We start from the raw sequence: 143,569 nt of genomic DNA, 5'->3' as shown, positions 1-143,569 counted from the left end.
TATGGCACAACTATTAGGGTGTTTGGCCATCCCATCACCAGAGTAGGTCAGTCCCAGCTGTCTCTCAGCCATTGCCAGCAGTCTTTTGTGGGGGTATCTTTGTGTATTTCTGTGGGCTTCTTTAGCTCTTTGTTTTTTTTTTTTTCTCATGTGGTCTTCATTTACCATGGTCTCCTATTCCTTGTTCTCCCTCTCTTTTCTTGATCCAGCTAGGATCTCCTGCTCTATTTCCCTCGACCCTTGCCCTTCATTGCTCCCACTCATGTTCAAGCTGTTCATGTAGATCTCAGCCATTTCTCCGTGTCTTTCTTGGGGTCCTGTTTTCCAGGTAGCCTCACTTCTGATGTGAGTAGCAGTCCAGTCATCCTTGTTCCACATCTAGCATCCTCCTATGAATGATTACATACCATATTTGTCTTTCTGAGTCTGGGTTACCTCACTCAGGATGATATTTTTTCTAGAACCATCCATTTGCCTGCAAACCTCATGATGTCCTTGTTTTTCTCTGCTGAGTAGTTTTCCATTGTGTATATGTGCCACAATTTATTTATCCATTCTTCAGTTGAAGGGCATCTAGGTTGTTTCCAGGTTTTGGCTATTACAAACAATGCTGATATGAACATAGCTGAGCAAAGGTTCTTGTGGTATGATTGAGCATTTCTTGGGTATATGCCCAAAAGTGGTATAGCTGGATCTTGGAGGAGATTGATTCCCAATTTTCTAAGAAAGCACCATATTGATTTCCAAAGTGGTTGTACAAGATTGCATTCCCAACAGCAGTGGAGGAGTTCACCTAGTTCCACATCCTCTCAAGCATAAAGTGTCTTCAGTGTTTTTGATCTTAGCCATTCTGACAGGCATAAAGTGGTATCTCAGAGTTGTTTTGATTTGCATTTCCCTGATGATTAGGGATGTTGAGCAATTCCTTAAATGTCTTTCAGCCATTTGAGTTTCCTCTGTTGAGAATTCTCTGTTTTGTTCTAAAGCCCATTTCTCAATTAGACTGTTGGTCGTTTTGATGTCTAATTTCTTGAGTTACTTACGTATTCTGGATATCAGTCCTCTGTCAGATGTGGGGTTGGTGAAGATCTTTTCCCATTCTGTAGGCTGTCGCTTTGCCTTGTTGACCGTATCCTTTGCTCTACAAAAGCTTCTCAGTTTCAAGAGGTCCCATTGATTGATTGTTTGTCTCAGTGTCTGTGCTACTGGTGTTATATTTAGGAAGTGATCTCCTATGCCAATGCATTCAAGACTACTTCCTACTTTCTCTTCTAGCAGGTTCAGAGTAGCTGGATTTATGTTGAGGTCCTTGATCCACTTGGACTTACATTTTGTGCATGGTGACAGATATGGATCTATTTGCAGCCTTCTACATGTTGATATCCAGTTATGCCAGCACCATTTGTTGAAGATGCTTTCTTTTTTCCATTGTACACATTTGGCTTCTTTGTCAAAAATTATATGTTCATAGGTGTGTGGGTTAATCTCAGGGTCTTCAATTTGATTCCATTGGTCCACATGTCGGTTTTTATGCCAATACCAAGCTGTTTTTATTACTGTAGCTCTATAGTGGAGCTTGAAGTCAGGGATTGTGATGCCTCCAGAGGTTGTTTTATTTTACAGGATTCTTTTGGCTATCCTGGGTTTTTTGTTTTTCCATATGAAGTTGAGTATTATTCTTTCCAGGCCTGTGAAGAATTGTGTTGGTATTTTGATGGGGATTGCATTAAATCTGTAGATTGCTTTTGGTAAGATTGCCATTTTTACTATGTTGGTCCTGCCTATCCATGAGCATGGGAGATCTTTCCATTTTCTGAAATCTTCTTGAATTTCTTTTTTCAGGGACTTAAAATTCTTGTCATATAGATCCTTCACTTGCTTGGTTAATGTTACCCCAAGGTATTTTATGTCATTTGTGGCTAATGTAAATGGTGATGTATCTTTAATTGCCTTCTCAGCTTCTTTGTCCATTATTTATAGGAGGGCTACTGATTTTGTTGAGTTGATCTTGTATCCTGCTAAGTTGCTGAAGGTGTTTATAAGCTTTATCAGTTCCTGGGTGGAATCTTTGAGGTCACTCAAGTATACTATCATGTCATCTGCAAATAGGGAAAGCTTCACTTCTTCCTTTCCAATTTGTATCCCCTTCATCTCCTTATGTTGTCTTATTGCTCTGGCTAGAACTTCAAGTACTATATTAAATAAGTATGGGGAGAGTGGACAGCCTTGCCTGGTTCCTGATTTTAGTGGAATTGCTTTGAGTTTCCCTCCATTTAATTGGATGTTGGCTGTTGGCTTGCTGTAGATTGCCTTTATTATGTTTAGGAATGTTCCCTGTATTCCTGATCCCTCCAAGACTTTTATCATGAAGGGGTGTTGGATTTTGTCAAATGCCTTTTCTGCACCTAGTGAGATGATCATGTGGTTTTTTTCTTTGAGTTTGTTTATATGGTGTATTACATTGACGGACTTTCGTATGTTGAACCACCCTTGTATCCCTGGGATGAAGCCTACTTGATCATGGTGGATAATTGTTCTGATGTGTTCTTGGAGTCTGTTTGCCAATATTTTATTGAGTATTTTTGCATCAATGTTCATGAGGGAGATCGGTCTGTAGTTCTCTTTCTTTGTTGTATCCTTGTTCGGTTTAGGAATCAGGGTAATTATAGCCTCATAGAAGGAGTTTGGTAATGTTCCTTCTGTTTCTATTATGTGGAACAATTTAGAGAGTGTTGGTATTAACTCTTCTTTGAAGATCTGATAGAATTCTGCGCTGAAACCATCTGGTCCTGGGCTTTTTTGGTTGGGAGAATTTTAATGAATGTTTTTACTTCCTTGGGGGTTATTGGACTATTTAAATAGTTTATCTGGTCTTGATTTAACTTAGGTATGTGGTACCTATCCAGAAAAATGTCCATTTCTTTTAGGTTTCCCAGTTTTGTGGAGTAGAGGTTTTTGAAATATGACCTGATAATTCTCTGGATTTCCTTAATGTCTGTTGTTATGTCCCCCTTTTCATTTCTGATTTTGTTGATTTGGATTCTCTCTCTCTGTCTTTTGGTTACTTTGGATAAGGGCTTGTCTATCTTGTTGATTTTCTCAAAGAACCAACTCTTTGTTTCATTAATTTTATGTATTATTCTTAGTTTCTAATTTATTAATTTCACCTCTCACTTTGATAATTTCCTGGCATCTATTCTTTCTGGGAGACTTTGCTTCTTCTTGTTCTAGAGATTTCAGGTGTGCTGTTAAGTCACTAGTGTGAGATTTTTTCCAACTTCTTTATTTAGTGCTATGAATTTCCCTCTTAGCACTGCTTTCACAGTGTCCCATACATTTGGGTATGTGGTGTCCTCATTTTTATTGATCTCTAGGAAGTCTTTAATGTCTTTCTTTATTTCTTCCTTAACCCATTGGTGATTCAGTTGAGCATTATTCAGTTTCCATGAGATTGTAGGTTTTCTGTAGTTTTTGTTGTTGTTGAAATCTAACTTTAAACCATGGTGGTCTGATAGAACACAGGAGGTTATTCCAATTGTTTTGTATCTGTTGAGATTTGCTTTGTGGCCAAGTATGTGGTTGATTTTAGAGAAAGTTCCATGGGGTGCTGAGAAGAAGGTATATTCTTTTTTGTTAGGATGAAATGTTCTGTAGATATCTATTAGGTCCAATAGGGTCATGACATCAGTTAAGTACTTTATTTCTCTGTTAAGTTTCGATTTGGGAGATCTGTCCAGTGGTGAAAGTCGGGTATTGAGATATCCCACTATTAATGTGTAGGATTTTATATGTGGTTTAAGCTTTCGTAATGTTTCTTTTACATATGTGGATGCCCTTGTGTTTGGGGCATAAATGTTCAGAATTGAAACTTCATCTTGGTGGATCTTTCCTGTGATGAGTATGTAATGCCCTTCTTGATCTCTTTTGATTGATTTTAGTTTGAAGTCTATTTTGTTGGATATCAGGATGGCTACCCCTGCTTGTTTCTTAAGACCATTTGATTGGAAAGTCTTTTCGCAACCTTTTATTCTTAGGTAGTGTCTGTCTTTGAATTTGAGATGTGTTTCTTGTATGCAGCAGAAAGACGGGTCCTGCTTTCGTATCCATTCTGTAAGCCTCTTTCTTTTTATAGGTGAAATAAGTCCATTGATATTAAGGGATATTAATGACCAGTTATTGTTCATCCCTGTTATTTTTGGTGGTAGTTTGTGTGTACTTCTCTTCTTTGGGGTTTACTGCTGTGGTGTTATCTATTGCCTGTGTTTTCGAGTGTGTACCTGACTTCCTTCGGTTGGAATTTTCCTTCTATTGCTTTCTCTAAGGCTGGGTTTGTGGATAGGTATTGTTTAAATCTGGCTGTGTCTTGGAATGTCTTGTTCCTTCCGTCTATGATGATTGAATGTTTTGCTGGGTGTATTAGTCTGGGCTGACATCCATGGTCTCTTATTGTCTGCATTACATCTGTCCAGGTCCTTCTGGCTTTCAAAGTCTCCATTGAGAAACCGGGTGTTATTCTGATGGGTTTGCCTCTATAGGCCTTTTTCCTTTGCTGCTCTTAATATTCTTTCTTTTCTGTACATTTAGTTGTTTAATTATTATGTGTCGAGGGGACTTTTTGGGGGTTCTAGTCTGTTTGGTGTTCTATAGGCTTCTTGTATCTTCATAGGCATTTCCTTCTTTAAGTTGTGAAAGTTTTATTCTATGATTTTGTTTAATATATTTTCTGTGTCTTTGAGTTGGTATTCTTCACCTTCTTCTATCCCTATAATTCGTAGGTTTGGTCTTTTCATGGTTTCCTAAATTTTGGACATTTTGGCTCATGACTTTGTTGGCTTTAGTGTTTCCTTCTACTGATGAAACTATTTCTTCTACTGTATCTTCAGTGCCAGAGATCCTCTTTTCCATCTCTTGCATTCTATTGGTTATACTTGCATCTGAAGTGTGTCATCGTTAAAAACCTGGAGTTCTTAGAACTACAGTATTGACTGGGACCACATATCCATTATAACCCTCTAGCTCTGGCTTTTTCTGTAAGATTTTGTCACATTTTCATGGACAAGAAATGGCTTGGTCATAAGGTATTTCATGTGTGTAGTGGCTAATGGCCAATAATTTAGAAACAGTTTGTTAATCTTTCCTTAATACATGATTTTAAGGTTTTTGTCACTTTCAGGAAGATCATTGGTTTCTTTAAATGACATTGTGTCAGGAATATATCCTAGGGAAATTCCAGATCTAGTGACATCCCTTTGTAAATAACACTTTGATGTAACATGTTGGACAATGTTTGTCTGTATTAGAATTTATAAGAAAGACAGATGTGTATCACCTGGAACCTCTCCAAGTAGAAGGTATAATGATAAGAATTTGAATGGGAATTAAATTCTCAAAAACTTTTACATGGCCTGAGTTTTCTTCTGTGACAAAACTTTCCTTGAAAGATACTGCAAACATGCCTACTCATCCCACATAGGGAACTCACAACATACCAAAGTACCACTAAATCCAATTTGGTATACTAATAATGTTATTGGTTTGCTTAGAGGAATATGAGTGAGTGAAAGGTTAGTATAAGAGCAGGAATGACTCATCAAATCTCATATCTTCATGGGAAACAGCTCACAAAACTGGGAACCCACAGCATAATCAACAGAGAGCTCCAAAGGTTGGAGAATAAGGGTCATTTTAAGATGACTCTAGTATAAACCTCTTTCAGGCAGTTCCTCTGGTTTATGCTTTATCCATGGATCTGGTCTGGTCTCAGAGTCTTCTTTGTGGCACTGAACCTCTGAGAGAATTTTTTGCAGCTTGGCTTAATTTTATCTGAGAAAGACTCTCATCTTTCATTGCTCACAGTGTCAGGGAGGGATCCAATGAACCTTGTACGTATCAAGGATTCCATGAAGCCATTTTGAGTTGTTTGTCCTCCCTCTTAGGAGCTCTGAGTATGTTGGAAGTTTTAATTACAGAAGAAACTGTTACACAGCACTCCACTCCCCACTACATCTCTTATACTCTGTCTGCACCCTCTTCTGCAGTGATTTATGAGCTTTAGCATCAGTGACTACAGATATCCACAAATAATTAATAGTCATGTTCTCAGGAGATTCATTAGTAATTATGAGTTGAGGATGACAATAAAAGTGATCTATGGGTAAAAGCACACCTGTTCAGAAGGCAATTTGACAGGCCCATAATGTCTATCAAATAAAACTATAAAAATTGCTTCTTCAGCCACAGATTTTTGCTCTGACTTACATTACCAGGCTTGAACTTTTTCTTGTCTAGTTGGCATTAAATCTAATTGGAAGACTGTTGTACTCACCCTGATAACTGATGATAACTGCAACAATGCAGAAGAAATAATATTTTTCCTCGAATGTTGTTGTTGCAGGATGCAGAATCCGTACACAAACAGAAATGTTGGTGACAATTCTCCACTGGAAGTTTCACATCGCCCCTCTGACATCCATAAGGTAGCTAATATGGTGATAGGTTCCATTCTAGTCCCAGGTTAATTTCTTGGTGTCCTACAGTCAAAGTATGTATATTCAGTGTCTTTAGCCATAGATAATACCATCCATTCCTGGCATAAAATCAAGAGCATAATCAATGACTTCTATAATTTGTGGGCCTCAGAGTCTTTCCTAGACTAAAACACATAGGAACATACCCACTATTAACACCAAAGTTTTCATTTAATAACTTTATGGGCTCATTTGGTATCCTTTTACAACCACGAAGCATGTCTTTGGCTTTTGTTTTATTTTGTTTTTATTACCCCAACCCCAGTAGGGTTGCAAAAGAGTTCAAAATATCATTGTAACAGGTTGTCTCACCAATGACTTTCCATATCTACAAAGTACTTATTGCTTGGAATTTTATCATCAATATAATAAATCATTATCCAGGGGACATATAGTACAGAGAAACACTCCAAAACGCAGTGTGTTTTAGCCATGTACAGTGCCTTTACAGGTGAACTAGATGGAGTCGTAGAGCTGAAGGAAGACACATACAACCATGCCTAATCCAAAAGCAATTTCTAAATGATAACGATTTGGAAATGAAAATTTAGTTCCCTCCAAGGGTGTTTCATTAGTGAAACAAACTGTTCTTAAAGGTGGAATGCTTGTCCAGCAGGAGATAGCCAACAGAAACAAACTCAAGGACATCTTTGGAGATTCCTTTTCTCACAATGGCATGTCAGGAATTTCCAACCTTAGTTTAAATATTATTTTATTAGGTATTATTTCTATTTTATTCATTTATTTTTTTTTTGAGACGGTTTCTCTTTGTAGCTTTGTGGCTTTCCTGGAACTCACTTGGTAGCCTAGGCTGGCCTTGAACTCACAGAGAGCTGTCTGGCTCTGCTTCCCAAGGACTGTGATTAAAGGTGTGTGCCACCACCGCCCAGCCTATTTTATTTTTATTAAGAAATGTTTTATTCATTTTACATACCAAACACAGATCCCCCTCTGCCCTCCTCACCACTCCTCCAGCCTTCCCCCACAACCCACGCCCCCATTCCCTCCTACAAGAAGGTAAGGCCTCCCATGGGGAGTCAGCAGAGCATGGCACATTCAGTGGAGACAGGTACAAGCCCCTCCCCTGCCCCAAGGTTGTATGAGGTGTTCTACCAAAGGTAGCAGGCTCCAAAAAGCCTGCTCATGTACCAGGGATGTATCCTGATCCTACTGCCAGGGGGCCCCTTAAGCAGATCAAGCTATACAACTGTCTTACTTATGAAGAGGGCCTTGACCAGTCCCATGGAGGCTCCACCAGTATTGGTCTAAATTTCATGGGTTCCAACTAGTTTGGTTTTGTTGATTCTGTATGTTTCCCAGTCATGATCTTGTTACCCCTTGCTCATATAATCCCTCTTCTCTATCTTCAACTGGACTCCTGTAGCTTGGCCTGGTGTTTGGCTGCAGATTTCTGAATCTGCTTCCATCAGTTACTGGAGAAAAGTACAGATGTGGGGATGTGGGATTGCTTGGGAGATAGGGCTGGGGATGGGAGGAGGGAGGATCTGTGGGTGTTATGTAGAATGAGTAAAAATATTCTTAATAAAGAAAAATGAAAAAATTGGAGTCAATTTCAGGTAATATACTACTTAAACACAAGAATAAATACTGGGGCAAACCAATATATATCTGATCACAAGATATATATCCATGGAAAGTGAAGACCAGGTCATGAATAGAACTCCAATATGAAACTCAGTGTCTACCTTGATATTGAGATACTGATGGGTATTTCTGGATTCAGATTGATGAATGGTTCTCTATCTAATCTCTGCTAATTTGGGAAATTTTGTGTGGTAACTGGTAATGCAGGTGTGTCTGAGAGTGAAATGGGGCAGAGACAGAGAAAGAGAAGCAAAGAGTATGAATGTTCTCTGGATGTCTAGACACCAAATATGTTGCATATTATAGGTATTCATGAACATAATACCTGTATGTCTACACTAAGCTCTGTCTAGGATGTCTTGTTTATTATACTTCCACCTCAAGCTTGCTTTGGAATGTCTGATAGAATCTGATTCAACTAGTTCACATGGCAATCAAAGAAGTGGTTTGATGAACTGGCTTATTAGCCAATATTTTCAAGAGGATTCTGGTCTGGGTCCTTCATGTTCACTAACATGATATATTCATCTGGAATGTGGAGAGAAGGATGATCCTGAAACTAAGTTACCAGTTGTTACTTGTACCTAGACATGAGAACAGATAATCAGAGACTGAGGAATGTAAATACTTAAGAATTCTCCACAAAAAGCAAGCTGAGAAGAAACATATTGGGAAAACTCAATGCACTTCTGAGTTACTACAATAATAAAAAGAGACATATGTATGTGTATAGGCGTATTTGACAAATGGTTTCCTATGAAGCTTTACTGTTGCAGGTTTAATAAATGCTCCCACTTGTTGATATGATAAAGATGTTCTCTTTGATATTTTTGTTCTTTGTCCTAATGTTTTCCTTTGTTTTCTTCAGTTTGATGAATCCCAGGTGCTTTTTGGGATTAAGACAAAAAAAAACATGTTGTGGAGATAAAGAAATAGTTTTTTTTTCTATTTACACAGTGCATGGGCATGTTAAAATAGAACATTTCATTAATAATCTATATAAAAAGTACATCCTTCTCATTTATTTTTATTGATCCTTAGTGTAAAGATATATAGTATGGCTATACATTGTCAGACCACCATTATTCTGTTCAATTTATCTTTCCTTATTACCTAGGAAATAACCAAATTTTATATTATTTTACTGTTGATTACTTCCCTGTTTATATTGGTTTAGATGGTACCTTGTATGTTGTTTTAGAGTCATTTTTTTCAGTTGGATGCTGATTGATGCATACTGTCTACCTTTCTTCTATAGGATACTGAGTGAGACTGTAAGACTATTCATTAGATTACAACTGTTATTTATAAGGTCAATCCACCAGAAATGTATATTCTGATGGAGGACAAACTCACATACAGGGAGGTGAGGATTACTGCTTATTGAATAAGATGTCTGTCTCTTACAGTAAATTTCTTGTGGGATGCCATAACCTTTCCCCCCATATGAGCTATGGGACTAGTCTTAGCAGTGTATTCATCATTAGTCAGTCACAATTTTTCCTATATACTGGTAGTTGGGCAACTTCACTGCTGTATATAATTCTGGTGAGAAATACAAGGCACACAGTCAAAACTTTTGTTCACACAGTCAAATCTTTATTCCATTTCCCAGTAAAAACTTAGAAGAATGTTCCTTGCAATTATCTTTATGGCAGAACAATTTTGTCAGGTATCTATGCAAAAAGGTCACAAATGGGGCTTTCTCAGACATGCATAAGGACAGAATTACAGCATGGCTGGATTTTTTGATTAAGAGCCCCTCAAAGACAAAAAAGAACCAGGTGCCCTTAACTTACTGCATTTGTTGATAATGGGAAGCACAGCTCAGCTCTCCCTGCTTTCACTTCAGAAGATTATTAACACTTTCATGTCTGTTTATTGATGCAAAATTATAGTTTGGGAGCTAAACTGTTTATTTTTAATTCTGAGATCTGTGAGTCAAGAGAAAAAGGTGATTAAGCATTTGACCATCTCAGGAGAGAAGCAATCTTTTCTCACAGGCACTGTGGGAATGAATGTCACAGATGGCCAGAGTGGCTGGGGGTGCCAGGTCTCAGATTTTATATAATATAGCTACAGGTCCCCTCTTTGTTCTAACAACTTAGGATAAAAGATGTACATTTTAGATATGAAAGGTTCTTTTTATCTAGCTAACATTTGGCAAATGTGCTGATGAGAACCAAATGCTGCATCTCTCCCCTGCATTTTACTCAGGTTGCCATTGGTTTCTTGCTGAGACAGATACACCCACTGCATGCTGGGAGAGAAATGGTGCACTGAGAGAGATGTGTAATCTGCTGTGACTTGCCCTTCTCTCATTCTATTGATTATAAACTTTTAGTTTATATATCTAGTCACACCTAGGAATGTAGAATACCACGTGCATTCCCTTTTCCTTTTCCTTAGATTTCTCTATTGGTTTAGTTTCCCCCCATTTACGACCCTTTCCCTTTAAGACTTGCCTAGACCCCTTTCACTAGCCACACCTGCCCCCAGCCATGGCAGTGACTGCTTTGTGTAACTCTTATCTGTTTCATAACCCTGAAAAAGTACAGCCTAGTGGCCTTGCTATTGCCAGAGAATTGCTGTTGTATGTGTATATAAACTGGAAACTTCAGATACATGGAATAAAGAGCATTGGCTTATGTGTGTGAAGTTATTACAGAAATCTTCCTTCCCTCACTCCTGCTAATATTTTCCCTGAGGAACTCTGGGTAGGAGCTGGGAACTGGTCTATTGGTCTCTACAGGATATACTTGATGGTAGAAGTTCCCATTGCATTGTGTCAAGTGATGTCCCTAAAAAGCATAATCCAAAACACTGCCATGCATTCATGTCTTACAGACTGAGTAAAGTTTTCTTTCAATTGTCTGCTAGTATTTCTATCATGGTGATGGAATTTTTAATTCCTGTGAAGAGAGATGCTGTGGGATATCGTTCTGAATGCTGTGAATGTGTGTTATTCTGATTAATTGATAAATAAAATGCTGATTGGCCAGTAGCCAGGCAGGAAGTATAGGCCGGGTCAGCAGACTAAAGGAATGCTGGGAAAAGGAAAAGCAGAGTCAGGAGTTTCTAGCCAGAAACAGAGGAAGCAAGATGACAAGGCAGAACTGAAAAAAGGTACCAAGCCACATGGATGAACATAAATAAGAATTATGGATTAGTTTAAGTGTAAGAGCTAATCAGTAATAAACCTGAGCAAATGGCCAGTTATAATTAATATAAGCCTCTGTGTGCTTACTTGGGGGATGAGAGTGGGAGAGATTTGTCCTGACTCCTGGCTGGGACACAGGAAAACTTCCACTACAGAGAGGTGTTTCATAGTTTTGCCCTGTTTCATAGGTACATTTCTTAAGATAATACTGTATTTTTATAAAAAAGGATATTTACCGATTGGGTGTCATTTGTATTTAAGCACTAGAAATTTGTTCATGTGATTATTGTTTGTCATAATAATAGTTGAATGTGGCATGTTTATGGTAGCAATGTTATATTTTAGAGAAAATAAAATATCATCAAATTTTTCCTGATTCTTTTCCCAAACATCCTATGCCATCACAGTTCACCTGGTTTAGTAGATATGTGATAATCTTAGGCATTTCTTGTTCTTCACAGGCCTTGTAGAAAATCAGGAATTTTTTGACAAATCATTTAAAGGCAACATACAATATGAATTTATTTTAATCTTGAGTTTATCCAATGCACCATACCAATATTCTGCAAATGCAGGTTTTCACAAATGCAATTCTTCAAAAGGATTTTTGTTTTATCTACTTTCTGGCCAGGTCACTATACTTCTAGCACTTCTTGGTTTATGGCTTTACCAAATTAGATTTCCACATATGATAACTCCTCTGATGACTTATGTAATCAGAATTTCTGTGTATGATCAAACATTTTTTCTTCTAGATTCAGTTATTAACTATAACGTGTAATTTGAATAATAGAAGAAAGAAAGTAAAGCTTGTTTTATATATTCCATTTATTTACATTTCAGGAATTACTATAGATTGTATTTGAGGGTCACTAAAGTGCTGGAATCAATGAATGGCTGATTGGAACTGTCATTGTGAGGTACACTTTATAGTGAGTTAAGTTGTTCACGATGTACTTATTTTGACATTGGGATTATGGAATCCCATTATTTTCTGGCATGGTTTCTTCTTTATTAAATACATAATGTAACTGTTTTTGGCTCCTGCTATTTACCACCTAGATGCAAAGTGCTGTCAGGGAAACCAAGCAATCAATGAAACCCCATGCAGATTAAATAAAACTTCCAAGCTTATGAGACTACCGAAATCTGTCCTGCATTAGAGCTGATTGCCTTGGGTACATTTTTATTACTAATTTAGTAGTTTTATACAATGTATTTTGATGTCATTTGCTCTCCTGCAACTTTTTTTTAGACCACCAAGTTAAATTTGTGCTGCTGATATGCTCTTGGATATAAAGTCTTTCATTGGTTCATGTTTGACCCTCTAGATTCCACCACCTTAAGGAAAACTTAGTCTCCCTCTTCCAATATTTGATAAATAATGTATTTTACTCATTTTTTTAATGGAGAGGAATATTTGGGTCTAGTTTCTTTGTCTATTTATAGATAGCAGGTTTTCACAGCACAGCAAATTCTTAAGTTTGAATAAAGCAAGAAAAAATACAAATGAATTCAAGTAAATAAGAAATCTGAACAATAAATGCTTTTGACCATTGCTTTCTCCCACCAAGATGCAAAGTGCTATCAGGAAAACCAAGCAATTAATCAAACCCCACTCACATTAAGTCAAATTTCCAAAATTATGAGACTACTAAAACATGTCCTGCTTTAGAGCTGATTGCCTTGGGTACATTTTTCTTACTTAATAGTTTTGTGCAATGTATTTTCATGACATTGGCTCTCCTGCAACTTTTTTTTATCCCATTAAGTTTAATTTGTGCTGCAGATATGCTCTTGGTTACGTGGCCTCTCACTGGTCCATGTTTGACTCTCTAGAATCCACAGCCTTCAAGAAAACTGAATCTCCTTCTTCCAGCATTTATCAAATGCCAATATCTGATAAATATTGTATTTAATAATTGTCTTGTATGAAGAGGGAGATTTGGGTCTGTTTCTTTTTTCTATTTATAGACAGTGAGTTTACACAGCAAATTCATAAGTTTAAGTAAAACAAGAAAAATACAAATGGATTCAAGAAAAAAGAAATTGGAATGATCCAGTTGGTGGTGACTAATAGAAATCATGACATTATTGAATTTTTGTTTAGGTTATAAACAAGCAGTGACAAGAAAATTTTGGCTTAAAAAATATCAGGGCCTTTTAATTTGAGAATGTCATGTCCCTTCCATGCTTGGGAGAAGAAGACAATATGGTACCTTAAAGAGAACATAATCTTCAGCTAAATATCTGCTTTTCCATAGATTAAAATAAAAAACCCAAAACTGATGAGTGAAGGTTTATTGAAAAGATGAGGAAATATGGAAATAGTGATGATATTACAAGAAAATAAAGATTTTTTTTTAAAATATAAACACTAAACAATCAAAGCTTTGACTTAGAATCCCTTAAATACAAAATGGGGAAATACTAAGAGTTTATGGAAATTGAAAGTATGACTCCATAAGAACAAACACAAGTTCTTAAACTTTATTTGGGAGGCAAATATCTATGTAATTTGAGATATTAACTTCACAGAACAGTAGCGTCACTATTTTAAGTAAAGATTTCAAATTTAAAACTGGAGAAAACATGCGTCAATGAAATGCATCACAAAATAACAAGGCACTAGAAACCAATGCGAATTTGGATATTGCTGAATAAGAAAGAAACAATTAGGAAATAGACGAATAACAAAACATTGAACAAAGAAGTTATTCAAGCATAAGTAGGACAATTATAGGACATATAAATTGTTCTGTCTACTGGATACTAGCTGCACAGCAACAGTCTGGGCTAGTGCACTGGACTATGTTAACATGGCCATAAAGCAATAGCATACACAAGAGAGGAAGCAAAAACTAAAAGACTCAATAAAAAACAGTAAAAATGATACAGATTATTCTTAAATCTGATTGCCAAATTGAGAAAAATATATCAAATGATCTATATGGAGATTAAAAGTGCTTCGGAGCAGAAGACATTGGGTTATATTACGGAGAACATAATCTTCAACTAAACTCTAGCTTTCCATAGATTAAAATGAAAACCCAGGGACTGATAAGTAAAGGTTCACCAAGTAGATCTAAATAGATGAACCTTTAGAGAAGAAACAATTATAGAAGAAATCTATAATTCTAGACTAACCAGAAGAAAATCAGAGGAACTGAAGGCCATGATTATGATATTCACTTCAGTGAATATAAATAAACTGCATTATTAGCAATCTAAGAGCACATGTGAACAGGCCTCACTCCTCATAAGAAACAGTCATAGTCATAATCAATTGTAGTGGGTAGCCATTCCAGCTTCGATCTACAAGTTCCAACCCCCATTGATGCTTCAGTAACTGTCACGCCAACAAGGTGGGGCTGAGAGAAGACCCTGAAGACCCGAGATCTGAATGTGTTGGCTCTCTTGGTTCTTGGACCCTGGACGCTGGAGGTAAAGCAAGCAGAGTTCTCCAGAGAATACTGCCAGACTGTGCTACCTTTCCCATACCCTGTTACCTATCCCTTCATTTGTGAGTTACCCCACAAAATAAATCTCCCTTTTAACTACATGGAGTTGATTTAATAATTTCACCAATAATCAATAGCATATCACCAAAGATTAAACAATATCAAATGGAAAAGGAAAATTGTGCATGAAGTGGAGAGAAAGATTGAGGATATTCTTCTTATTTGCATTACCTATAAATCCAAAATATTTCTCAGAGCTGGTGACACAAAGTGAGAGAATTGGCTATCTATTCCTTGTACTTACAACTAAGTAATGTATTTGCCAAGTGATGCTTCTGTGTAAAAAAAATCACATTCTAAGTACCAGATAATACCCATTTATTTTCCATGTATATTAAATATGAGAATTCAAAGATTAAAAAGAAAGAATGAGCAGGTTCAGTTCCTTCTATGAACTGCTTCTGAACATTTTCACAAACTGGATAAAACCGTATAAAAATTCAAACTCACAGTACGACATTTGAGTGAAATTCACCCCAAAAGCCTTTCAAAATCTTTACATACTTCCCCAGATCTCACATTCTCATACACTACAGTTACAGAACTTATGTCAACATAGCAAAGGGTCAAGAAAATAATCACTCATTACATTAACAATATGAACGTGATTTAATATTATCATGTTTGTGGCTTAATCTCTATTGATATCTGTGCTTTCTCTTCAGATTAACAACTAAGAATATCTATCCACTTGATGTTGTCTATTTTTCTTTTGAAGTAATTAACAAGAAACCACATATTTTACACAAAATTTCCCCAAGTAAAAGTCAAATATATCCTACTGGATATTTGGAGAATAAACAGATTTTTTTTTTTTGCAGAAAGAGGTCAGTTTCTTCCTAAATACTGCTGGATAAATTAGAGAAGTTACTTAATCGTACTTCCAAAGCCAATTTCTTTATCATCCTCCATACTTAGACCACTCCTTTACATTTCTGAGAGATCAGATGTCAGTTTGGGTGAGTTGCTTTTAATGAAACATTGGCTGCCTTAATTCTGATTTTCTGATAGCAAGGCAAATTGAAAGAAAAGAAATGGCTTAATGTCTATGTTGATGCATATAATTCAAAATATGCAAGCAATCTATCAATGGTTCACAACCTGTGGGTTATGACCCTTTTATGGGTGAGCAACTCTTTCACAAGGAGTACCTAATACTGTTGGAAAACACAGATTTTACAGCACAATTAATAACAGTAGCAAAATTAGAGTTTGAAGTAGCAACAAAAATAATCTTATGATTAGGGGTCAGCACAACGTGAGGAACTGGATTAAAGGGTCGCAGCATTCAGAAATTTGAGAATCACTTCTTTAGAGGCCTATACCACTACTTCAACACAAATAGACCTGAAGAACAGCAAGAATCTTAAGTGTATTCCTAGAAGAAATAATTTATTTGTATTTATTAAGATGTTCACAAGTTATTAGATATGATTTTAATAATGAGTTGAAAAGTTCATACTTTCTAACACAGGTTTTGTTTAGAACACTTAAGTTTAGACTGAACATTATATATTCCATCTTTTTCAAATAAGTGCTTATATATTATGGCCTTCAGCTTTACTCTGGGACATTTCATCCTCTTCTGATCAGTTGTGAACAATATCCACATCTGTAACACATGGTTCCTAATGGCATGTCTCTGGGCCTGGCTGTGGTGTCCATGGTAGTCTATATCTGGTGGCACTCAGTGGGATCAATCACTTTGAATGATGACCAAGGTATTCATTTCTCTTGGAATTGAGAAGAGATGAAAAGAAACTGTCTATTTAGCTGTTGTGAATATCAAGTGAATTATCATGGAGTACAAATATTATTTTTTAAAAATTTTAAGAAAATTGGTTTTATGATGACAATTAGGGTAGTCACCAATCTGAGTACAGGGGATGGCTACTTCAGGCACCCTCTCCACTATTGCAGTGAGTCCTAGCGGGGGACATCCTTGTAGGTTTCTTGGGGATTTCCCTAGCATCGGATTTCTCCCTAACCCCATAATGGCTTACTCTGTCAAGATGTCTCTTTCATTGCTCTCCCTCTCTGTCCCTCCCCCAAGCCCAACTTGGCCATCTCAAATCATCTTGTTCCCACCCCAGACCTCCTTCCCCTCTAGTCCCCCCTCCTAGTTTACCCAAGAGTTCTTAACCCTTTACCTCACAGTGACTGATGGAAGCAGATACAAATACCCATAGGCAAGCACTTGACCAAGCTCCTGGAAATCAGTTGAAAAGAGAGAAGAGGGATTATAGGAGTAAGATGAGGGCAAGATTGTGATGGGAAAAACCACAGAGACAGCTGACCCAAGCTAGTGGGAGCTCAGGGACTCTGGACTGACAGCTGGGGATCCTGCAGGGAACCACTAGGCCCTCTGAAAGAAAGTCACAGATTTATGGCTTTATCTGTTTGTGGGTCCCCTGGAAACAGAACCAAGACTCATCCTGGGTACATGAACTGGCTTTTGAGATACCATTCCCTATGAAAGGATGCCTTACTCAGCCTTGATGTAGTGGGGAGGGGTTTGGACCTGCCCCAACTTGGTGTGTCAGCCTGTGTTGAATACCCAAGGGAGGCCTTACCCCTATGAGGAGTGAATGAGGGTGGGATAGGGTAGGTAGGAGGGAGCAGGAGAAGGGGAAGGAGGAGGAACAGTGATTGGTATGTAAAATGAAAAGATTTAAATAAATAAAAATGATAAAATAAAAAATTTAAGAAAATAAAATTAATTTCTTAAAATCCATTATAACCAGATCATGATGTCATCAGCAAATTAGTATTATATATGGAGACAAAGACTGTCATGCACTGTAGCATGAGTTTGAATTGATCTTAATAATAAAAACCCAGAGTCAGATATTGGGGTAATTGCTGAAAGATTAGAGAAGCAGAGCAGCCAGCCAGAGAGTTCTTACCTCTAGAACTCCTTAGACTGTAAAGGGCTGAGCTCCTGTCTCCTCCCACTTTATAGTTCTTTCTCTGCCCAGCCATATCACTTCCTGTCTCCAACTCCCTATTGATAAGATGAAAGGCATGAAATCCCAAGCTCTAGGATCAAAGGTGTTTGCCACCACTGCTTGGCCTCTATGATTAACAAGGTGCTAGCTCCACACTCTGATCTCCAGGTAAACTTTGTTTGTTAGAGCACAAACAAAATATCAGCACAATGTACAACTGAACATTAGACAATATCTTAGTAGACTTTCAAATAATATGAGTTCACTACATCACAATGGAATATGATTATTCATAATGATGTTTTTCTTGGTTTCTTTTATTGGACTTTCCCTTTTTCTTATCTCCACTATGAATTATCTTGTTTTAAAACATTTATCTAGACAGCACACAATTCAAATTGCAGTAACTATAGTTCCCTCACAAGGTTAATGTAGATGTACTTTAATTTTTCTCTATCATAATCTAACACTAAGAATCAGAAGACTTATTCAATCATAACACCACTGACCTAGTTAGCTAGGCACCATTTTGAAATGTCTGTGAGTCATACGAGTTATGACCTATACAATGCTGTGTATTCTGTGACCCATGCATTCTATGAGGTGCTTCTGCAACAAGTAGATACATGGTTGAAGAATGGAAGGAAAAACTAGAATTAGACTCTTAGCAGGTAATGTGCATACCAGTGACTGTCATGCAGTGTCATAGACATAATCTTCCTAATAGATACCATGGATTCTATCAAAGCATTCTTATATCATTTCTCTCAAGTACTTCAACTACTATCTTTGAGGGTGTATCATGTGAACATTATTGTTGATATCGATCTAACCCAGCCAACACTGACACAGTCAGATTTTCATAATCTATGCCAATAATGTTTACCATAATATTTCCACTACATATGCATCTCATGTTCTTTATATTTGAAACAAAAATGTAATGTTTTCTTGTGAAATCCTTAATTGTAACAAGAAGTTGACTGGCCTTTTAAGTGATCAAAATGAGTGATCAATGTAATGAATAGATTTCAAATAACAACATGTAATTCTGCTTCATTTTTTAATGCTTTGAGGCCCTTAATTGCCAAGCTGCTTATTATGTAACACTACACAGGAAATAAGGTTGGGAATGTCTTAATACTCTCCAGGTATACTATTTAGGTGTACACTTCTTACAGAATTAAATGCAGTAAGAAACAGATATTTCCAAAATATAATTTTATTTTAACCTCTATATGATTTTTGTCTTTCTGATATATAAATACATGTAACCTTGTCACATTTTCAGGACAGATTAATGAAAATTAGAGGCAATCTTAAATTTGTATATTCTCTTTTAATCTGTAGACATAGTTGAAGCTAAAATAATAAATGTTTCAGATGATCCCTATCCTGGAGAACATCCAATTTATAAATCCTACTAGAGAACAAGTGAACCTGAATCAGAAAGAAAGGCTGGAAACAGAGTATGACATTCACTACACTGTGAATTTTGTTCAAAACACTGGGCTTAAGGAAAAATAGGAAAGCATTTCCAATATTTGACACATGGGCAAAATTACACATGTCTAAAGATATGATAAATTGGAACACAGACCATAAACAGGTGTGTTGGACTTATTTGTAAAATTCTATAAGCAAAAGTGTACCCCAAACCTCAAGATTGACTACTTGAGCATTGTCATGGGATAGAGAATTTTCAAATTTAGTCACTAACCTATTTCCCACATTCCTAGTCTTGCATTGAACATGTTTTTTTAAGTAGGTTATATATACAAACACACACACACACTCACACAAATTCACACACATATATAAAACTATTGACAATTAAAAAAGTTTTTTTCTTTATAATCCATTTGTGAATTTCCTCAGACTACAACCTGAAAATCCAGTATTTCATCTCTGCAGGGAAAGGCTGTCTGCTGTATTGAATGTACCTCTTGCCCAGAGAATAAAATTTCCAATGTGATAGGTAAGTACATGACTTACCAAAAGTTTTATTAGATTAATTAATTTATACCATTTTTACATAATTCTCAATAAGATCTTATGGGAAATGAAAAAAATAACTCTCATCATAACAATAAAACAATCAGTAATTCTCCCCTTGAAATATCTCACTCCTGGGTCCTCAACTTCTGGGAGTCATGTGACTTCTTTGGGGGACAAGGCCTGAGAATAGCATGAATGAACAAATTCTCCTTGTGGCAAGGCCCTGAAGATCCTGACCCATTTTGACAAGGTTGATGGGAAGTTTGATGCATAATTCTGGGCATGACCCAGGAGTACCCACCTACTCTCCTTGCTGTCTTTATGCAAATCATATTGCTGGTTGCCTCTATCTAGTTTTACTTTCTTAGAGCTACAGATAAAATAGCTATTACAAAAGGAAAACTTCCTCCTGATGACTTTCCTTTCAGTGAGCCACAGGGGATATTTTTGATAAAAATATACAGTGTATCTAATTCAGCTTCTAAAGCCTTTGATGTTTCAAGTGTGACAACGAATTCAGGATTCTCAAAAACAGGATGTCACCTTTTCAGTGTTGTACCATGAATCCTAATTGGTCTTAGTAATAAAAATTCAGTCAGATGTCAGAGTGAAAGCTGAAAGATCAGAGAAGAAGAATAGCCAGCCACTAGTTCTTACCTCTATCAAATCCTGAGCCTGAAAGATGCCTGAGACCCTGTCTCTTCCCACCTTATATTCTTCTCTCCATCCAGCCATACACCTTCCTGTCTCCACCTTCCTAGTGCTGAGATTAAAGACATGAGATCCCAAAAGCTGGGATCAAAGGTGTATGCCACCACTGCCTGGCTCTGTTTCTCTTTTACATTGGATTAATCTTGTGTAGCCCAGGGCAACCTTGAACTCACAGAGATCCTTGTGCATCTGCCTTCTGAGTGCTGGGATTAAAGATGTATGCCACCACCGACTGGCCTTTATGGCTAACTAGTTAGTGGCTTAGCACCACACTCTGATCTTTAGTCAAGCTTTATTTGTTAGATCACAAACAAAATATCACCGTATAAGTACCTTGTGATTGGCCTGAAAGAGTCACAGTAGTTCATGACATTACAAATTTGCATAATTGTTCTGGGGAGATTCTAACTACAAGAGTCTAGGAGAAATTAAAATAGGTGATATCAAGAGTTAATGGGAAGAGTCTAAAAACAGGGAATCAAGCAGAATCATAGAAACACACAATACCCTCATTTCTAAAAGCTGTGTCAATATTATAGGAAGTTGAGAGGAAGGAGGCATGAGAACAAGGGTGCTGTGGGATGTCGATCTGTATGCTGTGAATATATGTTGCTCTGATTGGTTGATAAATAAAACACTGATTGGCCAGTAACCAGGCAGGAAATATAGGTGGGACAAGCAGACAAGGAGAATTCTGGGAGGAGGAAGGCTGAATCAGGAGTCGCCTGCCAGACACAGAGGAAGTAAGATGACAAGGCAGAACTGAGAAAAGGTACCAAGCCACATGGCTAAATATAGATAAGAACTATGGGTTAATTTAAGTGTAAGAGCTACTCAGTAATTAGCCTGAGCTAATGGCCAAACAGTTATAATTAATATAAGCTTCTAAGCGATTGTTTTATAAGCAGCTGTGAGACCATGGGCCAACAGGACCAGAGAGAAAATTCCAACTACATTTGGTGCCCAACATTGGGTGCCAGGTATCAGAAATTTGAGGTCCAACCTCTTAATTGTCTTCCCAGGGGCCCAGTAGAGATGCTACCAACAGCATGGAAGTGAATCTAGATCCACGGAGCTTTTTCACGCAACTCATTTATTTGTCTGCCACCATAATTCTTAATGTTCTCAGGATCCCCATAAGACTACCAGTACCCCCTATCAACAGGAAATAGCCTACAAAAACTATGCCCTTATTCCCAAAAACTGGATTATGGAAATTTGTCTTGATTTAGGTTGTTGGTTACAAATTGTTATTGGTCATAATCAATTTCTTTCTAAAAGAAGAAAGAAGGATATGAAACAGAAATATAGAATATAGATATGATAGGATGAAAGGGTAGATTATTGAACCTACTTTTAAAGAGCAACAACTTGTTTAAAAATGTTTTACATTGCTATAGATTTTAGTTTATTTATATAAATTTAAAGTTAATTTTGTTATGCTGTATGTATATTTCTACTCTTGTTTAAAGTATTTTGTGCAACTCATTTGAAATTGTAGTATATGGTTGAGAAATATAGATTAATAATTAGTCATCTATGATAATCAAGCTTATAGTCATGTTAACTATGTTTTCTAGGTATAGATAGATATATTTAAATTTGGTAGGTAATCTTCAAACACTTCAAAGACCTACAAATATAGCATTTAAAATGTTTTAAAAACTTAGACTTTACTGGAAAATGAGACATGTCTGCTCCCGGCAGCACCAATTTACTTCAAAGAGAAAGATGGGCATTGAAGATACTCTCTATGGAGTTTATCTTCTTCTTGGCACAAAATGGCCATTTGGGTAAGAAATTGCTCTTGCCTGGACTGACTGACAGGATGTTATATAAACTGGACATGCAGGACTTATAGGAATGTGACCAGTGAACTTTACAAGGCAAAATGGTTCTTCAGGTTCCTGCTTTACAGAAGAAACTTCCAGACATTCTACAGGACACAGAAAGAAGCAACTAAGAGACTCTAGGCCTATAGACTAAAAATAGATGCCCCAAAGTTGCAGAGGAACAAGCAGACAGCTGTCTCTGTCATTTCAAGAATTGTAAAAGTAGCTTACAATGCATTTCCTGTTTACTTAGGTAATATTATTTCCTTCTGAGGTCTTTGATTTAGTTGAACACTAGGTAGTTATAATTATAATTTTCCTTGGTTATGATAAAAGATAAGTTAGATATGAAACTTTAGACTCACAAATATAGGATAGATGATAGAATATTTTCTTAATTTTGCAAAATATAGACTAGGTATTGTAACTGTAATTCTTGCTTGATAACTATTTTGTTATATGTAATTTTACTATGTTAAAGTTAAAACCTTCCTTTTTGATTAGACAGAAAAGGAGAAGTGCTGTGGGATGGTATTCTGTATGCTGTGAATCCGTGTTGCTCTAATTGATTAATAAACAAAACACTTATTAGTCAGTAGCCAGGCAGAAAGTATAGGCAGGGAAAACAGACAAAGGGAATTCTGGGAAGAAGAAGGCTGAGTCAAGAGACACCAGCCAGACACAGAGGAAGCAAGATGACAAGGCAGAACTGAGAAAAGGTACCAAGCCACACGGCTAAATATAGATAAGAATTATGGGTTAATTTAAGGGCAAGAACTAGACAGTAATAAGCCTGAGCTAATGGCCAACTAATTATAATTAATATAAGCTTCTAAGTGATTATTTTATAAGTGGTTATGGGACCATGGGTGGGTGGAACCAGAGAGAAACTTTTAACTACACAAGGGATAAGCAATGCCAACTATTAAGAGTAAGATTTTAAGTTATATAGTTTACAGGATGACAGGAAAAAACCTGTTATATGCCCCATGGGAGATAGAATAGTATAGAATGAAGAATGAATTGATTCAGCCTTAGTTGATGAGTTAATTGTGAGACATAGATTTGACTGGAGGTAAATATTAACCACTAAAGACAAAACTCTCTTTCACTTTGCATGGCACTGTAACCACAAACGCTGCAACTCGGCACACTGTTCTACCTGTATGTGTGTCTAGTTAGAAAAACTTCCATTGTCACTTGAAATACTGCTTATGCTTCGCTTCTAACATTGGAGCTATGAGTCAAGTAGGTAGTGGTTACTGATGGGAAAGTTGGGAGGAGGAAGGGAAATGAGGTACAAAGGAACAAACTGGTAATTATAACCATTATTAGAAACCTAAGGAATCAAATTTGATTACAAAACTGTTCATGGAAACCATTTGAATTGTATAAATACAAATGTCTGAGGCTATCCAGGGTCATAGTTTCTTCACTGGGCTTCATACATCTGTCGCAGGTCATTGAACCCATCTGGAATTAGGATTCCATCACTAAACTACATTTTTTGACTTATTATTCTAGAACCATTGTGCATAACAGTTTCATTTGGAAACTGCTTTGGAGTACTAAACAGTGATGCAACATTTATCTTCTGCCTGGAATTCAGCACTACATAAGCCATACATCTAATTTTCCTCTTTGCTAAGGTATGGGAGCTGTACATATTTATCATTGCCCACTGAGTTTTGTGAGAAGGTGTAGATGTTTAGAGATGCTGCAGCCTGCTTGAGAGGCATGTATTTTGTGGCTTCCTTTGGTAGATCATGCTGTCACTAGGTAGGTTGTATTTTCCATTGTACTCTAGTCCACAGATGAGTTTGGAAGTCAGTACATAGAATCCCAAATCAAAACTTTTACTGTAATATTTAAAACAAGTATACCTGTAAACTTCTCAGATTGAATATGTGGTGATACCTTATTTCTGACATGGTTCACATGGAATATTTCATGATATTATTGGTAATGTATTTGGTTATTGAAAATAGAATTAATTTCATTCAGAGTTATAGCACATGCATAATAAAACTATTATTTAGTATTCAGATTGTTATGCAAGATGTCCCATACATTTTAAGTATGAGCAATGTGGAGATATATGTAGAGTTCAGAGGTGAAAATCCATTGAAATATTAAACATATTTTGTAGAGTATCAAGTGAATAATGGGAAAAATGTTACATGGAATATGATATAGAAGATAAATTAATGGAAATTACGTGTTAAATATATTGACTTTAGAGTAATTGAACACAAGTGCTCAATTATGTGATTTTTTGGGGACCTCAATTTTTTGTTGAGACCTCTGCCACTTACTAAGAATGATGATGTTTCCATAATTAAGATAGAATGTGCTTGATTCCTTGTGATTAGGACAGGATTAACAGGCAAGAATAAAGTTTGTTTCAATAACAATTAAAGGTAAACTGTTTCATCTTTTTTTTTGGGGGGGGGACTGCACTGTTGATTGATAGCATACTTTTCAAAGGAAAAATATATGATTTCACAGGTAAAAATTTGTACATGTACATTTGCCTGTGTGCATATATATACTTCCTGTAGAAGCAAAAAGTCAATGTTGAATGTGTTCCTCAGTTGTTATTCACATTATCTTTTATAACATGATCTCTCTCTGAACTTGAAGCTTTGTGATTAGGATAGGATGTGTGGAAAAAGACCTCCAAGGTTTTTCCAGTCTCTGCCCCACTACAGCTGAGTTTACAGAGCACTTTAGTGTATCTGTCACTTTAAAAAATATTTTAATTGATTCTATGAAATTTTGGTGCATTGTATTTTGATCATATTAACCCTCTTATAATTCTTCCAAGAACTTCCCACTTCTATTACGCACCTCACTTTCTGTCATCATTTTTTAACACATGAAGTCCATTGTGTGTTTCATATGTACTCTTGTGTTCTGACTACCCAGCTGAACATGATGGACCAACCAAGTGATATCCTTAAAGAAAGCTTATTCTTTATCTCCCTGCAGTTATCAGTTAGCAATGAGACTCACCTAGGGATGGTTTTGTGCCCACTTCACCCTCCATGCTTAGATTTTTCATTCCTTAAGCTTTTAGGTCTTGTGCATTCTGTCAGAACTACTGTGAGTCCATATGTATCAATGCCATGTTATGACCCAATAATATATTCATTGTAGTCATTCTACCACTGGTTCTTTCAATCTTTCTCCAACATCTACTCCGATAATCCCTGAGCTTTGTTAAGAGGAGAAATGATGTAAGTGGCCTATTTAGGATGAGAACTCTAAAGTCTCATTCTTTGAACTCTGACTGATTTGGCATCTCTGAATTAATTGTCACCTGAAGCATGAATATCCTTCATTTTGTACCTGGCATTTGCATGTATTCTAAAGAGGAAACCTCATGGTGCCATGCTGGTGTTGTGATCATTTTAATGGATGAGCCATGATCTCAGCCCTGATGGGTAATTTTATCTGAAGTTCTGCTCATGTTTCTATTTACTAACTGTAAGGTAGCATGGACAAGAAAGATTCAAAGTTTACTTGGCCCTATCCAATTTATTAATGCATAAAACTCTCTACAATGGTGACTTTGATGCCTCAAAAGATTAATGCCATTTTTAGACTTTTTTCTTTTAATTTATTTATATTTTATTTACCTGTAAATTTTTGAGACAGGGTTTCTCTGTGTATAACCCTGGGCGAACTTGCTCTGTAGTCCAGGCTCACTTTGATCTCATGGCGATCTGCCTGCCTCTTCCTCTTGAGTGCTGGTGTGTGCCACCACCACTGGAAATGCATTTTTTTTTTACAATTTCACCCTACTAGGTTAATGTTTAGACAACAGTCACCTTTAATGGAAGCCAACCTGCTTACAAGACTTGTTCTAACTTTCCAATATCACAATGTATCAATTCATGAAAGAACTGCCCCACGTGAAATATTGATGTAACCACAGTTCTTAGCAGTTAAAGGCTTAAAAACTAATGGAAACTGTTGGGAACTAATGAGATGGCTCAGTTTCTGAATTGCTTACCTTACAAGCTTAAGAACTTAGCTTCAACAACATCTAGCCAAGTATGTTGGCATATATCATTCACCCAATACTGGGGAGATATAGAAAGAAGGTTTCCCTAAGCTCAGTGTCTACTTACTTCAGCCAAATCATTAAGATACAAATTTAGTGAGAGACTATGTCTATACATATTACCTATAGTATCACTGAGAGACACAAGATACTGAAATATAATCTCAGTATGAATCTACACATACAATCAGTACAAACTGGTGCATAAAATGAATATGGTTAAAAGAGGTATTATTACATAATAAAGATCAAATTAATAAGTATATAGTATTTTGTTCTGCCTTCTCATTGGTTGTAAACCCAAACATGTGACTGCCTCGTCACTGTCTGTATGTACAGCCCCCCAGGTCTTAGAGGCATATGTCTCCAATGCTGGCTGTATCCCTGAACACACAGAGATCTATAGGTTTAAAGGCGTGTGCCACTACTGCCACACTCTTGTTATGGCTCTAATAGCTCTGACCCCCTGGGCAACTTTATTTATTAACATACAATCAAAATCACATTTCAGTACAATTAGAATACCACCACATTTCCCCTTTTCTATTTTAATAAAAAGAAAAAAAGCAAAAGGTTATAACTAACAAAAGAAAAACAATATACAAAAGTACAATAACTATATATAATACATACAAGTAATAAATACCTAAACAGGTATTTGACAAATCAGAGAAAATAATTCCATTATCTATCCTATTTTGGTAAATAAAAGATGTATCTAATGCACTTTCTATCCTAATTAATTTTCAACTATAACTAACTAATCTTCAACCATAATAACCATAAATAACTTCAACTCCCTCAGAGACCCAAGAAGGGAATAATATTAGCTAACAAAAATAAAAACAGGAAGTGCATGCAAGCAAATTCCAAAAAATTTGTGAGTTGACAGAAACAGCCAGCTGCCTGGACAGTCACGTGAGGTTTCTCCGCAGTGTTGGGGCATCATCTTCAGCCTATAGGCTTAGTGTATCTGACAGACTCATTTGTGAAGTAGGATGTATATAAGGTCAACAGTTCAACCTCACATTGGGTGAGAACAGTCCATGTAACAGAAACACCTGAATTCCACTAGTGTCCTGTCATGATTCAGGATTTTTTTTTTTTTTTTTTTTTTTTGGTTTTTCGAGACAGGGTTTCTCTGTGTAGCTTTGCGCCTTTCCTGGAGCTCACTTGGTAGCCCAGGCTGGCCTCGAACTCACGGAGATCCGCCTGGCTCTGCCTCCCGAGTGCTGGGATTAAAGGCGTGCGCCACCACCGCCCGGCCTATGATTCAGGATTTTAAATTCTGGAAATTGTTGACAGTTTTTTAATTCAGCTGTCCATTCTTCTTGGCTGTGTATATATGGCTTCATCTCAACATCCCCTTCTTCTCCACATCCCTCTATTAAATGTCAGTCTAATATCGAGAGGTGTGAGCATTCAGCTGCTGTTCCATTGCACAACAGAAGCCATCGGCACTCTGCCTGTTAAGCTGCCTTCAAAGAAAAGGGAACTGTACCTTTTCCGGATTGCAAAGGCCACTTCAGGGATGGGGCCATATTGTCCTGGCCTCAGAAGATGCCTTTTGATAAAGCCATAACCACACTTGTTTTGGCAAGAATCAGTAGTCCTTTGTTTCGTGTTCTGTCTGTCCATTTTGTCCTGTTGATTCGAGGATACTTTGTTGTCCAGTGGCTAACTTTTGCCACAATGAAAGTTGATTCCATATGCAGTTTCCTCAATGCCCATATTTTCTCTGAAGTAGATTGGTACTGCCAGGAGCCAACATATCTCAAAAAGAAAAATTTTCTAAGTTATTAAAACATTTTAAATGACATATTCTGTAGATCTCTGAAGGGTTTGAAGATGACCTGTCTAAAACATCTCTGCTCAATTTTTAAAACCTATCTAATATGACTACAAGTTCTATTGTAATGTCTAACTACTAACTTTCATTTCTTTATATCCTAATACTTGGTAATAATAACATTCAAGGATCAGAAAATTGCATTACATTGTAAATTAATGGTATGAATACAATTAGAAATATACATATAGCATTTTCTAACAATATCAGTTCCAAATATGTATACAATATAAAACAATCCAATCCAATGCAAAGTATATAAAACTAGTAATTGTCTTTTTCTTTTCTTTTCTTTCTCCCTTTCCTTTTTTTTAAATAAGAACCTTAAATCTAAGCTCCTTTGCTTAGCCCCCCCTAAAAATTGAAAATTATCCCAGACCCAAAACCCATTAAAAAGACCAAAAAACAACCTGCTCCACAGCACCTCTTTGGGAATGTAGGCATTGTATTCTTAAAATTGCTTCCTGCTGGGTATGGGCGAAGTTTTCTTTATCCTGAAAGAAAAATTTTAGGTTAATTGTCAAATTCTAGGAAAGGTAACTATATCCTTCATTATCCAGTCTGTGTATAATGCCAAAGTTCAGGGTATATCTCAAGTTCTTATTCAAGTAGTCTTTGAGACTGGATCATCTCAGCTAGTCATCTCAAAATTACTCTGAGCACCTTGTAGTTCAAAGCTGATCTGTGGATGATGTTTGTCAGCTTAATGATATTACTATTATTGTCCACGTGGAATTATTGTTGTTGTGGGGCCCCATCTTCTTTCTGGAGACTTCAGTTGATGTTAGGCCTGGCCGTGATTTCCTGCAGAAAACTGATAAGAGACTCGAACACAAAGACATATATATATGCAGCTAATTGAAGCCTTTTTTTTCTAGAATTAGTTAGTACTGTATATGACCATTCATAACTTAACAAAGTTTAAAATGTATATATATATATATATATATATATATATATATATATATATATTTCTTGTAAATTTTGATATAAATTTCATACTTTAAGAAAAGTTTAAAGAATCAGAATAGAATCAAAGAGTTGAGATTAGTAATAGAATAGTCCCTTAATTAATTTGGCTTTTGTCCTGTCCCATAGCCGAAGATGGCTCTTTTATTCTGGCATGATACAGGGAGTTTGCATTTTCCTTTTAACAACATGCTTCAGTTTAAAGAAGGAGAGAGCCATTCTCCAACTCCAAAGTCAGCTTTAAATTTTAATTGAATTGGGACTATTAGAAGACCAAGCTCTAAATATTTAGAGAAAAGCAGAAACAAACATTTAGGGAGACATAAAATTTTTGTGATAATATATACCCATACACCGTTTCACTCTGTTTCTTGGGATAGATGATTTATCCCTTTTCTTCAGCTGTCTCATTTGTCCAGTGTTATTCAGATTCCTTAACTTTCATTCTCCTAAAAGACAAAAAAAACCTTTCCCCAAGACTAATTTTGGGGATGTTCCTTTTTGGCAAGTTATTATCTGATTAAATGAAAAGGCATGTGTTATTGATACAAGTTAGTATAAATTGGATGTTCATGCTGGTTGATGAACTATCACCTCCTCTGATTAAGAAGTCTCTCTTGTTCACATCGAACCTTTATCAATTTTGATGGTACCCACAGCTTACCTTCGCCTGTAGGAACAAAAGCAAAACCTCATCCCCAATGTAATACATACCCTGGTTTCCATTCTGAGGTCAGCACATCCTTAAAGTATATAGGCTGATTTAATTCTGTAGTTTTTTCTATTATCCAATGTCTCTCTGCAGCTGTTGTTCCTTTCTCATTGGCATTCAGAAAATTCAAAGTTAGAAGAGTATTATGCAGTCTATTTCTGGGGGGTTTTGTTACCCATTTCTGTTTATTTAGCATATCCTTTAGAGTTCGGTTTGATCTTTCTATAACTGCTTGACCTATAGGATTATGTGGTATGCCTGTAATATGCTTTATATTGTAATAAGCAAAAAACTGTTTCATTTTAACAGAGACATATAATGGAGCATTGTCAGTTTTGATTTGTGCAGGTATACCCATGATGGCCATAACTTCTAGCAAATGACTGATTACAGAATCAGCTTTTTCAGAACTCAAAGCAGTTGCCCATTGAAATCCTGAATAAGTATCGATGGTGTGGTGTACATATTTCAATTTTCCAAATTCTGCAAAGTGAAACACGTCCATATGCCAGATTTTATTCCTCTGAGTACCCTTTGGGTTACATCCTGCTGGTAATGGCATTTGATTTTAGAAGGAACAAGTAGGACATTTCTTTACTATTTCTTTGGCTTGTTGCCAGGTTATGGAAAAATCCTTTTTAAGCCTTTACTATTGACATGATGTTTTTTATGAAATTCTGAGGCCTCTAGCACATTTCCTATCAATAATTTATCAACCTCATCATTGCCTTGTCCTAGAGGGCCTGGCAGACCAGTATGGGATCGAATGTGAATTATATAGAAAGGGTGATTCCTTTTCCTGATTGTATCTTGTAATTGAATAAATAGTGAAGTTAATTCTGAAGCATCAGGGATAAATTCTGCAGTCTCAATATGTAACACCACTCTTTCAGCATACTGAGAGTCAGTTACTATGTTGAGAGATTCTGAAAAATCCATTAATACCAACAGAATAGCATACAATTCTGATTTTTGAACTGAATTATACAGACTTTGAACCACTTTACTTAAATTTTCTGATTTGTAACCTGCCTTTCCTTGTTTGTTGGCATCTGTATAAAATGTACGAACTCCAGATATGGGTTTTTGCAGTACAATTCAAGGCAAGATCCAATCAGCTCTCTTTATAAGATCAGTTCTATCACTTTTGGGATATTTGCTGCTAATGTCTCCCAAAAAATTACTGCAAGCTCTTTGCCAAGGTTCACTTTCTGTCCATAATTTTTCAATATCCTCCTTAGTTAATGGTACGACAATTTCTGCTGGGTCTATTCCTTCTAATTGATGAAGTCTCAATTTTCCTTTGCAAATCAAGTCAGAGATTTTTCCCATGTAAGTTTTTAATTTTTTATTTGGTTTATTTGGTAAAAATATCCATTCCAATATAATATCTTCCCTCTGCATTAATATTCCAGTAGGAGAATGCCTAGAAGGTAAAATAACCAAAATGCATCCAGCTTTGGATCAATACGATCCATGTGTCCTTCATGAATTTTCTTTTCTACCAGGGCCAATTCTTTCTCAGCTTCAGGTGATAATTCTCTTGGACTATTTAAGTCCTTGTCACCTTCTAAGGTTCTGAACAAATTACTCAGTTCATCATTTTTTACCCCAACAATAGTTCGTAGATAAGAAATGTCTCCAAATAATCTTTGAAAGTCATTAAGAGTCTGTAGTCAATCTCTCCTAATTTGCACCTTTTGGGGTATCTGCATTTGATAGTAAAATATCATCCATATAATGATAAATTATAGATTCACGAAATTTTTTACGTATCACTTCCAATGGCTGTTGTACAAAATATTGGCACAGAGTTGGGCTATTCAACATTCTCTGTGGGAGGACACTCCATTGAAATCTTTTAACTGATTGATAATTATTATAAGTAGGCACTGTGAAAGCAAATCTTTCTCTGTCTTTTTCTTTTAAGGGTACTGAAAAGAAACAGTCTTTTAAATCGATAATTATGAGAGGCCATCCTTTTGGTAACAGAGTAGGCAAAGGAATTCCAGATTGTAGAGAACCCATTGGCTGAATTACTTTGTTAATTGCTCTAAGGTGTATTACCATTCTCCATTTACCAGTTTTCTTTTTAATAACAAATACAGGAGAATTCCAAGGGCTGGTTGATTCCTTTAATATGCTGAGCATTTAACTGTTCTTCTACCAGCTCTTCTAAAGCCTGGAGTTTCTCTGTTGTTAAAGGCCATTGCTGGACCCATACAGGCTTGTCTGTTAACCATTTTAAAGGTAGAGCTGTTGGTGTTTTGGAAGATCATCAGTTGAACGTTTACCTGCTGAAGAGGTCAAGTTGGATGCCAAAATTCTGGTGCAATTATAGTAATATCTGCACCTGTGTCTACCAGACCTGACAGCAAAACACCATTTATTTTTATTGTTAATATTGGTCTTTATTGGAGCTGAGGCAGAGTGGATGAGTAATAAAAGAGATATCTTGATAAACAGGGCCATTAAGCGGTTAGGGAGAAACCTGATGTCACTGAAACTCCCAGGAAACCACAAGGATGACTCCTAACAATAGCAGAGTGGGTTCTTGAACTGACCTTCCCCTGAAATCAGATTGGTCACTACCCTAATTATCATCATAGAACCTTTATTTAGTAACTGATGGTAGCATTAGGTTGAACTCTTTGAGTCTAGTTGAAAAGGGTGTGGAGGGCAAGGGAACATCAAGATCATGCCATGAAAACACACAGAGACAGCTGACCTGAGCTCATTGACTCTAGACAGATAGCTAGGGAGCTAGCATGGGACTGTCTTAAGCCCTCTGCATCTGGGTGACACTTGTGTAGCTTGGTCCCTAGCAGTGGGACCAAGACCTGTCCCTGAGGCATGAGCTGGCTCTTTGCAACCTATTCTTTTTTTTTTTTTTTTTAACTTCTTTTTATTATTATTATTATTATTATTATTATTATTATTATTATTATTATTATTTTATAACACCATTCAGTTCAACATAATAGCCACAGAATCCCCTGTTCTCCCCCTCTCGCCCACCCCTCCCCCCAGCCCACCCCCCATTCCCACCTCCTCCAGATCAAGGTCTCCCCCGAGGACCGGGGTTGACCTGGTAGACTCAGTCCAGGCAGGTCCATTCCCCCCTCCCAGACCGAGCCAAGTGTCCCTGCATAAGTCCCAGGATTCAAACAGCCAACTCATGCAACGCGCCCAGGACCTGGCACCAATGCACAGCTGCCTCCCAAACAGATCAAGCCAAATGACTGTCTCACCCGTTCAGGTGGCCTGATCCAGTTGGGGGCCCCTCAGCCTTTGGTTCATAGATCCTGTGCTTCCATTCATTTGGTTATTTGTCCCGGTGCTTTATCCAACCTTGGCTTCAACAATTCTCGCTCATATAAATCCTCTTCTTACTCACTAATTAGACTCCCAGTGCTCCACCAGGGGCCCAGCCGTGGATGTCTGCCTTCAGATTCCTCAGTCCTTGGATGGGGTTTATGGCACCACTATTTGGGTGTCTGGCCATCCCATCACCAGAGTAGGTCAGTTCCTGCCGTCTCGCGACCATTGCCAGCAGTCTTTTGAGGGGGTATCTTTGTGAATCTCCGTGGGCCTCCCTAGCTCTCTGCTTCCTCCCCTTCTCACCTTCTCATGTGGTCTTCATTTACCATGGTCTCCTATTCCTTGTTCTCCCTCTCTTTTCTTGATCCAGCTAGGATCTCCCACTCTAAGGATGCCTGGTTCAGCCTTGATGCAAGGGAGAGGAGCTTGATCCTACCTGAACTTGATATGCCATGCTTTTTGGATTCTCAAGGGAGATATTACCCCATCTGAATTGAGAAGGAGGAGTGGATGAGTGGGTAGAATGGAGGTGCGGGGAACTATGGGAGGAGAAGAGGGAGGCAAAAGTGTGGTTGGCACATAAAATAAAATTAAAAATTATTTTAGTGCCAAAAAAGAAAGGAATCACAATCATCAAGAAAAAAATGAAGGATGCTTTGTAATTAGTTGTTAATTACCATACATTATCTCATTTATGTGGACATTTTCTTATTGATGTTGCAGAAATTAATTTAAATAGTAAATTAAATTTAATATTTAAAAATATTAAAAAATATTTTTATTTTAAAAAAGATTTTGCTAGAGTTAACATTTTCTTTGACTGATGAATTTATTTTTTTCTATCATATCTTCAATGCCTGATAGTCTTTCTCCTCTCTCTTGTATTCTGTTGGTTATGCTTGCATCTGTAGTTCCTGTTCATTTACCCAGATTTTCCTTTTCCAGAATTCCCTCAGTTTGTGTTTTCTTTATTGCCTCTATTTCAATTTTCAAGTCTTGAACTGTTTCCTTCACCTGATTGATTGTTTTTTTTTCTTGGCTTTTATAGCTTTCTTTAAGGGATTTATTGATTTCTTCCAAGTTGATTTTTTGTTATTTTTCTTTGTTTTTTTGAGACAGGGTTTCTCTGTGGAGTTTTGGAGCCTGTCCTGGATCTTGCTCTGTAGACCAGGATAGCCTCAAACTCACACAGATCTCCTTGTCTCTGCCTCCTGATTAAAGGCTGGGATTAAAGGTGCATGCCCTCCCCATTGGACTAAGAGGTGAGTCTTTGTCTAGGTGGGGCCCAGGGGCACAACCCTGAACCCCTACACCACCACCCATTGCAGTCCCAGTTTAAGGCCAGTTGGCAGGCAGACCTCCTGCAGACAGGTCAGAGTATCACCATCCCCCATCAGACCCTGTGACCCAAGCCCTACCTCCCCTAAATACCAACCACCCTCTGAGACTGAAACTGTTCCCTCAGACAGAGCCCAACAGCACTGATTGGACTAAGAGGTGAGTCTTTATTCTCATACCAGAACATCCCAGCCCCTAGGCTTTGGACCCATGGGCACAACCCTACACCCCTATACCACCACTCATTGCAGTCCCAGTTTCAGGCCAGTTGTAGGCAGACCTACTGCAGACAGGTCAGATTATCACCATCCCCCACCAGACCCTGTACCCACAAGCCCCACCCCTTCCAACCCACCCATGTGCCAAGATTGTAGCTACTCCCTGAGACAGAGCCCAGGAGCACCAATTGGACAAAGAGCTGCTCCCTGAGACAGAGTCCATCAGCATCCACTAGACTAAGAGCTCCCACTGGACCAAGAGTATAGATCAGACCAAGATAGCCTCCCTCAGACACAAACACTGCTTGCACCCAGTGGAGAAAGAGATGGGTAGACACCAGTGCAAAAATACAGTCAACAACATAAAAATCAATATGGCGTCATCAGAACCTACATCAGCAAGACCTGAACATCCCAACACAGAAGAAATCAACCTTAAGAAACGACCTTAAGAAGATGATAGAGTTCTTTAAAGAGGAAATGAAAAATTCCCTTAAAGAATTTGAGGAAAAGTCAAACAAAAAATGGGAAGAAATAAGTAAACCCCTTGAAAGCCAAGAGAAAACAATTAAAAAAGTGAAGGAAAGAGTTCAAGATTTGAAAACTGAAATTGAGACAATAAAGAAGACAAATTGAGGTAATGCTGAAAGTGGAAAATCTGAGTAAATGAACAGTAACTACAGATGCAAGCATAACCAACAGAATGCAAGAGATGGAAGAGTGGATCTCTGACATTGAAGATACAGTAGAGGAAATAGAATCATCAGTCAACGAAAACACTAAATTCAACAAAGTCATGACCCAAAATGTCCAGGAAATTTGAGACACCATGAAAAGACCAAACCTAAGAACAATAGGGACAGAAGAAGGAGATTACCAACTCAAAGGCACAGAAAATATATTCAACAAAATCACAGAAGAAAACTTTCACAACTTAAAGAAGGAAATGCCTATAAAGATACAAGAAGGTTACTGAATACCAAATAGACTGGATCCCAAAAAATGTCCCCTCAGCACATAATAATCAAACCACTAAACATACAAAATAAAGAACAAATATTAAGACCTGCAAAGGAAAAAGGCCAAATAACATATAAAGGCAGACTGATAAGTGTAACACCTTATTTCTCTGCGGGCAGGAGTAGGTAGAAGGGGCATGGTTGATACCCTTCTCCAATTCCTTGTAAGAGGTCAAGTATCACAACAGGAAGCACCACCTCCTTTGGGCCACATAGCCCAAGGTCATGGGAAGAGCAAATACCATTACAGAAGAGTTGGTAAAGTGAGAAGTAGTTGTAGCTTGGGAAAAACCAATATCTAGAGTTCACACATTTTATAAAGATGTCAACAAACAAGGAAAGGCAGGTTACAAATCAGAAAATTTAAGTAAAGTGGTTCAAAGTCCTTATAATTCAGTTCAAAAATCAGAATTGTATGCTATTCTGTTGGTATTAATGGATTTTTCAGAACCTCTCAACATAGTAACTGACTCTCAATATGCTGAAAGAGTGGTATTACATATTGAGACTGCAGAATTTATCCATAATGCTTCAAAATTAACTTCACTATTTATTCAGTTACAAGATACATTCAGGAAAAGAAGTCATCCTTTATATATAACTCACATTCGATCCCATACTGATCTGCCAGGCCCTCTAGCACAAAGCAATGATGAGATTGATAAATTATTGATATGAAATGTGCTGGAGGCCTCAGAATTTCATAAAAAACATCATGTCAACAAAAAGGTTTAAAAAGGATTTTCCATAATGTTGCAACAAGCCAAAGAAATAGTAAAAAAATGCCCTACTTGTTCCTTCTACAATCAATACCATTACCAGCAGGATGTAACCCAAAGGGTACTCAAAGGAATGAAATCTGGAATGTGGACGTGTTTCACTTTGCAGAATTTGGAAAATTGAAATATGTACACCACACCATCGATACTTATTCAGGATTTCAATGGGTAACTGCTTTGAGTTCTGAAAAAGCTGATTCTGTAATTACTCATTTGCTAGAAGTTATGGTCATCATGGGTATACCTGCACAAATCAAAACTGACAATGCTCCATTATATGTCTCTGTTAAAATGAAACAGTTTTTTGCTTATTACAATATAAAGCATATTACAGGCATACCACATAATCCTACAGGTCAAGCAGTTATAGAAAGATCAAACAGAACTCTAAAGGACATGCTAAATAAACAGAAAGGTAACAAAAACCCCCAGAAATAGACTGCACAATGCTCTATTAACTTTAAATTTTTTCAATGCCAATGAGAAAGGAACAACAGCTGCAGAGAGACATTGGATAATAGAAAAAACTACAGAATTAAATCAGCCTATATACTTTAAGGATGTGCTGACTTCAGAATGGAAACCAGGGTATGTGTTACCTTGGGGACGAGCTTTTGCTTTTGTTTCTTCAAGAGAAGATAAGCTGTGGGTACCATCAAAATTGATAAAGGTTCGATGTGAACAAGAGAGACCTCTTAATTAGAGGAGGTGATAGTTCATCAACCAGCATGAACATCCAATTTAAACTAACTTATACCAGTAACACATGCTTTTTCATTTAATCAGGTAATAACTTGCCAAAAAGGAACATCCCCAAAATTAGTCTTGGGGAAAGGTTTTTGTTTTTGTCTTTTAGGAAAATGAAAGTTAAGGAATCTGAAGAACACTGGACAAATGAGACAACTGAAGAAAAGGGACAAATCATCTATCCCAAGAAACAGAATGAAACGGTGTATGGGTATATATTATCTAAAAAGTTTTATATGTCTTCCTAAATGTTTGTTTCTGCTCTTCTCTAAAGAAATTTAACACTATTGGTCTTCTAATAGTCCCAGTTCAATTAAAATTTAAAGCTGACTTTGGAGTTGGAGAATGGCTCTCTCCTTCCTTAAACTGAAGCATGTTGTTAAAAGGAAAATGCAAACTCCCTGTATCATGCCAAAAGAAAAGAGCCATCTTCAGCTTTGGGAAAGGAGAAAAGCCAAATTAATTAAGGAACTATTCTATTACTAATCTCAACTCTTTGATTCTATTCTGATACTTTAAACTTTTCTTAAAGTATGAATTTTTATCAAAATTTACAAGATTAACATAGATAGATAGATTGATAGATGATAGATAGATAGATAGATAGATAGATAGATAGATAGATAGATAGATAGATAGATAGAGATAGAGAGATAGAGAGAGAGATAGAGAGATAGAGAGATAGAGAGATAGAGAGATAGATGATAGATAGATAGATAGATAGATAGATAGATAGATAGATAGATAGATAGATAGATAGATGATAGACATTTTAAGCTTCATTAAGATATGAATGGTCATGTAGAGTACTAACTAATTCTAGAAAGAAAAAAAGGCTTCAATTAGCTGCATATATATGTGTTTATGTTTGAGTCTCTTATCAGTTTTCTGCAGGAAATCACGGACAGGCCTAACATCAACTGAAGTCTCCAGGAAGAAGATGGGGCCCTGCAACAACAACAATTTCACATGGACAATAATAATATCACCATGCTGACAAACATCATCTACAGATCAGCTTTGAACTACAAAATGCTCAGAGCAATTTTGAGATGACTAGCTGAAATGATGATCCAGTCTCACAGACTACTTGAATAAGGACTTGAGATAAACCCTGAACTTTGGCATCATACACAGACTGGATAATGAAGTTATCTTTCCTACAATTTGACAATTAACCTAAAATTTTTCTTTCATGATAAAGATAATTTCACCCATACCCAGCAGGAAGCAATTTTAAGAATATGACGCCCACATTCCCAAAGAGGTGGTGTGGGGTGGGTGGTTTTTTGGTCTTTTTAATGGGTTTTGGTTCTGGGATAATTTTCATTCTAAGGGGGGTTGGTTATAAGTTGTTGTCAAGGGTTAGGAAAAAGGCTAAGCAAAGGAGATTAGATTTAAGGTTCTTGTTTGTTTTTTTTTTTTTAAAAAAAGACAATTACTAGTTTTATATACTTTACATTGGATTGGCATGGGGGCAGGGCATGGAGATTGCAGGGTCTGCTGGGGGTCTCTGGTCCAGAAGGGATTGGATTGTTTTATATTTTATACAAATATATATATATTGAAATTGATATTTGTGGGGAGACATTCGGAACTTTATAGCAAACTGTGTTTGAGACCTTTCACACAGCACATACAAGTCCCATATTCAATCATGTTCTGGGCTGAGCAGGGACACTGCTTGTCACAAATCCAGTTTGATAGCAGGGGTCATGTTTCCAAGGACAGTGCTGAATTTTCATCCAAGGTGTCAGAAAGGCTTGTCGGACTTAATGGCCTTGGTGTTACAGGTGGTCATAGCCATGTTGGGCCAGTTTGACACAGCCTGTGGCTTGCAGGTAGCACAGCAAACAGGGTAGCACCAGAGAGAGGGCACCCGTGAAGGACCAGTGGGTACAGGAGTTGGAGCGGGAGTAGGAACAGAATGATTGATCAGCACAGGAGCCCTCATCATCCTCATTGTTGCATTGGTAGAAGATGCCTTGTACTAGGCACATGCATGTGCCATAGACCCAAATCTTCCTTGCTCAGTTGATTCTAACCTTCTGCTTATAATGATACTCTTTTAAAAAACCCTGTAACACTGATGGTAGAGGAAACCCACTGATCCCATCATATGTAGTGCACCTGCAGATCACTGGGTCAGGTAGCTGTGTTGCCACTCAGGGCACTTAGGTTCCTTCTACCTAGACTAACCTATTATTCCTCAGATCAATTCCTAGATCTTTAGGAAGAGAAGCTGTGCTGAGACGACGTCCTGGATGGGAGCCTGTTACTGCTATCACCTTAGCAGTCCTTGTGGGGGTTGGAGCAGCAGGAACAGGCATAGGAATTGCCTCTCTGGTCCTGTCCAACCAACATTACTCTGAGCTTCAACTGTCCATAGATGAGGATATTGCCCAATTTGAACAGGAAATTTCTGCACTCGAGTCATCCCTTTCCTCCCTAGCTGAGATAGTTTTCCAGAGCAGGAGAGGCCTGGATCTCCTCTTTTTACAACATGGTGGCCTTTGTACTGCACTCAAAGAGGAATGTTGCTTCTTTACAGACCACACTGGGGTAGTCAGGGACAGTATGTCTAAGGTTAGAAAAGTACTAGAAAAAGAGAAAAAGAAAAGGAGAACAAGAGCTTGGTTGGTTCTAGAATTGGTTTTCTGCCTCCCCTTGGCTAACGACCCTTCTTCATCCTCCTACGACCTATTGTAGGCCTGTTCCTGGTCCTTGCCTTTGGGCCATGGGTATTTTCCCTGCTCACTCGGTTCACTGAAGCCAAATAACAGACCTGAGGGCCAGGCAGATCCAGGTTCATTACCACTGCTTTGATATGCAGGACTCCAGGGTTGAAATTTCCCCTGATGAGAGATGCCCCACAAGATCCCTTAACTCATGGAAGGCTGCACCTGTGTGTGGGAAAAAGGCTCACTCAAGGCATGATTGGAGTGCAGCTGGGACTGCACAAGCTGGGTACCCCAAAATCCCGAGAGCCTGGATTATATGCCCTGTTGCATAGCAGTTGTGCAGTAACAGCCTTGTGCTTACCCATTTCCACTTTCTCAAAAAACTGCATGGTCCATTGATTCCCACAGTATGGGGATGCCCATGGTGCTTGAGTCTGGAGAGACATTCCATCTTGGACCTTTTTTCACAACCCTTAGTGGTATAGTGCCTCTGTAATCCTCCATGCAAAGCCTCTTTCAGAGCCCTCCTTTTAGACCATTCGAACCTGGTTTATGTTGGCCCTTAGATATATTACTAAGAAGTGAGAGATGTCAGGGACAAGGATAGACTCTCTAGTTAGTGGAAAAATACAGACCCCCATAAGACAGGTAACTAGATCATCTTACAGTCAGGTTGCCTAGCAACAGGACGTTGAGTCAGAGCCATTGACCCTTTTACCCTGTAAACATCCTATACAAACATTCTGTTAGCTTGTCCCACATTATGAAGATAACAGCTTCTTGCTCCCCCCCCACACCCTGCAGGAACTATATAAATGCTCCTGGAGAAAAATAATGTTACACCTTGATCAGAATCTTGACTTGGTGTATTTCTTTTGTATCTCCTGTCCCTACATTCCATCCTTAGGGTGGTCGAGTACCCTTTGAAGCCCTACTGGATGGAGCAACTGGCACCCAAGGGTTTGCCAGAGGGACAGCAGGTATTGTTAGAAAATGCTATATGTATATGTCTAGTTGTACATATACTGTTCATTTAACAATGTAATGCAATTTTCTGATCCTTGAATGTTATTATTACCAACTATTAGGATATAAAGAAATGAAAGTTAGTAGTTAGACATTATAATAGAACATATAGTCATATTAGGTGTGTTTTAAAAATTGAGCAGCTATATTTTAGAAAGACAGGTCATCTTCAAACCCTTCAGAGATCTACAGAATATGGCATTTAAAATGTTTTAATAACTAAGAAAATTTTTCTTTTTTGTTATGACTATGAGACATGTCAGCTCCTGGCAGAACCAATCTATGGTGGTATTTTATTTGTACTGAAATGTGATTTTATTTGTATGTTAATAAATAAAGTTGCTTGGGGGTCAGAGCTAATAGCAAGCCATAGCAGAGCTAGTCATTTGTGGCACATGCCTTTAATCCCAGCACTTGGTAGAAGAGCTAGGTAGCTGTGTGGTCAAGGATACAGCCAGCATTGGAAACACATGCCTTTAATCTCAATACCATAGAAGACCTGGAGGGCTGTACATACAGACAGTGATGAGGCAGTCATGTGTTTGGGTTTACAACCAATGAAAAGGCAGAAGAGAAAGACTATATAAAGACAAACACACAGGAAGTAGGTCCCTTTCGGAGAGGCTAGCTGCAGCAGGCGGTAAGGTTCTTAGCTCTGATCTCTTGGCTTTCTTCTTCGCATTGGTTCTGTGTTTCTTATTTAATAAGACAGTTGGTTATCTATACCAATCTACTTAAGAGAAAATATGGGCATTGAAGAAACTGCATATGGAGTTAACTTTCATTGTGGCAAAAGTTAGCCACTAGACAACAAAGTATCCTCGAATCAACAGGACAAAATGGACAGATAGGACATGAAACAAAGGACTACCCATTCTTGCCAAAACAAGTGTGGTTATGGCTTTATCAAAAGGCATCTTCTGAGCCCAGGACAATATGGCACCATCCCTGATGTGGCCTTTGCAATCCGGAAAATGTACAGTGCCCTTTTCTTCGAAGGCGGCTGAACAGGCAGTGGGCCGATGCCTTCCGATGTGCAATGCAACAGCAGCTGAAACAGTTATTCTTGAAGAGTAACTAAGCTCACACCTCTCAATAGTAGACTGGCATTTAATAGAGGGATATGAAAAAGAATGCTGAGATGAAGCCACATATACACAGCCAAGAAGAATGGACAGCTGAATTAAAAAACCATCAACAATTTCCAGAATTTAAAATCCTGAATCATGGCAGGACACTAGTGAAATTCAGGTGTTTCTGTTACATGGACTGCTCTCACCCAATGTGAGGTTGAACTGTTGACCTTGTGTACATCCTACTTCACAAATGAGTCTGTCAGATACGCTAAGCCTATAGGTGAAAGATGATGCCCCAACACTGCAGAGAATCCTCAAGTGACTGTCCAGGCAGCTGGCTGTTTCTGTCAACTCACAAATTTTTTGGAAGTTCCTTGCATGCACTTTCTGTTTTTATTTTTGTTAGCTAATATTATTTTCTTCTTGGGTCTCTGAGGGAGTTGAAGATTAGTTAGTTTTAGTTGAAGATTAGTTAGTTATGGTTGAAGACTAGTTAGGATAGAAAGCGAATTAAGTACATTTTGGATTTACCAAAATAGGATAGATAATGGAATTATTTTCTCTGAATTTGTCAAATACAAATGGACTAGATATTGTTTAGGTATTTATTACTTGTATATATTGTATATAGTTATTGTACTTTTGTATATAGTTTTTCTTATGTTAGTTATAACTTTTTTCCCATTTTCTTTTTATTGAAATAGAATATTGAATATTGAAAAGGGGAAATATGGTGATATTTTCTTTGTACTGAAATGTGATTTTAATTGTATGTTAATAAATAAAGTTGCCCGGGTGTCAGAGCTATTAGAGCCATAGTGAAAGCTGGGCAGTGGTGGTACACACCTTTAATCCCAGCACTTGGTAGGCAGAGCTAGGTAGATCTCTGTGTGTTCAAGGATACAGCCAACATTGGAGTCACACACCTTTAATCTCAATACCAACCATAGAAGACCTGTAGGTCTGTACAGACAGGCAGTGGCGAGTTGGCCATGTAGTTGGGTTTACAACCAATGAAAAGGCAGAACAGAAAGTCTATATAAAGACAAACATACAGGAAGTAGCTCTCTTTTGCTGAAGAGGCTAGCTGCAGCAGAAAGGTAAGGCTCTTAGTTCTGATCTCTTGGCTTTCTTCTTTGCATTGGCTCTGTGTTTCTTATTTAATAAGATGGTTGGTTATATCTACAGCTAGGTTTTCCTCTCTTTTTTCCCTAAGAATTTAAGCAAATTTAGGATTTTTTTTTCTGTGGCAGCGTCTCTGCAGCAAACTCCACAGACACACAATATGCTGCCAGAATTAATCCCTCACCACCAGCCAGCTCTGCTTTTATGCAGTTTCTTCTATATGTGTTTCTTCACTATGATCACCCATGTGCATTTTTCATCTAGCAGGTTCCCTCTCCTGGTGGTATGTGGGGTTTTGATGGTTCTCCTCCTCAGAATACTGCAGCACTAGATAGCTGCCTTGACACCTACTTGGGCTTCTACTGTTCTGTGTAGCAGCCATGAGCCTCACACTTTACCATCATCTGAATTATTGTCCTTGGCAGATTTGGTGAGATTATTGGGAACTCTTAAAGGGAGGAATTACTTAAAATACCAAATTTTTCCCACATTAAAAAATGGGAAACACTATTACAATGGAAGGAGTTTGGTCTCTGTATGATAATATACTGAACAGTTTGAAAATGGAAAAATTAAATAAGAAGATAGTTAATTTAGATGAGTTTTAGGTAATGTCAATATTATGTTATAAACATGATCAGTTGGTTAATATGAGTACTAAGATACAGGTTTCCCAAAAGCAAGAGAATTCGGTTTATAAAGAGAACTGACTGGATGCTTCTTCTATTTCCCCTTCCCAGGGCTATCCATGTGTCCCTCTTTGAGGCTTCCTTGTTAGCTAGCTTCTCTGAAGTTGTGGGTTGTTGTCTGGTTATCCTTTTCTTTAAATCTGGCATCCACTAAGGAGTGAGTACCTACCATGTTTATCTTTCTGAGTCTGGGTTACCTCGCTCAGGATATTTTCTAGTTCCATCCATTTGCCTGCAAATTTCTGGATGCCATTTCTTTTCTCTGCTGAGTAGTACTCCATTGTGTATATATACCACATATTCTTTTTTTTTTGGTTTTATTATTATTATTATTATTATTATTATTATTATTTATTATTATTATTATTATTATTTTACAACACCATTCAGTTCAACATAATAGCCACAGAATCCCCTGTTCTCCCCCTCTCGCCCACCCCTCCCCCCAGCCCACCCCCCATTCCCACCTCCTCCAGATCAAGGTCTCCCCCGAGGACCGGGGTTGACCTGGTAGACTCAGTCCAGGCAGGTCCATATATTCTTAATCCACTTTTTAGTTGAGGGGCATTTGAGTTGTTTCCAGGTTCTGTCTATTACAAATAATACCACTCACTATTAAGATATTTGAGCATGTGTAGTAGGATTGAGCATTCCTTGGGTATACGCCCAAGAGCAGTATAGCTGGATCTTGAGGAAGATTGATTTCCAATATTCGGAGAAACTGCCACACTGATTTCCAAAGTGGTTGTACTGGTTGGCACTCCCACCAACAGTGGAGGAGTGTTCACCTTATTCTACATCCTCTCCAAAATAAGCTGTCTGAAGTGCTTTTGATCTTAGCCATTCTGACAGGTGTAAGATGGTATCTCAGAGTCATTTTGATATGTATCTCCCTGAGGATTAAGGATGCTGATAAAGATTAAATGTCTTTTGGTGGTATGAAATTCTTCCTTTGAGAATTTTCTATTTAGTACTATAGCTCTTTTAAAATTTGGTTAGTTTGTTATTTTATGTCTAGTTTCTTGAGTTCTTTATATATTTAGGAGATCAGCCCTCTGTCTTATGTGGAATTGGTGAAGATCTCATTCAGTAGGCTGTTATTTTGTCTTATTTAGTATGTCCTTTGCCTTACAGAAGCTTCTCAATTTCAGGAGGTCCCATTTATTAATTGATGTTCTCAGGGTCTGTGCTACTAGTGTTATATTTAGGAAGTCATTTCCTGTGCCAAGGCATTCAAGTTTACTCCCTACTTTCTCTTCTATCAGGTTCAGTGTAACTGGATTTATGTTGAGGTCTTGGATCCCCTTGGAATTGAGTTTTTTGCATAGCAATAGATGTAGATCTATTTACAATCTTCTACAGGTTTAAACCCAGTTATGGCAGCACTATTTGTTGAAAATTCTTTCTTTTTTCTCTTGTAAAGTTTTGGCTTCTTTGTCAAAAATCAGATATTCATAGATGTGTGGGTTAATGTCAGGGTCTTCAATTCAATTCCACTGGTCCACATGTAGGTTTTTATGCCAATATCAAGCTGTTTTTATTACTATAGCTCTACAGTAGAGCTTGAGGTCAGAAATAGTGATGCCTCCAGTGGTTGCTTTGCTGTACAGAATTCTTTTAGCTATCTTAGGTTTTCTGTTTTTCAATATAAAGTTGAGTATTGTTCTTTCCAATTGTTCTGTGAAAAATTGCGTTAGGATTTTGATGAGGATTGCATTGAATCTGTAGATTGCTTTTGGTAAGATTGCCATTTTTACTATATTAATCCTACCTATTCATGAGCATGGGAGATCTTTCCATTTTCTAATATCTTCTTCAGTTTCTTTCTTAAGAAACTTGAAGTTCTTGCCATACCATTCTTTTACTTGCTTAGAGTTACCCCAAGGTATTTTATATCTTTTGAGGCTATTGTAAAGGGTGATGTTTCTCTAATTTCTTTCTCAGCCTGTTTATCATTTTTATATAGGAGGACTACTGATTTTTTTTAGTTAATCTTGTATCCTGCCACATTACTGAAGGTGTATGAGTTCCCTGGTCAAATTTTTGGGGTCACATATGTATACTATCATATTATCTGCAAATAGTGAAAGTTTGACTTCTTCCTTTCCAATTTGTATCTCCTTTTTTGTCTTATTGTTCTAGCTAGAACTTCAAGTACTGTACTGAATAAATATGGGGAAACAAGACAGCCTTGTCCAGCTCCTAATTTTACTAGAATCTCTTTGATTCCACTAAATTTGATGTTGGCTGTTGCCATGCTATAAATTGCATTTATTATGTTTTGGTATGTTTCTTGTATTCCTGATCACTCTAAGACCTTTATCATGAAGGGGTGCTGGATTTTGTCAAAGGCCTTTTCAGCATCTAATGAAATGATCATGTAGGTTTTTTCTTTAAATTTGTTTATACGGTGTATTACATTGACAGATTTTCTTTACTTTCTATTTTTTTTGGTTTTTCGAGACAGGGTTTCTCTGTGTAGCTTTGCACCTTTTCTGGGACTCACTTGGTAGCCCAGGCTGGCCTCGAACTCACAGAGATCTGCCTGGCTCTGCCTCCCGGACAGATTTTCATATGTTGGACCATCCTTAGGTCTATGGGATAAAGCCTACTTGATCATGGTGGATAATTTTTTGATGTGTTCTTGGATTTGGTTTTCTAGTATTTTATTGAATATTTTTGCATCAATGTTCATGAGTGAAATGGGTCTATAGTTCCCTTTCTTTGTTGCATTTTTGTGTGGCTTGGGAATCAGAGTAACTATAGCCTCATAAAAGGAGCTTGGTAACATTCCTTCTGTTTCTATTGTGTACAACAATTTGAAGAGTATTGATATAAATTCTTCTTTGAAAATCTGGTAGAATTCTGCATTGAATCCATCTGGTTGTGGGGTTTTTTGTTTTTGTTTTTGTTTTGTTTTTGTTTTTGTTTTTTTGATTGGGAGACTTTTAATGGCTGATTCTATTTACTTAGGTGTTATTGGTCTATTTCAAATATTTATTTGGTCTTGATTTAACTTTGGTATGTTGTTCCTATCCAGAAAATTGTCGATGTCCTTCAAATTTTTAATTTTGTAGAGTACAGGCTTTTGATGTATGACCTGAGGATTCTCTGGATTTAGTTATTGCCTGTTGTTATGTCTCCCTTTACATTTCTCATTTTGTTAATTTCTGCCTTTGTTTAGATGGATTAGAGGTTCTCTGGATTTCCTCAATGTCTGTTGTTACAACACCCTTTTCATTTCTGATTTTGCTAATTTGGATGCTTTCTCTCTGCCTTCTGATTAATTTAGATAAGGGCGTGTCTGTCTTGTTGATTTTCTCAAAGAACCAATTCTTTGTTTCATTGATTCTTTGTATTGTTCTCATTGTTTCTATTTTATTGATTTCAGCTTTCAATTTGATTAATTTCATGGCATCTGTTCCTCTTGAGTGAGTTTGCTTCTTCTTATTCTAGAGCTTTTAGGTGTGCTGTTAAGTCACTAGCGTGAGATTTCTCCAACTTCTTTATGTGGACATTTAGTGCTATGAATTTTCCTCTTAGTACTGCATTCATAGTGTCCAATAAGTTTGGGTATGTAGTACATTCATTTTCATTAAATTCCAGGAAGTCTTTAATTTCTTTCTTTATTTCTTCCTTGACCCATTGGCGATTCAGTTGAGCTTTATTCAGTTTCAATGATATTGTAGGCTTTCTCTAATTTTTTTGTTGTTGTTGTTGAAATTTAATCCATGGTGGTCTGAGAGAATGCAAGAGGTTATCCCATTTTTTGCACCTGTTGAGATTTGCTTTATGACTGGGTATGTGGTCAATTTTTGAGGTGGTTTCATGGGGTACTGAGAAGAAGTATATTCTTTTTTTAGGGTGGAATGTTCTGTAGATATCTATTAAGTCCATTTGAGTCATAGCATCTGTTAGGTACCTTATTTCTCTGCAAATTTTTAGTCTGGCATATCTATCCAGTGGTGAGAGTGGGGTACAGAACTCTTCCACTATTAATGTGTGGGGTTTGATGTGTGATTTAAGCTTTTGTAATGTTTGTTTTACATATGTGGGTTCCCTTGTATTTGAGGCATAAATGTTCAGAATTGAAACTTCATCTTCGTGGATCTTTCCTGTGATGAATATGTAATGTCCTTCTGGATCTCTTTTGACTGGTTTTAATTTGAAGTCTATTTTGTTAGATATTAGGATTGCTACACCAGCTTGATTCTTAAGTCCATTTGATTGGAAAGTCTTTTCCAAGCCTTTTACTCTGAGGTAGTGTCTGTTTTTCAGGATTAAGTGTGTTTCTTCTTTGCAGCAGAAAGATGGATCCTGATTTCATATCCATTCCATTAGCATGTGTCTTTTTATAGGTTATTTTATTGCTTATTCAGGTAATATAATTTCCTTGTCTGGTATCTGAAGGAGTTGAAGACTTTCTAGTTATACTTTTTCTTGTTACCATATTCAGAAAAGAAACTCACTGAAGAGACATGAAGTGTATAGAGTTGAGAGACATTAAGAGATAGTTTTGGTAATGCAGGTTAGAATAGAAAGTAAATTATGTACAAACTTTTGGACTCACCAAGTTAAGATAGATAATGGAGTATTTTTTCTGAGTGTGTCAATTGTTAGCAGACTACACATTGTTGATGTAATTAATGCCTGTATATATTGTATAAAGTTATTGTACTTACTGTATATAGTTTTTCTTATATTAGTTATAAACTTATTTTTTTTCTCATGAAAGAATGCACCAAACACATTCGCATTTATTTTCTTTTTTTAAGGCAAATGACATAGTCCCAAATTACCAGCTTTTTTAAACCTAAGCTTAGCATTACATATTTAAACAATTGTCAGAACTGACAAATTTGCCAGCATCCATGCACAACTAGAAAACATCCTTAATTTACACTAAATCAGAAATGTATTACCATTGATGCAGTAATAGCTTTCATTACTAAATACTGAAAATAAAATTGAAATATTTCTGTGGAAGGTTCATCTGGCAATGTTAACTTCACAGCAGGCTGACACTACTCACTCACATGTCAACCCAATGAGAAGGAAACATATCCATGCTGGTGTTAAATAATAGTCTTGTCCTAGCACTACTCAAGAGTCACAGGGCTCACCTCAGATTATGTTTTGTTTTCTTTTGTTTAAAGCAAAGTGCATACAGAGATTACAACAATTTTAAAGACAAAAAATCGTCCTATTTTGTGGCCCCAACAACAAACTCAAAAGTCTATGAAATAGGGACTCCAATGAGCTGTTTTATAAATACTTTAGATTAGGTACAGTTATTCAGAAAGTCGAGTTCATTTGAAATCTTAAAAAAAAAAAGTTCCTGTTATTCCTCAACTGGTGCTTGTTATGGTTTACCATTTCTGTTAAACGTGTGCGTTGAATTTCTTGTTATCCAAGCATAGCAGGTGCTCCTTAGCATTTATCGTCAGGGACTTTAACTGTCCGTCTTCCTCAACTTCTACTCTTTCCTGGCCATTCTACAATTCTCTTTGTGGTAATTTTTTGCCATTAACTACCTTAGTAGATGATGATATTGAATTGAAGTTGCCCATTCCACTACCGCCCAATGATGCTGAAGAGAAGGAAGTGATATCCCCATGCCCTAGTGAGCCGAATGGAGTGAATCCTGTATCAAAAGCAGGAAATCCACTTCCAAATGGAGGAAATCCACTGAAGGCAGAGAAAAACGAGCCTATACCTCGATTTCTGCTTCCTCGGGTCCCCTTCGGTTCCTAAAGATGTCATCAAATGGGTCTTCAAAGAGGTCAAATGAAAATGGGTCCCTTCCACCAAAAAAATTCCCTGAAGACATCATCTGGATTCCGGAATGTGAATCCAAACTCAAATGGACTGTCAAAATGACTTCCACCTCCCCCTCCTCCACCATTTAATCCTTCTTTGCCGTATTTGTCATAGATGTCCTGCTTTTTTGCATCCGATAACACCACATAGGCCTCAGCTACTTGTTTGAATTTCCGCTCTGCCTCTTTATTTTCAGGATTTTTGTCCAGATGCCATTTCAGTGCCTGTTTCCGATATGCCTTTTTAATGTCCTCAGGTGAGGCATGTCTCTGCATGCCCAGGAGTTCATAGTAATCCACCATGTTTTAACAGATTGTTGGAACAAATCCGAGGACAAGGCGGCCGGCGGGAGACCGGGGGGGGGGGGGGGGGGGGGGGGGGGGGGGGAGGTCAGGTGGCCGGTCTCCTCGCGGCTCTGGCACAGCTTTGCTGGCAGTGGTGGCGGCATCCATAACCTTTTAATTTTAAACAAAAAGATGAAATGTGGTGATATTTTGTTTGGGCTCTAATAAATAATGCTTGCCTGAAGATTAGAGGTTGGAGCTAGCCATTAGTTAATGATAGAGGTCTGGAGGTCAGTATAGACAGGAGACAGGAAGTGATATGGCTGGTCAGAAACAGGAATATAAAGCTGGCAGAGACAGGAGCTCATCCCCTTTTCAGTCTGAGGGAGGAGTGATGGAGCTAAGAGGTCACTTTGGCTGCTCCTTTACTTCTCTGATCATTCAGCATTTACCCCAGTATCTGACTCCAGGTTTTTATTATTAAGACAAATTAGAATTCATGCTACACCCATCTATCTTGTGGTGGCATGGGTGGGGGAGAGTTGCACTCTCCTCCCCCCTCCATTAATGTCTGGGGCAAGTAAGAAGCTGGCCCTATGGTTGTAAGAGTGGGAGAGCCAACATTGTTAGTGCAGGTGTGTGGGTGAGCCAGCCCCAAAGTTGTGAGCATTGGAGATCTCTCCCCATTTCTCTTCTCCATCTACCTTGTCATGACATGTGTGGAGGAATGAGACACTTCCCCCTATTAATGTCTGTGGAATGTGAGAGAGTTGACCCTGTGGTTATAAGAATAGGAGAGCTCTTCTTGACCCCCACCAGCTGCAACACTCAGGAGAGCAGTCCTGCACCTTGATGGGGCAGCACAGTAGAGCCAACCCTGTTAGCATAGGTGTGGGTTAGCCAGAACGGAAATTGTGAGCATGGGAGAGCTTTCTTCATTTCTCTTCTGTCTTGTGGTGGCATGGGCAGAGAAATGATATCCCTGCATACCCATCAATGCCTGGGACAGATGGGAGACCTGGCCCTGTGATCATAAGAGTAGAGGAACAATCCCTGGCCCACACCAGATGCAACACACAGGAAAGCAGGCCCTACACTTTGCTAGGGAAACAAAATAGAGCCAACCCTTCTAATGCAGCTATAGGTTAGCCATCCCCAAAATTGTAAGCATGAGAGATCTGTCCCCACTACTCATCTGTCTTGTGGTGGCTTGGGTGGGGAAAAGCTGCCCTCATCCTCCCCCCTCTACCCATTAAAATCTGGAGAAGGTGGGAGAGTTGGCTCTGTGTCATATTGCAGCTTTAATGATGAGATTTTTTTTAAAGATTTTATTGTTTTTCCTTTTTTTCTCTTAAGCTTTGTTTTATTTGGGAGTTGTACAAGGGGGGAGGACAGATGCAAAGGGATGGGAAATGAATGGAGTGAAGATACATGATGCTAAAGATACATAGAATAAATAAATAAATAAATAAGAAAAAAGGAGGCCGGGCGGTGGTAGTGCATGCCTTTAATCCCAGCACTTGGGAGGCAGAGCCAGGCGGATCTCTGTGAGTTCGAGGCCAGCCTGGACTGCCAAGTGAGTTCCAGGAAAGGTGAAAAGCTACACAGAGAAACCCTGTCTCGAAAAAACAAAAAAGAAGTCCTGTAAAAAGAAAAAAGGAGAGAAAAAAAAGACTGATATCCTGTGTATTCAGCTTCTTTCTTTAACCTGCCTTTTAAAGACAATATTATGGAAACCAACCCCCAGCTCCCATTTGGCCCAAATCTCCCATCCAGCTAAGAGGTGAATGACTCTGTTTATACACAGGGAGGCCGGCCCCTAGGTCCCATCCTTGGGCCCCAGCCTTGGGTCTTCCCAGGGAAAGACCCAACCAACTCAGCCCCAGTTGCTGGCCATTGGGCAGGGGTCTTCTGGGAAGGTTCCCCTTCTCAAGACCATCCAGAAAATCCTGCAATTTACATGCCCTGCCCCCACACCCATCTGCCTGAGACCTGCACCACTTCCTGAGGCTTAGAGATCAATCCTTAGCTGCCATCAGCCCAGAGCTCCCATCTGGCCCAGAGAGCTCCAGTCCAGCCCAGAATGCTCCCACCCAGTCCATAGATCTCACATCTGCCCAGAGAAACAGAGAGCTCCCATTGGACAAAGAGGCATCATTGGACCAAGAATAAACTCTGGAGACAGGGAATCTGCCAGCCCTGATTAGAACAAGAGTGGCTTTCTGAGAAGTAGAATCCAGCACCTCTCATTGGACCAAGAGAGGCTTCCAAAATGCCAAATTTGTCAGCTCTGACTGGACCAAGAGCCCTGATAACACCAAGAACGAATTCGTGAGTCACAGAATCGACTAGCTTGGGTTGACCCAAGAGCAGCTTTCTGAGACACAGAAGCTGCCTGGTCCAATCAGACTGAGAGGTAAGATTAGACCAAGAAGGGCCCCCTGAGACACAGACACAAAAAGCACAGAGTGTGCCAACAGCATGTCACTCAAAAACAGGCATCTCTTATACCCATTAGATGAGGAGATGGGCAGATGTCAAGGCAGAAGTACATACAACAATATAAAGATCAATACAGCATCACCAAAACCTAGCCCTCCTCCAACAGCAAGACCTGAATATCACAAGGTGGAAGAAGCAGAAGAAAGCAACATTAAGAATTGAATCATGAAGATGCTAGAGGCTTTTCAAGAAAAAATTGAAAAATGAAATTGGAGAAAAGATGACCAAAAAAGTGGAAGAAATCATTAAGAATAAGAGAAAAAGTCAAACAAAAAAATTGGAAGAAATCTGTAGATGTAACCAATCGTATTATTAAAATAAGAAACACAGAGCCAAGGTAAAAGAGAAAAGCCGAGAGGTCAGAGCTCAGAGATAAAATCTTACCTCCTGCAGTGCTCCTAGCTTCCCCGAGAGAGGGAGGTACTTCCTGTGTCCCTGTTTAAATAATCTTTCTGTTCTGCCTTCTCATTGGTTGTAAACCCAACCACATGACTGCCTCATCACTGCCTGTAAGTACCGCCCTCCAGGTCTTAAAGGCGTATGTCTCCAATACTGGCTGTATCCCTGAACACACAGAAATCTACCTAGCTCTTCTAACCACCACGCTCTTACTATGGCTCTAATAGCTCTGACCCCAGGGCAACTTTATTTATTAACATAAAATTAAAATAACATTTCAGTACAAATAAAATATCACCACATTTCCCCTTTTCTATTTTAATAAAAAGAAAAAAGGCAAAAGGTTATAACTAACAAAAAAAAACTATATACAAAAGTACAATAACTATATACAATATATACAAGTAACAAATACCTAAACGATGTCTAGTCCATTTGTATTTGACAAATCAGAGAAAATAATTCCATTATCTATCCTATTTTAGTAAGTTCAAAATGTATCTAATTCACTTTCTATCCTAATTAATCTTCAACTATAACTAACTAATCTTCAACTCCCTCAGAGACCCAAGAAGGAAATAATATTAGCTAACAAAAATAAAAACAAGAAGTGCACAAAAGCAGCTTCCAAAAATTTTGTGGGTTGACAGAAACAGCCAGCTGCCTGGACAGTCACCTGAGGTTTCTCCACAGTGTTGGGGCATCATCTTCAGCCTATAGGCTTATGGTATCTGACAGACTCATTTGTGAAGTAGGTTGTACACAAGGTCAACAGTTCAACCTCACACTGGGTGAGAGCAGTCCATGTACCAGAAACACCTGAATTCCACTAGTGTCATGTCATGATTCAGGATTTTAAATTCTGGAAATTGTTGATGGTTTTTGAATTCAGCTGTCCATTCTTCTTGGCTGTGTATATATGGCTTCATCTAAGCATGCCCTTCTCCGCATCCCTCTGTTAAATGCCAGTCTACTATTGAGAGGCGTGAGCTTTCAGTTGCTGTTCCATTGCACAACAGAAGCCATCGGCCCACTGCCTGTTCAGCTGCCTTCAAAGAAAAGGGCACTGTACCTTTTCCAGATTGTGAAGGCCACTTCAGGGATGGTGCCATATTGTCCTGGCCTCAGAAGATGCCGTCTGATAAAGCCATAACCACACTTGTTTTGGCAGGAATTGGTAGTCCTTTGTTTCGTGTTCTGTCTGTCCATTTTTTCTGTTGATTTGAGGATACTTTGTTGTCCAGTGGCTAACTTTTGCCACAATGAAAATTAACTCCATATGCAGTTTCTTCAATGCCCATATTTTCTCTGAAGTAGATTGGTACTGCCAGGAGCCGACATATCTCAAAAAAGAAAAATTTCTAAGTTATTAAAACATTTTAAATGCCATATTCTGTAGATCTCTGAAGGGTTTGAAGATGACCTGTCTAAAATACATCTGCTCAATTTTTAAAACATATCTAATATGACTACAATTTCTATTGTAATGTCTAACTACTAACTTTCATTTCTTTATATCCTAATAGTTGGTAATAATGTAAAGTATTTAAAACTAGTAATTGTCTTTTTCTTTTCTTTCTTTCTTTTTTTTTTTTAAACAAGAACCTTAAATCTAATCTCCTTTGCTTAGCCTTTTTCCTAACCCTTGACAACTTGTAACCTACCCCCCTAAATAATGAAAATTATCCCAGACCCAAAACCCATTAAAAGAACCAAAAAACCACCCGCCCCACACCACTTCTTTGGCAATGTGGGTGTCATATTCTTAAAATTGCTTCCTGCTGGGTATGGGCGAAGTTATCTTTATCCTGAAAGAAAAATTTAGGTTAATTGTCAAATTCTAGGAAAGGTAACTATATCCTTCATTATTATCCAGTCTGTGTATAAAGCCAAAGTTCAGGGTTTATCTCAAGTCCTTATTCAAGTAGTCTTTGAGACTGGATCATCTCAGCTAGTCATCTCAAAATTGCTCTGAGCACCTTGTAGTTCAAAGCTGATCTATAGATGATGTTTGTCAGTTCAGTGATATTATTATTGTCCACGTGGAATTGTTGTTGTTGTGTTTGTTGTTGTGGGGCCCCATCTTCTTTCCGGAGACTTCAGTTGATGTTAGGCCTGGCCGTGATTTCCTGCAGAAAACTGATAAGAGACTCGAACACAAAGACATATGTATGCAGCTAATTGAAGCCTTTTTTCTAGAATTAGATAGTACTCTATATGACCATTCATATCTTAACAAAGTTTAAAATGTATATATATATATATTAATCTTGTAAATTTTGATATAAAATTTATACTTTAAGAAAAGTTTAAAGAATCAGAATAGAATCAGAGTTGAGATTAGTAATAGAATAGTCCCTTAATTAATTTGGCTTTTGTCCTGTCCCATAGCAGAAAATGGCTCTTTCTGGCATGATACAGGGAGTTTGCATTTTCCTTTTAACAACATGCTTGAGTTTGAAGAAGGAGAGAGCCATTCTCCAACTCCAAAGTCAGCTTTAAATTTTAATTGAACTGGGACTATTAGAAAACCAATAGTGTTAAATCTTTAGAGAAAAGCAGAAACAAACATTTAAGAAGACATAAAATTTTTTAGATAATATATACCCATATGCCATATACTCCCATATACTCTGTTTCCTGGGATAGATGATTTGTCCCTTTTCTTCAGTTGTCTCATTTGTCTTGTGTCCTTCAGATTCCTTAACCTTCATTCTCCTAAAAGACAAAAACAAAAACCTTCCCCCAAGACTAATTTTGGGGATGTTCCTTTTTGGCAAGTTATTATCTGATTAAATGAAAAGACATGTGTTACAGGTACAAGTTAGTTTAAATTGGATGTTCATGCTGATTGATGAACTATCACCTCCTCTAATTAAGAGGTTTTTCTTGTTCAAATCGAACCTTTATCAATTTTGATGGTATCCACAGCTTATCTTCTCCTGTAGAAACAAAAGCAAAACCTCGTCCCCAACGTAATACATACCCTGGTTTCCATTCTGAGGTCAGCACATCCTTAAAGTATATAGGCTGATTTAATTCTGTAGTTTTTTCTATTACCCAATGTCTCTCTGCAGCTGTTGTTCCTTTCTCATTGGCATTCAGAAAATTCAAAGTTAATAGAGCATTATGCAGTCTATTTCTGGGGGTTTTTGTTACTCCTTTCTGTTTATTTAGCATATCCTTTAGAGTTCTGTTTGACCTTTCTATAACTGCTTGACCTGTAGGATTATGTGGTATACCTGTAATATGCTTTATATTGTAATAAGCAAAAAACTGTTTCATTTTAACAGAGACATATGATGGAGCATTGTCAGTTTTGATTTGTGCAGGTATACCCATAATGGCCATAACTTCTAGCAAATGAGTGATTACAGAATCAGCTTTTTCAGAACTCAGAGCAGTTGCCCATTGAAATCCTCAATAAGTATCGATAGTGTGGTGTACATATTTCAGTTTTCCAAATTCTGCAAAGTGAAACACATCCATCTGCCAGATTTCATTTCTCTGAGTACCCTTTGGGTTACATCCTGCTGGTAATGGCGTTTGATTATAGAAGGAACAAGTAGGGCATTTCTTTACTATTTCTTTGGCTTGTTGCCAGGTTATGGAAAAATCCTTTTTTAAACATTTACTATTGACATGATGTTTTTTATGAAATTCTGAGGCCTCCAGCACATTTCCTATCAATAATTTATCAATCTCATCATTGCCTTGTGCTAGAGGGCCTGGCAGACCAGTATGAGATCAGATGTGAGTTATATATAAAGGATGACTCCTTTTCCTGATTGTATCTTGTAATTGAATAAATAGTGAAGTTAATTCTGAAGCATCAGGGATAAATTCTGCAGTCTCAATATGTAATACCACTCTTTCAGCATACTGAGAGTCAGTTACTATGTTGAGAGGTTCTGAAAAATCCATTAATACCAACAGAATAGCATACAATTCTGATTTTTGCACTGAATTATAAGGACTTTGTACCACTTTACTTAAATTTTCTGATTTGTAACCTGCCTTTCCTTGTTTGTTGGCATCTGTATAAAATGTACGAACTCCAGATATGGGTTTTTGCCGTATAATTCGAGGCAAGATCCAATCAGCTCTCTTTATAAAATCAATTCTGTTGCTTTTGGGATATTTGCTGTTAATTTCTCCCAAAAAATTACTGCAAGCTCTTTGCCAAGGTTCACTTTCTGTCCATAATTTTTCAATGTCCTCCTTAGTTAAAGGTACGACAATTTCTGCTGGGTCTATTCCTGCTAACTGACGAAGTCTCAATTTTCCTTCCCAAATCAAGTCAGAGATTTTTTCCCCATAAGTTTTTAATTTTTTATTTGGTTTATTTGGTAAAAATATCCATTCCAATATAATATCTTCCCTCTGCATTAATATTCCAGTAGGGGAATGCCTAGAAGGTAAAATAACCAAAATGCAATCCAGCTTTGGATCAATACGATCCACGTGCCCTTCATGTACTTTCTTTTCTACCAAGGCCAATTCTTTCTCAGCTTCAGGTGATAATTCTCTTGGACTATTTAAGTCCTTGTCACCTTCTAAGGTTTTGAACAAATTAGTCAGTTCATCATTTTTTACCCCAACAATAGTTCGTAGATGAGAAATATCTCCAAATAATCTTTGAAAGTCATTAAGAGTCTGTAGTCTATCTCTCCTAATTTGCACCTTTTGGGGTCTAATTTTTTGTAGCTCTATTTTATATCCTAAATAATTAATAGAATCTCCTCTTTGTATTTTTTCAGGAGCAATTTGTAATCCCCAGCAAGGCAAAATTTTCTTTACTTCTTCAAACATTCTTTCTAAGGTATCTGCATTTGAGTCAGCTAGTAAAATATCATCCATATAATGATAAATTATAGATTTAGGAAATTTTTTACGTATCACTTCCAATGGCTGTTGTACAAAATATTGGCACAGAGTTGGGCTATTTAACATTCCCTGTGGGAGGACTCTCCATTGAAATCTTTTAACCGGTTGAGAATTATTATAAGTAGGCACGGTGAAAGCAAATCTTTCTCTGTCTTTTTCTTGTAAGGGTATTGAAAAGAAACAGTCTTTTAAATCAATAACTATGAGAGGCCATCCTTTTGGTAACAGAGTAGGCAAAGGAATTCCAGATTGTAGAGAGCCCATCGGCTGAATTACTTTGTTAATTGCTCTAAGGTCTGTTACCATTCTCCATTTACCAGATTTCTTTTTAATAACAAATACAGGAGAATTCCAAGGGCTGGTTGACTGTTCAATATGCTGAGCATTTAGCTGTTCTTCTACCAGCTCTTCTAAAGCCTGGAGTTTCTCTGTTGTTAAAGGCCATTGCTGAACCCATACAGGCTTGTCTGTTAACCATTTTAAAGGTAGAGCTGTTGGTATTTTTGGAGGATTATCAGTTGTTGTGCCCTGTTCTTGTATAATATGGATGGCTGGTGACCACTCAAAATAATGCCTTCTAATATTTCTCTCAGAAACATGTGCTAGTTTATGATTTGTTTCTGAGATTGGAGGGATTTTAATCTGAGTATTCCATTGTTGCAACAAGTCTCGACCCCACAGGTTCATAGCTATGTTAGCGACATATGGTTTTAATTTTCCTCTCTGTCCTTCTGGACCTATACATTCCAGCCATCTTGCACTCTGTTTCACTCCAGATAATGTCCCAATTCCTAACAGTTGAACGTTTACCTCTTGAAGAGGCCAAGCTGGATGCCAAAATTCTGGTGCAATTATGGTAATGTCCGCACCTGTGTCTACCAGACCAGACAACAAAACACCATTTATTTTTATCGTTAATTTTGGTCTCTGTTCATTAATAGAAGTTTGCCAAAAAATTTTCTTTATGTTTTCTCCTGAATTTTCTATTCTCTCTTTTTCATCATCCTGACCAGCATGATTTATTCCAATAGTCATTTGGTTATTTAATCGCTCATAGCAGGGATTTCCTCTACAGCTGCAGGAAAGGTTTGAACTGGTTTTGCTATGGGGGCCTGCATGAGGCCCCTCCGGGAGTTTCCCGAAAACTGAGGCAAAGGATTACCCTGTCTGTCCTTTGTTGATCTACATTCGTTGGTCCAGTGTTTTCCCTTACCACACCTTCTGCATACTCCAGAAGGAAGGGGCATTCTGTTGCCATTGTTCCTTGAAGAAACATTGCTTCTAGGAATGACCTGTTTACAGTCCCTTTTAAAATGTCCTTGCTTTCCACACCCAAAACATCTAACACTCCTCAAACCTTTTGAAATTACTTCTCCTACCCACGTATCATGCTCATCAACCTCAACATTAATTGTTTCTCTAATCCAATCTTCCAAAGGTGCAGATCTTGCCCTTAATGGCCTGATTATTCTTTTGCATGCTGCATTCGCATTCTCAAATGCCAAAGCTTCAATTATTGCCTTACTAGCTTCTGATCCTGAGACCATTCTGTTTACTGCTGAAGCCAGTCTTTCTAAAAAATCTGTGAAAGATTCTTTTGGGCCTTGCATAACCTTTGTGAATGACTCAGGTTTTTTTCCTGGTTCATCAACTCTGTCCCATGCATTCAAGGCTGCCATTCGACATAAAATTACAGTTTGAACATCATATAAACATTGTGTTTGTATTGAAGCATATTGGCCTTCTCCAATAAGCTGATCCTGACAAACTTGTATTCCTTTATCCCTCCATTGTGTTTCTACGTTTCTAGCTTCCTCCTTAAACCATGTTAGAAATTGAATTCTCTGGCTGGGTTCCAGAACAGCGTGTGCAAGGTCCCGCCAGTCCTGTGGTATAATCCTATTATATGTTGACCAAGAGTTTAACATTTGCTTTACATATGGGGAATGCATGCCATAAGATACTATTGCCTCCTTAAACCTTTTAAAATCCATCAGTTCAATTGGAGCCCAGATATTTTGTGTAGCCATTTGATCAGGCATCTGCTGTACGGTTACAGGATAAATTAAGGATGACTGTGTGAAAACAGGCTTTCTTTCTGTAACCTTATGATCCAAACTTGAACCAACTTCACTGTTAAACTTAACAGGTTTTTCTAAAGCTGTTATCCTGGCACTTAAATCGACTATCTTTTTAAATAGTAAAATGAGAATAAGCATGGTGATAAACTGCATAATTCCCATAATACTAATCTTTTCATATAGTTGTTCCATTGTCAGACTGCCTAAAATTTCAAACAAAACCCAATTTTCTTCCAATGTACACAGGAAACCCATTTTTTTAAATGTGGAAAAAATTTGTCTTTTAAATAGTTTCCTTTATGACTTACCAAATCTGCGTAGAACAGTAGAAATCCGAGCGAATTTCAAAACAGCCACCTAGAGTCCTAGGTGTAAATCCAGAGAGAGAGAGAGAGAGAGAGAGAGAGAGAGAGAGAGAGAGACAGAAACAGAGAGACAGAGAGAAAGCAAGAGAGAAAGCAAAAGCGAAAGCGAAAGTGAAAGTGAAAGTGAAAGTGAAAGCGAAGGGGTAGCCGGCTAAAGCTTAAAGCCAGCCACTTGTTCCCTCTTGAGCCGAGTCAAGGCTTGGCTTTACAGGCAGGGGCCCTGTTTAGCAGGGCAGGCCTGAGCTGTTTGTAGCACTGGCTTTAAGCAAGCAGCTCACAGTCCAGCCTGAGCCCAAGCAGACCTGGGCCGGGGCTAGGGAGCCGGCTGCTCCGGCTAGGGAGCCGGCCCCAAGCAGTTTTTAATGGATTCTTGTCACGTTGGGCGCCAGATGTAGATGTAACCAATCGTATTATTAAAATAAGAAACACAGAGCCAAGGTAAAAGAGAAAAGCCGAGAGGTCAGAGCTCAGAGATAAAATCTTACCTCCTGCAGTGCTCCTAGCTTCCCCGAGAGAGGGAGGTACTTCCTGTGTCCCTGTTTAAATAATCTTTCTGTTCTGCCTTCTCATTGGTTGTAAACCCAACCACATGACTGCCTCATCACTGCCTGTAAGTACCGCCCTCCAGGTCTTAAAGGCGTATGTCTCCAATACTGGCTGTATCCCTGAACACACAGAAATCTACCTAGCTCTTCTAACCACCACGCTCTTACTATGGCTCTAATAGCTCTGACCCCAGGGCAACTTTATTTATTAACATAAAATTAAAATAACATTTCAGTACAAATAAAATATCACCACAGAAATCTATAAAGAACTAGAGGAAAAGAGAAATAAAAAAGTGGAAGAAAGCAACAAATCACTTAAAGAAAATGAATGAAAAGCAATGAAACAGAACAGGCAAGAAAAACAGTACACAACGTGAAAAGAAAAATAGAAACAATGAAAAAGACAGAAACAGAGGGAAAGCTGAAAATAGAAAATCTAAGTAAATGAACAATAAATACAGGTGCAAGCATAACCAACAGAATACAAAAGATGGAAGAGAGGATCTCTGATGTAGAGGATACAATAGAGGAAATGGATTCATCAGTCAAAGAAAATACTAGTGCCAAAAATGTCATAACACAAAATGACCAAGAAATCTGGGACACCATGAAAAGACAAAACCTAAGAATAATAGGGATAGAGGAAGGAGAAGAATACCAACTCAAAGGCACAGAAAATATAATCAACAAGATCATAGAAGAAAACTTTCCCAACTTAAAGAAGGAAATGCCTATGAAAATACAAGAAGCCTGTAGAACACCAGAGTAGACCCCCAAAAAAATCCCGTTGCCACATAATAATTAAACAACTAAACATACAGAATAAAGAAAGAATATTAAGAGCAGCAAAGGAAAAAGGCCAAGTGACTTATAAAGGCAACCCATCAGAAAAACACCCAAATTCTCAATGGAAATTTTGAAAGCCAGAGGACCTGGACAGATTTAATGCAGATATTAAGAAACCGTGGATGCCAGCCTAGACTAATATACCCAGCAAAATTCCAATCATCATAGATGAAGGGAACAAGACATTCCAAGACAAAACCAGATTTAAATAATACTTATCCACAAACCCAGCCCTACAGAAAGCACTAGAAGCAAAATTCCAACCTAAGGAAGTCAGATACACCCTCCAAAATACAAGCAATAGTTAACACCACAGAATTAAACCCCAAAGAAGAGAAATACACACACACTACCACCAAAAGAAAACAGGAATGAACAATCACTGGTCATTAATATCCCATAATATCAGTGAATTTAATTCACCTATAAAAAGATATAGGCTAACAAAATGGATATGAAAGCAGGACCAGTCTTTCTGCTGCGTACAAGAAACACACCTCAAAGATAGACACTACCTAAGAATAAAAAGCTGGGAAAAGTCTTTCCAATTAAAAGGTCTTAAGAAGCAAGCCAGTGTAGCCATCCTACTATCCAGCAAAATAGACTTCAAACTAAAATCAATCAAAATAGATCAAGACGGGCATTACATACTCATCACAGGAAAAATAAACCAAAATGAAGTTTCAATTCTGAACATTTATGCCCCAAACACAAGGGTACCCACATATGTAAAAGAAACATTACTAAAGCTTAAATTACATATAAAACCCCACACATTAATAGTGGGAGATTTCAACACCCGACTCTCACCACTGGACAGATCTGCAAAAATCTAAACTTAACAGAGAAATAAAAAACTTAACTGATGTTATGACTCAAATGGAATTAATCAATATCTAAAGAACATTCCATCCTAACAAAAAAGAATATACCTTCTTCTGAACACCCTGATGGAACTTTCTCTAAAATCGACCATATACCTGGCCACAAAGCAAACCTCAACAGATACAAAACAATTGGAATAACCTCCTGAATTCTATCAGACCACCATGGATTAAAGTTGGATTTTAACAACAACAAAAACTACAGAAAGCCTACTCATGGAAACTGAATAATGCTCAACTGAATCACCAATGGGTCAAGGAAGAAATAAAGAAAGAAATTAAAGACTTTCTAGAGATCAATGAAAATGAATATATCACATACCCAAACTTATGGAACACTATGAAAGCTGTGCTAAGAGCGAAAGTCATAGCACTAAATGCCCACATAGAGAAGTTGGAGAAATCTCACACTAATGACTTAACAGCACACCGGAAAGCTCTAGAACAAAAAGAAGCAAAGTCACTCAAGAGGAATAGATGTCAGGAAATAATCAAATTGAGAGCTGAAATCAATAAAATAGGAACAAAGAGAACAATACAAAGAATCAATGAAACAAAGAGTTGGTTCTTTGGGAAAATCAACAAGATAGACAAGCCCTTATCTAAATTAATCAGAAGGCAGAGAGAAAGCATCCAAATTAGCAAAATCAGAAATGAAAAGGGAGACATAACAACAGACATTGAGGAAATCCAGAGAATCATCAGGTTATATTTCAAAAACCTGTACTCCAAAAAACTAAAAAATCTAAAAGAAATGGATAATTTTCTGGATAGGTACCATATACCTAAGTTAAATCAAAACCAGATAAACTATTTAAATAGTCCAGTAACACCTAAGGAAATATAATCAGTCATTAAAAGTCTCCCAACAAAAAAAAGCCAAGGACCAGATGGTTTCAGCACAGAATTCTATGAGAACTTTAAAGAAGATTTAATGCCAATACTCTTTAAATTGTTCCACACAATAGAAACAGAAGGAATATTACCAAACTCTTTATATGAGGCTACAATAACCCTGATTCCCAAGCCAAACAAAGAGGCAACAAAGAAAGAAACTACAATCCAATCTCCCTCATGAATACTGATGCAAAAATACTCAATAAAATACTGGCAAACAGACACCAAGAATACATCTAAACAATTACCCAACATGATCAAGCAGGTTTCATCCCAGGGATGCAAATGTGGTCCAACTACGAAAGTCTGTCAATGTAATACACCATTTAAACAAATTGAAAGAAAAAAAACACATGATCATCTTACTAGATGCTGAAAAGGAACTTGACAAAATCCAATACCCCTTCATGATAAATGTCTTGGAGATATCAGGAATACAGGGAACATACCTAAACATAATAAAGGAAATTTACAGCAAGCCAACAGCCAACATCAAATTAAATGGAGAGAAATTCAAAGCGATTCCACTAAAATCAGGAATAAAACAAGGCTGTCTGCTCTCTCCATATTTATTCAATATAGTACTTGAAGATCTAGCCAGAGCAAAAAGACAACATAAGGAAATCAAGGAGATACAAATTGGGAAGGAAGATGACAAGCTTTCACTATTTTCAAATGATATGATAGCATATAAAAGCAACCCCGAAAATTTGACCAAGGAACTCATACAGCTTATAAACACCTTCAGCAATGTAGCAGGATACAAGATTAACTAAAAAAAGTCAGTAGCCCTCCTATATACAATTGACAAACAGGCTGAGAAGGAAATCAGAGATACATCACCTTTTACAATAGCCAAAAATGATATAAAATACCTTGGGGTAACACTAACGAAGCAAGTGAAGGACCTATATGACAAGAACTTTAAGTCCCCCAAAAAATACATTGAAGAAGATGTCAGAAAATGGAAGGATCGCCCATGCTCATGGATAGGGAGAATTAACATAGTAAAAATGGCAATCTTACCAAAAGCAATCTCAGATTCAATGCAATCCCCATCAAAATCCCAACACAATTCTTCTCAGACCTGGAAAGATCAATGGTCAACTACATATGGAAAAACAAAAAATCCAGGATAGCCAAAATAATCCAGTATAATAAAACAACCTCTGGAGGCATCAGGATCCCTTACTTTAAGCTCTACTATAGAGCTACAGTAATAAAAACAGCTTGATACTGGCATAAAAACTGACATATGGACCAATGGAATTGAATTGAAGACCCTGACATTAACCCGCACACCTATGAACATATAATTTTTGACAAAAAAGCCAAAACTGTACAATGGAAAAAAGAAAGCATCTTCAACAAATGGTGCTGCCATAACTGGATGTCACCATGTAGAAGGTTGCAAATAGATCCATATCTGTCACCTTGCACAACACTTAAGTCCAAGTGGATCAAAGTCCTCAACATAAATCTAGTTACTCTGAACCTGATAAAAGAGAAAGTAGGAAGTAGTCTTGAATGCATTGGCACTGTCGATAACTTCCTAAATATATCACCAGAAGCACAGACACTGAGAGAAACAATTAATAAATGTGACCTCTTGAAACTGAGAAGGTTTTGTAGAGCAAAAGACACAGTCAGCAAGACAAAGTCTCAGACTACAGAATGGGAAAAGATCTTCACCAACCCCACAACTGACAGAGGGCTGATATCCAGAATATATAAAGAACGCAAGAAGTTAGACATTAAAATTCCCAACAATCCAAGTAAAAAATTGGCTATACAGCTAAACAGAGAATTCTCAACAGAGGAAGCTCAAGTGGCTGAAAGACATTTAAGGAATTGTTCAACATCCCTAATCATCAGGGAAATGAAAATGAAAATGACTCTGAGATACCACCTTACACAGGTCAGAATGGCTAAGATCAATAACACTAAAGATAGCTTATGCTGGAGAGGATGTGGAGGAAGAGGAACACTCCTACACTGTTGGTGGAATGCAAACTTGTATAGCCACTTTGGAAATCAATATGGTAATTTCTTAGACAATTGGGAATCAATCTCCCTTAAGATCCAGCTATCCCACTTGAGCATATACCCAAAGAATGCTCAATCATACCACAAAGATCCATGCTTAGCTATGTTCATAGCAGCATTGTTCATAATAGCCAGAATCTGGAATCAACCTAGATGACCTTCAAAGGAAGAATGGACAAATAAAATGTGGTACATATACACAATGGAGTACTACTCAGCAGAGAAAAACAATGACATCATGAGGTTTGCAGGCAAATGGCTGGATCTAGAAAAAATCATCCTGAGTGAGGTAACCCAGACTCAGAAAGACAAATATGGTATGTACTCACTCATAAGTGGATACTAGATGTAAAGCAAAGGGTGACTAGACTGCTACTCACAACTCCAGGGAGGCTTCCTAGAAAAGAGAACCCTAAGAAAGACACAGCGATTGCCCAATGACAGAGAAATGTAGATGAGAGCTACATGAGCAAACTGGACGTGGGGGGGTGGTAATAAAGGACAAGGGCCTAGGTCAAGAGAGCTTAGCGGAACTAGATATCCCAACTGGATCAAGAACAGAGAGGGAGAACAAAGAAAGATACCATGATAAATTAAGACCCCATGGGAATAGGAAGAAGCAAAGTGCTAGAGAGGTCCCCAAAAATCCACAAAGATATCTCTACAATAGACTACTGGCAATGGTCAAGAGAAAGCCCGAACTAATCTACTCTGGTGATTGAATGGTCAAATACCCCAAATGTCATGATAGATCTCTCATCTAGTGACTGATGGAAGCAGATGCAGAGTCCATGGCCAAGCCCTAGGTGGAGCTCCAGGAGTCCAATCAGTGAGAGAGAGGAAGGATTATATGAGCAAGAGATATTGAGACCATGATTAAAATAAGCACAGGGACAAATAGCCAAACTAGTGGAAACACATGAAACACTGTGAACCAATAGCTGAGGAGCCCCAATGGAACTGGATCAGGCCCTCTGGATAAGTGAGACAGTTGATTAGCTTGAACTATTTAGGAGGCCCAAAGGTAGTGGGACCGGGAACTGTCCTTAGTGTATGAACTGGCTTTTTGGAACCTACGGCCTATGCTGGGACACATTGCTCAGCCTAGGTGAAGGGAAAAAGGGAATCGACCTGCCTCAACTGAATCTACTAAGTTGAGCTGAATCTCCAGTGGAGTCCTTGCCTTGGAGGAGGAGGGAATAGGGAATGACTGGGGGGATGCTGGGGGGTGTGGGAGGAGGGAGAACAGGGGAAACCATGGCTGATATGTAAAATTAAATTAATTATAAAATTTAAAAAATATATAAATAAATAAAGACAATAGTACATCATACCTTACATGCCTTGGAATTCCCATGTAATCAGCTTTTGCATTCTAAGCTTATGAATAACTTTAATTTTAAGCTATGTACACTTCCAGGTTACTGGACCTAAAGTAATTCATTTTCTGGTTAGAAATTCAAGCACCAGAAAATAAGTCAAAAGTTACCTTATATCTAAGGGTATGGAAGACACATATGTGTATTGAATCCTATCATTTTTTGTTGTCTAGATCAACTGGGATCAATTAAAGTCAATGATTTAATTTCTTGTAAAAACACTACAATTTCTGTAAAGAATCTTGCATTCCTTCCCTGATGTGATGCTGTCTGAGCTGCTCACAAAAAGACAGAGCAAAGCCTATTGTTAGAGTTATAGAAACACAGGCACTGAAAGACAGACAGACAGACAGAAAGACTGACTGATTTACAAAACAGCATTCAATCAAGAACAGATTAAGACTCACACCACAAACAAACAGAAATGAAAGAAGACTAAGGCAAAAAAGTAGAGAAGTCTAATCTGGGTTCATTGTGGGGTAGCATATCAAGACGAAGTGTTTTTAATTCCCTTTCTTTAATGCTACATATTCACACTATTAGTGACTCTGAGTTTATCATTAATGTATTAAAACCTATGCAGCATAAGATTCAGTATTTTGGGGTACATCATCTAGAAGCAAATGCAATTGCTTTGCATTAGTGACAATTTCTCAAATGTCCCTTATTAATTTAAAAAATAAGTTCATATAAAACCCATCAATGCACTACCTTCTTGGCTACATATATTCTGTAACGAAACAATGGCACACAATTTCTCACTGGGAAATTGGAATCAGAAGTGGTTATCCATCAATTATAGAGTTAATTCTCAGCTGCCATACTATTCAAATGTAAGCATTAAAATGGAAGAAATCAATGCTGTAGATGTAGAAATAGCTGATCACAAAATACACGTCCATGGGAACTGAGGTCTTGGTCATGTGGTAGAACTCTAATAAGCAGTTTTCTTTCTAGCCTTGATATTCAGGTAGTGATGAAAAGCTCTGGATTCAGAGTGATGATTGAAATTCTAACACAGGTTGCTCCATGGAATTGTGTGCACTAGCAGATACTCAAATGTGTGTGATTTATACAGTGCATGTTCTATCGATACATGATAGCAAATATGTAATCATACTATTTCCAATCATGAACATTATTGTTCATAGTGCCTATATGTCTGTAGTAAGCTCTATCTAGGAATAACTATTTCTTACACTTCCATCTCAAAACTCATTTGAAATATCTGATATAATCCAAGTCAACAATTCAAATGGTAATTAGAGAATCAGTTTGATGAACTAGGCTTTTTAGCAAATTTGCCCAAGAGGAATCATGTTTGGGGCCTTCGTGTCTACTGAAACAGATGGAACCATAAGGGATATGGAGGGAAAGATAATCATAAACAAAATTATTACCCCTTATTTGTCACCTGGATATAGGAACTCAGATGCAGGGCCTCAGGACACAGAGTGCTTAAGAATCCTCCAGAGCTAAACAGTGGGCTGAAAAACATGACTGAGAGAAGTACATGCATTCTTTACTAGTAACTACAGTAATAAAAAGAGACACCTAAGTGTGTTAATGCATAATTGATACATGGGTTTCTGTCTGACTCTTCATGCTGCACTTCACTCAGGCTCCTCTCTTGCAGACATGACAAAGATGCTCTCTTTGATCTTTGTCTTTTTGGTCCTGAAGCTTTTCCTCATTTTCTGCAGTTTGACTGACCCCAAGTGCTTCTGGAGAACAAAAGACAAAAGAAACCAGGAAGGAGATGAAGAGCTTGATTGTTTATTTTCTATTTACACAAAGCATGGATATGTGAAGAATGATCATTTCACTGGGAATCTAGACAAGAAGTAAGTACATCTTTCATTCATTAATTTTAGTTGATCATGGAAGATGATTATTCTAGGGGTACTGAGAAATAGAACATGACTCTATGTGTTCTCAATCTCTTTTGCCCTCCCAACTCTAGGATATAATCCAAATTTATTTCATGTTTTACTGCTGGTTATCTCCCTATATCTAATGATTAATGGGGAAGTTTGTAGCTTGTTTTTTTTTAATCACCCTTGAGTCAACATTTCCAGGCAGAAGCTAAATGAATGGCCCACACTGTCTACCATGCTCCTAGGAAGATTCCCTTAATATGACAATGCCCAATCAAATCATGTGATATCTCTCATAAACATAGTACCAAACACATCTTTGAGTTTATTTCACAGAGACTACAGTAAGATGGTGTTTATCCGCCTGCTAGTGCTTCATCCATCAGCATGGATACCCAATTCCTGCAGTTGGAATGTGGTATGTCTGCCCTGAGTTTTAGTTGCATCTGTTGAAAAGATACACAGATTTTGTTTAAAAATTCGGTCATAATTTCATAATCATGTGTTCTATGACTCCTGCAGTTGAAATCAGGGATGAGAATGCTATTTCTGTTCACTATAAGAATTTTATGCTTTCCTTTACATTCTGTTTCTTATGAATAAATACATTTTGTTGTATTAACAACGTCAGGACATTTTTCAAAGTTCTATGTTGGAAACTTAGAAAGCACGTGCTTATCCTAGTACACAATTTGTGCATTTGTTAGAAGAGGAGATGCCGCTGCAAGCAATCATTTCTTAATTCCCTTTTCAATTGGTAGAATAAAAAGGTGTTCCTGTGGTACCAGCTAACATTTAAGAGAGGACTGCTAAAGTTACCAATTCAGTCATGATTCCCTGATGGAAGGTCATTCCCTGACTATAAATGATTTCTGCTGCATATATTTTATGTTTTATTGATTCTACATTTTCATCTCTTTTATCTTATTGAAAACAGATTATTCTCTCATACAATACATCCCAAACCACAGTTTTCTCTTCCTGAACTCCTCCCAGAACCTCTCCTCCAGCCCTTTTCCACTCCACTTTGTTTCCTCTTCAGAAAAGATAAGACCTCCAAGAAAAATGAGCCATACAAGACAAAACAAGATACATGAAGACAAGGCAAAAACCCTCATTCTGAGGCTGCACAAGAAAACCCATTAGAATGAAAAGAGCAGGGAAAAGAGTTAGAGATACACCTGCTCCCACTGTTGGGATTCTCATAAATTCACCACGCTAACAGATATAACATATACACAGAGTACCTAATGCAGAACCATGCAGTCATCATGCTGTTGCTTGTTTCTCTGACCCAATGTGAAACCTGGTTAGTTGATTCAGAAGGACTTGTTCTTTTGGGATCCTCTATCTCCTCTGGTTCCTAGAATTTTTCTGTTTTCTCTTCTGTAGAATTTCTTGAGCTCAGAGTGGAGGAATTTGTTGGGACCTCCGAGTTAGATTCTCTCTCTCTCTCTCTCTCTCTCTCTCTCTCTCTCTCTCTCTCTCTCTCTCTCTCTCTCTCTTCTCTCTCTCTCTCAGCATAATATCTGGCGGTGGATATATAGATATATTTACGCACTCCCATCTGCTGATGAAGGAAGCCTCACTGATGGCAACTGGACAAGGCACCAGTCTTGAGTATAATATAATATCATCAGGAGATTTTTTCCCCAGATGTTTTTGGTCCTACCCTGGGTCTCTGGGTTATCCAGTCTCTAGATCCTAGCCATCCAGGCAGTGTAGAACATGGACTCCATGTCCTGGCCTGGGCCTCAAGTTATTCCAAACATTGGTTGGCCCTCCCTCAAATTCTGTGCCATCATTGTACAAGCACATCTTGCAGGCAAGAAAGATGAGAGGTGGAAGAGTGTTATGGCTTCATTTTTTCTGTAGCCTCAAGGGTACCTTTCTGCACCAAAGAGAATAGAATGTAGAAGTAAAGTCTCCATGTGTGCTCCAGCTAAACCTCTCCATGTTCAATGAGCTGTGAGTGCATTTTCCTGGGCAATAGGGTCCCAAAATCAGTTTTCAGAGAGCATTATTCTATATAGGCATTATCCTGGGTTGTTTGGAGATCTCCACAGGACCCCCTCAACCAACAATACAAGCAAACGCAGCCCAATTCCATAACTGGAAGCCTTGTCTGGTTTTAAAATATGGCCACTTAAGACTCTATATTCTCCCTTAGAAGGAGTCCTCACTAGAATCAATCTTAAAGATTCAAAGATGTTTCCACTGCACTATTTCCAAAACAAATGAAAAAGCTTGTCGATTCCACATATCACTCCTGTTTCCCTCCATCCTTTCACCCTGACCTTCTTCTTCCCATACACATTAACCACCAGACCCACAAAATTTATCCTATTTCCTCTTCCCAAGGAAGATCATGGGTTCCCTATATACCTGTCCTCTTTACATAACCTCTCTGAATCTGGACATTGTAGATTGGTTATCATTTAATCAACTAATATCCACTTATAAGTGACTACATGCCATATTTGTCTTTCTGGATCTGGGTTACCTCACTCGGGATAATTTTTTCTAGTTCCATTGAATGCCTGCAGACTTTATTTTGTCACATTTAATGGCTGAGTAATACTCCATTTTGTAAACATTTCTTTATCATAAAATAGTTTTCTTATCCATTCTTAGGTCAAGGCATATCTAGATTGTTTCCAGTTTCTGCATATTGTGAATAAAGTCACAGTGAACATAATTGAGCAAGTGTCCTTGTGATAGGTTGGAGTGTCCTTTCAAAATATGCCCAAGAGTGGTGAAAATGGATCTTGAGGGAGATTGGTTCCCAATTTTCTGAAAAAAAAAAAACACCATATTTATTTTCACAGTGCTCTACAAGTTTGCACTACCATGACCAATGGAGAAGTGCTCCCTTACTCCACATCCTTGCAGGCATGAGATGTTACCTGTGTATTTGTGCTTGGCCATACTGACAGATGTAAGATGGAATCTCACAGAAGTTTTGATTTGCCTTGTCTTGATGGTTAAGGATGTTGAATATTTCATAAAGTGTTTCTCAGCCATTTGAAATCCCGCTATTAAGAATTCTCTGTTTAGATCTGATTCACATTTTTAATTGTAATATATGTTTTTTTATTATCAAGTTCCATGAGTTCATTATGTATTTTGAATATTAGACCTCTATCAGATGTGGAATTGGTAAAAATCTTTCCCCAATATGTAGGTTGCCTCTTTGTCCAATTAATGATGTACTTTGCCTTTTTAAGCTTTTCAGTTTCATGAGGTTCCATTTGTTAATTGTTGAACTTAGGGCCTGTGCTATTGGAGTTCTGTTCATAATGTAATCTCCCGTGCCTATGCACTCAAGGCTGTGCCCCAGATTATCTTCTATTAGGTTCAATGTTTCTGGTTTTCTGTTGAAGTTTTTGATCCACTTGGACTTGAGTTATGTGCAGGGTGATAAATATTCACATGCTGCTACATACTGACATCCAATTAGACCAGCACCATTTGCTGAAGATGCTGTCTTTTTTCAGTACATGTTTCCGGCTTTTCTATCAAAAATCAGTTATCCATGTGTGTCTGAACATGTGTCTGTTCTTCAGTTAGATTCTATCAATCATCATGTCAGTTTTTACACCAATACCATGTGTTTTTAATTACTATAGCTCTGTAGTACAACTACAAATCTGGGATGGTCATATTTCTTTTTTTTTTTTTTTTTTTTTTTTTTTTATTATTTTATAACACCATTCAGTTCAACATAATAGCCACAGAAACCCCTGTTCTCCCCCTCTCGCCCACCCCTCCCCCCAGCCCACCCCCCATTCCCACCTCCTCCAGATCAAGGTCTCCCCCGAGGACCGGGGTTGACCTGGTAGACTCGGTCCAGGCAGGTCCATTCCCCCCTCCCAGACCGAGCCAAGTGTCCCTGCATAAGTCCCAGGATTCAAACAGCCAACTCATGCAACGAGCCCAGGACCTGGCACCAATGCACAGCTGCCTCCCAAACAGATCAAGCCAACTGACTGTCTCACCCGTTCAGGTGGCCTGATCCAGTTGGGGGCCCCTCAGCCTTTGGTTCATAGATCCTGTGCTTCCATTCATTTGGTTATTTGTCCCGGTGCTTTATCCAACCTTGGCTTCAACAATTCTCGCTCATATAAATCCTCTTCTTACTCACTAATTAGACTCCCAGTGCTCCACCAGGGGACCAGCCGTGGATGTCTGCCTTCAGATTCCTCAGTCCTTGGATGGGGTTTATGGCACCACTATTTGGGTGTCTGGCCATCCCATCACCAGAGTAGGTCAGTTCCTGCCGTCTCGCGACCATTGCCAGCAGTCTTTTGAGGGGGTATCTTTGTGGATCTTCGTGGGCCTCCCTAGCTCTCTGCTTCCTCCCCTTCTCACCTTCTCATGTGGTCTTCTTTTACCATGGTCTCCTATTCCTTGTTCTCCCTCTCTTTTCTTGATCCAGCTAGGATCTCCCACTCTTTCCCTCGACTGTCGCCCTTCATTGTTCCCACTCATGACCAGGCTATTCATGTAGATCTTGTCCATTTCTCCGTGTCTTTTTTTGGGGTCCCATTTTCCAGGTAGCCTCACTGGTGATGTGAGTAGCAGTCTAGTCATCCTTGTTCCACATCTAGCATCTTCCTATGAGTGAGTACATACCATATTTGTCTTTCTGAGTCTGGGTTACCTCACTCAGGATGATTTTTTCTAGATCCATCCATTTGCCTGCAAACCGTGTGATGTCGTTGTTTTTCTCTGCTGAGTAGTATTCCATTGTGTATATGTGCCACAATTTATTTATCCATTCTTCAGTTGAAGGGCATCTAGGTTGTTTCCAGGTTTTGGCTATTACAAACAATGCTGATATGAACATAGCTGAGCAAGTGCTCTTGTGGTATGATTGAGCATTTCTTGGGTATATGCCCAGGAGTGGTATAGCTGGATCTTGGGGGAGATTGATTCCCAATTTTCTAAGAAAGCGCCATATTGATTTCCAAAGTGGTTGTACAAGCTTGCATTCCCACCAGCAGTGGAGGAGAGTTCCCCTAGTTCCACATCCTCTCCAGCATAAAGTGTCTTCAGTGTTTTTGATCTTAGCCACTCTGACAGGTGTAAGGTGGTATCTCAGAGTTGTCTTGATTTGCATTTCCCTGATGATTAGGGAAGTCGAGCAATTCCTTAAATGTCTTTCAGCCATTTGGAATTCCTCTGTTGAGAATTCTCTGTTTAGTTCTAAAGCCCATTTCTCAATTGGACTGTTGGTCCTTTTGATGTCTAATTTCTTGAGTTCCTTATATATTCTGGATATTTCTACCAGTTCTTTTATTGTTCAGGATTGTTTTAGCTTTCCTGGTATTTTTGTTTCTTCATATGAAGTTCAGAATTTTCTTTCAAAGTCTGAAAAGAATTGTGTTGAAATTTTGATGGATACTGTATTAACTCTGTACATTGTTTTTGGGATGATGGGCATTTTTGCTATGTTAATCCTATCAATCCATGAGCATGGGAGATCTTCCCATCTTCTGATATCTTCCACAATATCTTTCTTGAAATACTTGAAATTTTTTATCATACAGGTCTTTTACTTGCTCAATTAGAGCTACTCTAAGATATTTAATATTATTTAAGGCCTCTGTGAAAGATGTTGTTTCCTTGTTTTCTTTCTTACCCCATTAGTTATTTACATATAGGAAGGCTATTGAGTTTTTTTTTAATTAATCTTGTATCAACCTGCTTTTCTGAAAGTGTGTAATAGTTGTATGAGTTCCCTGGTGGAATTTTGAGAGTCTTTTATGTATATTGTCATATTATTTGCAAATAAGGATATTTTAACTTCTTACTTTCCAATCTGTATGCCATTGATCTACGTCAGTTGTCTCATTGCTGTAGCTAAAACATGAAGAATTATATTGAATGGATATGGAGAGATTGAACAAACTTGTCATGCTTTAGTGTAATTGCTTTAACATTCTCTCTATTTAATTTGATGTTGACTACAGCCTTACTCTAAGTTGCCTTTATTATGCTTATACTTATTAAGTCAGTATGTCCCCTGTATACCTAATCTTCTCAGGATTTTTATCATGAAGGGGTGTTGTATTTTGATAAAGGCTATTTTGGCATCTAATAATATTGTCATCTGTTATTTTTTCCTTTCAGTTTAGTTATATTTACTGATTTTCCTATTCTACTTTTCCCCAGCTTCAAATTTCCATAGCTTATATACATATACTACAGCACACTTTGGCAATCAAAAAGGTTACAAGGCTATTTCTCAGGGTCACAAAGCATTTCTTTGTAAATAGGGTAAGAGACACAAGCAGCGTAAACTTGTCAGCTATGGTTAGTGACCAGCTGCACCTGCAGTAAAAGTTTTGCTTGTAATATTATCTCTTAAAGGGAGAGTTTACAGGGGTTACAGAGGAAAAAGATAAACTTGAGAATTCTAAGGAAGAAGTAAAGAAACCATGTACTATTCCACATTTCTTGAGTGTAACTAATACTATAGGATAATATTTTATGATCAGCAAAAAGAAAAAAGCACAAGTTTCTTCTGACCCAGGGCACAGCCAACACTGGAAGTGGTTTCTGATTAGTCAATGTACAAACACAAATCACCTGTGTGTAACCGTGGTGACCTGTGTTTAAAAAAAAAAAAAACAAGGAAGCCGATTCACATCAGCACTTTCTCCAAAGGCTGACACAGAAAAACATCTTAGATCCAAAAATGCATTTTCTGTCCTATATGTAGCCTCAGAACACAAAGACAAAACCTTGTAGCTTCTTTTTTTAAGACTGAGAGACCAGGCCACCTTCCTGAAATTCTGGCAGTCTGTGGAGCTTCTCCCACAGTAACTAGGCTTAAATGTGATTCCCTCCAGACTAGTTTAAGTTAACTCATTAATTGTCTGCTATCCACATAACATCCAGGACTTAAACATAAACAGTTAGTAAGCTGAGCCTAAAATCTTGTAACATAAACTGAGGTTAAAAGTATATTTAAAATGCTAATTGCTTAGGGAATTCTGCCAGATGCCAGTCTGTGCATTATCAACTGGTCCAGTTGGGGTTAAGCTCAGGGCAATTTAAGTCACTTATGTGCCCCAAAAGACTTTGATTCAGCAAAATTGAACATTCTGTAACTCCATCCTTGAGTATAATCTGTGAAAGTCCAACTGGTGGTCTCTCCACAGAGACACTTTATCTGACCAATTTGCACTGTCAGTGAGCTAATGATAGAGAACAGGCTTCTGAGTTTCTCATCATATTGTGGAACAAAAGCTGAACTATTAGGGCTTATTTTATTCAACAGAAATATGCAGTGTTGGAAGAATTCATCCTTCTATCAATGCACAGGCATAATTGTGCCAAGACAATGAAGAACACACTGTCAAGGTTATGGGACAAGTACCATGTCTATTTTAGAGGGGTACCATGATATCACACAAGAGAATTAAAGACAGAAGCAGTCAGCTATTCATAGGTAATATTTCTTATATCCCTTGCTCATGAGTTTCCTCCACCTGAAGGTTATTTTCTGGTGGGTTGGTTTTATAAATATTGCTCTTGCCTACTGTGTATATTTGCATACTCCATCAATCAGTGGTCTCTTAGAGTCTGCAGCATATATGTACAAACCCTTCTAGATTTTAGGGTTTCCATTGACCCTAAAGTTATGTTTAATTTTAGTTTGTCTGCATTTACATGTGACTTGGCCTTTTCCTTTGCAGCTTTTAATATTCTTTCTTCTTCTGCATTTTTAGTGTTTTTATTGCTATGTTGCAACATCAAATCTTTTGAAATGAGACTTAAACAAAATCATATATTATCTTTTTACTCCCATGAGCTTTGTGCCACTATTACACTAGCACATCTTTCAGGCAGGTCACCATTATAGATCTAAAGGTTTGTAATTAGGTTAGTGTTTAGCTTTCTCTTTTGGTAGCATATAAAATATTTTCAAGTAGTCAGTCAATATGAAGTCTTTAGGTAAGCAATCGCTTGACTTCATCTTCAAGAGCTGGGTAGATATCATCTTCAGTCATAGGGCCTTACTATCAGTTTATAGCAAGAAGGCTTGGCAACAGCATGGGTAGTTTGGGAGTTCCCATGGTGTCCCTTTGGTTAACTATTTCCTAGGATTCAACCCATTTTCTGGCACCAAATGAAGCCTCATTGGGTGATGAAAGATGTCTGGTAGTCTTGGTCTCCTCATTATTTGGCAATTTCATTTAGATTGCCTTCATACATGTATGTATTTTAGGATGCTTACGCTATTTTGGATTTCCACAAAATGAACATGGTTGAGAAGGTATCTCCCATAGTAGGATGTAAAGTCATCAGGGTATATGTCCAAGAGTGGTGTGCTGGATAGTTTCATGTTGACTTGACACAATCTAAAGCCATCTGAGAGCAAAGAACCACAATTAAGATGATGTTGCCATTGTACTGGTCTAAAGGCACACCTGTGGGGCATTTACTTAATTAGTGATTGGTGGGAAAAGCCCAAGGCATTGTGGATGGAACCATCCCTGGGCTGGTAGTCACAGAGAATATAAGAAAACAGGCTAAGTATGCCATAAGAAGCAAGCCAGTAAGCAGCACCACTCCATGCCTATTAGTTTCTGCCTGTTTTAGTACCTGCTATGAATCTCTTCTATCATGAATAAGGATATGGAATTGTAAGACAAACGACCCCTTTCCTCCCCAACTTGCTTTTTTTGAGACAGGGTTTCTTTGTGTAGCTTTATGCCTTTCCTGGAACTCACTGTGTAGTTCAGGCTGGCCTCGAACTCACAGAGATCCACCTGCCTCTGCCTCCCAAGTGCTGGGATTAAAGGTGTGTGCCACCACCTCCCAGCTCCCAACTTGCTTTTTGTCATGGTTTTTCATCACAGCCATAAAAATCCAGATCAAGACAGGTAGTACAGCTTGATGTAGATCTATACCAAGTTTTCTGAGGAATTACATACTGATTTTTATAGTGCTGTAAAATTTTGAACTCCCATCAGCACAAATGAGTGTTACTATTACTCTGCATTCTCGTACCATGAGTTGTCATTTGTTTAGTTAGTGATGGCCATTCTGACTAATAGATCAAATTTCAAAGTACTTTTGATTTGCATTTCTCTAATGACTAAGGATTTTTAATATTTCCTTATGTATTTCTCAGACTTTTGTGTTATCACTATCAAGAATCCTTTTTAGATCTGTACTACATTTTTGGCATAATTTCTTTTTTTTCTTTCTTCTCTTTATTTAGTATTATTACATCCAATTTATCCTGAGCACAGTTTCCCCTTGATCAACTCCTCCCATTTCCTCTTCCTCATGTCCTCTCTCCCACTATTCATTCCTCTTCAATTTCCATTCAGAAAGAAAATGCCTCCCATGAATATATGCCAAAGACAACACAACAAGTTATAATACGACTAGGAACAAACCCTTACATCAGGGCTGAGCAAGACAATCCAATAGAAAGAAAGGAGTCCTAAGGGCAGGCAAAAGAGTCAGATATCCCCAGTCCACTGTTAGGACTCCCACAAAAACAAAAAGAAACAAGCTAACAACAGTAATGTACTTGCAGATGACAAGCTATGGTGACTGAAAGTTTTGCTGGGTATAGTGGTAGTCTGGGTTGGCATCTGTAGTATCTTAGAATCTGCAGGACATCTTTCAAAGCCCTTCTAGCTTTTAAAGTCTCCCTTGAGAAGTGGGGTGTAATTCTAACAGATTCGCCTTTATATGTTACTTACTTTTTTCCTTGCAGCTTTTGATTCTTTCTTTGTTCTGTATGTGTAGTGCTTTTATTATTATGTGGTGGGGGACTTTATGTTCCTGACCAATGTATTTGGTGTTCTACAACCTTCTTGCAACTTTATAGGTGTGTCCTTCTTTAGGTTTGAGGAATTTTCTTTGAAGGTTTTGTTAAATATATTTTCTGGATCTTTGAGCTTGGATAGTTCCTGTTCTATTTTTATTGTTCTTAGTTTAGGTCTTTTTTCAATTAAGTTCTTTATTGCTTCTTTGAGAGTTTCACCTTATATACCACAATTCTGCACACCTCTTGGTCCCTCATATCTTCCACTCACCCCTGCAAAGTGCCCCCACAAAAGAAAAGTTTTCAAAATCCAAACAAACCAAGTATGAAAACAAACAAACAAAAACAAGAACAAACCAAAAAGAAAAACCCTCTTCACTTCTACTTCTCCTACTGTCCTGCCTATCCAACACCTCTTTATTCATCCTGGTGGCATTAGGAGCCCCAGTATGTCATACAGCACACCCTTTTGTTTGATCAACTTTACTAACAAATGTTCATTGCAATGAGTCACTGGTCTAGTTCAAGGCATCTGGTTTCAGGTACACTATCTACACTAGATCCTCATGAAAATGCCTCTGTGATAACCTATGGCCACCCCCCAAGTCATGGAGATCCTGCAGGTATTGTTCAACAGGACCAGTCACTTCATGAGTTGCAACAGATCCTTAATAGAGTATGTTAGGGTGGGACAACCCAACACCCAGCCTGGGCCTGGGTGATAACTAAGCTGGTCAGTCTAGCCACTGGGTCCAGCCACCTCAAGTGAGGGGGCAGAGCCATCTCCCCTTTGCCCATGACCTCAGGGTCAGGTCACCCTCCTTGTGGTGAAAGGTGGAGCCAGCCCTCCCAAGTGCAGAGGCCAGCTCTCCAGAGCCAGCTCTCTAGCTACAGTGTTCAGTGTAAGGTAAAGCCAGATTTCCCTGTGCCAGTCAAGGGCAGAGCTGGCTCAGCATGGCCCTCTGATTTCAACTCACATTTCCTATGGGCCCAAGGTGACATGGGCCACAGAAATCACCACAGACCCCATTTGTAGTTAGAATGTGGACCCAGCCAGGCGGTGGTAGCACACGCCTTTAATCCCAGCACTTGGGAGGCAGAGGCAGGTGGATCTTTGTGAGTTCGAGGCCAGCCTGGGCTACCAAGCAAGTTCAAGGAAAGGCACAAAGCTACACAGAGAAACCCTGTCTCGAAAAAAAACAAAAAAAAAAAAAGAATGTGGACCCAGACATGACCCTCAGCAGTAGCTTTGATGCAAATGACATTCTGTCTCTGGGTTGAAGCACTGGCCACTCAAGTCAGGATGGGTCTGGTCCAGGACATCACCAAAGCCTCAAGTTGTAGCACTAGCCCTGGGCTTCTATGTTACAATTGGTGGCAAAATTGGACTCAGACTTCGGCATAGACCCCAGCCATGATAGGACCACAGACCCAGACAGCAGTAGCCTGGTCTGGATGTCACCATTGCCTCAAGTGGCAGTACAGGTCATTCAAATCATCACTGGCCCCATTGGCAGTGTGGCTCTCAGACACTAACAAGGCCACAGACTGTGACCCAGGCCTCCATGTGGATGCTAGTGACAATCTAGCCAATAGACTTTGACACAGACCCCAGCTGTAGTTTGACCACTGACCCAGACATGGCCCCAGGCAGCCACTTAGCCCATTAGATATCCTGTCTCCAGGGAGAAGCCCCAGCCACTCAGAGCAGAATGATTCTGGCAGCAGCATAGACCCTAGTCACCAAGAAGTGGCCCAGCCCCCAGGCTCCATGTGGCCTTTGGTGGCAACATGGGCCACATGAAAGACTTACTTCACAATGCCCACTTCACTTGTATGTGGCAATTTTAGAGAAAATACTCTATTATCTACCCTATTTGGTGAGTCCAAGTTTTATCCTAACTGGTAATATCAACTCAAAACTATTTTTAGGGCTTAAAATAATTTTTGACAAAAATTTAAGTGTTTATGTCTCTCAATCTTATAAATTTTATACATCCTTTGTGAGTTTCTTTTCTGTATTTGATAAGGCATACTATAAAACTGTAACTATCTCAAGTTCAACCCCATCACAGACCTGATTCTGATATAATATTAACTGAGTAAACAGGAAGTGCACAGCAGGCAACATCAAAAACTGTTAGAAATGACAGAAATGGTCAGTTGCCTGGACAGTCACCCAAGCTACCTCCGCAACATGGGGCACCATCTTCAACCAAAAGACCTAGAATAGATAACAGACTTTTCTGTGTAGCAGGAAATTTGAAGAACTGCCCCACCTTGTCTTTGCAAAGTATGGCAGTTTTATCAATTTGAGTCCTGCTTGTCCAGTTTGTGCAGTACACTTTTATATTTTATCAGTCAAAGCAAAGGCAGTTTCTTGCCCAAATGGTTAGCCTTGCCACAATGAAAGCAAATTCCATATGGAGATTCTTCAATGCCCATCATCCTTTTTTAAAGTAGATTCATCCTTCCAGGAGAATATATGTCTCACTGTCAGGAAAAGTCTTAGTTTATTAAACATCTTAAATGCCATATTCTGTAAGTCTTTGAAGTGTTTGAAGACCACCTGTCTATCTAAAATGCATATCTGTATGACCTTGAGAGCATACCTTACATGACTACATGCTTGATTGTTATATATGACTAACTGCTAACCTACACTTCTTAGTTATGCTAAGAAGTTTGTAATAATAACTTTCAATGACTAGATATTTACATTAAATTGGTAAATCAACTGTATAGGTACAATACCTTAAATAATAGTAGAAACATATATACAGTATAATAAATATAACCTTACCTTTATTTCAATATACAAAACCATCGTAAATAGTAGAAAAATATATAGAGTATGTTCTAACAAAAATAACCTTAAATTTGTGTCAAAATAAAATAAATCCATACCAATGTAAAATATTTGAGATTAATAGTTGCTTTTTAGTTTAAAGGAGATTCAATAATCCAACCTTGTATTCTATCCTTTCCATATCCCCCTTTTTCTTTTCAGAAAGAGATCCTTGAATATAATCTCCTTTGTTCAGCTTTTTTCCTGGCCATTACCAACAACAACTTGTAACCAACCCCCCCAAATGATGACAAACATCCATATCCCACTGAATGATCAAAAACCACCCACCCTACCTCTTGGGATTGTAAGAATCATGTTCTCTACACTATTTCTTGTTGTCTGGGGGTAATCGGATCTTTGGTGGACTCTGAGAAAATTAGGATAATCAAGTCCTGGAGAGCTAGCCATAACATTTGTTGTCCAGTATGGTGATATTTTATTTGTGCTAGAATGTAATATTTTATTTGTATGTTAATAAATAAAGTTTGCCTGGAGATCAGAGGTCATAACCAGCCAAAACCAGAAGTCAGGCAGTGGTAGAACATACCCTTAATCCAATCACATGACAGGCTGAGTCTCTGTGTGTTCAAGGACACAGCCAAGGATTGTGATCCATGCCTTTAAACCCAGTACCAACCATAGAGACCTGGAGGTCTGTATAGACAGACAGTGACAAGAAAGTGAGGTGGCTGGGTTAAGAGAGAATTAGAAGACAGAACAGCAAGGTAATAAAGGCACAGTTTAGACAGGAAGCTGAGTCACTCACTCACTTGGGAAGCTAAGGCAATGTGGTGAACTAAGGTTAGTTTGTGGGTATTCATTATTTCTCTGATCTCTTCAGCTATCAACCCTGTATTTGGTTCTGTGTTTCTTATTTAATAAGACTGTTTAGAAATTCATCTATACTTGATACCCAACATGGGGCTCAAAACCGCAACCCTAAGCTAAAGAGTCTCATTCTCTATCAAAAAATATCATCCATATAATGACAAATTATAGATTTAGGAAACACTTTACACATCATTTCCAATGACTGTTGCACTAGAGAACCTGAGTTGGGGGTTGAAACAAGGCAATAAGGAAAGGTGTGGGTTGGAATATGGTGGTTGTAACCAAGATAGTCAGGGGTATCCCCAGGAAGGCACCCTACCTGAAGTATTGGTGCCTGGCATGACCTCTGGTCAAACAGGGGACCTGTGCCTGAATTAGGAGCTGGGACATGGTGAGGAGGAGGAGCCAGGATGGATAGGGGCTATGTTATTTGGGCACTGAGAAAGGATGGGTGATCCATGGAAAGATTGCCTACTTGGACTTCTAGAGGCCAGCATGGCTTCTAGTCAAGAAGGTGCCTCTGTTGGAATTGCAAGCCAGGATATGGTGACATGAAGGGAAGGAGCAATTGACAGTAGAGTAGGCAAGCACTGAGAGGTTGGGGGAAGTCCATGCATGGGTGGCCTACCTAGAGTTCTGGCAGGAAGAATGGCCTCTAGTCCAGCAGAATGTCTCCATTCTGTACCACATTTTTAATGAGGTTATTTATCTTCTGATGTCCAGTTGTCTTTTGTTTGTTTGTTTGTTTTCTTTATATAATTTAGATGTTAATGCTCTTGGATGCTTAGTTGTCCCCCCCCCAAAAAAAAGTGCTTTTCTCCTGTTGTTGCTTTCACTCTGTCTGAATGATGGCATTCTTTGCCACACAAAAGCTTTTCAGTTTCATGAGATATAACTAATTTATTGAGTTTCTAGGCTGCCAGTGTTGTGTTCAAAGACACTTTTGCTGTACCAATGAGTTCAAGACTATTCCCTTATTTTTTATTTCATCATATTTAGTGTATCTTGTCTTAAGTTGAAGTCTTTGATCTACTTAGCATTAAGCTTTGTGAAGGGTATAGATTGCTGTGGATATTGCTCTATATATAAATAAAACACTGATGGCCAGTGGCCAGGCAGGAAGTAGGTGGCCAGGCAGGAAGTAGGTGGGACAAGGAGAGAGGAGAATTCTGGGAAGCGGAAGGCTGAGGGGAGAGAGATTGCAGCCACTGCCAGGACAAACAGCATGTGAAGACTCTGGTAAGCCACCAGCCACGTGGTAAGGTATAGATTTATAAAAATGGGTTAATTTAAGATAAAAGAACAGTTAACAAGAAGCCTGCCACGACCATACAGTTTATAAGTGATATAAGCGTCTGAGTGATTATTTTATAAGTGGATTGTGGGACTGTGGGGCTTGGGGAACCTGGAAAGAAGCCCTGCAGCAACAATAGATAAATGTGTGTTCTTTATCATTCAGTTATACAGTTTGGCCAGCATCATTTTATGAAGATGCTTTCTAATTTTCCCAGTGTATATTTCTGGCTTCTTTATCAAAACTCAGTTACCCATAGGTCTATGGGCTTATGTATTGGTCTTCAATTCCATTCTATTGACTAAAATGTCTGTTTTGTGCCAATATCATGCTGTTTTTGTTTTTGTTTTTATAACAGCTGTGTAGTAAAATGTAAGATCAGGAATGATGATATCTCTAAGAGTTATCACATTATTTATGGTTGTTTAATCTATCCTGGACTTTTCTTTCTTTCCATATGAAACTACGAATTGATTCAAGAAGCAAAACAATTAATTTATAAACAATGCCCTATATCATTTGACATATTAAACATTCACAGAACAGTAATAGCAGTGGGTTAATTGAAGAACTCACTTTTAACAACACATATACATCTCCAGTGTAGAATGACAAAGACCTAGAAAATATGCAATAACTACAGGCCTTTCTGGGGAAAAAGGGAGTAATTGTAGGAGATAAAGGAAGAAGACATGGCAGAAAAAAGTTATTCAAGTATGAAAAGCAGAAAAATAGAGGGAATATAGATGGTTCAGTAATTCAATACCACATTCACAGACACAAATCATATCTAGTTATTTGATTATGTACTATAGTCACAAAGCATGGCAGGAAACATAGAACATGAGGCAAAAGTTAAAACACTCACACAAAATACTGAAATGATATGATAAACTTAAATAGGATTATCAAACTCTCTAAAATTATATAAAAGCAGTTATAACCAGTTAAAATATGTTAAGTGAAAGACAAAACCTCAAGTGAATATATTAGAGAATTGTGACATATCAGAACAAATCTGAACATACAAGGACTCAGGGCCAGTTCTGTGATACCCACCTAAGTGTATAGGATGATATGAATCAGTACACTCTAAGGGTCCATGTGAAGGGAAAAGAACTCATTCCTTTAAGGAAAAAGTTGTAGTTATAACCAACTTTATATCATTCAATATTTCATAGCCTCAAATAGAAAATGAAAAGTAGAAAACTGTGTGGAAGCAAGGAGGAAAGTAATAATTATTATTCTATTTGTATTATTTATGACTCATTAGAATTTTCAGAACTGTTGACACATATTCCTCATACCCATAGCAATGTCATGACATTGGCCAGTAATGCCTCTATGTAAAAAAAAAGGATAGCTATCTAGATAGCAGATAATAACAAACTATTTTCTACATATGTTAAGTATTAGAATTACAGTATAAATGTATGAGGAGATCCAGTATTTGCCAGGACTTCTTTTCTGTTCTGTAGACTTTCTGTATGACTTTCATGGTGTTCACAGAAAACAGGGTAGAATTGTAGGAAACTTCAAAATGACAGAATCCTACTGGTAGACAATATACCCCAACCACCTCAAAGAAATAAAATAAAACCTTTAAAATCCTTATATTCATTGCCATGTCTCATATCCTAATATGCCACAATAATAGGACCTGTGTGCATCATCATAACCATGGGTTAGGAAAAATAATCCAGTGCTAAATCCACACTAAATGTGATTAAGATTTTCATGTTTGGAACCTAATCTCTCATGAATAGTGTCCTCTATTTTTAGGTTGACACCAAAGAACATCCACTTGATATTCTCTCTTTATTTTGCCATGGAAGAAATCAACAGGAACCCTCATATTTTACCAAACATTTCTCTGCTAGTTAACATTAACTGTGATCCAATTGCTAGTCATATAAAAACCAGTTTGTCCTCAAGAAGAAAACATTTTCCTAACTACTACTGCACAAAACAGAGAAGATACTTAATTGTACTTACAGGACCACTGTGGAGAAAATCTGCCATTCTTGTGCCACTCCGGTACACCTCCAGAACTCCAGAGGTAAGACCGAGTGGATTACTTTAAATGAATTACTTTTTCCCTTCAAGTTAACTTTCTGGATGCCAAAAGCAACTAGTACTGGGCAAGTACTGGGTGTGTTCCTATTCTGATCCATAAACCATAAACACTCAAATATTTTCTGTGGGGAAACAGTAACTTTATCACAAATGGGCATGGGGGAACTGTGAAATGTTTTACCTGAAAACTTAGGTTATCTGTACTTGTTTAGATAATCACAAGAAATTAGATATGATCTTAATAATTAAATGAAGAATTCATACTTTCTAATTCTCCCCACATTTGCTTAGCACACTTAGACTTAGTGTTATTCATTCCAACATCTTCATATTGTTGCTTATGTTCTATGACTTTCAGCTTTACTATGGTCATTTTCAACCTCTCCTGAATATTCATGAACGAAATCCTCATCTCTACCAAATATCTCCCAAGGACACATCTCTAGCACTAGCTATGCTATCGCTAGTGGCTCACTTCAAATGGAACTGGGTGGGGATGATCATTTCAGATGATGACCATGGAATTCAATTTCTTTCTGAATGGAGAGGAGAGATGCAAAGAAACATTGTCTGTTTAGCATTTGTGACTATGATCTCAACAGATTCAATGTTATACTTTAAAATGTTAAATAAGTATTATAACCAGATCATGACATCATCAGCAAAAGTTGTGATCGTTAATGGAGACAAAGAATCTCATCTAAAGTGGAACTTTATCCTATGGCAATCTCTAGACATTCGGAGAATCTGGGTCAGTGTGTCACAATTTGATATGATCACAGTAAGAGGAGATTTCTTGCTTAAATCCCCACATGGGACTCTCATTTTCTCACATCAGCATTCTGAGGTATCTGGTTTTAAACAATTTCTGCAGACAGTGCACCCTTCAAACTACAGTAATGAAATTTCTCTTGCAAAACTGTGGTGGACTTATTTTAAGTGTTCTTTACCATCATCTAATTGTAACAAACTGAAGTATTGTTCAACAGAAACCCTACTGAAATGGTTATTTAGGACACCATCTGGAATGGCCATGAGTGATACAACTTATAACTTATATAATGCTGTGTTTGCTGTGGCCCACTCACTCCATGAGGTGCTTCTGCAACAAGTAGACACATGGTCCAATAATGCTGGGAAGGAACTGGAATTTGACCCCTGGAAGGTAGTGTGTCTTACACTGAATAGCATGTGTCTCATAGAGATGATGTTCTTAAAGGGAACCATAAGTTCTAAATGCATGTAAATAAGGAATCTTTTTCCTAAATGCATATGTGCCTGTACCCAAGCACTGCATGTGAGGTAGATCATGTTAGTGTCATCAATGATGATGCACTAAACACTGGCACCCAAGTCAGCATTTTACAATCTAAGTCAAGAAATACTGCTTAGAGGTTTCCACCATACACACATCTCATATTTTTAATATTTGAAAAAAAAATTTTCTCATGAAGTTATTATATGGTAATAAGAAAATGACTTGTCTTTTTGTGATAAAAAAGTTGCTGATCAATTTAATGAAGAGACACAAAATAATGTCAAGTAGTTTTGTCACTTTTTAACCCATTGCGAATCTCAATTCCCTAGGTTATGATCAAATAACACTGTTAGTAGAAAGAAGTAGGGAATGTGTCACTACTCTTCAAGCATACATTTAAGGTGTGCATGTGTTGAGGCATGAACTCCAGCAAGAAAATTGTATTTTTAAAGCATATTGATCTTTATATCTACTTTGAATTTCTTCTTTTCTATTACTGAGTACTTATAATAGTTACATTTTAGGAAAGGCTAATGAAATTAAGGTCATTACAAACATATTTTCTAGCCTAATGTGTAGGCCAGGTTGAAACTAATATGACCAATGTGTTTTAGGTGTTCTCTTTCGTGAAGAACATACAATTTGTAAATCCTGCTGGAGATCTCGTAAACATGAACCAGGAAGTAAAACTGGATGCAGAGTATGACATTTTCTATATCATGGATTTTCCACCAAATTTTGGACTTAAGGTGAAAATAGGAAAGTTTTCTGGACGTTCTCTATATTATCAGCAATTGTATATGTCTGATGAAATGATACAATGGGCTACTGGTCTTAGACAGGTAATTTTGTCTTAATACTAATGCTTTATATGTGACATAAGTACCTAAAATTAAATTATCTGCTTATGCTTCCTCATGGGATAAAATGGGATAAAGCACTTTGACACTTATTACCATCTCTCCCTTTCTCTCTGTCTCTCTCTCTGTCTCTATCTCTCTGTCTTTCTTTCTCTCTCTCAATTGACAATATATATTATCCATACATTCATTATATTTTCTTTAAAAACAATGAGATTTTGTTCTATTTTTTCTTCTATTGAAGATAGATTCTTTTCTCATACAATATATCCTGACTATAGTTTACCCTTCCTGTACTCCTTCCAGTTTCTCCCTCCTCTTCATCCCCTCAAGAGGCACTCCCTTTCTGTTTCTCAATAGAAAATAACAGGCTTCTTGGAGATAGCAACCAATCATAACAAAAGAAAGTAGAATAAAATGAAGGAAAAACTATCATATTGAAGTTGGACATGCATGCCAACAGAAAGAAAAGAATCCCAAGAGTAGGCACAAGAGTCAGAGACCCACTTATTTTCACAGTCAGGGGTCTCACAAAATTCCAACCTAATACTTTAATCTAGACCTTTTACAGACCCATGTAGGTTCTGCACTTGCTGCTTCAGTCCCTGTGAGCTCATATGTGGCTTGCTTAATTGACTCAAAGCACCTTGTTCTCCTGATGTTCTCGGTCTCCTCTGGCTCTCACAATTTTTCCACCTCCTCTTCTACAGGATTCCTTGCACTCAAATGGGAGGTATTTGATGGAGACATCAAACTTAGACTCTCCACATAATATGTAAATGTGGGTTTCTGAATCTGTTCTCATCTCCTGCTGGAGGAAGCTTCTCTGATGATGCCTAGTTAAGGCACTGATCTGTGAATATCGCAGAACATTCATGGATGCTACGTGAAATTAAGTTAATTATAAAATAAAAATATATAAAAAAAGACCATGTTATTGACTTTTGTTTTTAGACCAACTGGTATTGGTCTCTGAGCTATCGAGTCTCTGCTTCATGTTTACCCAAGTTGTGGCAGGTATGACTTTCTTCTCATGGAGTGGACTATATGTCAACTTGGACAGTTTTATACTCCCATGAGTTCTGTGCCACCATAAACCTAGCATATTTTGTTGGCAGGATGTATTTTAGGTGATGTTCTGTGGCTGGGTTGGTGTCCATTTATTTTTTGGTAGCCTGAAAACTGCCTTCTGCAACAAACAGAGTAGAATGTAGGATGAACAACTTGACTTCTCCATTTCAATGTATTGTAGTGCGTTGCAATGCATGTTCTCCTCCACAAGGAAGCCCCACTGTCAGTTTGCAGAGAGCAATGTTTTGTCTAAGCAACAGCCTTTATTGTTTGGAGATTTCCATGGGATCCCCTTAGCCAACAATTCATTGAATGCATCCTAGTTCTACAATTGGAAGTCTAGCTTCACTACACAAGGTGGTCATTTGAGACTCTTTGTTCTTCATTACTAGTAGTCCTCGTTATGATTACCTTCATAGATTCCAGGAAGTTTCCATTGCTCTAGGTCTCCACACCACTCCTCAAAAGCTCTCCTAATTCCAAATATCTATTCATTAACTCTCTCTCTCTACCCTATCTCCTCCTACATGATTCCCCCACTCTCGTCCACCAGGCACAGTCTACAAATAAAATCTATTCTACTTCTCTCTCCCAGGGAGATCCCTTTTTTGTCAAATGCCACCTCTATATCTAACTTCTCTGGGTCTATAAAGCCTAGTTATCATATATTTAAAGGCTAATATTTGCTGATAAGTGAATACATGCCATAATTATCTTTCTGGATCTGTGTTACCTCACTCAGAATGGTTCTTTTGTAGTTCCATCCATTTGCCTGCAAATTTCATAACATTGTTTCTTTTAAAACCTAAGTAATATTTCATTGTGTAAGTATACAACATTTCTTTATGCATTATTTTGCTGAGGGACATGTAGGTTGCTTCTAGTGTCTGATTATCATGAACAAATCTTCAATGAAGGAAATTGATCAAGTGTCCTTGTGGTAGTATGGAGTGTCCTTCAGTTATATGCTGAAAATAGTATATCTGGGTCTAGAGATACTTATTGACATATTTCTGAGAAAATGATATTTTGATTTCCTTGCTGGATATACACTTAGCACTCCCCCTGGTAATGGAATGGTGATCCCCTTTTTTCACATCCTTACCAGCAAGAGATATCATTTGTGTTATTAAACTTAGCCAATGTGACAGGTGTAAGATGGAATTCCAAAGTAGTTTTATTTGGTATTTCTCTGATGGCTAAGGATGTTGAACATTTCTTCAATTGTTTCTCAGCTATTTGAGATTCTTCACTGAGAATTTCTTGTGTAGGTCTTTTCCCATTTTTTAATTGGATTATTTGCTTTTTTATTAATTGATCATTTGAGTCTCTTGAATTCCTTCTATATTTTAGATATTAGTCCTCTGTCAACTGTTGAGTTGGTAAAGACCTTTCTTTTATTCTGAAGACTGCCTCTCTATCTAGTTGATGATATCCTTTGCCTTACATAAGTTTTTCAGTTTCACGAGGTTCAATTTAATTGGCAGTCTTTATGCCTGCATTATCAGTGTTCTGTTCAGAAAGTCATTTCATGTGCCAATACCTCCAAGGCAATTCCCCACTTTCCCTTCTATCAGGTTCATTTTATCTGTTTTGTTGTTGTTGTTGTATTTGATGTCTTTGATCCACTTGGAATTCAGATTTTTGCAGAGTGATAAATGTGGGTGTTTTGTATTCTGCTACATACAGACATCTAGTTTGACCAGCATCATTTGTTGAAGATGCTGTCTTTTTTCCAGTGTGTGTTTCTGGCTTCTGTGTCAAAAATCAGATGTTCAGCCAGGTGGTGGTAGGGCATGCCTTTAATTCCAGCACTAGGGAGGCAGAGACAGTCGAATCTCTATAAGTTTGAGGCCAGCCTGGTCTCCAAAGTTCCAGGAAAGGCTCAAAGCTACACAGAGAAACCCTATCTCGAAAAACCAAAAAAAAAAAAAAATCAGATGTCCATATGTATCTGAACTTATATCTGGTCTTCAATTAAATTCCATTGATCAGTATCTGTTTTTATGCCAATACCATGTGGTTTTAATGATTATAGCTCTGTAGTACAACTTGAAACCAGTGATGCTGATACTTCCAGCTGGTCTTTTACTGTTCAGGATTGTTTTTGCTCTCTTGAGGTTATTATTTGTCCATATGAAATTGTGAATTGTCCTTTCATGGTCTGTAAAGAATTGCATTGGAATTTTTATGGTTGCTGCGTTGAATCTGTAGATTGCTTGTGGAGGATTACCATTTTTACTATGTTAAACCTACCAGTCCATGAACATGGGAGATCTTTCCATTTCTTTTTTATTTGAAAAGCAGCATGTAGATTTGTGTTAGTATGGCATTTTTATTTATTTTTCCCTTTTATTTTATTTTACAATACCATTCAGTTCTACATATCAGCCACAGATTCCCTTGTTCTCCCCCCTCCTGCCCCTCTCCCCCTCCCCCCAACCCACCCCCCATTCCCATCTCCTCCAGGGCAAAGCCTCCCCCAGGACTGAGATTGACCTGGTAGACTCAGTCGGGCAAGTCAAGTCCTTCCCTCCCAGACTGAGCCAAGTGTCCCTGCCTAAGTCCCAGGTTTCAAAGAGCTAACTCATGCAATGAGCACAGGACCCGGTAGCACTGCCTAGATGCCTCCCAAACAGATCAAGCCAATCAACTGTCTCAACTATTCAGAGAGCCTGATCCAGTTGGGGGCCCCTCAGCCTTTGGTTCATAGTTCATGTGTTTCCATTCGTTTGGCTATTTGTCCCTGTGCTTTATCCAACCTTGGTTTCAACAATTCTCGCTCATATAAACCCTCCTCTTTCTCGCTAATTAGACTCTGGGCGCTCCACTGGGGGCCTAGCTGTGGATCTCTGCATCCAGATTCCTCAGTCCTTGAATGGGGTTTCTGGCATGACTATTAGGGTGTTTGGCCATCCCATCACCAGAGTAGGTCAGTTCCGGCTGTCTCTCGACCATTGCCAGCAGTCTATTGTGGGGGTATCTTTGTTGATTTCTGTGTGCCTCTCTAGCACTTTGTTTCTTCCTTTACTCATGTGGTCTTCATTTACCATGGTCTCCTATTCCTTGTTCTCCCTCTCTGTTCTTGATCCACCTGGGATCTCCCGCTCCCACAGGCTCTCTTTCCCTCGACCCTCACACTTTATTTTCTTATTTCTTTTTCAATTTATTTCCCCAAAGACTGAAACTTTTTATCATAGAAATATTTCCCTTGCTTGCTTAGAGTTTACTCAAAATATTTTATATTATTTGATGGTATTGTGAAAGGTGTTGTTTCCCTGACTTCTTTTTGTTTGTCATTTGTACATAGATAGCCTGTTGATACTTTTTATTAATATTGTATCTAGCCACTTTGCTGAAAATGTTTATCAGCTGTAGGAGTTCCCTGGTGGATTTTTTAAATGTCATTTAGGCATACTATCATATCCTCTGCAAATAATGATACTTTGTATCGCTTTGATCTATTTCAAATATCTGTCATAGCTAAAACATCAAGTACAATTTTTAATAGATATAACAAGATTGGACAACATTGTCTTGTTACTGATTTTAGTAGAAGACTTGTCAGTTTCTTTCCATTAATTTAAATATTGGCTATAGGCTTACTGTAAATTACCTTATTATGTTTACTTATGGCCCTTATATCCCTAATATCTTCAGGTCCTTTATCATGAAGGAATATTGGATATTGTCAGAGGCCTTTTGTGCATCTAATGAGATAAACCTATGGTTTTATTTCTTTCAGTTTATTCATATAGTGGGTTACAGTTACTGATTTCCCTATGTTGAAACATCTCTGCATCTCCTGGATGAAAGCTACTTGGTGATGGTTAATAACCTTTTTTATATGTTCTTGGATTTGGTTTGCATGTATTTAATTGAGTATTTTTGAATTTATTTTATAAGGAAAATTGGCCTGTAATTCTTTCTTTATTGACTCTTTATATGGTTTTGATATTAGGGTAACTGGATTCATGAACTGGGCAATGCTCCTTCTGTTCCAATTTTGGAAAATAATTTGGAAAATATTAGAGTTAACTCTTTGACAGTCTTATAAAATTCTATGCTGAAACCACACAGCCATAACTTTTTTGTTTGTTTTGTTTAGTTTTGTTTTGTTTTGTTTGATTGCCAAAGTTTTTTCATTTGGTTGGTTGGGTTTTTTTGGTTTTTTGGTTTGTTTGGTTTGGTTTGTTTGTTGATTGGTTTGTTGGTTTGGCTTGAGTTTTTTCTCCTTCTTGACTAGAAGAATTTTAATGACTACTCTGATTTCACTGGGGGTTATAGGTTTGTTTAAATTGTTAAATTGATCTTGATTTAACTTTAGTAAGCTGTATCTTTTGAGAGAACTGGCCATTTCTTTTACATGTTCCATTTTGGTGGAGTACAGGTTATTAAAGAATGTCCTCTGGAGTACAGGTTTCCCGGTTATTTACTTAAGATTTTCTGATTTTCCTCACTCTGTGGATATGGCCTTATTTCTTTTTTTATTTGTTAATTTAATTATTCTCTCTCTGTCTATCTTGTTGACTTTCTCAAAGACCAGCTCTTTGTTTCATTGACTCTTTGCATTATTCTCTTTTTTCCTATTTTATAGATTTCAGCCTTCAGTTTGATTATCTCTTGCCATCTACTACTCTGGTGTGAGTTTATTGCTGTCTTATAGAGCTTTTAGGTGAGCTGTTAAGCGGATAGTATGAGATCTCTCCAATTTCTTTATGAAGTCAATTACTTCTAGGAACTTTTCTCTTTGCTGCACTTTCATAGTGTCGCATGGGGTTTGCTGTGTATGCAGTTTCACTGAATTCTAAGAAAATTCCAATTTCTTTTCTGACTCTTTTTTTTTTCTTTTTGGTTTTTCGAGACAGGGTTTCTCTGTGTAGCTTTGTGCCTTTCCTGGAGCTCACTTGGTAGCCCAGGCTGGCCTTGAACTCACAGAGATCCGCCTGGCTCTGCCTCCCGAGTGCTGGGATTAAAGGCGTGTGCCACCAACGCCCGGCTCTTTTCTGACTCTTATCTTGACTCATTTTTCATTCAGTAGAGAGTTGTTCAATTTTCATGAGTTTGTAGGCTTTCTGGTTTTTTTTTCCTGTTGTTGTTGATGTTCAGATTTAATACCTGGTGGTCTAATAGATTACATGAAGTTATTTCAGTTTTCTTCTCTCTGTTCAGACTTGCTTTGTGTCTGAATATTGGTGAAATTATTAAGACAACTCCATGTAGTTAAAAGGGAGGTTTATTTTGTGGTGTAATTCACAAATGAAGGGATAGGACAGGGTCTGTGAAAGGGGTAGCACAGGCCGGCAGTGTTCTCTGAAGAACTCTGCTCCATCTACCTCCAGCATCCAGGGTCCAGGAACCAAGAGGGCAGGCATCCAGATCTCCGGTCTTCAGGGTTCAGATGTCTGGTCTTCTGGTCTTCATGCCTTGTAGGATGACAGTTACTGAAGCCTCAATGGGGGTTGGAACTTCCAGATCAAAGCTGGAATGGCTACCCACTACATCTGAATATGTGGAAATTTTTGGAGAAAGCTCCATGAGGTGCAGAGTATAGAAGAATTCTTTTGTGTTTGTGTGAATTGGCCTTGAATTAACAATTAGGTCCATTTTGTTTATAATGTCTCTTAGCTCCAGTATTTCACTGTTTAATTTTTGTCTGGGAACCATCCATTGGTGAGAGTGCAGTATTGAAGTCTCCCACTATTCATCTGAGAGGACCAATGTATATTTTAAGCTGTAGTGGTGTTTCTTTTACAAACCTGGGTGCCCAGGTGTTTGTGGCATAAATGTTAAGAATTGAAATGTCAACTTATTGGGTTTTTTCCCTTTTTTGTGTACGTAGTATCTCTATCTCCTTTTATTATTTTTTGTTTGAAGTTTATTTCATTAGATATTAAAATGACTATATCTGCTTGAGTGTTAGAGGTACATATTGGATTATCTTTTCCCAACTCTTCACCCTGAGGTTATGTCTTTCCTCAATATTAGGGAGTATTTCTTGGATACAACAGAAGCATGGATCCTGTTTAGACAGCCATTGTGTTTGTGTATTTTTATTGGGAAATTGAGAGCACTGACTTTGAAATTTCAATTACCAATGATTGTTGATTCATGTGACTTTGCTGAGGGAAAGGAGATCAGTGAGAGAGAGACAAAGAGAGAGAGACAGAGACAGAGAGAAAGAATCCATTCTTTTAATTTTTCTGCTGTGAGCCTATTTCCTATTATTTCATTTGTGTTCTTAAACTTTTTAGTTATGATTTTTTTCTTCTAGCATCTTCTGTACAACTGGATGAATAGGTAGATATTGTTGAAATTTGACTCCTTCATGCAATATATTATTTTCTCCATTGATGATGGGTGAAAGTTTTATGGATGGTATAGTAGTCTGGACCGGCCTGTGTGGTATCTGTCTGGGATGTTTTGACTCCATTGAGAAGTTGGGCATAATTCTAATAGACTTGTATTTATATGTTAATTGGTCTTTTCCTGGCCAATTTTAATATTCTTTCTTTGTTCTGTATGCTTCGTGTTTCTGTTGTTATAGGCAAAGGCACTATCTTCTCTAGTTTAATTTATTTGGTGTTCTGTATACTTCTCATACCTTTATAGTCATTTCTTTCTTTACACTAAAAAAAATTTCTATGATTGTGAAGAAAATAAAGTCTGGGCCCTTGAGCTGGGTTTCTTTTCCTTCCTATTTCTCTATTATTCTTAGGCTTGATCTTCATAATGTTCCTGATATCCTGGGTGTTTAATGTCATGATTTTTTCAGTTTTGACAATTTCTTTCACATATGTACCCATTTCTTCTATCATCTTCAATGCCTTATATTTTATCACCCATCTCTTGTATTCTGCTAGTGAAGCTTTCCTCTATACTTCATGTTTAGTTCCTAAATTTATCATATCCAGAATTCCCTCAGTTTGGATTATTTTTATTGATTCTATTTCCATTTTCTGGTCTTAAACAGTTTTATATATTTCCTTATACTGTCGGCTTGTGCTTTTCCATGTTTCTTTAAGGAATTCATTAATTTCCTAGGGACCAAAAAGGCAATTTTAAGGTATTTTTCTTGTCCTTTCAGCTATGTTTAGATATTCAGGGCCTGCTGAGGTAAGATAGCTGGGCTCTAATGAAGACATACTGTCGTGGCTGTTGTTGATCGATTTTTATGCTGGCATCCTGGCATCTGGGTTTTGGGTTCTTAAAATTGTTAGTGCTGATGTTTGGATTTGTCTTTGTTGGCTGGTGTGTTTTTTTCCCTTGGTTTCTCATTCCTCTCTGGATGTTCAGAGTGTGATGTATGTTATCTGTGTGTTGCCTGGCCTGTTCAGCCACTTGGTTTTTGAGGCTGGGTAATTGGGATGAGTTGAGGAAAGGAAGTTTGGAGGAGAAGGTCTTTGTGATCCACTGAGGACAGTATCAGACAGGAAAGTGAGAGCACAGCAGGTTTCCAGCAACATATCTGGGACTGAGACTAAAAGGATTGTATCTCAAGAGTATTAGGAAGAGGTTGTGAGTCTGTTTTCAACCTACTTGTTGACTTGGGAGGGGTGGTACTTGAATTGTCAGGAGATTCCTACTGGAGTTGAAGGCTGGGATTCAGTAATCAATGGGGGGGTTAGGAAGGGATAATTTGTTGGACTGACATGAGATATAAGCAGGGGTGAGGGAAGGCTGCAGATGGCATTCTGCTGCAGCACTAATGAGGAGAATGCAGGATTGTATCTAGGGGAACAGAGAGACAGAAGAAGGCCTGCCATAGCCTACCTAGCTTTCTGGCAGGTATGGCATCTGTTTAAGCAGGACATGCCTGGTAGAGTTAGGTACTGTAATGTGGGGATGAGCGAGGAAAGGGAGGCTACAAAGCAATGATTGATGGCATTTATGGGAGATGTGGTAAGAGGAGGGAAGGCTGCAACTGGTGTTCTGGTGCAGCACCAGGGAGAAAACTGTGGAACTGGGTCTGGAGGAAAGGAGAAGCATGAGAAGGTACTAAAATTATGCTTTATAATATGATGCATGTGTGTAAAGGGAGACTTTTCAGTGGATCCATACTGTGAATCAATGCTGTTTTTGTCATATATGTTGAGCTTTTTATTTCAAAATTGTATCTGATTTTCCACAGACTCCACCCTCTATATGCAGTAGGCCTTGCAATCCAGGATTCAGAAAATCCCCTCAGCAGGGAAGTGCTGTCTGCTGTTTTGATTGTAACCCCTGTCCAGAAAATGAAATTTCAAACATGACAAGTAAGAATATAATTTACCAAAATAATCAAATGATTGTTTATTTTCTACCATGTTTATATAGTTCTCAGAGATCTCTTTGGGGAAAAGGAAAAGATAAATGTCATTATAAATGTAAATGAGTTAAGAACACTGCTATTTGAAAGTATATGCTGCCTTGTTCATGAACTATACATTATGGTCTAATCATTCCAAACAAGTGAATTAGTATTTTCTCATAGATACTTCTTTACAGTACTAAATATTTCCTGTACATCTAGTCTATATTTTAGAATTCAGAATATTGTAATAAATTGTATCTACTTTTAATTTTATTAAAGTTATGAATGCTATGCACCTGTCTCAGCTACAGTTTATAAAGCAATAAAGAGACACCATGACCATGGCAACTCTTATAAAGGAAAAACATTTAATTGAAGTGACTTATAGTTCAGAAATTTAATCCAATATCACCATGGTGGGACATAGTGGCATATAGGCAGACATGATACTAGAGAAAGAGCTGGAAAATTACAACTTCATCCAAAGGCAACAGAAAATGAACAAGGTATTATATTGGGCCTGATAAAAGAGACCTCAAAGGTCACTCCCACATTGACACATTTCCTCCAACAAGGACACACCTAGTCCAACAAAGCCACACCTCCTAATAATGCTACTCCCTATGAGATTATGGAGGCCAATTACATTCAAACTACCACATTCCACTTCCTGACCCCTATTAGCTTGTAACAATATCGTAATGCAAAATGCATTTAGTTCAACTTCAAAAGTCTCCACAATCTATCACAGTCACAACTATGTTTAAAAGTACAAAATACTAAATCTCTTCTGAGATTCATGCTATCTCTTAACTATAATTCCCTATAAAATCAAAAGAAAAATAAATCACATATTTCCAACATACAATTACACAGGATATACATTACCATTCTAAAACATAGGAGATACTTGACCAACACAAAACCAAAAACCAGCTGGGGAATTCCAAACCCTGTATCTCCATGTCTGATGTCAAAACACTCTTCAGCACCCCAAATCCTTTCAGCTTTGTTGAGAGCTACACATTTCCCTCTTTTGTGCTGGTTCCAGGACCTGTTAGTAGCTCTCCCAAAAAGGTTCTGGCATTTCTGACATCTTGGGGTTTCCAAGCAATCCAGGCTTCACCTTCACAGGTTCACACAATGGGCTCTCTGGGCCTCCATTCATGAATACCCTTGACAGATGCCTGGCCTCAGCAACAAGCCTTAATCATTGAGGAAGTGTCCATAATCCCTTTCTTCAATCCTTAAAACCAGAATCACATGATCAAATCTTCCCAGTTCTGCAACTTGCTGGGGCTGCAGCATGGTCTCCTTGTTCAATTACATCTTTACCAAATTTCTGTTTTCAATGGTATCCTTCACTGCCTGAGCTTAGCTATCCTGAAACTGAATCTGCAAACTAGGCTGACCTCAAACTCAAAGATGTGCCAACATTTTCCTACTGGGATTGAAAGCGTAAACCTACTGGGATTGAAAGTGCTGGGATTGAAAGTGTAAACCACCACACAAGGCTCTATGCTTTTCTTTAATTCCTTTCCACAAATTGGAAAATTATCTGGGTGGAATCTTACCATGAGTTCACCACTCCCTTTATTCCAGTTCTTAATCAGTTGAACTCCTTAACACAGTACTTAGCTCCATTCCACTACCTGGTGTTCCTTTTCTCCTCAAATTGTATATTCTGTATTTTACCTTGCTCACCTGCTCCTTTTCATTACAAATCTTCTGTAGAGTTAACACTAATAACCACACATGGCAGTTTTATGTGGCTTTTTGTGCCCTTTTCTCATTATTGGGATGTTTTGAAATTTCCTCTGCCAATAGAATAAATCCAAAACTCTTCACTTTAGCCTCAGGCAGACTCTTCAGACAAGGGCAAAAAACAGCTGCATTCTTCACCAAAATATTACAAGAATGATGTCTAGGCCCTGTATTAATATTCTTCTCTGAAACACTTTGAGGAAGGCTGCCACAGTTCATCAAATGACACTCATCACCACTGTCTTCCATGCTGTCCATTAAGCAGCACTTAAAGCATTCTACTGCCTTTCTAATCTACAATCTATATTCCTTCAAAGATAAGTATGGTCAGGCCTATCACATCATTACCTCAGTCCCTGAGATGAACTTCTATCTTACTTACAGTTTCTATTGCTAGGAAGAGACACTATGACGAAGGAAAATCCTATAAAGGAAATCATTTAATTGGAGCGGCTTACAGGTCAGAGGTTTAGTCCATTATCATCATGGTTGGACATGGTGGTATGCAGGTAGACAAGGTGCTGGATAAGGACATGGTACTGGAGAAGGAGCTGAGAATTCTGCATCTTGATCTAAAGGCAACAGGAAGTGAACTGGATGTCACACTGAGCCTGATCAAAGGAGACTTCAAAGGCCACCCCCTAGAGATACACTTCCTCCAACAAGGCCATGTCTACTCCAAAAAAAACAAAGCCACACTTCCCCAAAGTGCCACTCTCTATGAGATTACAGAGACTAATCACATTCAGACTACCACAGCACCCATATTTTCCAATTGTCACTCAATGTCTCTATCAAGAAGTGGATATTCAGTAATGTATCAGATTTTAGAAATGTGTTTTTTATTGTGTTCTATGGTAAATCAATACAATCATTGGTAGGTTTCATTTTCAGTAGTATTCTAGGTCACAGATGAATTTGGAGGCCAATATATAAAACTCTGAATTAAATCTTTTATTCTAATGATCATAACAAATATGAATGGAGAGTTTTTTAATTCAATATGTGGTGAAAACTCAATATGAATTTCATAGTAATACTGGAAATGATGTTATTGTTAGTGTATGGGGTAACTGAAAGATGGAATTAATTGTGGTTGGAGTGATGAGAAAAGCTAAATAATAAACTTAAAGTTTTATTTAAGAATAAGACCAAAATGTATATGGTTTCATATGATGTGAACAGGATTATGAAGATAAAGTACATATTTTAAAAATTATACTGAATATTAACATATTTAATTAGGAAACCTAATGAAAAGTACGAGAAGATAAACCAATTGAATAGAATAATGCAATGAAAAGAAATTAATAAAATTATATCTATTTAAATGATTCTATTAAATATATATCTAATTCAATTAAAAGTTTGTTTATTGACATTTGTGTTGGTCAGATACAAGGTTAATAAACAGAGTTAGATTAAATTCCCCTAGTTCCTGTGTGTAAATTTTAAAGCTTTAGAATATAACATTTTATAACACATAATAATTTGAAATGGATATAAAAAGTTGAAGTATGTGAATACTTAGATTTACTAGTTTAGATACCATTGTTCAGAGCAATCAGAGAGAATATAAGAACTGAAAAAGAGGCCGGGCGGTGGTGGTGCACGCCTTTAATCCCAGCACTCGGGAGGCAGAGCCAGGCGGATCTCTGTGAGTTCGAGGCCAGCCTGGGCTACCAAGTGAGCTTCAGGAAAGGCGCAAAGCTACGCAGAGAAACCCTGTCTCGAAAACCAAAAAAAAAAAAAAAAAAAAAAAAAAAGAACTGAAAAAGAATATACATCTTTCAATGAAGAGACTCAGTACTGGGAAGACACCATCACTTCTCAATATGACCTGTTGGCTCACTGCAACTGAAAGAAAACTGAACGCACTGCAGTATAAATTATAAACATATGGGTGGAAGGATGTCCTAAGCCCCATTTAGTACTGTCTTTCAAAATTATGTCCTTTATATATGGAATACTATCTTGACCATGATATTTCTCAATGAATACGAAACTGTCATGAGACTTGGGCAGTTGAATCTTACAGACATTAGTAAAACTGGCAAATAATATACCCTACCAAAATTCATACATTGAAACATAAGCCAAAGGAAATGATTTTGACATGCAGATAATTTAGGTGGTAATTTGTTCATGTTGTCTCTGCCTTCTTTGATATTATCAATGCTTTTGTTTGCTTCATTTATTTTTAAGATTATAATATAATTACATAATATTCCTTTCCCTATCCTTCTTCCAAAAACTGCCACACATGCCTCTTCCCTCTCTTTAAAACTCATGGTCAATATTCTTATTAATTGATGCCACATAAAATAGTTTATGTATACATGTATTTCTTTTTACAACCTGTTCAATATGTGTAATGTAACTCTTATATTTTCAGGACTGACCATTTTGTTATTCAAAGATAATCGGTGTGCACTTCTCTTTCAATATTCCTGCAGTTATATAACTGCCTGCAGTTTTCTGCATATAGTTGTTTTCTGATGGCCTTTCTCCAACTATCTTTGTCATGTCCGTTGTTTTTATCCTTGTTCAGCTCATGTTTAAGCTGGCATATTGGTGAGACATTATAAATGTTGCTTGGGATGTTCCTAGGAAACACAGACTCACATCAAACTCTGTGAAGTGGCTCTTGTAAGCTTTCCAACCAGCTTTCATGGTATTTTCCATGAGCCTTAGTGATAGAATAGTGTTGTAGATGAATCCAATGGACTAGACCATAACTCTAGATTTTCATTGGTTGCATTTTCCCTAATGGTCTCTGTCTGTTCCAAGGTAAGTTTCCATGATGGGGAGTAAGGACTATACTTATGTGTATAAGAAAAAATATTTAAAATGACTTAGGGAATATACTGCCTAAGTAAAGTGCTTGTTGTAGGTTCTTTTCAAAAACATAAGGTAAGTTGAGATAGTATGTCCAAGGAGTCATAGGAGGCCATTAATGTTGGATCAAATTTGTCGCTGATAGACCATAAGATGCATGGAAGCAGCTCATTCTAAGTTCTTATTTTGCATACTAAACAAAACCATGAATAAAAAAAGTGTGCTTCCATCAATGATCCAATCCAAGGTATGTTGTAGCATAAGTCTAAATATTATGTGACAGTACATTATTGTTTTGGAAAACTACTAGTTAATTCATGAGTATGTAAGATAAATATGAACAAGGGCATTCATAAAAATGATAAGTTTTGGAAATTGGGATGAAACCCTATGAATCAAATATATTTAGATTTCCATAAACCACAAGATGTAAGGCTAATTTAGCTATGAAATTCCAAAGCATTAATATTTTGCATATTTTGTACATAAAAATAGAGAAAAATTAAAACTGATAATAATGCCTTTCTTATACTAGACATGGACGAATGTGTGAAGTGTCCATTTGGTCAGTATGCCAACACAGATCAAACTCACTGCCTCAAAAAAGTTATAACCTTTCTGGCTTATGAAGATCCTTTGGGAATATCTCTGGTCTGCTTGGCTCTGTGCTTCTCTGCTCTCACAGCTGTTGTATTCTGTGTCTTCTTGAAGCACCAAGACACTCCCATTGTCAAGGCCAATAACAGAGCTCTCAGCTATGTCCTACTCATCTCCCTCATCTTTTGCTTTCTCTGTCCCTTGCTCTACATCGGCCATCCACATACAATCACCTGTATAATGCAGCAGACCACATTTGCAATTGTCTTCACTGTGGCCACCTCTACTGTCTTGGCAAAGACTATTACTGTAGTACTGGCATTCAAAGTTACTGTTCCAGATAAAAGAATGAGGTCACTGCTGGTTTCAGGGGCACCTAACTTCATCATCCCCGTGTGCACCATGATTCAAATGCTTCTCTGTGGAATCTGGATAGGAACTTCTCCTCCATTTGTTGATGCTGATGTACACATGGAACATGGCCACATCATCATTGTTTGCAACAAAGGTTCAGTGATTTCCTTCTACTGTGTCCTGGGATACATGGGCTCTCTTGCCCTGGCAAGTTTCACTATAGCTTTCCTGGCCAGGAATCTGCCTGACACATTCAATGAAACTAAGTTCCTGACATTCAGCATGCTGGTGTTCTGCAGTGTTTGGGTCACCTTTCTAGCTGTCTACCAAAGCACCAAAGGCAAGGCTCTGGTGGCCGTGGAGGTCTTCTCTATCTTAGCCTCAAGTGCAGGGCTATTTCTTTGCATCTTTGCCCCAAAATGCTACATTATTTTGTTAAGACCAAAGACAAATTCTTTTCACAAGTTCAGAGTCACAAATACTAAAGCTGAATATATTCATTGAGTTTATCTAGCTTACTTACAGCTATAAGCAAATCTAAAAGATTAAAAGCTACTTTCTACTCATTAAATATTGTGTCAAAATATAAAGTTTCTCCATGTAAAATGAAGAAAATATGATGAATAATAGTTTCATCAAATGACCAGGACCTCAGTTCTATGGATCAAACCTTGTGATTAGGCATATTCTGGTGTCATATTTGAAGGACTGTGGGACTTTCATTAAATTCTGTGCTAAAATGTTGGGGCATTATATGAAATCTTAAGGTTAGATAGGCTAGATGATCTATTAAGTGATCTAAATAGGGAGATTATTCTACTTCGATATTAATAGGAGCTTAGATTAGAGAAAGAGAAGAAACAAAAGTAGTACTGATTAAATTACAAAATTAAGTGTTTCTATTCATTTTCTTTTTTTTAATTTTCATATATATACATAATTTTTATTTTATAATTAACTTAATTTCACATATCGGCCACAGATTCCCCTGTCCTCCCTCCTCCCTTCCCGCAGTCCTCCCCCTATTCCACCCTCCCATTCCCACCTCCTCCAAGGCAAGGTCTCCCCTGGGGAGTGAGCCCAGCTTGGTAGACTCAGCCAAGGCAGGTCCAGTCCCCTCCTCCCTACACTAAGGCTGAGCAAAGTGTCCCAGCTTAGGCCCCAGGCTCCAAAAAGCTAGCTCATGCACTAAGGACAGGTTCCACCTCCACTGCCTGGGGGCCTCCCAAACAGTTCAAACTAATCGACTGTCTCACTTATCCAGAGGGCTTGGTCCAGTTCATTGGGGGCTCCATAGCCAGTGGTTCACAGTTCAGGCCTTTCCACTAGTTTGGCTATTTGTCCCTGTGCTTTTTCCAATCATGATCTCAATATCTTTCGCTCATACAATCCCTCCTCTCTCTCGACATTTTAGGCTCCCAGAGCTCCACCTGGGGCTCAGTTGTGGATCTCAGCATCTGCTTCCATCAGACACTGTTTCAATTCTGAACATTTGTGCCCCAAACACAAGAGCAACCACATATGTAAAAGAAACTTTACTAAAGCTTAAATCACACATAAATCCCCACACATTAATAGTGGGATACTTCAACACCCCACTCTCACCATTGGACAGATCTATAAAATTGAAACTTCACAGAGAAATAAGGGACTTACCTGATGTTATGACTTAAATGGACTTGATATCTATAGAAGATTCCATCCTAACAAAAAAGAATATACTTTCTTCTCAGCACCCTATGGTAACTTCTCTAAAATTGAGCACATACTCGGCCACAAAGTAAATCTCTATTCATTTTCAAAGCATGGTATAAGGTTAAGAACTACAGTGTAAACTGGGACCACATAGTTATTTACAACCCTTAAGTCCTCAATCATTCTGTAAGCTTATTTTAACATTTTCATGGACAAGAAAAGGGTTTGTCTTGAAGTGTTCCATAGGTATCATAGGGAATAGTCTACTTGTATATTAATAGGAGCTTGAATTGGAGACAAAGAAAAGGCAAAAATTGTACTGATTAAGCTATAAAACTAAGTGCAACTGTTGATTTTTCTGTTTTAACATTTATTCTTATGAATTTTTTTGTTTATTTTACATACCAGCCAGTTTCCCCTCCCTGCTCTTCTACAATCCACTCCTCAGAAATGATAAGGCTTCCCCTAATAGTCAACAAAGCATGGCATACTGAGTTAAGCCTAGGTGGGACTGGACTAGGCCATTGACATGGTGAGACAGTTGTGTAGATTTATCTGCTTGGGAGACCCCTTGAGGTAGGATCATAAACCATCTCTGGTGCATGAGGGGGCTTTGTGGAGCCCACTACCTATGATAGGACACCTTGTGCAGCCTTGAGGCAAGGGGAAGGGCTTGGACTTGCCTCTACTAAAAGTGCCTCCACATGGGAGGCCATGCCTTCTTGTTGGAGGGAGGGGGGATGGGAATGGAGGGAAGGCTACATGGGTGGGAGGAGGAAAGAGGGACATCTTTGATTGGTGTATAAAATGAATGAAAAAAATTAATTAAAAAAGTTATAAAACTTGTTACTGTTCATTTTTCTGTTTTTTCATTTTATTCTTAAATTTTTTGTTTATTTTACATGCAAAACACTTTCTCCTCCCTGCTCTTCTCCAGTTTCCTCCCCCTACTCTTTTCTACACTCTCATTCACTGCTCAGAAATGATAAGGCTTCCCATAATAGTCAACAAAGTATGGCATACCAAGTTGAGGCAGGACAGAACTCCTCCCTTCTGCATTAAGGATGAGCAAGGCCTCCTATCATAGGAAATAGGTTCCAAAAAGGCAGCTCATGTGCCAAGGACAGAGCCTAGTCCCACTGCTAGGGACCCCAAAAACATACCAGGCCATACAAATGTCACCCACATACAGAGGACCTAGGTTGGTCCCATGAAGGCTCCTTAGCTGTCTTTCTAGGATCTGTGAGCTTGCACAGCTCAGGTAATCTGTCCCTGTAGGTTTCCCCATCATGATCTTGACCCCCACTTGCTTACATAATCCCTCCTCTAGCCCCCTCCCCCACGCCCATCTGCCCGAGACCCCAGCCACTTCCTGAGACTTAGAGACCGGCCCCCAGCTCCCAGCCTGTCCCCGACTGCAATTCTGGACCAGAGCTTGCCCCTGACTTCCCTTCTGGACCAAAGAGATGGACAAGAGAACTCCCTTTTGGACAAGAGAGAGAGTCTTCCTGAATCTGTCAGCTCTTTGTGAAACAAGTACACTGATAAGACCAAGAAGGATCCACAAGGAGATGGGCAGACGTCAAGGCAGAAGTACATACAGCAAAATGAAGAGCAATACAGCATCACCAGAACCTAGCTCGCCTCCAACATCTAGACCTGAACACCAAAAATTGGAAGAATCAGAACAAAGTAACCTTATGAGTAACTTCATGAAGAAGGTAGAGGCTTGTGTAGAGGAAAAGACAAGAAAATTGGAAGAACGCTGTAAACAACTAGAGGAAAGGGCAAACAAATTAGAAGAAAACAATAAAGCCCTCCAAGAAAACAATAAAGTCCTGGAAGAAAACATTAAAGTCCTGGAAGAAAACAATAAAGCACTGAAAGAAAATCATGAAAAAGCAATGAAACAAACAAAGGAAACAGTCCAAGAACTGAAAAGGGAAATTGAAAAAATAAAAAAGACACAAACAGAGGGAATGCTGGAAATAGAAAACCTGAGTAAAAGATCAGGAACTTCGGATGCAAGTATAACCAACAGAATGCAAGAGATGGAAGAGAGGATTTCTGGCATTGAAGATACAGTAGAAGAAATAGTTCCATCAGTCGAAGGAAACACTAAAGCCAACAAAGTCATGAACCAAAATGTCCAAGAAATCTGGGACACTATAAAAAGACCAAACCTACGAATTATAGGGATAGAAGAAGGTGAAGAATACCAACTCAAAGGCACAGAAAATATATTCAACAAAATTATAGAAGAAAACTTTCCCAACTTAAAGAAGGAAATGCCTATGAAGATACAAGAAGCCTATAGAACACCAAACAGACTAGACCCCCCAAAAAAGTCCCCTCGACACATAATAATTAAACAACTAAATGTACAGAATAAAGAAAGAATATTAAGAGCAGCCAAGGAAAAAGGCCAAGTGACCTATAAAGGTAAACCCATCAGAATAACACCCGATTTCTCAATGGAGACTTTGAAAGCCAGAAGGACCTGGACAGATGTAATGCAGACACTAAGAGACCATGGATGTCAGCCCAGACTAATATACCCAACAAAACTTTCAATCATCATAGACGGAAGGAACAAGACATTTGAAGACAAAGCCAGATTTAAACAATACCTATCCACAAACCCAGCCCTACAGAAAGCACTAGAAGGAAAACTCCAACAGAGGGATGTCAGATACACACTTGAAAACACAGGCAATAGATAAAGCCACAACAGTAAACTCCAAAGAAGAGAAGTACACACACACTACCACCAAAAATAACAGGGATGAAGAATCACTGGTCATTAATATCCCTTAATATCAACGGACTTAATTCACCTATAAAAAGACATAGACTTACAGAATGGATACGAAAGCAGGACCCATCTTTCTGCTGCATACAAGAAACACATCTCAAATTCAAAGACAGACACTACCTAAGAATAAAAGGCTGGGAAAAGACTTTTCAATCAAATGGTCTTAAGAAACAAGCAGGGGTAGCCATCCTGATATCCAACAAAATAGACTTCAAACTAAAATCAATCAAAAGAGATCAAGAAGGACATTACATCCTCGTCACAGGAAAGATCCACCAAGATGAAGTTTCAATTCTGAACATATATGCCCCAAACACAAGGGCACCCACATATGTAAAAGAAACATTACTAAAGCTTAAACCACATATAAAACCCCACACATTAATAGTGGGAGATCTCAAAACCCCACTTTCACCACTGGACAGATCTCCCAAATCGAAACTTAACAGAGAAATAAAGGACTTAACCAATGTCATGACCCAATTGGACCTAATAGATATCTACAGAACATTCCATCCTAACAAGAAAGAATATACTTTCTTCTCAGCACCACATGGAACTTTCTCGAAAATCGACCACATACTTGGCCACAAAGCAAATCTCAACAGATACAAAACAATCAGAATAACCTCATGTGTTCTATCAGACCACCATGGTTTAAAGCTAGATTTCAACAACAACAAAAACTACAGAAAACCTACAACCTCATGGAAACTGAATAATGCTCAACTGAATCACCAATGGGTTAAGGAAGAAATAAAGAAAGAAATTAAAGACTTCCTAGAGATCAATGAAAATGAAGACACCACATACCCAAACTTATGGGACACTATGAAAGCAGTGCTAAGAGGGAAATTCATAGCACTAAATGCCCACATAAAGAAGTTGGAGAAATCGCACACTAGTGAATTAACAGCACATCTGAAAGCTCTAGAACAAGAAGAAGCAAAGTCTCCCAGGAAGAATGGACGCCAGGAAATTATCAAAGTGAGAGGTGAAATTAATAAATTAGAAACTAAGAGAATAATACAAAAAATTAATGAAACAAAGAGTTGGTTCTTTGAGAAAATCAACAAGATAGACAAGCCCTTATCCAAACTAACTAAAAGACAGAGAGAGAGAACCCAAATCAACAAAATCAGAAATGAAAAGGGGGACATAACAACAGACATTGAGGAAATCCAGAGAATTATAAGGTCATATTTCAAAAACCTCTACTCCACAAAACTGGAAAACCTAAAATAAATGGACATGTTTCTGGATAGGTACCACATACCTAAGTTTAATCAAGACCAGATAAACTATTTAAATAGTCCAATAACCCCTAAGGAAATAGAAACAGTCATTAAAGGTCTCCCAACCAAAAAAAGCCCAGGACCAGATGGTTTCAGTGCAGAATTCTACCAGATCTTCAAAGAAGAGTTGATACCAATACTCTCTAAATTGTTCCACATAATAGAAACAGAAGGAACATTACCAAACTCCTTCTATGAGGCTACAATTACCCTGATTCCTAAACCAAACAAGGATGCAACAAAGAAAGAGAACTACAAACCGATCTCCCTCATGAACATTGATGCAAAAATACTCAATAAAATACTGGCAAACAGACTCCAAGAACACATCAGAACAATTATCCACCATGATCAAGTAGGCTTCATCCCAGGGATGCAAGGGTGGTTCAACATACGAAAGTCCATCAATGTAATACACCATATAAACAAACTCAAAGAAAAAAACCACATGATCATCTCACTAGATGCAGAAAAGGCATTTGACAAAATCCAACACCCCTTCATGATAAAAGTCTTGGAGCGATCAGGAATACAGGGAACATACCTAAACATAATAAAGGCAATATATAGCAAACCAACAGCCAACATCAAATTAAATGGAGAGAAACTCAAAGCAATTCCACTAAAATCAGGAACGAGACAAGGCTGTCCACTCTCCCCATACTTATTCAATATAGTACTTGAAGTTCTAGCCAGAGCAATAAGACAACATAAGGAGATTAAGGGGATTCAAATTGGAAAGAAAGAAGTCAAGCTTTCCCTATTTGCAGACGACATGATAGTATACTTGAGTGACCCCAAAGATTTCACCCAGGAATTGATAAAGCTTATAAACACCTTCAGCAACATAGCAGGATACAAGATCAACTCAAAAAAATCAGTAGCCCTCCTATATACAATGGACAAAGAAGCTGAGAAGGCAATTAGAGATACATCACCCTTTACAATAGCCAAAAATGACATAAAATACCTTGGGGTAACACTAACCAAGCAAGTGAAGGACCTATATGACAAGAACTTTAAGTCCCTGAAAAAAGAAATTGAAGAAGATGTCAGAAAATGGAAAGATCTCCCATGCTCATGGATAGGCAGGGTTAACATAGTAAAAATGGCAATCTTACCAAAAGCAATTTACAGATTCAATGCAATCCCCATCAAAATACCAACACAATTCTTCACAGATCTGGAAAGAACAATACTCAACTTCATATGGAAAAACAAAAAACCCAGGATAGCTAAAAGAAACCTGTACAATAAAACAACTTCTGGAGGCATCACAATCCCCGACTTCAAGCTCTACTATAGAGCTACAGTAATAAAAACAGCCTGGTATTGGCATAAAAACCGACATGTGGACCAATGGAATCGAATTGAAGACCCTGAAATTAACCCACACACCTATGGACATATAATTTTTGACAAAGAAGCCAAAAGTGTACAATGGAAAAAAGAAAGCAACTTCAACAAATGGTGCTGGCATAACTGGATATCAGCGTGTAGAAGGCTGCAAATAGATCCATATCTGTCACCGTGCACAAAACTTAAGTCCAAGTGGATCAAAGACCTCAACATAAATCCAGCTACTCTGAACCTGCTAGAAGAGAAAGTAGGAAATAGTCTTGAACACCTTGGCATAGGAGATCACTTCCTAAATATAACACCAGTAGCGCAGACACTGAGACAAACAATCAATCAATGGGACCTCTTGAAACTGAGAAGCTTTTGTAGAGCAAAGGATACGGTCAACAAGGCAAAGCGACAGCCTACAGAATGGGAAAAGATCTTCACCAACCCCACATCTGACAGAGGACTGATATCCAGAATATATAAGGAACTCAAGAAATTAGACATCAAAAGGACCAACAGTCCAATTGAGAAATGGGCTTTAGAACTAAAGAGAGAATTCTCAACAGAGGAATCCCAAATGGCTGAAAGACATTTAAGGAATTGCTCAACTTCCCTAATCATCAGGGAAATGCAAATCAAGACAACTCTGAGATACCACCTTACGCCTGTCAGAGTGGCTAAGATCAAAAACACTGAAGATACTTTATGCTGAAGAGGATGTGGAACTAGGGGAACTCTCCTCCACTGCTGGTGGGAATGCAATCTTGTACAACCACTTTGGAAATCAATATGGCGCTTTCTTAGAAAATTGGGAATCAATCTCCCCCAAGATCCAGCTATACCACTCCTGGGCATATACCCAAGAAATGCTCAATCATACCACAAGAGCACTTGCTCAGCTATGTTCATATCAGCATTGTTTGTAATAGCCAAAACCTGGAAACAACCTAGATCCCCTTCAACTGAAGAATGGATAAATAAATTGTGGCACATATACACAATGGAATACTACTCAGCAGAGAAAAACAATGACATCATGAGGTTTGCAGGCAAATGGATGGACCTAGAAAAAATCATCCTGAGTGAGGTAACCCAGACTCAGAAAGACAAATATGGTATGTACTCACTCATAGGAAGATGCTAGATGTGGAACAAGGATGACTAGACTGCTACTCACATCACCAGTGAGGCTACCTGGAAAACGGGACCCCAAAAAAAGACACGGAGAAATGGACGAGATCTACATGAATAGCCTGGTCATGAGTGGGAACAATGAAGGGCGACAGTCGAGGGAAAGAGTGGGAGATCCTAGCTGGATCAAGAAAAGAGAGGGAGATCAAGGAATAGGAGACCATGGTAAATGAAGACCACATGAGAAGGTGAGAAGAGGAGGAAGCAGAGAGCTAGGGAGGCCCACGGAGATCCACAAAGATACCCCCTCAAAAGACTGCTGGCAATGGTCGCGAGATGGCAGGAACTGACCTACTCTGGTGATGAGATGGCCAGACACCCAGATAGTGGTGCCATAAACCCCATCCAAGGACTGAGGAATCTGAAGGCAGACATCCACGGCTGGGCCCCTGGTGGAGCACTGGGAGTCTAATTAGTGAGTAAGAAGAGGGTTTATATGAGCGAGAATTGTTGAAGCCAAGGTTGGATAAAGCACCGGGACAAATAACCAAATGAATGGAAGCACAGGATCTATGAACCAAAGGCTGAGGGGCCCCCAACTGGATCAGGCCCCCTGAACGGGTGAGACAGTCATTTGGCTTGATCTGTTTGGGAGGCAGCTGTGCATTGGTGCCAGGTCCTGAACTCGTTGGATGAGTTGGCTGTTTGAATCCTGGGACTTATGCAGGGACACTTGGCTCAGTCTGGGAGGGGGAAATGGACCTGCCTGGACTGAGTCTACCAGGTCAACCCCGGTCCTCGGGGGAGACCTTGATCTGGAGGAGGTGGGAATGGGGGGTCGGCTGGGGTGAGGGGTGGGTGAGAGAGGGAGAACAGGGGAATCTGTGGATATTATGTTGAACTGAATGGTGTTGTAAAATAATAATAAAAAAAAATAAAAAATAAAAAGAAAAAGAAAAGGGACAAATCATCTATCCCAGGAAACAGAGTGAAACGGCGTATGGGTATATATTATCTAAAAAATTTTATGTCTTCTTATATGTTTGTTTCTGCTTTTCTCTAAAGATTTAACACTATTGGTCTTCTAATAGTCCCAGTTCAATTAAAATTTAAAGCTGACTTTGGAGTTGGAGAATGGCTCTCTCCTTCTTTAAACTCAAGCATGTTGTTAAAATGAAAATACAAACTCCCTGTATCATGGCAGAATAAAAGAGCCATTTTCTGCTATGGGACAGGACAAAAGCCAAATTAATTAAGGAACTATTCTATTACTAATCTCAACTCTTTGATTCTATTCTGATTCTTTAAACTTTTCTTAAAGTATAAATCTTATATCAAAATTTACAAGATTAATATATATATACATATACATTTTAAACTTTGTTAAGATATGAATGGTCATATAGATTACTAATTCTAGAAAAAAGGCTTCAATTAGCTGCATATATATGTCTTTGTGTTCGAGTCTCTTATCAGTTTTCTGCAGGAAATCACGGCCAGGCCTAACATCAACTGAAGTCTCCAGGAAGAAGATGGGGCCCCACAACAACAACCACAACAACAACAATTCCACGTGGACAATAATAATATAACTAAGCTGACAAACATCATCTACAGATCAGCTTTGAACTACAAGGTGCTCAGAGCAATTTTGAGATGACTAGCTGAGATGATCCAGTCTCACAGACTACTTGAATAAGGACTTGAGATAAACCCTGAACTTTGGCTTTATACACAGACTGGATAATAATGAAGGATATAGTTACCTTTCCTAGAATTTGACAATTAACCTAAAATTTTTCTTTCAGGATAAAGATAACTTCGCCCATACCCAGCAGGAAGCAATTTTAAGAATACGACGCTCACATTCCCAAAGAGGTGTTGTGGGGTGGGTAGTTTTTTTGGTTCTTTTTAATGGGTTTTGGGTCTGGGATAATTTTCATTATTTAGGGGGGGGGTAGGTTACAAGTTGTCAAGGATTAGGAAAAAGGCTAAACAAAGGAGATTAGATTTAAGGATCTTGTTTAAAAAAAAAGAAAGAAAGAAAAGAAAAGAAAAAGATAATTACTAGTTTTAAATACTTTACATTATTACCAACTATTAGGATATAAAGAAATGAAAGTTAGTAGTTAGACATTACAATAGAAATTGTAGTCATATTGATATATTTTAAAAATTGAGCAGATATGTTTTAGACAGGTCATCTTCAAACCCTTCAGAGATCTACCGAATATAGCATTTAAAATGTTTTAATAACTTAGAAATTTTTCTTTTTTGAGACATGTCGGCTCCTGGCAGTACCAATCTACTTCAGAGAAAATATGGGCATTGAAGAAACTGCATATGGAGTTAACTTTCATTGTGGCAAAAATTAGCCACTGGACAACAAAGTATCCTCAAATCAACAGGACAAAATGGACAGACAGAACACGAAACAAAGGACTACCGATTCCTGCCAAAACAAGTGTGGTTATGGCTTTATCAGAAGGCATCTTCTGAGGCCAGGACAATATGGCACCATCCCTGAAGTGGCCTTCACAATCCGGAAAAGGTACAGTTTCCTTTTCTTTGAAGGCAGCTGAACAGGCAGTGGGCCGATGGCTTCTGTTGTGCAATGGAACAGCAACTGAAAGCTCACGCCTCTCAATAGTAGACTGGCATTTAATAGAGGGATGTGGAGAAGAAGGGGATGCTGAGATGAAGCCATATATACACAGCCAAGAGGAATGGACAGCTGAATTCAAAAACCATCAACAATTTCCAGAATTTAAAATCCTGAATCATGACAGGACACTAGTGGAATTCAGGTGTTTCTGGTACATGGACTGCTCTCACCCAATGTGAGGTTGAACTGTTGACCTTGTGTACAACCTACTTCACAAATGAGTCTGTCAGATACGATAAGCCTATAGGCTGAAGATGATGCCCCAACACTGCGAAGAAACCTCAGGTGACTGTCCAGGCAGCTGGCTGTTTCTGTCAACTCACAAAATTTTTGGAAGTTGCTTTTGTGCACTTCCTGTTTTTATTTTTGTTAGCTAATATTATTTCCTTCTTGGGTCTCTGAGGGAGTTGAAGATTAGTTAGTTATAGTTGAAGATTAATTAGGATAGAAAGTGAATTAGATACATTTTGGACTTACTAAATTAGGATAGATAAGGGAATTATTTTCTCTGATTTGTCGAATACAAATGGACTAGACATCGTTTAGGTATTTGTTACTTGTATATATTGTATATAGTTATTGTACATTTGTATATAGTTTTTGTTTTGTTAGTTATAACCTTTTGCCTTTTTTCTTTTTATTAAAATAGAAAAGGGGAAATATGGTGATATTTTATTTGTATTGAGATGTGATTTTAATTTTATGTTAATAAATAAAGTTTCCCTGGGGTCAGAGCTATTAGAGCCATAGCAAGAGTGTGATGGTTAGAAGAGCTAGGTAGATTTCTGTGTGTTCAGGGATACAGCCAGTATTGGAGACATACACCTTTAAGACCTGGAGGGCGGTACTTACAGGCAGTGATGAGGCAGTCATGTGGTTGTGTTTACAACCAATGAGAAGGCAGAACAGAAAGACTATTTAAACACAGACAAACAGGAAGTAGCTCTCTCTCGGGGAAGCTAGGAGCACTGCAGGAGGTAAGATTTTATCTCTGAGCTCTGACCTCTCGGCTTTCTCTTTTACATTGGCTCTGTGTTTCTTATTTTAATAAGACGATTGGTTACATCTACACTCCTCCCTCTCTTCATCTGGACTCCTGGAACTCAGCCCAGTGCTTGGCTGCAGATTTCTGCAACTGCTTCCATCAGTTACTGGATGAAGGTTCTGTGACAATTAGAATAGTCACAAATCTGATTACAGAAGAAGTCTAGTTCAGACACCCTCTCGACTATTGTCAGGTGATAGCAGGGGTCATCCTTATGGAATCGTGAGAGTTTCCCTGGTACCAAGTTTCTCCCTAGCCCCGTAATGTCTGCCTCTGTCAAGATAATCACTTTTGTTGCCCTCCCCAACTCGACCATACTGACCTTCAAGTTCCCATCCCCCACACCCTCCTTTCTACCACTCCACTCCCAGTTTACCCAGGAGGCCTCATTTATTCCCCCTTCCCTGGGTGATCCATTCATCCCTCTTAGGGTCCTTCTTGTAATGTAGCTTCCCCAAGGCTGTTCATTATAGCCTGGTTATCCTTTGCATTATATCTACTATCCACTTATGCCTGAGTATATTTATCTTTCTGGGTATCAGTTACCTCACTCAGGATGATTTTTTTCTAGTTTCATTCATTAGCCTTCAAATTTCATGATATCATTGGTTTTTTAGCACTGAGTATTATTCCATTGTGTAAATGTACTACATTTACTTCATCCATTCTTTAGTTGAGGGGCATTTAGGTTGTTTCTAGTTCTGACTATTTTGAATAATGCTGCTATGAACATGATTGAGCAAGTGTCCTTATGGTATGACTGAGCATCCCTTGGGTATATGCCCAAGAGTGGCATTATTGGGTCTTGAGGTAGATTGATTCTCAATTTTCTGAGAAACTTCCATACTGATTTCCAAAATGGCTATACAAGTTGTACTCCCACCAGCAATGGAGGATTGTTCTCCTTATTCCACATCCTTTCCAACATAAGCTGACATCAGTGGTTTGATTAGCCATTCTAACAGGTGTAAGATTTTCGTTCCACAATGTCTATGGATATTAAACAATTCCTTAAATGTCTTTGGGCCATTTGAAATTCTCCTGTTGAGAATTCTCTGTTTAGATATGTAGCCCATTTTTAATTGGGTAATTTGGTGTTTTGATGTCTAGTTTCTTGAATTCTTTATATATTTTGGAGATAACCCCTCTGTCAGATGTGGGGATGCTGAACATCTTCTCCCATTCTGTAGGAAGCTATTTTGTCTTATTGAACATGTCTTTTGCCTTACACCAGAGTTTCAATTTCAGAAGGTCCTATTTATTAATTGTTGCTCTCAGTGACTGTAATACTGGTCTCATATTCAGTAAGTAGTGTCTTGTGCCAATGTGTTCAAGGCTACTTCCCACTTTCTGTTTTCTTCAGGTTCTTTGGATTTATGTTAGGTCTTTGACCAACTCAGATTTGAGTTTTATGCATGATGATACATACAGATCTATTTGTATTCTTCTACAGGTTGATATCCAGTTATGCCAGCACCATTTGTTGAAAATGCTTTCTTTTTTTCCACTGTAAGATTTTAGTTTCTTTGTCAAAACTTAGGGTCTTTGATTTGACTCCAATGATACATGTGTGTGTTTTTATGTTAGTACCAAGCTATATTTATTACTATAGCTCGATAGTATAGCTTGAGGTGAGGAATGGTGATGCCTACAGAGGTGGCTTTATTGTACAGGACTGTTTTAGGTATCCTGGGTTTTTATTTTTCCATATGAAGTTGAGTATTGTTCTTTTGACGTCTGTGAAAAATGGTGTTGGAATTTTAATGGGATTGCATTGAATCTATAGATTTTTTTTTCATAAGATTGTTATGTTTTTCATAAGATTTCCACTTTTTGTTTTTCATAAGATTTCCACTTTTTTTACTGTGGTAATCCTACCTATCTAAGAACATAGGAGATCTTTCAATTTTTTGATATCTTCAGTTTTTCTTCAAAGATTTAGAGTTCTTGTCATACAAGTCTTTTACTTGATTACTTAGAGTTACCTCAAGATATTTTATGTTATTTGTGACTATTATAAAGGGTTATGTTTCTCTGATTTCTTTCTCAGCCCATTTATCATTTGTGTATAGGAGGGCTACTGATTTTTTTTAGGTAATCTTGTATCCTACCACATTATCTAAGTTGTTTATAAGCTGTAGGAGTTCTCTTGGAGAATTTTTGGGGTCACTTATGTAGACTATTAAATCATCTGTAAATACCAAAAGTTTGACATCTTCCTTTCCAATTTGTATCCCTTGATCTCCTTTTGCTGTCTTATTGCTCTAGCTATAACTTTGAGTACTATATTGAATAGATATGGAGAGAGTGGACAGCCCTATCTTGTTCCTCACTTTTGTGTAATCACTGAATTTCTCTCCATTTAATTTGATGTTGGCTGTCCGATTGCTGAATATTGCTTTTATTATGCATAGGTATGTTCCTTGTATCCCTGATTTCTCCAATACCTTTATCATGCATGGATGTTGTATTTTGTCAAAGGCTTTTTTCATCATCTAATGAGATGATTATGTGGGGTTTTTTTTCTTTTTGTTTCTTTATATGGTGGATTTCATTGACAGATTTTTGTATATTAAACCACTCTTGCTTCTCTGGGATAAAACCAATTTGCTGGATGATGTTTTATGTGTTTTTGGATTCAGTTTGCCAGTATTTTATTGAGTATTTTTGCATCAGTGTTCATGACGGATATTGGTCTGTAATATTCTTTCTTTCTTGTGTATATGTGTGGTATAGGTATCAGGGTAACTGTAGCCTCAAAAAGTGTTTGGCAATATTCCCTATGTTTCTATTGTGTGAAACAATTTGAAGAGTATTGGTCTTAGCTCTTCTTTGAAATTCTGGCAGAATTCTGTGCTGAAACAACCTTGCCCTGAGCTGTTTTTGTTGGGAGAATTTGATGAGTGCTTCAATTTCCTTAGGAATGGTACATCTATATAAATCATTTATCTGATTTTGATTTAATTTTAGTATGTGTTACCTACCCAGAAAATTTTCCATTTCTTTTAGATTTTCCAGTTTTTTGGAGTACAGGTTTTTGAAGTATGAATGTAGCTGAAGTTTTTCTTCCCATGGCCCCGGTGTCCTCCAGCTGCTCAGACCCAAGTAAATACACAGAACTTACATTATTTTTAAACTATGGCCCTGGCAGGCTTCTTGCTAGCTAGCTCTTACATATTAAATTAATCCATTTCTGTAAATCTATACTCTGCCATGTGGCTTGTGGCTTACCAGTATCTTTTCATCTTGCTTTTCATGGCAGCAGTTAGCAGTGTCTCCTCTGCTCTCTGTCTTTCTCTTTCTCTAATTAGAATGCCCTGTCTAAACTCATTCTGCCTCACTGTTGGCCAAACAGCTTTATTTCTCAACCAATCAGAGCAACACATATTCACAACATACAGAACTTCATCATTGATCATATGACTTAATGATTCTTCAGATTTCTCCAGTGTCTGTTGTTATGTCTTTCATTTTCATTTCTGATTTTTTTGATTTGGATATTCTTTCTCTGCTTTTGGGTTAGTTTGTTAACCCATTAAATCCTTAACGGATTTGTCTACCTTGTTGATTTTCTCCAGGAACCAACTCTTTGTTTCATTGATTCTTTGCATTAATCTCTTTGTTTCTATTTTATTGATTTCAGCCCTCATATTGATTATTTCCTGTCATCTACTCCTCATTGGTGAGTTTTCTTTTTTTTGTTCTAGGGCGTTCACGTGTGCTGTTAACTTGTTGGTGTGAGATTTCCCCAATTTCTTCATGTAGGCACTTAGTGCTATGAACTTCCATCTTAGCACTACTTTCATAGTGTCCCATATGTTTGGGTATGTTGTGCATTCCTTTTCATTAAATTCTAGGAAGTCTTTAATTTCTTTCTTTATTTCTTCCTTGACCCAGTGGTAATTCAATTAAGTGTTGTTCAGTTTCCATGAGTTTGTAGGCTTTCTGCAATTTATGTTATTGTTGAATGAAAACTTTAAGCCATGGTGATTTGATAAGATACTGGGCATTGTTCCTATTTTTTGCATCTGTTGAGATTTGCTTGGTGACTGACTTTGTGTTCAGTTTTACAAAAGGTTCCCTGAAATGCTGAGAAGGTATATTTTTTTGTGTTTGAGAGAAATGTTCTATATACATCTGTTAAGTCCATTTGAGTCATAAAATCTGTTAGTTCATGTGGTGGTATTTTAATTGTGCTGAAACATGATTTTATTTGTATGTTAATAAATAAAGTTTGCCTGGAGATCAGAGGTCACATATTGATCCATAAGCAGAGTAAGGCAGTGGTAGCACATGCCCTTTATCCAACCATATGGCAGTCAGACTCTCTGTGTGGTCAATGACACAGCCAAGCATGGTGACATGAGCCTTTAATTCCAGTACCAACCATAGAGACCTGGAGGTCTGTATAGACAAGCAGTGACAAGGAAGTCTTGGTGGCTGGGCTTAAAGCCAATGAGAAGGCAGAACAGAAAAACAATAAAAACACAAGTCAGACAGGGAGAAACTCTCTCTGGGGAAGTGTTGGCAGTGAGGTGGTAAGATGAGGTAGTTGTGCTCTTTGCTAGTTCTCTGGTCTCTTTGGCTATTACCTCTGTATTTGACTCTGTGTTTCTTATTTAATAAGACTATTTGGAAATTCATATACATTTGGCAAAAAGATTGAGAGATTCTTCTGTCCCATATCAGAAGAGCCCTCTGGTGTGGTAGAGAGAAAAACCAATGTTTTTTTTTTTTTTTATTTAAGGCAGGCTGATTATAAATGCAATCTTTTTCTTAAAAGGGGAGGAAGTATTGGGGATGTCTTTCTGTATGCTGTGAAAGTGTTGCTATGATTAATTGATAAATCAAACACTGATTGGCCAGTAGCCAGGCAGGAAGTATACTATAGGCAGGATAATCAGAGGAAAGAATCCTGGTGAGTGGAAGGCTGAGTCAGGAGACACTGCCAGCTACATCCCCCATGAGAAGTAATTTGTAAAGTACTGGTAAGCCATGAGCTACATGGCAACTTATAGATTAATTGAAATGGTTTAATTTGAGATATAAGAACTAGATAATAAGAAGCCTGACCCATTAGGCCAAACAGTTTAAATAATATAAGCGCCTGTGTGTTTATGTGGATCTGAGTGGCTGTGGGTCCAGGCGTGACTGCAGATAACTCCAGCTACAAGTTCCCTTATTTCTCTAAAGTTTCTGTTTGGAAGACCTGTCTGTTGGTTTAAGCAGGTTGTTGAAGTCTCTCACTATTAGTGTGTATGGTTTCATGTGTGATTTGTGTTTATTATCATTATTATTATTATTATTATTATTATTATTATTATTAAGAAATTTTCTGTTCATTTTACATACCAACCACAGATCCTCCCTCATCCCTATTCCTGCTCCCCAGCCTTTTCCCCAACCCACAACTCATTCCCACCTCCTCCAAGTTAAGGTCTCCCATGGGAAGTCAGCAGAGCCTGGTGCATTCAGTTGAGACTGGTCCAAGCCACTCCTCCCTGAACCAAGGCTACACAAGGTGCCACACCTTAGGCACTGGGCTCCAAAAAGCCTGCTTATGTAACAGGATGGATCACAATCCCCCTGCCTGGGGGCACCCCAAAGAGTACAAGCTAAATAACTATCTCACCTATCCAGAGGGCCTAGTCAAGTCCCATGGGGACTCCACAGTTAGTGGTCCACACTCACACACTCATGGGTTTCCACTAGTGTGGTTGGTCCTCTCTGTATGTTTTCACATCATGATCTCAGTGTCCCTTGCTTATAGAATCCCTTCTCTCTCTCTCTCTCTCTCTCTCTCTCTCTCTCTCTCTCTCTCTCTATCTCTATCTCTATCTCTATCTCTATCTCTATCTCTCTCTATCTCTCTCATATATTGGACTCCTGGAGGTCAGCTTGGTGCCCAGCTGTGGATCTCTGTATCTGCTTCCATCAGTAACTGGATGAAGGCTCTATGATGACAGTTAGGATATTCATTAATCTGGTTACTGGAGTAGACCAGTTCAGGCACCATCTCCACTATTGCTAGTGGTTTAAGGTAGGGTCATCCTTGTGGATTCCTGGCAACATTCCTAGCACCCTGTTTATTCCTATTCCCATGATATCTTCATTTATCATGGTATCTCTTTCCTTGCTCTCCCAATCTGACCATGTTCATGCTTGAACCTCCCATTTCCTTATGTTCTCATCTCCATTCGTTGCTATCCACTACCTCTCCTTAGCATCTCATCTATTTCTCCTTCACTGGGCTATCTATGTGTCCCTCTTAAGATCCTCCTTGTTAGCTAGCTTCTCTGAAGCTGTGGGTTGTAGTCTGGTTCTCCTTTGCTTTACATCTGGTATCCCCTTATGAGTGAGTGCATACCATGTTTGTCCTTCTGAGTCTGGGTTACCTTACTCTGGATGATATTTTCTAGTTCCATCCATTTCCCTGCAAATTTCATGATATCATTTTTTTACTACTGTGTAATACTCTATTATGTATATGTGCCACATTTTCTTCATCCATTCTTTGGTTGAGGGGCATCTAGGATTTTCCAGGTTCTGGCTATTATGAATAATGCCACCATGAACATAGTTGAGCATGTACCCTTCTGGTAAGACTGAGCATTCCATGAGTATATGCCCAAGATTGATAGAGCTGAGTATTCAGGTAGATTGATTCCCAATTTTCTGAGAAACTGTCATACTGACTTCCAGAGTAGCTGCACAACTCATTCCCACCAACATTTCAGGAGTGTTCCTCTTGCTCCACATCCTCTTTAACATAAGCTGTCTTCAGTTTTTGATCGTAGCCATTCTGACAGGTGTAAGATGGTATCATAGAGTTGTTTTGATTTGCATTTCCCTGATGACTAAGGATGTTGAGCAATTTCTTGAATATCTTTCAGAAATTTGAGATTCTTCTGTTGAGAATTCTTTTTAGCTCTGTAGCCCATTTTTTAATTGGATTGTTTGGTATTTTGATGTCTAATTTCTTGAATTCCTTATATATTCTGGAGATCAGCCCTCTGTCAGACATGGGGTTGAAGTTTTTTCCCATTCTGTAGGATGTCATTTTGTCTTATTGACTAAGTCCATTGCCCTACAAAAGCTTCTGTTTCAGTATATTCCATTTATTTATTTCCCCCTTTTTTATTTTGTTATTAAGAATTTTTTTCATTTTACATAGCATTCAGAGATTCCCCTCTTCTCTCTTTTTGCCCTTCAATCTCTTCCCCAGCCCACTCCCATTCCCCCTCCCACAAGAAGGCAAGGCCTCCAAGAGAGACACACATCCAGTAAAGGCAAGTCCAAGCCCTTCCCCCTGTCTCAAGGGTACATGAGGTGGCCCATCATAGGTAGTGGTCTCCAAAAAGCCCCTTATGCACCAGGGATGGATTCTGATTCTACCACCAAGGGGCACCCCAACAAAATTTAGCTACAAAATTGTCTCCCCATGGAGAGGGCCTAGTCCAGTCCCATGCAGGCTCCAAAGTTGTTGATCCAACTTTCATGAGTTCCCACTAGTTTGGTTTGGTTGTCTCTGCAGATTTCCCCAACACAATCCTGATGTACTTGCTGACAGAATCCATCTTCTCTCTGTGACTAGACTCCTGGAGCTCTGCCTGCTGTTTGGCTGTCAGAAGGTCCCATTTATTTATTGTTGCTCTTAATGTCTGTGCTATTGGTGTTATATTTAGGAAGTGATCTCTTGTGCCAATGCATTCAAGACTACTTCCTATGTTCTCTTCTATCAGATTCAGTGTAACTGGTTTTATGTTGAGGTCTTTGATCCTCTTGGACATGAATTTTATGCAGGGCAATAGATGTGGATCTATTTGCAATCTTCTACATTTTGACACGCAGTTATGGCAGCACTATTTGTTGAAGATTCTTTCTTTTTTCCATTGTACACTTTTGGCTTCTTTGTCAAAAATTAGGTGTTCATGGGTGTGCATATTAATGTCAGGGTCTTCAATTTGATTCCATTGGTCCACATATCATTTTTTTATGCCAGTACCAATCTTTTTTATTACTACAGCTCTATAGAAGAGTTTGATGTCAGGGATGGTGATGCCTCCAGAGGTGGCTTTATTGTACAGGATTCTTTTAGCTATCCTAGGTTTTCTGTTTTTCTAAATGAAGTTGGTTATTGTTCTTTCCAGGTCTGTGAAGAATTGCTTTGGAATTTTATTACGATTACATTGAATCTGTAGATATCTTTTGGTAAGATTGCCATCATTACTATGTTAATCCTACCTATTTATGAGCATGGGAGATCTTTTTACTTTCTGATATCTTTAATTTCTTTCTTCAGAGACTTAAAGTTTTGTCATACAGGTCTTTCACTTGCTGAGTTAGATTAACCCTGAGGTATTTTATATTTTTTTTTTTTTTTGCTATTGTAAAGGGTGATGTTTCTCTGATTTCTTTCTCAACCTGTTTATCATTTTTATATAGGGGAGCTACTGATTTTTTTTTAGTTAATCTTCTATCCTGCCACATTGCTAAAGGTGTTTATCAGCTGTAGGAGTTCCCTGGTCAAATTTTAAGTGACACATATGTATAGTATCATATCATCTGCAAATACTTAGAGTTTGACTTCTTCTTTTCCAATTTGTATCCCCTTGATCTTCTTTTGTTGTCTTATTGCTTTAGCTAGATCTTTAAGAGCTATATTGAATAAATATGGGAAGAGCAGACAGTCTAGTCTTGTTCCTGATTTTAGTGGAATCGCTTTGAGTTTAACATGATTTAACATGATGTTGGCTGTCAGTTTGCAGTAAATTGCCTTTAATATGTTTAGGTATGTTCCTTGTATTCCTGATCTCTCAAAAACCTTTATCATGAAGGGATGTTGGATTTTGTCAAAGGCCTTTTCAGCATCTAATGAAATGATCATGTGGTTTTTTTTCTTTCAGTTTATTTATATGGTGTATTACATTTACTGATTTTTGTATGTTGAACCATCCTTGCATCTCTGGGATGAAGCTTGCTTGACCAAGCTAGTTAATTTTTTGATGTGTTCTTGTATTCTGTTTGCCAGTATTTTATTGAATATTTTTGCATCAATGTTCGTGAGGGAGATTGGTCTATAATTTGCTTTCTTTGTTGCATCTTTGTGTGGCCTGGGAATCAGAGTAACTGTAGCCTCATAAAAGGAATTTGGCAAAATTCCTTTTGTTTATATTGTGTGGAACAATTTGAAGAGTATAGTTATTAACTCTTATTTGAAAATCTGGTAGAATTCTGCATTGAAACCACCTGCTCCTGGGTTTTTTTTTTTTTGGTTGGGAGACTTTTAGACTGATTCTCTTTCCTTAGGGGTTATTGGTCAATTTAAATTGTTTATCTGGTCTTGCTTTCACTTTGGGTATGTGGTAACTATCCAGAAAATAATCCATTTCTTTTAGATTTACCAGTTTTGTGGAGTACAGGTTTTTGATCTTCTGATCTTCTGAATTTCCTCATTGTCTGTTGTTATGTCTCCCTTTTCATTTCTGATTTTGCTAATTTCTGCCTTTTGGTTAGTTTGGATGAGAGCTTGTATATTGTGTTGATTTTCTCAAAGAACCAAGTCTTTATTTCATTGATTCTTTGTATTGTTCTCTTTGTTTCTATTTTATTGATTTCACCTCTCACTTTGATTATTTCATGGAATCTATTCCTTCTGGGTGACTTGCTTCTTTTTGTTGTAGAGCTTTTAGGTGTGCTGTTAAGTCATTAGTGTGAGATTTCTCCAACTTCTTTATGTGGGCATTTAGTGCTATGAATTTTCTTCTTAGCACTGCTTTCATAGTGTTCCATAAGTGTGGGTATGTAGTACTTTCACTTTCATTGACTTCTAGAAGGTCTTTAATTTCTTTCTTTATTTCTTCCTTGGCCCATTGATGGTTCAGTTGAGCATTATTCAGTTTCCATGAGTTTGTAGGCTTTCTGTAACTTTTGTTGTTGTTGTTGTTGTTGTTGTTGTTGTTGAAATCTAACTTTAAGCTATGGTAGTGAGAGAAAATACAAGAGCTTATTCCAATTTTTTGCAGCTGTTGAGATTTGCTTTATGACTGGGTATGTGGTCAGGTTTAGAGAAGGTTCCATGGGGTGCTAAGAAGGAGGCATATTCTTTTTTCTAGGGTGGAATGTTCTGCAGATATCTTTTAAGTCCATTTGAGTCATAATATCTGTTAGGTCCTTTATTTCTCTGTAAAGTTTCAGTCTGGCAGAGCTATCCTGTGGTGAGAGTGGGGTCTTGAAGTCTCCCACTATTAATGAGTGGGTTTTATGTGGTTTAAGCTTTTCTAATGTTTCTTTTACATATGTGTGTGCCCTTGTATTTGGGGTATAAATACTCAGAATTGAAACTTCTTCTTGGTGGATCTTTCCTATGATGAGTATGTAATGTCCTTATGGATCTCTTTTGATTAATTTTAATTTGAAGTCTATTTTGTTAGATATTAGGGTAGCTACATCAGTCCCTTTGATTGGAAAGTCTTTTCCCAGCCTTTTACTCTGAGGTAGTATCTGTCTTTGAGGATGAGGGTTTTTTCGTGTATGCAAAGAAGAATGGATCCTGACTTCATATCCATTCTGTCAGCCTGTGTCTTTTTATATGTGAAATATGTTCATTGATATTAAGGGATATTAATAACCAATGATTGTTAATTCTGTTATCTTTTGGTGGTAATGTGTGTGTATTTGTCTTCTTTGGTATTTATTGCTATGGGATTATCTATTGCCTGTGTTTTTGTGGGTGTATCTGACTTCCTTAGGTTAGAATTTCTTTCCATTGCTTTCTGTAGGGCTGCATTTGTGGATAGGTATTGTTTAAATGTCTTGGAATGTTTTGTTCACTCCATCTATGGTGATTGAAAGCTTTGCTGGGTATATTAGTCTAGGCTAGTATCCATCATCTGCTAGTGTCTGCATTACTGTCCAGGACCTTCTGGCTTTCAAAGTCTCCATTGAGAAGTTGGGTGTTATTTTGATGGGTCTGCCTTTATAAGTCACTTGGTCTTTTTTTCTTTGATTCTCTTAATATTCTTTCTTTATTATGTATGTTAGTAGTTTATGGGTTTTTTGTTGTTATTGTTTTTGTTTTTTGAGACAGGATTTCTCTGTGTAGCTTTGCGCCTTTCTTGAAACTCACTTGGTAGCCCAGGCTGGCCTCGAACTCACAGAGATCTGCCTGGCTCTGTCTCCCAAGTACTGGGATTAAAGGTGTGTGCCACAACTGCCCAGTGTATGTTAGTAGTTTAATTATTATGTGGTAAGGGGACTTTTAATTGGGGTCTAGTCTATTTGGTGTTCTATAGGTTTTTTTGTATCTTCATAGGTATTTCCTCCTTTAAGTTGGAAAAGTTTTCTTACATGATTTAGTTGAATATATTTTCTGTGCCTTTAAGTTGCTATTCCTCCTTCCTCCATCCCTATTATTCTTAGGTTTGGCCTTTGCATGGTGTCCCAGATTTTCTGGACAATTTGTGTTATGACTTTTTTGCCTTTAGTGTTTCTTTGACTGATGAACTATTTCCTCTAATGGGTCTTCTACACCAGAGATTCTCTCTTTCATCTCTTGCATTCTGTTGCTTATGATTGCATCTGTGTTTCATGTTCATTTATTCAGATTTTCTATTTCCATCATTCCCTCTTTTTTTGTCTTCTTCATTGTTTCTATTTCACTTTTCAGGTTGAACTGTTTCCTTCACAGGTTTAATTGCTTTTTCATGGTTTCCTTGGGTTTCTTTAAGGGATTTATTGATTTTTTCCCATTTTTGTTTACCTTTTCCCCAATTTCTTTATTGATTTCTTCCAATTTTTTTGTTTATCTTTTCCTCAATTTCTTTAAGGAAATTTTTCATTTCCTCTTTAAAGGCCTCTAACAGCTTCAAACCCAACCAAGTAAACACAGAGACTTATATTGCTTACAAACTGTAGGGCCGTGGCAGGCTACTTGCTAACTGTTCTTATATCTTAAATTAACCAATTTTTATAAATCTTATATCTTATATCTTAAATTAACCCATTTTTATAAATCTATACCTTGTCACATGGCTGGTGGCTTACCGGCGTCTTTTCATGTTACTTGTCCTGGCAGTGACTGCAGTCTCTCTCCCTCCTTCTTCCTGCTTCCCCAATTCTCCTCTCTCTTTGTCCCGCCTATACTTCCTGCAGAACTGCCCTTGCCTTGATGGCTGACAGTACAAATATAATGCTGTCCTTTCTGGACAAGCGGGACACAAGGAAAGTGATCACTGTACTCTGCCAAGACAGGGTAAGATGGTCTCTCAGAATTCCTGCTTCTGAAGATGGTCTGTCAGATACTCTAGGCCTGTAGCCAATTTGAATGCAACAACAATGCTGAGAAACATTAGGTGACTGTCCAGGCTGCCAGCTGTCTCTGTCTACTCTTGCAAGACTCCCGAAAGTTGCTTGAATCCATCTTCCATTTCTCAGGTACCATTATATTCCTTCTCAGGTCTTTGATGGGATTGAAGACTAGCAGTTATAGTTACAACTTAGTATATATAATATCTTAGATAGAACAGATTAAGTATTAGATTCAGGTTCTTTAGGATAGGATACCTTTTGGAATGATCTTTATAACATGCCATTTACCTATGCTCTATACTTCTCTGGATTTTAGTATGTGTTTCTTGCTTGATATTGTTTGCATTAGTTGTAGTTCCATCTTATCTAGGTCATTATCCCTCATTATTCCTGGACAATATTTGATAACCATTCCTTTGTATATAGTCTTGTATGAGTTTAAAGCCTTCTTATTTAGACAAAAAGGGGGAGATGTAGTGGGTAGCTATTCCAGCTTGGATCTGGAAGTTCCAACCCCCATTGAGACTCTGGCAACTGTCACGCCTATAAGGCAGGGCCAAGAGAGGCATCTGGAGACCTGAGACCTGGATGGGCAAGTGCTCTCTCTGTTCCTGGACCCTGGACGGTGGAGGTTGACTGAGCAGAGCTCCAGAGAGCACCGCTGGACTGTGATACACCTTCCCCAGACCCCCGCAACCTATCTATTCCTTCATTTGTAAGTCACCCACTAAATAATTCTTCCTTTTAACTACGTTGAATGGCCTTAATAATTTCCCCAAAGCCAGGCCCTCTAGCACAATGTAATGATGAAACCAATCAACTATTAATAGGAAATATGCTTGAGACCTCAGAATTTTACAAAAATACTACATCAGTAGCCAAGGTTTAAAAGAAAGCTTATTCTGGGAACTCCCCATCTGGACAAGAGGTGAGTGCCTAGGCTCATACCCAGAGAGGCTTGCCCCTAGGTTCCATCCCTGGGCACCAGCCATTCCAGGGAAGACCTGCCCAACTTGGCCCCAGGTTCTGGCCATTGAGCAGGATCCCCTCCATGCCCACCAGGAAGGTTCCCCTTCTCTAAGACCCCCGGCAGACCCTGCAATCTCCATGTCCTTCCCCCACGTCCATCTATCTGAGACTCCTGCCACTTCCTGAGACTTAGAAACCAGCCCCCAGCTCCCATCCCACCCCAGAGCTCCCATCGGGACAAGAGAGCTTCCATTTGGACTAGAGAGAGGCTTCCTGAATCTGTCAGCTCTGTCTGGACCAAGAATGAATCCACAAGGAGATCAACAGACATCAAGGCAGAAGTACATACAACAAAATGAAGAGCAATACAGCATCACCAAAACCTAGCCCTCCTGCAAGCTGCTAGACCTGAACATCACAAAATGGAAGAAGCAGAAGAAAGCAACTTTATGAATAACATCATGAAGAGACTAGAGCCTTATATAGAATAAAAAAGCTTATTCCATCTCTTTGCAACAAACTAAGGAAATTATAAGGAAATGTCCTACTTGATCTTTATACAACTAGACTCCACTACCTGTGGGAAGTAATCCAAAGCATACTTAAAGAAATGAAATCTGGCAGATGGATATGTTTTGTTTTTCAGAGTTTGCAAAATTAAAATATGTATAACATAGCATAAATAAATATTTAGAATTTAAATGGGCAAATGCTTTGAGTTTTGAAAAGGCTCATTCCATAATTACATATATGTTAGAAATTATGGCAATTATGTGTATACCTGTACAAATTAAGACTTACAATGCTCCAGCATATATGTCTAGTAAAATAAAACAAGTTTTTTTTGCTTATTACAATATGAAACATATTAAAGGTATACCACATGATCCTATAGGGCAAGTAGTTATAGAAAGATCAAATCAAACTCTAAAGGATATGGTAAATAAACAGAAAGGGTTAATAAAGACAACCAGAAATAGATTGAATAATGCTTTATTAACTTTGAATTTCCTAAGTGCTAATGAAAAAGGAATGACAGCAGTGGAGAGACATTGGATAATAGAAAAGTTGTGGAATTAGCATGTATACTTTAAAAATGTGCTTACCTCAGAAAAGAAACCAGGATATGTGTTACATTAGGAAAGAGGTTTTGCTTTTGTTTCTTCAGGAAAAGAAAAGCAATGGATACATCAAAATTGATAAAGGTTTGATTTGAACAAGAGAGACCTCTTAATCAAAAGAGATGATAGTTCATCAACAGCATGACCATTCAATCTGAACTAACTAATAAGACTAACAAATGCTTGTTAATTTGATCAGATATAATTTTATCAGATATAAAAAGAAACTACCCAAGTTAGGGTTTGGGCAGGGTTTTTTTGTCTTTCAGGAGAATGAAGGCATCCAGCTAAGGAATCTAAAGACCATTGGAAAAATGTCCCATGAAAAAGAATAAATTACTCAGCAGGTAAGAGCATTGACTGCTCTTCTTTTTTTTCAGAGCTGAGGAACAAACCCAGGGCCTTGCTCTTACTAGGCAAGCACTCTATCAATGAGCTGAATCCCCAACCCCAGAGAGGGAGAACAAGGAGAGAGACCGTGATAAATGAAGACCCCATAAGAATAGGAAGAAGCAAAGTGCTAGAGAGGTCCCCACAAATTCACAAAGATACCTTCACAATAGACTACTGGCAATGGTTGAGAGAAAGCCAGAACTGACCTACTCTGTTGATAAGATGGCCAAACATCCTAACTGTCGTAATAGAACACTCATCCAATGACTGATGGGAGCAGATGCAGAGATCCATGGCCAGGCCTAGGTGGAGCTCCAGGAGTCCAATTGGAGAGAGAGAGGAGGAATTGTATGAGAGAGAGAGAGAGAGAGAGATGTTGAGACCATGATTGAAAAAAAAAAGCACAGGGAAATATAGCCAAACTAGTGGAAACACATGAACTATGAACCAATAGCTGAGGAGCCCCCATGGAATTGGATCAGGCCCTCTGGATAAGTGAGACAGTTGATTAGCTTGAACTGTTTGGGAGGCCCCCAGGCAGTGGAGCCAGGACCTGTCCTTAGTGCATGAGCTGGGTTTTTGGAGCCTGGGGCCTATACTGAGATACTTTGCTCAGCCTGGGTGAAGGGAGGACAGGACTGGACCTGCCTAAACTGAATCTACCAGGCTGAGATGAATCCTCAGGGGTGTCCTTGCCCTGGAGGAGATGGGAATGGGGAGTGGATTGGGGAAAGGGGAAGAGGAAGGAGGACAGGGGAATCCATGTCTGACATGTAAAATTAAATTAATTATAAAGTTTTAAAAAATAAAAATAAAGAATCATTACAAGTACTTACAGTTTAAAAAAAGAAAGAAAAAGAATTGCTATGGGATGGACTGTATGTCATATGTGTCAAATGTGTTGCTCTGATTGGTCAATAAATAAAACTCTGATTGGCCAGTAGCCAGAAAGGAAGTATAGGCAGTACTAACAGAGAGGAGAATTGCGAGAACAGGAAGGCAGAGAGAGACACTGTCAGCTGCTGCCATGACAAGCAACATGTGAAGATGCCGGTGAGCCACAAGCCATGTGGCAAGGTATAGATTTATAGAAATGGGTTAATTTAACATATAAGAACAGTTAGCAAGAAGCCTGAGCTATTAGGCCAAACAGTTTAAATAATATAAGTGTCTGTGTGTTTATTTTATATGTGGGCTGTTGGACTGCCAAGACTTGGCAGGACAAGGAGAGAAAATTCTCCAGCTACAAAGAATAAATTGGCCTATTAACATATCATATTTCTAACAAGATATAATTTCATAAATCTTCCCAGATGTTTGTTTCTGTTTTTTTTCTTCAGACAAATAATGCAAATGGTCTTTTTGTAGACCTGATTCAACAAAAAATTAAAGCCACCTACAGAGTTGGAGCATGGCTCTCTCCTTTTCTAAACCCAAGCATGCTTGCTAAAATAAGATCCAAAATCTCTATCTCATGTCAGAAGAGGTACCTGAAATGGAACAGAATAAAAACCAAAATTAGGGACTATTCTATTGGTACTAATCTCATATTTTGGTATTGTTTTGACTCTTTAAAACTTCTCTGAAGATATGAATATTATCTTAATATTTATAAGATATATATTAAACTTATTGACATGATTTCTTTTGGTTTTTGAGACAGAGTTTCTCTGTGTAACAGTCCTACTTGTCCTGGAACTCACTTTATAGACCAGGCTGGCCTCAAACCCACAGAGATCTGCCTGCCTTTGCCTGGAATTAAAGGTGTTATACTAATGGTTATTTAGAGTACTAACTAATTTTTAAAAAGGCTTCATCTAGCTTCCCATACATGATTTGTGGTTTGAGACTCAGTCAGGTAACTAGAAATTAAGTTTGTGTGCTATGGATATGTATAAAAGACATTTAACCTCTTTGAGATCTACTGCATAGGACATTTAAAATGTTTAAGTTTTCCACATTGAACCATGACCATGCCTAACAGCAACATTTGTAGCCTCCAAAAGGAGAATGGGGCCTCACAACAATGATTCCAGCAGGACTATGACAATACCACCAACCTGACACACATCACCCAATGATCAGCTTTGGACTACAAAGTGCTCAGGAAAATTTCAAGGTGGGTAGCTGAGCTGGTTCAGCCTCACAGACTACTCTAGCCAAGACTTGAGGTAAGCCATGCATTTGCCCATTATTCAGAAACTGGAAAACAAATGATACAGCTACCTCTCCCAGGACTTAACAATTTCTATTCAGGATCCCCTAAAGATGCCATTGCCCCCAGACAGCAGATAGTAATTTTAAGAACATGATGCTCACTTTCCCAGTAGGTGTAGTGGGTTTTTTGTTTTTTGTTTTTGGTTGTTTTTTTAATTTGGTTTTTCAATGTGGAATGGATATTTTTCATTGTTTAGGGTGGTTGGTTACAACTTCTTATTTGTGATGGTTTTAAAAAAGCATAACAAAGGAGATTATATTCCGGGTTTTTATTTTGAAAAAAAAGAAAGGAAGGAAGGGAAGAAGGAAGGAAGAGAAAGAAAGAAAGAAAGAAAGAAAGAAAGAAAGAAAGAAAGAAAGAAAGAAAGAAAGAAAGAAGAGGTGAGTATCCGGGCCCAACCCAGACACCATCCCTGGGCACCAGCCACTCAGGGAAGACCTGCCCAACTTGGCCCCACGTTCTGGGAACCAAGCAGTTCCCCTTCTAGACCCACTGGGAGGGATCCTCTTCTCCAACCCCCCCCCCCCCGTTGCCCCTGCAATCTCCACGCCCTGCCCCCATGCCCATCTGCCTGAGACCCCAGTCACTTCCTGAGACTTAGAGACTGGCCCACAGCTCCCATCCTGCCCCTGACTTCCCTTCTGGACCAGAGAGGGCTCCCATCATGCCCTGGACTTCACTTCTGGACAAGAGCTCACATCCTGACCTGGACTTCCCTTCTGGACAAGATCGCACATCCTACACCAGACTTCCTGTCTGAACAAAAGCTCCCATCCTGCCCAAGACTTCTGGTCCAGATAAGAGCTTCCATCCTGCCCCGGAGTTCCCATTTGGACAAGAGAGCTCCCATCTGGACAAGAGAGAGAGACTTCCTGAATCTGTCAGCTCTTTCTGAACGAAATACTCTGATACGACCAAGAAGGAACCACAAGGAGATGGGCAGATGTCAAGGCAGAAGTACATACAACAAAATGAAGAGCAATGCAGCATCACAACCTAGCTTGCCTCCAACATCTAGACCTGAACATAAAAAATTGGAAGAAGCAGAAGAAAACAGCCTTATGAGTAACATCATGAAGAAGGTAGAGGCTTGTGTAGAGGAAAAGACAAAAAAATGGGAAGAATGGTGTAAACAACTAGAGGAAAGGGCAAACAAATTAGAAGAAAACAATAAAGTCCTGCAAGAAAACAATAAAGTCCTGGAAGAAAACAATAAAGTACTGAAAGAAAATCATGAAAAAGCAATGAAATAAATAAAGGAAACAGTCCAAGACCTGAAAATGGAAATAGAAAAAATAAAGAAGACACAAACAGAGGGAATGCTGGAAATAGAAAATCTGAGTAAAAGATTGGGAACTTCAGATGCAAGTATAACCAACAGAATGCAAGAGATGGAAGAGAGGATCTCTGGCATTGAAGATACAGTAGAAGAAATAGTTTCATCAGTCGAAGGAAACACAATGGCAACAAAGTCATGAACCAAAATGTCCAAGAAATTTGGGACACCATGAAAAGACCAAACCTATGAATTATAGGGATAGAAGAAGGTGAAGAAAACCAACTCAAAGGCACAGAAAATATGTTCAACAAAATCATAGAAGAAAACTTTCCCAACTTAAAGAAGGAAATGTCTATGAAGATACAAGAAGCCTATAGAACACCAAACAGACTAAACCCCCCAAAAAAGTCCACTCGACACATAATAATTAAACATCTAAATGTACAGAATAAAGAAAGAATATTAAGAGCAGCAGAGGAAAAAGTCCAAGTGACCTATAAAGGTAAACCCATCAGAATAACACCCGATTTCTCAATGGAGACTTTGAAAGCCAGAAGGACCTGGACAGATGTAATGCAGACACTAAGAGACCAAGGATGTCAGCCCAGACTAATATACCCAGCAAAACTTTCAATCAAAGATAGAAGGAACAAGACATCCCAAGACAAAGCCAGATTTAAACAATACCTATCCACAAACCCAGCCCTACAGAAAGTGCTAGACTGAAAATTCCAACCAGAGGAAGTCAGAAACACACTCAAAAACACAGGCAATAGATAAAGCCACAGCAGTAAACCCCAAAGAAGAGAAGTACACACACACTACCACCAAAAGTAACAGGGATGAACAATCACTGGTCGTTAATATCCCTTAATATCAACGGACTTAATTCACCTATAAAGAGACATAGGCTTACAGAATGGATATGAAAGCGGGACCAATCTTTCTGCTGCATACAAGAAACACATCTCAAATTCAAAGACAGACACTACCTAAGAATAAAAGGCTGGGAAAAGACTTTCCAATCAAATGGTCTTAAGAAACAAGCAGGTGTAGCCATCCTGATATCCAACAAAATAGACTTCAAACTAAAATCAATCAAAAAAGATCAAGAAGGGCATTACATCCTCATCACAGGAAAGATCCACCAAGATGAAGTTTCAATTCTAAACATTTATGCCCCAAACACAAGGGCACCCACATATGTAAAAGAAACATTACTAAAGATTAGATCACATATAAAACCACACACATTAATACTGGGAAATCTCAACACCCCACTTTCACCACTGGACAGATATCCCAAATCGAAACTTAACAGAGAAATAAAGGACTTAACTGATGTCATGACCCAATTGGACCTAATAGATATCTATAGAACATTCCATCCTAACAAAAAAGAATATACCTTTTTCGCAGCACCCCATGGAACTTTCTCTAAAATCAACCACATACTTGGCCACAAAGCAAATCTCAACAGATACAAAACAATTGGAATAACCTCCTGTGTTCTATCAGACCACCATGGTTTAAAGTTAGATTTCAACAACAACAAAAACTACAGAAAACCTACAATCTCATGGAAACTGAATAATGCTCAACTGAATCACCAATGGGTTAAGGAAGAAATAAAGAAATTAAAGGATTCCTGGAGATCAACGAAAATGAAGACACTACATACCCAAATTTACGGGATACTATGAAAGCAGTGCTAAGAAGGAAATTCATAAAAAGTTAGAGAAATCCCACACTAGTGACTTAACAGCACACCTGAAAGCTCTAGAACAAGAAGAAGCAAAGACTCCCAGGAAGAATAGATGCCAGGAAATTATCAAAGTGAGAGGTGAAATTAATAAATTAGAAACTAAGAGAATAATACAAAAAATTAATGAAACAAAGAGTTGGTTCTTTGAGAAAATCAACAAGATAGACAAGCCCTTATCCAAACTAACCAAAGACACAGAGAGAGAATCCAAATCAAGAAAATCAGAAATGAAAAGGGGGACATAACAACAGACATTGAGGAAATCCAGAGAATTATCAGGTCATATTTCAAAAACCTCTACTCCACAAAACTGGAAAAACCTAAAAGAAATGGACATTTTTCTGGATAGGTACCACATACCTAAGTTAAATCAAGACCAGATAAACTATTTAAATAGTCCAATAATCCCTAAGAAAATAGAAACAGTCATTAAAAGTCTCCCAACCAAAAAAGCCCAGGACCAGATGGTTTCAGTGCAGAATTCTACCAGATCTTCAAAGAAGAGTTAATACCAATACTCTCTAAATTGTTCCACATAATAGAAACAGAAGGAATATTAACAAACTCCTTCTATGAGGCTACAATTACCCTGATTCCTAAACCAAACAAGGATACACAAAAGAAAGAGAACTACAGACCGATCTCCCTCATGAACATTGATGCAAAAATACTCAATAAAGTACTGGCAAACAGACTCCAAGAACACATCAGAACAATTATCCACCATGATCAAGTAGGCTTATTCCCAGGGATGCAAGGGTGGTTCAACATACAAAAGTCCATCAATGTAATACACCATATAAAAATCACAAAGAAAAAAACCACATGATCATCTTACTAGATGCAGAAAAGGTATTTGACAAAATCTAACACCCCTTCATGATAAAAAGTCTTGGAGCCATCAGGAATACAGGGAACATACCTAAACATAATAAAGGCAATGTACAGCAAGCCAACAGCCAACATCAAATTAAATGAAGAGAAACTCAAAGCAATTCCACCAAAATCAGGAACGAGGCAAGGTGGTCCACTCTCCCCATACTTATTCACTATAGTACTTGAAGTTCTAGCCAGAGCAATAAGACAACATAGGAGATTAAGTGGATACAAATTGGAAAGGAAAAAGTCAAGCTTTCCCTATTTGCTGATGACATGATACTATACTTGAGTGACCCCAAAGATTCCACAAAGAAACTGATAAAGCTTATAAACACCTTCAGCAACATAGCAGGGTACAAGATCAACTCAAAAAAATCAGTAGCCCTCCTATATACAATGGACAAAGAAGCTAAGAAGGCAATCAGAGATACATCACCATTTACAATAGCCACAAATTACATAAAATACCTTGGGGTAACACTAACCAAGCAAGTGAAGGACCTATATGACAAGAACTTTATGTCCCTGAAAAAAGAAATTGAAGAAGATGTCAGAAAATGGAAAGATCTCCCATGCTCATGGATAGGCAGGACCAACATAGTAAAAATGGCAAATTTACCAAAAGCAATCTACAGATTCAATGCAATCCCCATCAAAATACCAACACAATTCTTCACAGACCTCAAAGAATAATACTCAACTTCATATGGAAAAACAAAAAACCCAGGATAGCCAAAAGAATCCTGTACCATGAAACAACCTCTGGAGGCATCACAATCCCTGACTTCAAGCTCCACTATAGAGCTACAGTAATAAAAACAGCTTGGTATTGGCATAAAAACCAACATGTGGACCAATGGAATTGAATTGAAGACCCTGACATTAACCCACACACCTATGAACATATAATTTTTGACAAAGAAGCCAAAAGTGGAAAATGTAAAAAAGAAAGCATCTTCAACAAATGGTGCAGGCATAACTGGATATCAACATGTAGAAGGATGCAAATAGATCCATATCTGTCACCGTGCACAAAGCTTAAGTCCAAGTGGATCAAGGACCTCAACATAAATCCAGCTACTCTGAACCTGCTAGAAGAGAAAGTAGGAAGTAGTCTTGAACGCATTGGCATAGGAGATCACTTCCTAAATATAACACCAGTAGCACAGACACTGAGACAAACAATCAATCAATGGGACCTCTTGAAACTGAGAAGCTTTTATAGAACAAAGGATAGTGTCAACAAGGCAAAGCGTCAGCCTACAGAATGGGAAAAGATCTTCACCAACCCCACATCTGACAGAGGACTGATATCCAGAATATATAAGGAACTCAAGAAATTAGACATCAAAATGACTAACAGTCCAATTGAGAAATGGGCTTTAGACTAAACAGAGAATTCTCAACAGAGGAAACTCAAATGGCTGAAAGACATTTAAGGAATTGCTCAACATCCCTAATCATCAGGGAAATGCAAATCAAAACAACTCTGAGATACCACCTTATGCCTGTCAGAATGGCTAAGATCAAAAACACTGAAGACACTTTATGCTTGAGAGGATGTGGAACTAGAGGAACTCTCATCCACTGCTGGTGGGAATGCAAGCTTGTACAACCACTTTGGAAATCAATATGGCGCTTTCTTAGAAAATTGGGAATCAATCTCCCCCAAGATCCAGCTATACCACTCTTGGGGATATACCCAAGAAATGCTCAATAATACCACAAGAGCACTTGCTCAGCTATGTTCATATCAGTATTGTTTGTAATAGCCAAAACCTGGAAACAACCTAGATGACCTTCAACTGAAAAATGGATAAATAAATTGTTGCGCATATACACAATGGAATACTACTCAGCAGAGAAAAACAATGACATCATGAGGTTTTCAGGCAAATGGATGCATCTAGAAAAAATCATTCTGAGTGAGGTAACCCAGACTCAGAAAGACAAATATGGTATGTACTCACTCATAGGAGGATGCTAGATGTGGAATAAGGATGACTGGACTGCTACTCACATCACCAGTGAGGCTACCTGGAAAACAGGACCCCAAGAAAGACACGGAGAAATGGATGAGATCTACATAAACAGCCTGGACATGAGTGGGAGCAATGAAGGGCGAGGGTCGAGGGAAAGAGAGCGGGAGATCCAAGCTGGATCAAGAAAAGTGAGGGAGCACAAGGAATAGGAGACCATGGTAAATGAAGACCACATTTGAAAAGGAAGAAACAAAAAGCTAAAGAGGCCCACAGAAAACCACAAAAATACCCCCACAAAAGACTGCTGGCAATGGTCGAGAGACAGCCGGGACTGACCTACTCTGGTGATGGGATGGCCAAACACCCTAATAGTTGGGCCAGAAACCCCATCCAAGGACTGAGAAATCTAGATGCAGACACCCATGGCTAGGCCCTGGGTGGAGTGCTGGGAGTCTAATTAATGAGAAAGAGGAGGGTTTATATGAGTGAGGATTGTTGAAACCAAGGTTGGATAAAGCACAGGTACAAATAGCCGAACAAATAGAAACACATGAACTGTGAATCAAAGGCTGAGGGGCCCCCAACTGGATCAGATCTTCTGAATAGGTGAGACAGTTGATTGGCTTGATCTGTTTGGGAGGCATCTAGGCAGTGGTACCAGGTCCTGAGCTCATTGCATGAGTTAGCTGTTTGAATCCTGGGCCTAATTCAAGGATGCTTGGCTCAATCTCGGGGGAGGGGACTGGACCTGCCTGGACTGAGTCTATCAGGTCTATCCCAGTCCTCGTGGGAGACCTTGATCTGGAGGAGGTGGGAATGGGTGGTGGGAGGGGGCAGGAAGGGAGAGAACAAGGGAATCTGTGGCTGTTATGTAGAACTGAATTTTACAATACAACTGTATTGTAAAATAAAATTTAAAAAAAAAGAATTAAAAACTCCAAAAAAAATAGGAATATTTCTAGGCATAGCAGTAAATACCATTAATGTTAGCACTCAGGAGGCACAGGCAAGTGGAAATCTGTGAGTTTGAGTTCAGCCTGGTGTACACAGCAAGTTCCAGGCCAGACAAGTTCTACATAGTGAGACTCTGTCTCAAAACAAACAATGTCAAAATTTATGTGATGTGCATTTTATGTCAATAAAAAATTAAAACTTGAATACAAAAAAAGAAAGATACAGAGAGAGAAAGAAAGAAAGAAAGAAAGAAAGAAAGAAAGAAAGAAAGAGAGAGAGAGAGAGAGAGAGAGAGAGAGAGAGAGAGAGAGAAAGAAAGAAAGAAAGAAAGAAAGAAAGAAAGAAAGAAAGAAAGAAAGAAAGAAAGAAAGAAAGGAAGAAAGAAACAAGGAAAGGAGATATATAAATCATAAAAAAGGGTAGATTATTAAATGTACTCTGAAAAGGAAAAAAAGGGAGATATAGAAATGTTTGAATAAAAAGGTAGATTATTGAAACTACTTTTAGAAAGCAACTACTAAGTTTAAATATTTTGCATTGATATGGATCTTTGTATAATGATACAATGTTGAGATTATTTTTGTTAGAACACACTATACATAAATTTCTAATTCTGTTCAACGTATTGCACCTATGCAGCTTATTGAACAATGTAATACAAACTGCTAGTCCTTGAAAGTTATTATTACAAACTATTTAAAATAATAAGGAAATGCAGGTAAGTAGTTAGGCATCCATTACAATTAAACTTGTAGTCATGTTAGATATGTTTTCAAGGTCAAACAGATATATTTTAGGTAGACAACTAGTCATAAAACATTTCAGTGATCTACAGAATATGGAATTTAAGAGGTTTTAATAATATAGGTTCTGTGTTCCATATGACTATGAGACATGTCTGCTCCTGGCAGCACTAATCTAATTCAAGGAAGATGATGAACATTGAAGAAACTCCACATGGAGTACACTTTCTTTGTGGCAAAAGTTAGCCACTGGGCAAGAAAATGCCCTTGTGTCAACTGCTGAGAATATGCTGTCGAAATTGAACAAGCAGAACCCACATGAAAGTAACTGCCAAACTTTGCCAAGACAAGGAAGAAAAGCCCTTAAGACTATCCTCCTTCACAGAAAAGTGTGTCAGTTATGCTAGGCTTGTAGGATGAAGATCGATGCCCCAACATTACAGAGGGACCTTGGGTGACTGACTGTCCAGGAAGCCAACTGTTTTGTCATTTCTCACATTTTTGGAAGTTGCTTGCTTGCATTTCCTGCTTATTCAGGTAATATTATTTCCTTCTCAACTCTGAAGGAGTTGGTAATTTTATACTTACACTTTTTCTTGTTATCAGATTCAGAAAAGAATCTCACTAAGGAGACATAAAATGTAGAGTTGAGAGACATTAAAAGATAGTTTTGGTAGTGCAAGTTAGAATAGGAAGTAAATTATGTACAACCTTTTGGACTCACCAAGTTAGGACAGATAATGGAATACTTTTTTCTGAGTGTGTCAATTGTTAGCAGACTAGACATTGTTGTTGTAGTTATTATACTTACTGTATATAGTTTTTCATTTATTAGTTATAACCTTTTTATTTTAAACAAAAAGATGAAATTTGGTGATATTTTATTTGGCCTCTAACAAATAATGATTTCCTGAAGATTAGAGGGTGGAGCTATCCATTGGTTAATCATAGAGGTCTGGAGGGCAGTATAGACAGGAGACTAGAAGAGATATGGCTGGTCAGAGAGAGGAATATAAGGGTAGCAGAGAGAGGAGCTCAGCCCCTTTTCAGTCTGAGGAGTGATGGAGCTAAGAGGTCACTTTGGCTGCTCTTTTACTGCTCTGATCATTCAGCATTTACCCTAGTATCTGACTCCAGGTTTTTAATTATTAAGACACATTAGAATTCATGCTACACCCACCTATCTTGTGGTGGCATGGGTGGGGGAGAGTTGCACTCTCCTCCCCACCATGCCCATTAATGTCTGGGGTATGTAAGAAAGCTAGTCCTGTAGTCATAAGAGTGGGAGAGCCAACCTTGTTAGTGCAGGTATGGGGATGATCCAGCCCCAAAGTTGTGACCATGGGAGATCTCTCCCCATTTCTCATCTACCTTATCATTTCAGGGGTGGGGGAATGAAACATTTCCCCGTCTTGATGCCTGTGGTAGGTAAGAGAGCTGACCCTGTGGTCATAAGAGTAGGAAAGCTCTCCTTGACCCCTACCAGCTACAACACTTAGGAGAGCAGACCTGTACCTTGCCAGGGCAGCACTATAGAGCCAACTCTGTTAGCATAGGTGTGGGTGAGCCATCCCTGAAATTGTGAGCATAGAATAGCTCTCTCCACTTCTCATCTGTCTTGTGGTGGCATTGGCAGAGAAATGATGCCCATGCCTACCCATCAATGCCCGAGACAGATGGGAGAGCTGGCCCTGTGCTCAAAAGAGAGAACTAACCCTTGTACACACCAGATGCAACACTCAGGAAAGCAGGCCCTACACCTTGCCAGGGAAGCACAATAGAGCCAATCCTTCTAATGCAGCTATAGGTCAGCCATCCCCAAAATTGTGAGCATGAGAGATCTGCCCCCACTACCCATCTGTCTTGTGGTGGCATCAGTGGAGGATAGTTACCCTCCTCCTCCAACTCCACCCATTAGTATCTGGGGAAGGTGAAATAGTTAGCTCTGTGGTCGTGAGTCAACCCTGTTAGTGCAAATGTGAATGAGACAGCCCAGAAACGGTAAACATGGGAGGCCTGTCCCCATTTCATATCTGTTAGAACAACCCTACAGTGGCCCAGACACAAACCCAAAGTTATGACTTAGCCTGCCCTATTACTCACCCCATCTATGATCTCCTGGAAAACATGAAGGGAAATTACCTGCAGACCCAAAGATGCAGGATCTCCACAACACAGGGCAGCAATAGTGTAGCCAGAAGCTTCTCCAGCCCCACCAGACCTCCGCAGTTGGGACAAAACTCTCACACACAGTCCTGCAGCCCCCTTATAAAATAATCACCCAGAAGCTTATAACAATTATGAACTGGATGGCCTATTGCTAAAACTTTTTGCTAGCTAGCTCTTATATCTTAAATTAACCCATTTCTATTAATCTGTAAATTGCCATGTGGCCTTGGCTTACTGGTCTGCTTGTACACTGTTACTTCAGTAGCTACTGACATCTCTCCCTGTCTTCTTCTGGGATCTGTTTGGATTTCTTGCCTATCTTGAATCTGCCTTGCCATGGGCCAAATGGATTTATGTATCAAACAATCAGAGCAACACATATTCATACCATACAGAAAGATATCACTCATCACAACAGGATATCTGGAAAAAGCCCTTGTGAGGGCAGAGCATTGATAGGGTAGTAGAAATGAGGGGCCTTGAACCAAACCAATGACTCTTTGCAATGAATACTCGCTAGTAAAAATATTTGAACAAAGGGATCCACAGACTCACTGTGTCATACTACATGATGAGATTTTAGGTTTTATTGTTTTTCCTTTTTTTCTCTTATACTTTGTTTTATTTATGGGTTGTACAAGGGGGAAGGAAGGTCAGATGCAAAGGAATGGGAAATGAATGGAATCAAGGTATATGAAGTTAAAGACATATAGAATAAATAAATAAATATGTATGTAAAAAAGAAAAAAGTAGAGAAAAAAGACTGATATCCTGTAAATTCAGCTTGTTTCTTTAGCCTGCCTTTTAAAAACAATGGGACATCACACTTACATGCCTTGGAATTCCCATATAATCAACTTTTGCATTCTAAGCTTATAAATAACCTTAATTTTAAGCTATGTGCTCTTCCAGGCACCTAACCCAAAAGTAATTCATTTTATGGTTAGAAATTTAGGAATCAGAAAATAGGTAAAAAGGAACCTTATAAAATTAATGTCTACAAGGGTTGAAGACACATATAGGTATTGAATCATATCATTGGTTTGTTTGTTACTGAGATCAACTGGGATCAGTAAAAGTCATTGATTTAATTTCTTGTAAAAACTATACAATTTCTGTAAAGAATCTTGCATTCCTTCCCCTATGTGATGCTTTCTGAGCTGTTCAAAAAAAGACAGAGCAAAGCCTATTGTTAGAGTTATAGAAAAACAGGCACTGAGAGATAGACAGATAGACAGACAGATTTACAAACAGCATTCAATCAAGCATAGATTCAGATTCACATAACAGACAGACAGAAATGACAGAAACTCAGACAAAGAAGAAGAGAAGACATAGGTTGATTTGGGGGTAACATAAAGCAAATGAAAGTGTGTTGAATTTCCTCTCTTTAGTGCTACATATTCCCATTATTGGTGACTCTGAGTTTATCATTCATGTATTAAAACCTTTGTAGAATGAGGCTCAGTATTCTGGGGTACATCATCTATAAGCAAACACAATTTCTTTGCATTAGTGGAAGTTTCTCAAATGTCCCTTATTAATGTAAGAAATAAGTTCATATAAGACCTCTCAATGCACTACCGTCTTATATATACTGTAATGCTACAATGACACAAAAATTACTTACAGGGAAATTGGAATTAGCATTGGTTATCTATAAATTATAGTTAACTATCAGCTGGTATAATATTCAAATGGAAGCATTAAAATGTAACAAATCAAAGCTGTGGATGTAGAAATAGCTGATCATAAAATACACATCTATGGGAACTGAGGTCTTGGCCATGTGATAGAACTCTAATAAGCAGTTTTCTTTCTAGCCTTGATATTCAGGTAGTGATGAAAAGCTCTAGATTCAGAGTGATGATTGAGCTTCTAACACAGGCTGCTCCATGGGATTGTGTGCACTAGCAGATACTCAAATGTTTGTGAATTATACAGTGCATGTTCTATCGATATTGACAGCAAATATGTATTCATACTATTTCCAATCATGAACATTATTGTTCATAGTGCCTATATGTCTGTAATAACCTCTTTCTAGGAATAACTATTTCTTACACTTCCATTTCAAAACTCATTTGAAATATCTGATATAATCCAAGTCAACAATTCAAATGGCAATTAGAGAATCAGTTTGATGAACTAGGCTTTTAAGCATATTTGCCCAAGAG

At 38.1% G+C, this 143,569-nt stretch overlaps 1 protein-coding gene and 1 pseudogene across 1 annotated transcript; one reads left to right on the top strand and one right to left on the bottom strand.

Moving 5' to 3' along the window:
- Nucleotides 1-49,415: 49,415 nt before the first annotated feature.
- On the bottom strand, nucleotides 49,416-50,066 carry LOC102916126 (dnaJ homolog subfamily B member 6 pseudogene; annotated as a pseudogene).
- An 18,430-nt stretch (nucleotides 50,067-68,496) lies between these two features.
- On the top strand, nucleotides 68,497-103,122 carry LOC102918310 (vomeronasal type-2 receptor 116-like). The gene is made up of 6 exons (XM_006990773.3): nucleotides 68,497-68,702; nucleotides 85,290-85,566; nucleotides 85,942-86,748; nucleotides 87,456-87,683; nucleotides 96,904-97,027; nucleotides 102,203-103,122. The coding sequence occupies exons 1-6, from the start codon at nucleotides 68,497-68,499 to the stop codon at nucleotides 103,120-103,122; spliced, it is 2,562 nt and encodes an 853-aa protein (XP_006990835.3).
- Nucleotides 103,123-143,569: the final 40,447 nt, after the last annotated feature.

Source organism: Peromyscus maniculatus, chromosome 1 (assembly GCF_049852395.1).
Source record: "Peromyscus maniculatus bairdii isolate BWxNUB_F1_BW_parent chromosome 1, HU_Pman_BW_mat_3.1, whole genome shotgun sequence".
In the NCBI taxonomy this organism is placed as follows: domain Eukaryota; kingdom Metazoa; phylum Chordata; class Mammalia; order Rodentia; family Cricetidae; genus Peromyscus; species Peromyscus maniculatus.
Note: the sequence above shows the minus strand (reverse complement) of the source record. Positions and strands in the feature narration are given on the sequence as shown.

Bases quoted from the DNA above. Each gene is read 5' to 3' on its own strand.
- LOC102918310 (XM_006990773.3), top strand. From the start codon at position 68,497: ATGACAAAGATGCTCTCTTTGATCTTTGTCTTTTTGGTCCTGAAGCTT. The intron at 68,703-85,289 runs GTAAGTACATCT...CTCTATTTTTAG, and splicing joins ACTGGGAATCTAGACAAGAA to GTTGACACCAAAGAACATCC. The intron at 97,028-102,202 runs GTAAGAATATAA...TTCTTATACTAG, and splicing joins TGAAATTTCAAACATGACAA to ACATGGACGAATGTGTGAAG.